Source organism: Embiotoca jacksoni, unplaced genomic scaffold (assembly GCF_022577435.1).
Source record: "Embiotoca jacksoni isolate LCO1_2020_lvr unplaced genomic scaffold, fEmbJac1.0.p SCAF_16, whole genome shotgun sequence".
Classification (NCBI taxonomy): Eukaryota; Metazoa; Chordata; class Actinopteri; family Embiotocidae; genus Embiotoca; species Embiotoca jacksoni.
Window position 1 is genome coordinate 4,311,414 of NW_027185296.1, and position 141,374 is coordinate 4,452,787.

The following is a 141,374-nucleotide window of genomic DNA, read 5'->3' on the forward strand; positions in this document are numbered from 1 at the left end:
GTTTTATTGTCAGCATATTAGCTGAAAATGATGACAATGCTTGTAAACATCATTAACAGAAGACAGATGGGAAATGCATTTATTTGCTTTCTGGCTGAAAATAAGAAAATCCAGTTCACTTTTATGCATTTCCATAATATGAAGCTACAGTCAAGTGATGTGAGCTCAGCTTAACATACAGACTGAAGCACACAAACTGTGTATCCAACGTACTGAACAATACATCTATCTGCACCTCATATGCTCACTAATTTAAAATGTTTGATAACGGCTGTTTCCAGTCATTACTCAAAGTTAAAATAACAATTTCTTGACCGTCAGTTACAAATGAGAAGTATCATTCTTCTCATCTAGCGCTCAGCCGCAAAGCAAATTACAGTACTTGCCAACCTCTTAAGAATATTTCATTACTTACATATATTATATATTTGTTTTACTTTTTTGTGTTTTTTAGTGATTTACGATGAGATTAGTTTGTAATTCATATAAAGCTTCAGCTGCTATCATTGTGCACACCGTAATACCTCCTAAAGTTGTCTGATTTATACATGGGAAGAGACTAAATGAGCAGCAGAGCCGCCCAGTTATTATGAAGAAGTAAACACTATCCTAATACACCTTTGCTTACCATGGGTAACCAACAGAGAGACGCTTAATGCCTCCTCAGAAGCTCCTGGCTGACTGGTTAGTCCTTCTTTAGCTGCTTTCTACAGCAAGCGCCACTGAAGACAAAAACAAACAGAGGAAATCATACACTGGTCTATCCTGGAGAGCTGAGGTGGCCGAAACAAAAAGTGCACTTCTGTCCTAAGAGGACGGAAACACTTAACCTGCTGAATCAGAGAAAATAGACTCGCACATTAACAGAAAAAAACCTTAACTAAAACTTTGGCTAATCAATGAACGGTGTATAAATTAATACATTACACATAGGGCAAAAATATAATAGGGCAATGTGATCAAATTCAGATTATCCAACTATGATGTAAATACTTCTTGTTGGTTTTACAGTATGAGGCACTGTGTATTTGAAGCATTCCTGGAAGACTATGTGGACCAGACTGGCAGACTGGGTGATGAGTAACAACTTACCGCAAAGGGAAGAGGGGCATTGTGTGTGTGTGTGTGTGTGTGTGTGTGTGTGTGTGTGTGTGTGTGTGTGTGTGTGTGTGTGTGTGTGTGTGTGTGTGTGTGTGTGTGTGTGTGTGTGTGTGTGCGTGTGTGTGTGTGTGCGTGCGTATATATATAACCATGTGTTAGGAGCATGGAAAGCAATTTTTCTCCCATTTCAATCAGAACGTCAATGAAAGCTGTTTCGTCTCACATTTTTTATCACCTTAAACTGTCTTGAAGTGGCATAGCAGAGTATCAGTGAGGTCACAGTGACATGGGTAAATCCTCCATTAGACGTCAGAGTTTCGGAGCAGAGACAAAGGTAAGAGAGGTGGGCTCAGAAAGGAGACAAGGACTTTCATTCAGCGACTCCATGTCTCCTTATAGCGCCGTCTTTCAACATGCACTTCTCACTCTTTCACTTCAGCTCCTCAGCCAAAGACTGGATCTTTTACTTTACTCCAGAAAATAGTAAAAGGAAGCAACTTTACCAGTAAAATTCTTATATTATTTAATAACAATTACGGACTCTATTCAAAAGAGTCCGCACTGCCCAGGCCACCACTGTTTAAAGCACTTGTTGTCCATCTGAAAGCAGCCACTGGTCCTGGCATTGCCTGGTGGTGAAAGATGGACAGCAAGCATGCGGACGCACAGCAGCCAGCCTCGAGGCTTTATTACACCGAGAGAGAGGAGAAAGCCACGATAAGGCTTTTACACACACTGATAAAGTAACACACACTTACAATATACACACACAAATACAGGCATGTGTGAGAGATCTGTTTTAGTGCCAAGCCCAAATGTTCAACCTTTATCGTGAAAATTCATTAAAGTAGAAAGGTCAGAATACAACTAGTTTCAAAGCCTGGATGTTGTCCAGCAGATCCACTTCATAAAAATCCAAGAAAAAGACGCTATTAAAATCACTGTAGAGTTTCATTACATATTATTCTGAAGATAGAGGTGTTTGTAGCATATTTTTGCTGTCTTACTGTGATGTTTTTAATTGTCACTCAAAATCCATCTCTAAGTTTTAGATGCCCTCTTGTAAGGCACCAGTGTTCTTTGCTCTCCACCCCTCAGTGTTTTTTTTTATGCGTATCCGTCGAACTGACTTAGGACAGTAGTTGCTGCCCAGTGTTTACCATCCAGTACCACACCCGCTCTCTTCCTATTGTCCTTCCCGTTGTCCGAGACCAGCTTAGACAGGTGGGATCAGCATCCTTTATGTTCTTTAAGACGAGTGCACACAAACCACCACTAAACTGGCCATAAGAGAGCTCGCTAAGCAGATACACACATAAGGGAGGAAGAGCTTCACGTGCAGGTACATGTGTCAGGGCTCGAGTCTGAATGTTCTCCTTATGTCTGTCTCCTGTGTAATGTGTTTCCTACCTACTCTCTGCACGAGTTACAGACTGTTCCTTTCTGTTGTGATCATCTGGTTTCCAGCTCACAACAGCCTCGCTACAATGCACTGTCAGTGGGGTCCACCCATCCTTTAAACCCCGAACAGAAATAGAAATGCACAATAGATAAATACAATCCATACATTTATATTGAATGTATTTTCAGTAAACTCAACAGACTTCTATATACTAAAAATAGATCTGACTTGACAGGATTGTCACCAAATGTGTTCTTACATTGACAGTAAATGCAGACCCTTACACCCATCTAGTGGTTCGTGGGGACCTTTCAGAGCTAAGACTGAATGGACTTTTAAATCAGCTATGCTATTCAGGTGTTCATGTTACTATGTCTACTGCCTGTAGGAGCAATAAAACGTCACTGCAGAATAACAAAGGCCAGGTAAAGATAAACTCTTAGCTGACAAGACCAATTTGTTGTACATGGGTAAAACGGCAACTGAATCAGGGATACACGTGGAGATAATTGTCAAAAAAAGAAAAAAAATGATTCATCTTAAAACTAACTTGATCTAAATTTGGGGGAGTAAAGACAGTATCTCCACATAGAAAATATGTGACTCCCAAAAATGTAAATCAGAATCTTAAGACTTAATATTTCATCATATGACATTTTTGGAGTGTGACTATGAACAATGAATTATGTGTTCTATATATTGTGCTATGTGTACACACTATGTGAGTGTGTGTAACCACCATGGTTTTTAGGAATGAAGCTGGTTACAGGATAATTTTGAACTGTCAGGTCAGACTGGAACCTGAGGGGACTTATGTGGTGTCCTCTGGAGACAAGATAAGTATTTATGTATGTATGAGGTGAAAGGTGAAACACCGGGAAGACAAATGCTGGCAGAAGTGAGCTGGACAAACAGGTAATCATTTGAATACTAATAATAAAATAAAGCAGTCTCCAAGAGAAATAAAAAAATGGAACAAAGAGGGTGAGAAAAAACTAAAAATCTTTGGAAGAATTACTCTCGGTAACGGTTAAGTACACTGCTGAGCTGTGCTTCCGTAAAAAATGAATGATCTCCTCTTTTGCATTGTGTCATTCAAAAAAAACCTTTTGTTAAAAAAAAAAAAAAAAAAAAAAAACAACTTTTGAAGAAATTAACTGAACTGAATCACTTTCGAAAATGATCCGTTCAATTCATCAGTTTGGCTGAGCTCTAAATATTCAAACTGGCCTATCAAGTCAGCACTCGAGAACGGCACCGACAAAGTTAACAACAATACATGAACTTCTTGAAATACTTCCAGCAACAATGCCTTAATTCATATATCAACAATCCACCACAAATATTGAACATTTAACATAAACACAATACTTGTGTGTGTCCTTCAGTATTTATCTTAACTGCATTCAATTCATTCACACATGCACTATTCAAACAAATGAGAACCAAATAAATTTGTTTAAGAGCAGTCCTGCTTTCAGCAATATCATGATGTTGAGATTATAGATGAAATAGAGAAAACTAAAGAGTGTGTGATTATGGTTCACCTTTTTACACAAAAATGGCTTATCATGTACTGAGTGAGGAGGCTGTTGCTTCCATCGCAGTGACTGGCAGTACCTCCTCCAGTTCAGCAGATGTCAGCATGCACTTTCAATGCCGCTTTTCAATCCGCCGCAAAGGTACGAAGAAGAGGAGCGGAACAAAATCATTTCTTGTTTCTTCCGGTTTACAAAGTCGACGTACGGGCGGTTTGCTTCAAAACATTATGGCGTCGAGTAGAAAATCAACAGCGCCAAGTAGTTTTAAAACCACCTCCACCGACGCAAAAAGGTCAGTTTTTATGTTTTCCTCCTTTCTCTTAAACAAATATCGAATATTTCGCAGGTTTGTGGTCAGTTCGGTTTTAGGGGAAAGTTGATGTAAAGAAAAAAAAAAAAGTTGGTCTCAGTAAACAAGCATAGACCATATATTATTTTATTTAGCAATAACTTAACAAGCACAGACGTGTGGTTAAATATAACATTCAAGGCACGTAAATGTACACGTCTTTATGTTCTTGCAATTTGTAACATCAAAAATACCTGCAAGGTAGCTATGCTAACTTGCTAACTAAGCTTCTGGCCGTATTTCAAGACCTCGTTGATGTTATAACTTGTTATATTTTCCTTTATAGTTGAATTTGACAGCTGCTGTTTTTATTCTCAGTGTTAAAACTGGCAGCAATGCTACTAAAGCTAACAACAGTGGGACTGGGAAGAAAACTGCTAAATGTAAGTATTCCCACAGCTATATAATATATATATATATATACTGTACTGTATATACTGTGCATTTTATATTTAATATTTTTTACTGCTATTTTATTGCTTTTTATTATTCTATTATTATCTTATTGCTTCCTGTATGCTGCTGTAGTGAAAAAAAAATGTCCCCTTGGGGATTAATAAAGTAACTACCTACCTACCTACCTACCCTTTGGGTGTCTGTAGTTTTAGTGGTGCTGAAAATTTCACTTCTCGAACATAAGTTGTAGCCTAATGTGCACATTTCCCATAAACTCCTCTCCTAGTGTTGTTGTTTTTTTTTTTAAAACGTGAGGTTTTCTATGAGGGTTACCTCGTGGTGTTACACCAGTCGAGAAGCAGCTTGAATTGTGTTAATTACTTATTGGACAGTCCACTGATGAGAGGTTGCACTGCAGTGAGGCCAGAAACTTTTTAAACAATCTAGCCCACTCCACAACTAATATTTGAGCTTTTACTAAATACTGAGTGATATGGCCCTAAAATAATGTTATGATATTACAGGGCATTTCTGTGATAACAATATTCTTGACAATATGACAAAATGCAAAAGTAAATATTCTTAACATCAAAAACATTCAATATAAAAAAAAATACGCAATGATGATGATGCATTCATGTTGAATAACAGTAAACAAAGCTTAATCAATATAATTTATTTATATCTTAAAATGTCTTAATTCATCTTTAGCAAGTGGGACTACTGTCAAGTCTCGATATCTACAGTCTGCTGAGAAGACATCTCTTTCGAAGGTAATTATTTATCCTGTGTGTTATTTTTTTTGTTTTCTTTTAACATGCAGTTTGTCTTTCACACATGGCAGTCCAACTAGACTGAGTATTGTTTCAAAGCATGTGGACATAAACTGGCATATTTTTAAATGATGAAATATTATGCACTTCTACCTTTCTCCATTGTATATTCAAGTCAGGTGGCGTAATTACACACATTTTGATGTTACACATTTGTATCACATTGCTTGTCTGTAAACATTAGACTAACTCACTGGCCGACGAGTCGATGGCTGTGCCTCTGAGGCCTTCACCAAAACTCAGTGGTGTCAAACTAAAGGTGGGCACTCCACCAAGACGTTCATTGGCCCCACAGGCTCAGGGAACATGTAAGTACTTGCTATGGTGATAATTGTGAATGTGTATTAAAGTTTGTATGAATGGTAAGTACATTTTTCATTTCAATATTATGGATTTAAATCAAATATATACAGTAATCGTAGCGCACCCCAGTAGCAATGATGTTACCTCCTTTACAGAAGATCTTTATTTTCAGCTATAAATACTGATGTTGGTACTAAAATTGTACATGATTCTAGTTGAGTTGTTAATATCCTGCAGCGAAACACTGTACTGCAAAGATCGTAGTAGTATATTTCCTGTGATTTCTGTTTAAGCCTGTAGCATTTTGTGAATGAAAGCTATATATAAAGTTTACATGTTTCATCTTATAGCAAAGATGTCACTTCTTGGGAAAAGCATTTTGCAGTCTACTTTCTCAGATGGTCCCTGCATTCGACCGGATTTTGATATTTCAGTCATTAAAGGTAAAAACGGAATAAAACCCCTACAATGCTGGGATTTATTTACAAATGGGATTGTCCAGAAACATTTTATTTATATAATCTATCTCTCTAAGATAAAACGGTGCTTGAAAATGCAGCAGAGCCTGAGAGAAATTCACAGAATGAGAAGAGGATCATTGAGATGGAAACATTTCTACTGGCCTACCTCACAGCTAAGGTTAGTTGGTCTAAAAGATAGGTGTATCTGATACAGGCTTAAAAAAAAACAAAAAACAAAACAAAGAAAAGGTCTTTCAATCTACCTGCTTCATTCAAACAGTGTAAACAACATTTTTTGTAAAATATGGTCATCCAAGACATTTTTTGTGACTTTTCCATTGTGTCATTCCCATTCCTTGACTGATCTGGTTCTATCTCTTCTATGCTTATTTCAGATGGAGAGCAATACTGCAAAATTCAAGGCGAAGGCAGAGGCAAGGATCCTGCAAGAGATGGAGGAAGAGGAGATGCTGCACAATGAGGTCAAGGAGAAGAAGCGCCAATGCCTTCTCGCAGAGAAGGAAAGGATGTTGAACGAGCTGCTGGATTTGCAGGTCAGGAATATTTTTGCTTTGTATTGATGTGTGATCAGTTTAGTAGTTATTTGAACCCGATACATTTTAAGAGATCTGTTTTGCATAATAAAGTGAAAAATATATAAATTTTCCTTTTTATTTTTATGATTGTAACAACACAAAATGAATACCGCATTCTTTCCCAGCACCAACAAACATGCTGAACTTGAAACCAGCACGAAAGAAAGACATATTTAAAATGTACATCTAAATGTTGGAATAACAAAAGACATTGGGTGCACTCTGCTACTTACTCATACTATTTTAGCTCTTGTGGGTTATCTGTGCTGATTGATGGTAACCTTGAACAGCTGGTGTAATTTTTTTTTTACAGTGGTATTTTAATGTGAAAACTGAAGTATGTGTTTGTGTGTATGATCACTATCATGTTCCATCAGATTGCTACACTGACTCCTGTGGCAGAAGCTGCCAAGCAGTTCACAAAAGACTACAAGTCTTTTGCTACAGCTGTTGACACCACCCGACACGAGCTGCCTGTCAAGAATTTCCATATTGACGGAGACAGACGGGAATTTCTAGGTTGTTGTTACTATGTTAAAAGTTATAACAATTAATATTAGGCTTTTCTGTATTTTCTATTATATATTTTACAGTGTTGTATGTTCATATTAAACATGGCAAGTGTTTAAAAATAATGATGTAAACATATGTAAAAGTAATTCCTTTGAGGAAAAAAAAAAATCTCAGGATTCTAAACATCCGGTTCTGGATGAGCTGAGGTCCCATGATTGAATTGAATTATTTAATGTAACATGACCAGTATGTGCTCTTGTGAACACCAAATGACATGCGTTTTATGGATTTCGCAACCACTGATGTTACATGTTATGATTATTCCACTTGTATCGACCCATTTAGATAAAGCTGAGGCTTGCCTGAAGGAGAGTGAGAAACTGCTGGCGGAGTGCACGGAGGGAGAACACGTGGACAACAGCACATCTCTCGAGTGCCTTAGGGACATGAAAGTGACATCAAAGGACATCAGTCAGCAGCTAACAGGGTGGGCACATAATATGGAGCATGCTGTATATATTTGCCGTGTCAGCTTTTGATGATTTATTACTTAAGTAATTGAACCCTGGCAACTAGATATTCAGTCGCACCTAATTCACGCATGCTGACTTTTCCCTGGTTTCACCCACACGCTGATGTTGGTGTTTTCCCCCTTTTTCCAGTTCGTTTTCAGAGCTGATGGAGCTGTCGTCTTTGGTCTCCCGCCATACAGTCCATGTCCAGCAGGCCATGGAGGAAGAGCAGCTCTGCACTTCACGGACCCATGAGCTCTACTGCCCAAAACAGTGAAGAATACCACGCAGCATGGGATGCACAGTTCATGCACTTTGGATACCTTCTTCACCCCACAATCTCCGTGGTTTGAATATGTTTGTAGCTTTTGTGTCCGCGTTTGTCTAGCTGTCTTCTTTGTGTATCTTGTCAATAAATAGATTACAAAATATGAATTTGAACATTGGGTGGTGGGATTTCAATTAAAATTATTATTATTTTTTTTTTTTTAAAACACGCAGGAGTGGGTTTTCCAGGTTTGGATGGTTAAAAATAGCTACAAAATAAAATTACCAAACTCTTGAGAAAACATAATTAAACTGAGTTGCGCGTTTAAATATACATCAGATTTATGTCGATTTAGAAGTCCAATTTTAGAGCATTTTCTCTCCATCAACATGAGAGACACGCGGAGAGAAATTTTAAATGTGGTTTTTTTTTTGGAAATGGTAAAATAGTACGTCACATGTTTCGTCAAAAAAAATACCCTGCCTCAAGTGTAAATCATCCGTCGCGTCCGCTCCCGGATGTGACGTCAATTGAACCACTCAGCGCACCATTTTTATTGGATGATGCTGGAACGTGACGAGCTGTTTGTTCTGGAGAACCAATGAACCGCAGGAGGGCTCCTCGTCGCACGTGAGTACAACCCTCTCTTTTATTTCACGTAAACGCAAGTATTTAGAAAAATGAGTCCTTAAATCGGGTCTTTTATTGTGTTTCGACAGCCTGCGTTGTGAAACGTGTATTGTTGGGTTAAAAACGTGACATTCGCACGTTGTTTTCCAGCGCGCTACCTAGCTCGCTAGCTCGCTCGCTCGCAGCTAACGTAATATGACCTCGACCGACTTGGCAGGACACGGTTGACCACGCGCATTTATTAATTCAGTTTAATTCAGCAGAAAATCTCCTAAAAGCTTCTTCTTAGAGAGAGAGAGAGAGAGAGAGGACTCGGTGAGCACAAGAAACCAGTGTGAAGAGGGCACGAAAGAACTGATGACGTAATAAGACCGGATATGAAGAAGTGGTTCACAGCTGGTTTTGAAATATCTGATTTCTAACAGCTGCAAGAAGACCTCCTCAGGATTGAGATGTAGTAATGACTTTTAACCGACTATTTGTGGACCAATTGATTACCCCCTTTTGCTTCTATCAGGGACAGGGTATGACGCAATAATCAATTCTGCGGGTAAGACAGGTACAAGTCTGCGCTTTAAGATTGTAAACTGAAAAAGTCTGCGTACTTTTAAATGAGTTTTGAGTTGATACACAACAGCTCGAGATGACCAGGTGTCCACGGAGGACAACGTAAGAGAAGAACATCGCGTTGGACCCGTTGTTTTTATTTATTTATTTTTTTTATATTAAACCGCATATTGAACAACTAATCAAACCGTTTTCCTTTTATTTTTCCTCAAAACAGCTCTCGCTCGCAGACGGGTGGTGACGCGCCATCAGGAGGACAGTGGAGGCAGAGGAGTAAAGAGCAATGGCGAGGCGAGACCAAAGCACCGGCGAGACGCGCGGGAGAAGAGGAACGGCGGCGACCCGCGGAGCACGGAAAGGAAACGGTCCCCCGGGGGACCTGCCGGACCATGTGCCCCGCTCGCGAGCTGCGGGCCCGCGAGGCTCAAAACCGCCTCCACCGTTTTGAGATGGCGCGAGGCGCGGAGAGGGACCGGCGGCCGAGGGGAGACCCCTCGCGTGCCGTCAAGGAGTACACCAGACCAGCGGCTGGGAAGGACTCGACGAACCCCGCGGAGCTCCGACCGCCCGCCGTGTTGCTGGAAACGGTGTGTTACCTTATCGATGACATCGCAGCAGCCTCCCCTCGTCTGCATCCGTGGACTGAGGCAAGTCGGATTTGCGCGTTTCCGCTCACGTTCGCTGCAAACTTTGGTCGGTAAAGATTGTACATTTGAAGTGAGGTCTCAGCACCCTTAAAGGCACTGGAAATACTGCGTATTTTAGAGTGAACTCTGTTACGTAGTTGTGTGTTCTTTCTATTACCAGGATGACCTAAAAGCGCCGTATATCAGAGCAATTCTTTTTCTTTTTGGGACCCGAAGTACAATTTAGAACACTTTGTTTACGTAGCACAAACTTTTGGGACTACTTTCATCGCTCCTGTTTGTAGCTTATTGCGTCTTACACTACCTTACACGCTTCATATGTGTTGCAACTGAAATTAAACGGCGATTGAAGTGACAACACTTTCAGTGATGGCTGTAAAATGTGCTGGAATTAAAATATCTGGTTGAAAGAAATGAGTGGGCCGAACATGCAAGGCTTATACAAAGGATTCTGACATGGTTATTTTGTCAAAAGGTCAGTGACAGCATTGTCACATTAAAGTTTATAATCCTAGATGCGTTAAATCACAACATGAATTCTTTCATTACATTTTTGTTTTTGTCCTCCAGGTCTATAGCTTTGTCTTTGACCGCCTGCGTGGAGTGAAGCAGGACATGATCATCCAGAGGGTGTCTGGATCGGACTGTGTGGCCATATTAGGGCGGAGTGTGCGTTTCCTCGTTTACGCCTCGTATCGTCTTTGCGGCGAGCCCCTACGGCTCTACGACCCGCGAATCAACGACACACACCTGCAAGAAAACCTGAGCTGGCTGCTGGATTGCTACGCAACGGCAACAGGACCGCATCCGAACCAGGAGGAGTTTCAGGCTCTCTGTTTGCTGTACAACTTGGGTTGGTTGCTGCGTTTAATACTTCTTGCTTTGTTGTATTTCTATGCATATTAAAGGCATCAGTTCAGTGTTGTAAGTAACAGACTAATGACGCAGAGATTCAATGACGAATGTCTGTTGAAGTCCTTCTCTAAATAAGCCGTTATCGAGTGTGATCCTGCTCAGTGCTTTTTACGCAGTAAGAAGAGATTTTGTCAACAACATACTTTAGGACACATGTTCTGGCTTCTTCTTTTTTTTTTTTGGGCCGGTAATATTATCCGGCCTTTTGAAGGTTGTTTACCAGCAGTGCACTCTTAAAACGCGATAACTGGTGCATGCTTTCTTTCTCCTGGCCTCTCCCAGGTTCAGCTCGTGCCACGCAGCACATCATGGAACTCCCAGAGCGACTCCGCAGCGCTCCATCCATCAGGCTCGCTCTCTCCATCAACCGAGCTTTTCTGGAGAAGAATCCTGTCCGTCTGCTCCGTCTCGCTCACAGACTGAACTTCCTGCAGGCCTGCGCGCTGCACCGTCACCTGGTGGCATGTCGCAGAGATCTCCTGCTGATCTACAGCCACGGATACAGCAGCCGCAACTGTCGCTTTCCTCTTGACAGACTGGCTCAGCTTTTGTCTTTAGACATGCCACTTGCAGCTGAACTCTGTCAGGCGTATGGAGTGGAGGTCAACCAGGACAACCAAGTGGTTTTCTCTAAGACTGCTTTCACTGAGCCGGAGCAGGTAAACCTGCACTGTAAACTGTATCACAACATAGTCTCTGAGAAACGGAGAGACCTCACTGTGGAGGACCTAATTCACGGCTGCGCTTGAGACAAAGGAGAAAAATAATGTGGTTTTTATTTATTTGTTTTTGCTCTTCTCACCGCCAGACAGAGGTCACAGTGATATTAGCAAGGAATTAAAGGGTCAGTGTGTAGGATTCAGAGGGCTCTATTGGCAGAAATGGAAAAAATGTTGTTAAATGTGTTTTCATAATGTCACTATGTTGCTCTGCCATGTTCTTAACCCATAATGGACAAACCAAAAACTCTCCAGAGAGGATCTTTTGTGGTTGTTGTTGGTTTTTTTTTTTGCAGCCTCTGTACATTCTCCTACACGCTTTGATGGAGACAGTAAAGGAAAGAGATGTTCGGTTGTTTGCGATCTGCAACTTCAACAGTAGCTGCCACTAAATCCTACACATTACTCCTTTTAAATCATATTCGAGGACACTTTAAGGCTTAATTTTTCTACCCACTTCCCAATTTTGCTGCTTTGGACCATTAAGGGACTTTTGTTGTCTGAGCCTCTCGGGTGCAGCTTTTTCCTAGGATGGCCATCGATCCCTGTATGTTACATTTTAACAAACAGATCCACTCTGCTGTTGAGCTGATGGTCCTCCATACTCTACCGGAGAGTCACAACTCAGTGGGGCACCTCAAGCCTGACATACTTTAAGATGTGAATTAGTTTTATATTGTGACGTTTACTGGTTTTACTGGTATTAAAATGTTGTGTTATTGCCATATTATATTTTTTTTTATAAAGTATTTCATAAAACCTGACAGAAAATCGACTGTACAACAGTGTTCATTGGTTCTCATCAACACATTACTTTGAAAGCATTTCAATAAATGTTGTTACCAAGAGAACTGCCTTTTGTCCTTCATTTGATGAACCGTTTGAGACATGAGTGCACTTAAGTCCAGTCACCACTGGAGGGCAGCAGATATCTGCAACAGGGCATCAGCGTACTCCAAAAAGTACAACAATAAGTGAGTAAAATTGAGATAATCTTGCTTCAGCTGCCTTGAGTTGTGTTTTGTCAAACTGCTTCCCAGAGTGGCCGATTTAAACTTGACAACACAAAGGGAAGTACTTGTAACTGGCAGATAATCAGACGTGTCATCTGAACTCAAAGCAAGTGAAATGAGCAGGTAATTTATAGTGGCTTAAACAGCACGCTCCGTGCCTTTCCTTCCACTGCTCTTAGTCATGCTCTCTTAGCACACAAGTGAGGAGGCATTAAAGTGAATGAAGCGCAGCCTGACGCTGGTCGCCTCTTGACTCTGCCGTGGGAGCGGAACAAAAAAAGAAAAAAGAAGAGTGACCGACTTGAGATCCGCAGCAACAATCGGGGAAAGCGAGATTTTGCACGGATTTTTTTTTTTTTTTTTTTTACATGTGAAACAAATCTTTCCCGTGACATTTCTGCGCGCTGAAGTGGGAGGACACTTACAAATTGTAATGCTGAAATATGAGAGAACGGAACCGGGGCGGGTGAAGGCACATGGGAGAGGACTGTTCGTGTACTCTGGGCTCTAAAAGGGAGAAGGAAAAAAAAAAAACACACAAAAAAAACCACGATTTGCATGGAACTGGATTTGGCGAAGAGGGATGATTACAAACAAGTTGATCTTTGGTTCCGGACGAAGCTCTGCGCACCTATCACCCCTACCAACCTCAATGGATAGATAGACCGAGAGGGCTCTAGATACTGTTCACTTTCATTTAGATTTCCAGCAGAGTTTGAAGAGCCAGCCTCATTCAGAGAAGACAGCCGATACCCAGAAGTATCTCGGTGACTGAGGCCAAAATGCTGCGGTTGTCTCTGACAGCTTTGAGTCTTTCATGGACTTTGTTCATCTGCAACGTGAGCAGAAGTTGTGCACAAGAGAGACAGTAAGTAGCCTATGTTTGCATGTGGTGTGTTTGAGGTGCCTCGTATACTTAACCCAAGCATTTCCGATGCTCTCTGTGTGAAGCTGCAACATCAAGTCAGACCAGTTAGTTTTCTCATACAGAAACATAAAAAAAAAAATAATATAGAAAACAGACCTGTGTTCAAAGTAACCTCTTATGAAACTAAGTGCAACTAATGCATGTAATATTTGCTGTATGAACAAATTATCCTCATCTGTCAAGATTGTGTGTGAATATGTGCAGATTTAATGTCACTGTCCCACCTCAACAGCTTGCCCTTTAACTGTATTGTCAAACTTTTCATTCACTGTTGTGTTATTGACCTGAGACCGGTCACAGAGTGATACACTGAGACGAAGCCCGCACTGCTGATTTTGTTGTGATAGCCCATGACTTGAGTATGTGCTGTGATACTGACAAATGTAAACAGGGTTCGTTAGTAGTGTTTATGCCGGACTCAGGCACATTGATGGCATCAGTCAGCTGCGTGAGGGGTAATTCTGACTTTATGAGTTAAAAAATAAAAAGAAAGTAAAAAGGTGTAAGGAATTCTTCTAGGTTTGTTCAGGAGGGAAGGAAGGAGTGCAGCTCACTGTGCAAAATTAACAAAATTTACAGACCCCCCCCCTCCCAAAAAAAAGAAAAAAAAAATCCAGGCTTGATTTCAAAAGAGAGCTTAATTGTTTGTCACCTATGAATCAGGTCCTGCTGAGAGTAAAGTTTGAGCAAAGAGCCTGAGAACAACAACAACAAAAAAAAAAAAATCATGTGACCGACTGTTTAAGGCTTCACCTACAAAGGAGAACACAAATCCTTCTCAGGCACTGAACAGCTCTCGGCTCTAAGAGGACAAAAGTTGGGCAAAAACATTGAGAACTTGAGTACATGGGGGCCATGTGACTGAAATAAACATGGTCTCCACCACCTGATCAAGGCTCATCCGAGAGCTGGTTGAACTCCCCGTAGATCAAACGCGCAAAGTCAATTTCCTCGTATTATCTTCCTCCTCCTGAAGCCTTATTTTCCAGGGGGATTTTCTCATGACTTTCTCTCTCAGGAACTGCAGTTGCCTTCGGCTGTAATGCTGTAGTGCTGTAATGCCAACCACCTGATCCTTCTCTCATGCATGCAATTGGGTTTGTGCTCAAGGCTTTGCTCACCCCTAATTTGTGTGATCTTCAGTTAAGTTTTTTTTGGGGGGGGGGGGCTGAGTTGGCTCATTTGCCTTAAAAAAAAAAAAAAAAAAAAGCTGGAGCAAATGGGTCAGGACTGCATTGATCAACCAAGAAGATGTAAATACTTACATTGCTGTAAGTATGCAATCTGATCTGCGTGTCTTAAATCAGAGCAAATGATCAGATTCCCAAACACAGCACATCATTTAGTGAGCTTTAATCAGCTGCTCTACACACCCTTACTTGCCAGCAACAGACCACACGCTACTGATTTGGTTAATGTGGGACCGAGCTAACAAGAGCACCTTTTATTCTACCTTTGTTACCTGAGAGATGTAGCCCCTCTCTGCCACACGGCATATTCTTTTCATCCAAATAAAACTTAAATTGGGCTTTTTTTTTTTTCTTTTTTTTTTTTCCAGGCTGTTTATAAGCATCAAAGAATGACCTTTGCTCTGTGACCCCAGTGACACGCTCCTTCCCTCAATTAAATGTCAGAGTGACTGTGTGGAATCTCAGTCGTTATTTTTCAAAAAACAGACGCCACGGTTCTGTCAGAGGTGCCAGACCACCCAAAGAAAACGCTTGAGCAGAAAGCTCAATGGCTGACAGGTACCGTGTCCCTGGTAACCAATTAAACCCGATCTCGCCGCCCAAATCCATGTGGAATGTCCCCTTGTTTGTATGCGTGTTTTTTGTTGTGTAAGGCGTACATGTGGATGTGTTTGCCGGTCAATGAAAAAAAAAAAAAAAAAAAACGTCAGCGAGTGAGAGAGAAAAATGTGAATTCGTAACTCATCTACTTGATTTTTTTTAATTTTTTTTATAAAGTATATGTTTATCCCCTGCCTCTTCTTGTCACGCTTCTCTATTTGACCTCTGACCTCTCGTGTGTGTTTGACTGCCACCTGTATCTCACCTCCCTCCTTTCCCTTTCTCCCTCTCTCTCTCTCCTTTCCCCACCACCCTGCTCTCCCTCCAGAGGTTACTTGGTTGCTGCGCCCTCTGTGTTTCGAGCGGGTGTCGAGGAGAGCGTGAGCGTAACCATCTTCGGTGCAAAAGCAGAAACACGTGTCCAGGTGCAGCTGTCGGTGAAGGGACAGACAGTTGCCCACGGCCACGGCTCAGTGCTCGGTGAGAACAAATTCTCAAGCTAAGGTTACACCGGCACAATGTATTACTTTTAGAAAAGAAATGCCCCCCCCCCCCTTCCCCTCCCTCCCCCTCCCTACCCCCGCCCAGGTAGGTGTGCTGGCCCGAAACATAGATTTAAGAACACACACACACACACAGAGTGAGCCTGATCGACCTCTGCCATGACTGTGTGCTCCATGGTTTTCAGGGGCATTATCTTCGATCCCAGCAGCCACTTAGTGAATACAGTGTGTGATTTGTTTGACAGCAGCATTAATCGGTGGTGCTAGCTCTGCCTGGAGTAGCATGGAGACAGGTTGCAGTTGGGATTTAAAGCTTACCCGGGGGGAACACCTCCAGGCAAACGCAGCCGTATAGTGGCTCTCACACTAGCAGTATAATACTGATCATTATACTGACTTGTGAGAGCTGTAAGTATCGGCAAAAATGTCTCACTTTAAATCTGTCTGCTTGTTTCTGTTTTAGACAAAGGCACCATCAAACTGAAGGTGAGTCCAACTTTGTGCGCGACTACGTTTGCATTTGTTTTCTTTCTCTGCAGCGGTGACAGCTGCACAGTAGTGAGAGCGCCGTGACCGTTGTGTGCACATTCCTCAGGCAACATGCAAATCAACACTAACATTATTTGTAATGCAACATCTGTCTCTGCTCATTCATTGGGAATAAGGTAACAGCCTCAATATAATATGCAACAGCTGTTGACGTGCATGTATAGTCCGCCGCCCCCGAAGGCTGGAATAGATCAATCTAGTATGCACGGCTCGATTCTTCGCCTCTCTCTCCCTCTCCTCCCTGTAACCTCCACCCTCATTCTCATGAAATAATGTCATGTGTAGTGTACTGTGTTATAGCCTGGCATCTTCCTCTGGATTTCTTTTGTAGCTCTCTTATTGTTATGTAGCCTTTGTTCCCTAGAAAATATTAAATCGAGGTGAATAATTTGAAATCGTGTGTCACCACAAAAGCCCTAAGTAAACATTTACAATCCTGATTTATGTTTTTTTCAATCCAGCCCTGATCCCTCTTGACTTTGCTTTCGTGTGTGTGTGTGTGTGTGTGTGTGTGTGTGTGTGTGTGTGTGTGTGTGTGTGTGTGTGTGTGTGTGTGTGTGTGTGTGTGTACATGTGCCACCAGGTTCCTTCTGGGCTTAGAGGCCAGGCCCACCTGAAGGTCTGGGGGAACCGTCACCTCACAGAGGGAGGTTACATTTTCCACAACTACACCACCGTCACAGTGGAGAGCAAGGGCACGGCTGTCTTCATCCAGACCGACAAGCCCATCTACAAACCCAAACATAAAGGTTCCCTCATAGTGCGCCTGGTAGTTAATCAGTTAATACCACAGAAATGCAGACAATTGAGGCACACTTTTAGTGTTTGTCATAGAATTATGAAATCGGTCAATAGATACTTTCATGTTGATGCTGAGTTTGAGCTGGAGAACTAATATGGAAATAAGTGATTATGTGATCCTGATAGGTTTGTATAGTAGAGCATTTCAACCCATCAAATTAATTCAGACGGTTAATTTAATATCTGATGTGGCACAGATCCAAACAGGATCATCAGACATGCTAGATATTCGTAGGCATTTTCACAATAACAGATGTAAGCCTGTTTCATTCTCTTTACAATATTGCATTTCTTTTTTTTATGTCTTTAGTGCTCATCAATGTTTACACAGTCACCCCCGACATGAGGCCAGTGAATGACAAGGTAATTAAAATCCTACGTCGTGTTAAAGCCATTAATATTGCATCTCAAATAGGTGTACACCAATTGTTGCAAATGGACAAACAAACAATAAAGAATCAAATGACAATCTTTAGTAAAAATCACCAGGAATTATGGTGAAACCTGTTATTCCATCTGTAGCTTGAATAGCAGAAGATACAAATTCTGAATGTCCAAACCTCTGTTTACATTATGCAGGTGATGCATTCACATTTATTCCATATCACTTTGGCAATAGTATGACATAATATTTACTCTGAACATACTTTTCCACCTTTAATTGGTGGAGGTTAGAGGAGAAACCTCCTCTGATCTGAGTGCAAAGAAATGTACAGTCACCTATTTACAGAAGCCGAGCTCGAGTCATTTCTTGGAATGTTAGTAATGGCTCCAAATATGCCGTGCGACTGTGCAGACAGACGGTTTATTGATGTTTGCAGCTATAGAGGCCTTTTGCAGGTAAAGGGCAGTACTCACTTTCACAGATGGATGATTGTTGGATAAGGAATGAGTCGGGTAACGACTAGAGATCCTCTCTAAGCTTTATAGTTTTTTTTTTATCTAATTCATACCGTCTTGTGCTTGTCTTTCTCTTTTTTTTTTTTTTTTTGCAGATTGAGGCCTATGTGTTGGTGAGTGGAGGCTGGCGGGACCACCCAGGGTTGGCAGAGCCACGTTCAGGAGGGGACAGTGGCAATTTTAGTTTGCAGCCTGGTTGGAGATTACAGAGCAAAAGTCAGGGCAGCTCACCTAGATAACAGGGTGCTCTTTGGAACAGTACGAGGATAAACAACATGAAAGGAATCTCTTCTCTTCTCTTCTCTTCTCTTCTCTTCTCTTCTCTTCTCTTCTCTTCTCTTCTCTTCTCTTCTCTTCTCTTCTCTTCTCTTCTCTTCTCTTCTCTTCTCTTCTCTTCTCTTCTCTCCTCTCCTCTCCTCTCCCTTCCCCCATTCTCTCCCTTCCCCTTTCCCTTTGTCTTTCCATTTCTTTTTCCCCCTTTCTCTTCCCTTTTGTTTCCCCCTTGTGTGAAATGTTTCCATTTCGCACAGTTGTGCGAGTTGAACACCAGGTGGCATATCTACCATTTCCGTTTATCGTTCAGGAAACTTGTTGTCATTTGGACGTAACAGTACAATTGTTCTCAAATATTGATTTGATGAATGGGAACGTGGCTGACACGTTTTTCACCAAATAGGAACACTACAAAAGCTTCGGTCGCCAAACAGGAACTTAACCGGCACTTTGGGTGTCAAAGAGGAACCTCTTTCTGACACTTTGGCCAGTCCCTTTGGATGGCAATCAGAAATAGTCTAGTCCAACTGGGTTAAGTTGGAAGGTCTACGCAAATGGCAGATTTTTTAAATGTTCATATTTCTTTGACGATTGCTCAAATGGGGGGAAAGTTCAAACGAATGTCTTATCTCTGTTCTTCTCCGTGATTTAGCATATGAAGCACAGACTCTGTAGACCCTGAAGGGAGCTCTTCTTTCAGAGGGTGCTATTGATGTGGAACCAGGTCAGCCTTGTACAGTGGCTTCTATACATGTCACTAACAAATCTGTGTTGGGTTTTGACATTTGAGAAAACTTAACGCAGTTCCAAATGTCAAAATATTGGAAATGGCTCAAATCTGCTATTTTGGAAAAGAACACTGAATAGGGTGACCAAGTGTCCCAATTTTCAACTTGAGTAGCAGAGCCATGATTCTCTTAGTAGGTTGTTGCCATGTCCAACTGACTCAAACCTGATTTGAGGATCAGGATTCGTGGGCTGTTGGAGCCCTCTAGCTCCGAGCATTCAAGTGCAGGAAGCTTGCCACACCCCCTTTCTTTTGATAGGGTAAATTAATGTGAAGTTCTCCACGATTTTCAGATGTTCATATTTTGTCAGACAATGGTTCAAATAGGCTGAAAGTTGGACGGAAATCCATCTTGGAACTTAGATTTAGCATGCGAAGTGCTGACTGTAGAATAGAGCTAATGTCCTTCAGGCACATCTTTTGGATGGTGAGCCAGGTCTGGCTTGTACAGCAGCCTCTATTATGGGACATATCAAGTTCAGACCAGTTTGTCAAATAGCATGTCTTCATTTAGGGTTTTGAAAATTGGGAGAACCAGTCACCCCATTCAGAGGAATTCCAAATTGCCAAGTCGATTGAGGGCTTGGCCATTTGGGAACCATTCTGCCATGTGAGATGTGAATTGGGAACTGTTTTTCCATTTGTCATTTGTTTTTGCTACTCAAGTTGACAATTGGTCCCCCCATTCAAACATTTTCCAATTGACCATTTTTAGCCTGTGCCTATTGTTTTGAAATTTTGATATGTTTTGACTGGACAACCCAGGGTTTCCAATTTTCAAAGACTTCCATTTAGCCGTTCCCTGTCTCTCTTCCCAGACCTTCTTAGATGTTGAGACATCTGAAGGGCAAATAAGTTGCTGCATCATAAGAAGCTTTGTGAAGCCCATACATGACTAACAGTTTGCAACAAGCTCATAAGACGCTTTTTACTTGAAGCCTATTTGTCACTGAAGGAAAAGTTGTAAAGGTATTTTGACTGCGGTCTGGAGCGAGATCTATCGGTCAAGGTTATTTCAGGGACTGTTAGACACAATTCATGAATTATAATATGCAGTATGACGTTGCCACTGTGTAATGACAACATTTAACAGCAATTAACAACTAATATAGTTCCACACATTCCCAATGTGAAAACAGCAATGTTAACACTAGTTTTTCTTGTACTAATTTCATCTCTCAGGATCCCAGAGGATCCAGGATGGTCCAGTGGAAAGGGCTCAAATCTGTTTGCTGTGGTAAGCCACATCTTCTGCAATATATTTAAGTCATCACTGTGTAGCTTGAACATCACATTTAATTGTAGTGTCTCTCTTGGTGAGCTACGTAAAAAGATTCCTTCACTCTGGGCTTAGAATTGATGAAGGATGATAAATGGCACACTTCAGTATATGTCAGTCCACACTGTAATTGTCATACTAGAAGTGTATGTGTATGTATATTTTTCTATAATTAATCAGTATCAAGCACACGGGCACTGAATGTGTTAACTAGATTTTTCTTTCTCTCGTAGGGGTTGTGAACATGAGTTTCCCTCTGTCTGACCAGCCTGTGTTTGGAGAGTGGTTTATCTTCGTGGAGGTACAGGGCCACACCTACAACAAGTCGTTTGAAGTGCAGAAATATGGTGAGGACCTGTGCAGATAGGAAGATTTTTTTTTTAATTTATTTTATTTTATTTTTTTACATTTTCGATTCTTTAAATTGCTGTGTGTTCCTCTTGTGTTTTTCTTCCATGCAGTGGTATGCTGTGAGTCCATGTTTAGTGAACTTTAATGTATTTATTTTCTTTGTGTTAAAAGCCCCATTTAGTCTTCAAATCTTTAGTGTTTCACTTAATCCTGAAAAACATCCTTCAGCCAAGATGAGGAAGTTAATTGTGTTTTTTTTAGAAGACAATCAACTACAGTGAATGTTGTTATCTAATAACACCATTTTATGGATCACCAACATGGCAGAAAGCCAGTGATGGGGAGTAGAACATATAATGCAGCAAAACAGTACAACAAAAATATTCTGTTTCCTCTGTCACAGTGATGCCCAAGTTTGAGTTGGTGATTGATCCACCACAGTACATCCGTGATCTCAACTCATGTGAGCAGGCCACTGTCAGAGCCAGGTAAGTCACTTAAACGAGAATGGAACAAAAAACCTCCATGTTTTGCCAGGACTTCCATTTGGCTCATCATCCATAGGAACATGGTCCTCAGCGTGTTACCTGCTTTATACCTGAGTAAAAATGAGTTATAATTGGCCTTTATGCCAAATAAAAACAAATGCCTTTTCCATGTTAGCCTCTGACATGTCGATGTTTTACAGGTATACCTTTGGGAAACCGGTGACAGGGAAGTTGATAGTGAACATGACCGTAAATGGAGTCGGCTACTACCGCCATGAGATGGGCCATCCTGTAATTAAAACAATGGAGGTCAGTTTATTTAATCCTCAGTCAACAGGCATCTTGCATATTATACTATTTAAAAACACTATTGTTATTATATCTTTTTCACCAAAGGTCTAAACATTTCCAAGATTGCTGTGACTGTGACTGTTGCACTCTCCGATCATTTCTGTGTTTTCTTTGACAGTGCTATCTCTTTGCACACAAATGTCCAAACTGAAGTGGTGACAAAGCGTTACATCTCTGAAAACACCAGTGAACTATTTATTTAGGGGTTCTCCTGGTATGGAACCAGTCCTCTCTTCCATCTCATGCCATTGCACCAACTAAAGTTTGATAAATAGGTTGTCTCTGGTAAGCAAAGATCTCCTTGGAGAAATGCCACGCTAGTCAGAATAGAGAAAAGAGAGTGTCGAAAAGCTGAATGCAGGTGGCGAAAAACAAATCTCCAGGTTCACTGTGACATCTATAAAGAAATACTTCGCAGTTATAATCTGGAACTGAGAAATGCAAGGCAGTCCTTTTTCTCTGACATCATAACCAAAAGCAATAACAATACATGCACCGTATTTGCTACCGTCGACAGGCTAACAAACCCTCCAGTGTCAGTAGCTGCTGAGCTCCGATCCACCTGGGCCTGCAATCAATTTGCCTCTTTTTTTCACTGACAAAATTCAGAAAATTAGACAGGCAATCAGTGCCTCCACACTAACCACAGGATATGTGTTGTCCCCGTCTCTAAATAATATCCACTCAAATATCATGGCACAATTTCATTCAATCAACCGTGGAAGCCTTGAAGACATTATACAACATCTGAAGTCCTCACCCTGCTGCTGCTTGGATATTCTACCAACACACTTTTTCAAAAATATTTCAAACTGCATGACCACTGATCTTTTTCAAATTGTAAAAATATCCCTTCTCTCAGATGTCTTCCCACAGGCCCTAAAAACTGCAGTTATAAAACCACTCCTAAACAAGGCCGATTTAGACACCGCAATAATGAGAAATTATAGGCCAATATCAAACCTCCCATTTCTAAGTAAAATAATTGAAAAAGCTGTTCTTCAACAGCTGAACAACTTCTTTCCCGAAAAAACTGTTTTGATGTCTTCCAGTCAGGCTTTCGACAACACCACAGTACTGAAACTGCTCTTGTTCAGGTTTTCAATGACATCCCCTTAAACACAGACAATGGCAGAATTTCAGTCCTAGTATTACTGAATCTCAGTGCTGCATTCGACACGGTCGACCATGACATACTACTTGACAGACTAAAAAACTGGGTGGGACTTTCTGGCACAGCACTAAACTGGTTTGAATCCTACTCGAAGGACCGAGAATACTTTGTGTCTGTAACTAATTACACATCAGAGCGGACTAAAATGACATGTGGTGTTCCCCAAGGTTCAATCCTGGGGCCTCTTCTGTTCAACATCTACATGCTTCCACTAGCTCAGATTATGGAAAACAACAAAATGTGTTATCATAATTATGCAGACGACACAAATTTGCATAACTATAACCCCAGGGGACTATAATCCCATACAAGGGCTGGGTAAATGCATTGAACAAATCAACAACTGGATATGCCAGAATTTTCTTCAAATAAACAAATAAAACAGAAGTATTTGTTTTTGGTGCCAAGGAAGAACGATTGAAAGACAGCGTGCAGCTTCAGTCACTGATGTTAAAAACCACAAACCAAGCCAGAAATCTAGGTTTAGTCATGGATTCAGACCTCAATCTGAACAGCCATATTAAGACAATGACAAAATCAGTCTACTATCACCTCAAGAACATTTTGAGGATTAGAGGACTTGTCCATGAGTTTACCTTCAATAGACTCGACTACTGTAACGGTGTGCTTACAGGTCTCAGTAAAAAGTTAATCAGACAGCTGTAGCTGATTCAGAACGCTGCTGCTCGAGTCCTCACTAAGACCAAGAAAGTGGATCACATCACTCCAGTTCTGATGTCTTTACACTGGCTTCCTGTCAAACAAAGAATCAACTTTAAAATCCTGCTGTTGGTTTATAACGCAGTAAATGGTTTGGGCCCAAAATACATTTCTGATCTGCTGCGACCTTATGAACCATCCAGACCCCTCAGGTCGTCAGGGACGGGTCTCCTTTCTGTTCCCAGAGTCAGAACTAAACATGGAGAAGCAGCGTTCAGTTTTTATGCTCCACATATCTGGAACTTGCCTTGCCTTGCCTATACACATCATTGTTATTACCTCAGATATTAAGCTCCCAATTCTGACACGAAAAAAATACACATCCAACTACACCTGATGACATCTCTTCTGTTCCCAGATCAAAGGCTCTGCAAATTTCAGTCTGTGTGTGAAGGACATGATGCCCTTGGATGTGGCCGATCACTTCAGGGGCACGGTTAGCATTTGGGCATCGGTAACCAGCATAGATGGAAGCAGGCAGACCACATTTGATGATTCCACGCCGGTCCATAAACAGCTCATTGACATAAAATACTCCAAGGACACCCGCAAACAGTTCAAGCCTGGTCTGCCTTACGAAGGGAAGGTGAGGCTACTCAAATTAGTTTTTGAAGCTGTTAACAAACAAAAAAGTACATACTAAAAGAGAACATAATCAACTTTAATAATCACTAGTAAATTGCTAAACATAAATTCAGCCATTATTGATTCACATTAACATTATTCATTTGTGACCACTGCCCTCTAGATTGAGGTCACCTATCCTGATGGAAGCCCAGCTGATGGGGTGAGGGTGCGTGTGAAGGCAGAGCTGACCCCCAAGGACAATGTCTACACCAGTGAACTGATCTCCAAAGACGGCCAGGCCACTTTTGATATCCCCTCCATCCCCACTGCTGCCCAGTATGTCTGGCTAGAGGTCAGTGGCCGCAGTAACAGTCGCTTCTAGTACTGTGTAAAATAGACAGGGTTATTGAAGATCTTATGAAAGTCTTTTGAAAACTTAGAATGTCTTGTTTTTGTTCTGTGTAGACCAAGGTGATATCCATTGATGGCAAGACAGTAGGAGACCAGTATTTGCCCAGCTACCTGTCCATCAGTAGTTGGTACTCTCCCAGCAGGTGTCACATCCAGATCCAGAGTCCCAGTGCTCCACTCAAGGTATGTTTTGACGGGTTTTTTTGTCTGAATTTCACACAGTCTACTGGATCTGGAGTGTGATGCATTACCTATTTCGTTTCATTTTGGATTATTTAAAAAAAATATTGGAATACATCACACTGTCACATTAGCCCTCTTGGTATAATCATGAGAGTATATATGTCTCTTTCTGTGTGTAAAGGTTGGCCAGGAGGCAGAGGTGGCTCTCAAATCCACATGTCCCTGTAACTTCACGCTGCACTACGAGGTGGCATCCAGGGGGAACATCGTCCTATCAGGCCGACAGCCGGCCAACTTGACAGCCTTACACCGAGGGAAAAGGGCGACAGTCACCTTTGACAAGAACATTCACACCACTCAGCTGCCTCCATTTTCTTCTGGTAGTATATGAATCCATTTATTTCAATTTTGTGTAATGGATTTGAAGAGAAAAAAGATGCACAGAAAACCCTTTTAATTGTAGTTGCCATTAGTAGAGTTGCATTTCCCCAAAGCTTCAAACAAACCATTATTTACAGTGATACTCTTTCCTGAGTGAGTTTTGATAGAGTCACCCAGCATCTTTATAATAGTGGTCTTTAACATCAGAATAGCAGATAGTCCTCATGAAGACTTTGTCATCCCAATCACCTTCCTGTGCCATCTCTCTTCCAGGTGTTGCAAGCTCCTCCTCCCAGACCGAGATGGACAGCTGTATGTCGTATCTACGCTTCCCTGTGAGTCACAGCATGGCACCCCATGGCCGCCTGCTGGTCTACTACGTGAGGGAAAATGGCGAGGGCGTCACAGACAGTCTGCAAATCCCAATCCAGCCCGAGTTTGAGAACCAGGTTTGGAAACATTTTCATTATCATTAAATCATCCATAAAAATGTGTTGATATATTTATTGACATATTTCGATCTCAACATTATTGTAACTGTAGTATAAGTTACTTGATGACACTCTGATGTTGTTGGATTTAAAGTAAATTAAGGATTGTTTCTGTTAAAGTAACTATCTTTTAAAACCTGGAGAAAAAGCTGCCGTGTCTGCATACATTTTGGAGTTGAGCCTAAGTATCCATGCACCAGCCATTACGCCACAGTGTAATGTCTGTAAACAAACAGCTGTGTTGGCCTGGGAGAGCTCCCCAGTTCCTGCCTGCATTAGGTGGAGTTAACTCCCAGAAGTATTTACAGCTCTCTGGTATGCCCTTACAACACTGTGTGTATCTGTGTGTGTGTGTGTGTGTGTGTGTGTGTGTGTGTGTGTGTGTGTGTGTGTGTGTGTGTGTGTGTGTGTGTGTTGGAGGAGGGGGTTGCGAGGGCAGGATGAGACAGCAGCCATGCAGGCCACAGGCAGATAAGTGGGGTCATGACAGGAGAGGATGACAGGTTACAGAATGGTGAAAGGAGGGCAGCGGAACCAATTAACGGGGCTAATTTGTGACTGTGTGCTGGTGAAAAATAAATTTGACGTGTGAAAGTTTATGCCGGACTCTCACCATCCCTACCTCTTTCAAAGACTGTAGTTTTCCAAAATTTGTCATGTTGTTTTCCACCACATCTTCCTATTTAAAACTACTGGACACACTGTTTTCCACAGAGGATCACCACTGCCAACTTCTGCTAAAAGGATTAGATTGATAGAACATTACCTGACAACAATTTTGATAGTTGAGCTATCATTTATGTAATTATTCAGACAAAAAAAGCACTTTTGTGGTTTCAGGTTTAAGTGTGAGAATTTTACCATTTTATATTTGGATGCTCAATCAGACAAAATGAGCAAAGATGTTTTGCAGGAGATATTGTAGTTTAATAAGTAATTACTAATTATGGTCTAGGAATTAATGAATAAAAAAATGGCATATTAATCAAGAACCTGAGTAAGATCAAAATTCTTATTAACAACAAAGGAATGTACAATTTTGTAATTTAGACAAGATGTTAAATATACTCTAGTCTTTAGAAATGTGCTTTTTTTTCTATGAACATCAGTTGTGTATTTTATGTTGGTTGTATTGCAGGTAGCTGTTTCTCTGTCAACTAATGAGTCCATGCCAGGGGACCAAGTGACCCTGCATGTCCAGGGTCAGAGGGGCTCCTGTGTTTGTGTGGCCACTGTGGATAAGAGTCTTTACCTATTAAAGCCTGACTTCCAGCTGAGTCCTGACAAGGTTGGTCATATATATAGGTTAAAGTCATATTCAACCCTAATGATGTTCAATGAATTAAAATAAACAAAACTATATATGTTTGAGAGTTGATCTAAATGACTTGACTTTTATTAATAGATCCTTAAGCTGTATGTGGTGAATTACTGTGTTTGTGTGTTTCCACTGTGCAGGTGTTTAAAGAGCTGGCGGATTTTGACGTTTCAGATGCCTTCGGCATTCCTAAAGATGACGGACACTTCTGGTGGCCTGGGCTGTCGTCGAAGAGACGCAGGCGGTCCTCTGTGTTTCCATGGCACTGGGACATCACTAAGGACGCACGCTTCGCTTTCACAGTGAGAGCACACGCTTAAATAAAGAGCCCACAGTGATGTCACAGGGATCAAAAAATAATAATCCTAGTGTATGTGTGTGTGTGTTTATCTCTCTGTATGTTTAATACAGGAAACAGGCCTGATTGTGATGACAGATAAGGTCAGTTTAAACCACCGGCAGAGCGGAGGCATGTACACTGATGAGGCCGTTCCTGCCTTCCAGCCCCACACTTCCACCTTAGTGGCTGCCATGCACTCACGCCCCACCACCAGGTAAAGTAACACACTCTGAAGTCGGACATGCTTTAACATGAATGTGTTGTCCTTTTTCCAACTAAGTGTGGCCACGACAAAAGTTTTCTTAACTGATAGTAAAGTTCTAAAATATAAATTGCAGAAAAAAGTTCAGATTTAAACAAGTTAAATACAATTCTCAGCAACTATTTGTGATTAAACTGGGAGTGAGTTGGGTGGGATTTCATGTCGTGCTCAAACATATTCAGTTGAACACACACTGGCTCTTTAACAGATTAAACTAATGACATTTCTGTGTTAGGAGGTTCTCGTAAACCATTAAAACTCTGCTCGAATATATCACTTACTCCACTCTCCTCCGTGCTGGATGGAAGAAAACAAGCTGTGATTATTGAGGAAAATTGACTGTGATCCTTCACTGGACCACACAGTAATATGGCCGTGTACTTTACTGAAAACAATGAATTTGAAAGCAAGCCCATAAGAGAGCAATAATTACTTCAAGATCCCAGGGATTATATTCCAGTAGTACACTTTTAAGTGTTTGTCATCCTCGGGTTAAATAAGGTCTCTGGAATGAGTAATAGACAAGTACAGAAAAACACGACAACAGAAATTACTTTATTTGGTTTGTCCATATTTTAGGCCCACATTCCACGAATATGTCTCATTCTAGTGATAAACATACATAAACACATTCTGCAGCGTTGGATTTTGAATGATACATTTTCCAATTATGGGGTAATTCATTGCAGCAGCTGAAGCTTTTTACTGATGTCTGCTTGTGTTTTGGTTTCAGAGCAGAGAAGCGGAGGCGTACATTTTTCCCAGAGACGTGGGTGTGGCACTGCCTCAATGTCAGGTATTTAAGTCTTTACAGAAATATTTCTCTTGTGTGAGTGTGCCTGTGTGCCTGTGTGCCTTTGTGTGTGTGTGTGTGTGTGTGTGTGTGTGTGTGTGTGTGTGTGTGTGTGTGTGTGTGTGTGTGTGTGTGTGTGTGCCTGTGTGCCTGTGTGCGTGTGTGTGTGTGCCTGTGTGTGTGTGTGTGTGTGTGTGTGTGTGTGTGTGTGTGTGTGTGTGTGTGTGATACTGTACATGCCTGTGGCTAGTTATATCAGGTGCATCAGATTGTCTGTCCTTTCATGCGATTTAATCTCAATCTGAAGCATTTAGGAGAGCAGACGAGCAAAGGTACAAAAACCTGGAAGGATTTCATAGAGTGGAAAAGGTGATGAGAGTAAGAAACAGCAGGAGGAGAAAAGGTGTGAAGAGTGTAGGTAGGTGGAAGAAGAAATGAGAGGCTAAAGGTGGAAGAAAAAGGGGATAGTGAGGGTATGACAAGGTGAAAGTGAAGATGAAAGACTCTTGGGAGAGGTTTTAGAGAGGAAAGGTGCGAAGCAGCTCTGTTATGTGAGAGAACCGATGTTCCATCATGTAGCTGCATCCAGCATTTCCCCCCTCTGGGTGTGAAGGTGGCTCATTTAATCTTGGAACAGACTGTTACTTTCTCGAGAGCTCCTTCCTCTCATTTTCAGCCAATATAAATAAATTGCCCATAGATTTCCATATGCTTGATTCCTTTGGATGGGACTCCAGCTCTCCCTAATTTCCTGTGAAGTCCGAAGCTCTGATTTTCCTTAAAAGTCTATAAAAATGGATTTGGGCACCCTGATCAAAAGGAAGGGAATGCATCCAGTTTTTCAAGTTTATTATGCCCTGTGACAGTTTGCCAAGACCAACATTAAATATGTGCTGCCAATAATGACCTCAGCCCTTTTCATTCAGAGAAACAGATTGGGTCAACACCTGACTGTCCCTCACACCTATCCATTTCAGCGTGTTTGCTGTAGTAACACTGGCGCAGGTGTTGTTGACACAGGTGTTACCAACATAAAAGTAATCTCCAATGTTTCATCAAGCACATCCTCTGAGTCTGCGCCTTTTTATTGCCTGTGTGAAAAGAAATGATGCTAAAATATTTTCATTTTCATGTCCAACATAGCTTGCCTCTCAAGTTTGTATCTCACCGTGTCACTGACAGCTCTGAAACTGGGGAGGCTGAACTGCAGCTGGATGTACCGGATTCTATCACCACATGGGTGGCAGAGGCTGTCAGCCTGTCCGAAGATAAGGGGCTGGGTTTGGCAAAGAGAGCGGAGCTTCGTACCTTCAAGCCTTTCTTTGTCGACTTCACGCTTCCCTACAGCTTAATCAGAGGGGAACAGACCAAAGTTCCCCTCACTGTCTACAACTACCTGCCTACCTGCTCTGAGGTAAGAGGATGAATGAGAGGGCAGATCCACAGGAATCACACCACAATAACAACAGTTACTTTTCTACATCAAGTGGGCAAAACAGATTGAAATGTAATTGTTACCAGATTCTAAAGATGGGTATGGACCTTTTTTTTTTTTTCTTCTCTGTGTGAGAAATTCACAAATCACTTCACCATCAGTTCTACAATACAAAGGGCAGCTTGATGTCTGGTTGTCACACAATATAACTTGTCAGTGTGACACAAATTCTCCCTTGTCACTCCGCCTACATGCCACCAAGGGGTCCATGAACACATCACTAAAAGATGGACCACCTGAAGGTAACCTCCACAAAAATAGTTTTAATAATTTCAGTAGGTGTAGTCCTAGTTGATGAGGTCTTTATTGTGGCATTTGTAAAACTGGTTGGCTGAGGCACTTGTAATGGAAGGGAAACATCTGAGGGAGAGGGCTTAACTCTACGTATGTTATGATGGCACATGACATTAGTGGTGAATCACTGTCAAGTGAAGTGATTCAAACAAACATGGGATTCCATACGTGTCAGAGGAGACATATTTAGACTATATCCTTCTGAAACAATGACTTGCCAGCAATAAGAAATGTCGTACAATGACCAATCAAAATGTAAAGAAAAGGAGTGAAATGATTTAAACTGGCAAACAAGCAAATAAAGGCAAAAGTTGAGTTAAGTTTTATAGTGAAGGAACATGAGAGCAAAACTGGCAGGTAGAAAACATGAACAACATGTGATACTATAATCAGAGCCAAGATTTGGAAAGGAAAAGTTCTTTAAGAGGAAAAAATGTTAGAATCACAGTAAGGGAACAGAAGCCAAGTTCTCTCAATCTGGATAGATATGCAATAGGTGCTGTATTTACACATTAGACAGAAGTAGCTTTAGTACAATTACAGACTGGAGCGACATAATTTCATTGTAAAGCAGATAAACCCATAATCATATTAAACATAATAAATGAAAGAGTCTTTATTAATCTGTACATGATTTAAGTTAATTCTACAAACCAGAGAGAACACAGAGATTCATCCAGTTGACGGAAACACATAAAGATGTATGATTTGCTCAAAACATGCAACCCATTGTGGTGGTCGTTTTTTTAATTTTTTAATTTAGCAGAACTGGTGTAATGTCTAAACAATGTGATAAACAAGTCCATGATTATTATGGAATAGCAGTGAATGGGTAGGCCCAGGGATGCAGAGGGATTGAAAAGGAAGTGTAGGTTTGTAATGTGAAGATATGAGATTAGCCAGGAGTATGTTTCAGCACTCACTTTGAAGAGCCCTCCAAACTCTATCCTGGCCTTAAATGGGTCCATCCTGCACTCCATACGGATGACATCATGATGTTTGCAGATGAGCTTGTTAAATGGCCTGTGCGTGTGCTGTCCTGATGTCATGTTAGGTGAATATGCAAACCAGAATAGCCCTTCCTTTGATGTCCACCCCAGGAACATGTGATTCCTATATTTTCTTCTTGGTTATTTATGACTTGTGGCATGCAGATAAAGAACAGTTAAAAGATCCCTCTGCATTACTGAGCCCTGTGAAAATTGGACGATGAGTGGAACTTAATCCTTCAGGGAGCTTGAGGAGCATGAGTCAGTCAGCATGGAAAATTCACAATGTGATTTAAAAATTATCCCTCGCTTTCAGAGCTTTGAGGAAACACGCTATATGAGGGAGGGGCCTGCCAAGCAGATATGATGTCATTGTAGGCTGTCAGAGGAGATCAACTGCCTCTGATTTGTCTCCTCTCCTCTCTTCTCCTCTCCTCTCCTCTCACAGGTTCATGTAAAAGTGTCAGTTCCAAAAGGCATTAAGTTTGTTGGCCATCCTGGGAAGCACCACCTTACCAGAAAGAAATGCGTCGCTCCTGGAGAGGCTACTCCTACATCCATCGTATTGTCTTTCACTGAACTGGGATCAGTTAACATCACAGGTACCCACAGAGCACATCTGAATGAAAAACCTCCTCATGAATTACTCCATTTCATTTCATTCAACTTTAACATTATTGTTATTTGAAATATTGTATGAACAGGGTGGCAGTGAAATATTAGTCCTTCTAAATTATTTTTCAATTAGAAAATCATTAATATTTTGTGTTAATGTCGTCATAGTGACAATGGAGTTATTGGACAAAATTAGGCTTGTTGGTCAGGCTGTTCATCCCCTTTTGCATCTCTGGAGAAAACACCTCTCTGCAGCCATGTATGTTCCTTTTTGTTCAATAAACTGAGCAGGTATTTTATTATTAAATACAGAACAGACTACGCAACGCCACGATGCAGATAATTGGTTAAATTCAATATTAACATTTTTAAGTTCTCCAGACACATATTCAGAGCGAACAACATTTGTTGCGAGAGAATGATTCAGGGTTTTGATGCTTTATGTAAAACCACACAGATTAGATTGTGCTGCATTATGGAAAAAGCATTATTCGAATTCTTAAGTGGTTTGGCACTTAAGAAACAATAGCAGCCTTTCACCGGGACGTCGGTCCCCTCAGTGTGATGCCGCACAAAAAGGCAAGACTTTGAAGAGCTCTGCTGGCCAAGGAGCGGAGCTGTGTGTGTGATCTGGTCACCCACCCAGGTTACAAATAGTCCCCTCCAGAGCGCATGTGAAAACAAAGCAGGCCAGCAGTGGGGGAGTAACCAGAGCTGCACTGTGACACTCAGTGGCATGTTGATGAGTTTGCAGGTCACTGGCGGTCAATGGGCCCCCCATGGCCCCTCTCCTTGTCCCCTGGCCCCTTGTGTTTCCTTCTCGCTACACAAACACAAAGAGATGCCATTGGCACAGGGCCACATTTCCAATGTGCTCCCCGGCAAGAGAACTAGGCGTTCTTTTAACAGACATGTTTGTCCTGTGTGATGTATGTTGATGTCCCCAAATAACATCAGAGATATGGCCTCATGCAAGTATTAGTGATTGTTGACTTCAAAAACACTTTTTGATGTATACCTCCAATCCACTGACGATCTGTCAACATTATTGAGATGTGTATATATGTCTTATCAAATCCCTCATAGATCGACTCAGTATCTCAACGGAATGTGCCTCAATGTCTGGATTAGTAAAAACAATATCACCCACGAGTCACAATCTGCAAGTACTCCGTTACTCTACACTACTATAGTATATACTGTATAGTATTCTATTAACAATCAGAAGTGTTGCAACTACCAAGTGAATTGGCAGCCATCAGTTTTTTTGGCAACTGGGACAGACAAGTCCTCCCTCAGCTCAGTGCTCCCAACTCCACTATTAGCACTTTACGTATCAACACCTACTGGATATAGCTACATTACTAGAGTGAGTAACACCTGAAACCTTTCTTTAAGGCTGTGTAGGGGTCTAGTGACTGTCTTAGGATGACACTGACATCTTACCCAACCAAAACTGGTGATACTGTCCTGTGACAGAAAAGAAAGAAGGAAAGCTGATTGTGTTGTGTGCTGCTTCGACAGCTCGTGCCATCGCCTACAGCGAACCAAGCTGCTGTTCAGATGGATTCCCGACAGGCAAATTAGGAAATGATGTGGAAGAGAGAAGGATCCCAACTGGCCTGGACTACGTTCGCAGGACCGTCCTGGTGGAGGTAAGAGCGCTGACATTCATCACTGGCACTTTTTAAGACCTTCTTCATATGTTTGTATATATTTAACATTTGATATAACTTTTGCTGTGCTGTTTTCTTGTGACATTTCTCCCTCCCTCTCACCTGTCTTAACAGCCAGAAGGCCTGCCCAGAGAATACACCTATAGTGTGTTTTTCTGTCCCAATGGTCAGTGCAAATATATTTATCTCATATCATATAACACTATAGTTTGCAGGAGGCTGATGGGACATCATTGTTTGCTAATGTATCCTGTTCCTAATCATCTTTCTTACATTTATTAATGCATAATGACCATAGTAGCACATTGTTCCTGCCTTAAACTGGACTAAACCCAAGTACCTGAGTGAATTATGTATATTCGCATTCACAGAGAGGATCCACATTTCCACCCCTAACAAGTATGAGTATCAGTATGTGAAAAAGCCGGCCAGGATGAACCAGTTCCAGGTGGCAGTGAAGACCCACAACGATGCCCATTTTGCCCTCTCCGCCAGTCCCCACGACAGCGCAGAGATGCTAGAGATCGTACTCGGGGGAAGGCAGAACACTCGCTCGTGGATTTCTTTGGGCAAGATGGGGGAGCCCCTGGCCAGCGTCCCAACACCAGGCATCCTGTCCTGGGATGAGTTCCGCAGCTTCTGGATCAGTTGGAAGGGAGGCGTGGTACAGGTAAGATTAAGGAAGTATGTATACCACTGAAATATTCTGCACCATCAGGTTGGGAGTGTATGCTCTGACACAAAGAGTAGTGAGAGAAAAACACTCACCAGGCCATGGGGTCTGTGTGTTAGGAGAACTGGCGCCACTTTTACTGGTGTGCCTTCCTGCAAGGTCACGCTTAACGGGCTGATGTCACTGAGGACACTCAGTGATCCATGACCTAGTGCTCGCATGGCAGTCAGTGGCTGGCACACCGTTCCCCAGCCCCAGCCCCTGCATTAGCCTCGCATCATTCACCAAAGGCAGTAATTAAAAGCCAGCATATTCCAGCCCAAAGCGACTCATTTATTTTCTTGGGGAACGACAGCCTTTTGGGGTGGATGGGCTGTGGGGCTCGGCCTTGCATGGCCTTTGGTTTAATGTGATTACGAAATTAAACTCTTGTACCAGAGAGGAAGTGTGCTCTGTTTGAGTGTTTGTTTTTCTGATTGGGTGGAGGAGGTGCATGAATCACGCTGGCATCACCAACACTTGGCAAAGGGAGCAGCTGTTAGAGAACTGCACCGGTTTCCTTTTCAAGTCGATTCCTTTGATGTTTTCTTGTTGACTGTTATCTATTACAGGGTACAGGAGTTGTTACATGACCAAATAATAAAATAACACAAGCAAAAACAACATATAATGGACAGTTAATTACAAATGAGTATTTTTACAGAATTGTTTGTCATTCTCTTGTTTGCATCATTCTCCCCAGGTGGGCCATGGTCTACATCCATCCAATGAATCAGTGATCCTTCATTGGGCCGGCCAGTTCCCAGGACAGGTTTGACTCTTTTATGGCATCTATGTACAAGTTGTAGTAATTTATGTTTACAGATAATTTAAAAATATATATATTTTTTTTTCCATCCAGGTGCGACACATTGGCTTCTCAACAGGCTGGGGCTCAGTTGGGGAGTTCAAGATCTGGAGGAAGGAAGACTCTGATGACAACCATAACGAGGCCTTCACACTGGGGGTCCCACATAACATGGTGCCTGGATCTGAGAGGGCGACTGCATTTATGATTGGTAAACCATTTTATGGCTGAAGGCAGATTTCCACTGTATTCTTATCTAAATCCTGAAAGAATTGGCTTAGATTAAGTAGTCAAGTCTATATTTACAGTAAATGGAACTAAAATACAGAATGTTTTGCAGTGTGAGTAATGTGTGTTTTTGTGCGTGTATCTCTACACCCGTTTCAGGGGATGTCATGGGGCCGACTCTAAATAACCTGGACAAGTTGTTGAGGTTGCCCTTTGGGTGTGGCGAGCAGAACATGATCCACTTTGCCCCCAATGTTTTTGTTCTGAAGTACCTGCAGAAGACCAGGCAGCTCAGCCTTGAGGTGGAGAATGAAGCAACTGACTACCTGCTTCAAGGTAAAGATGCTGGAACCCAACCTTGTTTAGGTTCAAACATTTAATGTTACCTGTTCCCAATGAGTTAAAGATAACTTCCTCACGAAGCCTCAAAAATACTCTTTGATGGTCTCTTAACCTTTTTTCTTGAGTCTTTTTGTAAGGAGATTTGCATGTGCGAATAGATTTGAGTTGCCATTATGAGAAGCTGAGTTACTGCAACACCAATACAGTAATGCTTAATTTATACAATAATACATAACTAGTCCTCCAATATTTGATACTAAGATTAGGATCACTTTCAGTTGCACAGATCCCACGTTCTTCTCTGGTGGGATAACATTTATTCGAGGAGGTGCTGGAGGTGCCTCGTTTGTATACCTTTGTTTGTTTTTCTGGAAACTATTGGATCAAAGTTTCAGAGTAGCCTTGGCCTGGCTGGCACGAAATACTTTAGATCATGAGGCTGGATGTAGTTACTCAGAATGTTTTTATTTTTTTTTATTTTTACCTTTCACCTTTAAGAAGATCTCCTGTTATTCAGGAAAACCTCACCTTCAGTACTTCTTGGTAGTAATTTTATAGCATGCTGTACCACGTCCAGGCCACCCTGCAGGCAGATGTTAAAGAGCTGCGCACAAACCTTGATCAGGCTTAAGAGTTATTCGTGACATTGAGAGTGACCTTAAGCTGGCAAAACAGACTGCTCCCAAAATAAAACAACAACAAACAAACATGGAGTTAAGTGGGAATTCACTTCTATATTGGAATTCTCTGCTATATTTTACAGTTTGCATGGTCCCAATGACAAAGTGCAAAACCCTTCATTACATATGTACAGTGCATCCGGAAAGTATTCACAGCGCTTCACTTTTTCCACATTTACAGCCTTATTCCAAAATGGATTAAATTCATTTTTTCCCTCAAAATTCTACACACAATACCCCATATTGACAAAGTGGAAAAAGTTTGTTTAAAATTGTTGCAAATCTATTAAAAATAAAGAATGAAAATATAACATGTACAAAAGTATTCACAGCCTTTGCTCAATACTTTGTTGAAGCACCTTTGGCAGCAGTTACAGCCTCAAGTCTTTTTGAGTATGATGCTATAAGCTTGGCACCTATTTTTGGGCAGTTTCTCCCATTCTTCTTTGCAGAACCTCTCAAGCTCCGTCAGGTTGGATGGGGAGCGTCGGTGCACAGCCATTTTCAGATCTCTCCAAAGATGTTCAACCGGGTTCAAGTCTGGGCTCTGGCTGGGCCACTCAAGGACATTCACAGAGTTGTCCCGAAGCCATTCCTTTGTTATCTTGGCTGTGTGCTTCGGGTCATTGTCCTGTTGGAAGATGAACCTTGTCCCCAGTCTGAGGTCCAGAGCGCTCTGGAGAAGGTTTTAATCAAGGATGTCTCTGTACATCGCTGCATTCATCTTTCCCTCGATCCTGACTGGTCTCCCAGTTCCTGCCGCTGAAAAACATCCCCACAACATGATACTGCCACCATCATGCTTTACTGTAGGGATGGTATTGGCCAGGTGATGAGCAGTGCCTGGCTTCCTCCAGACATGACGCTTGGCATTCAGGCCAAAGAGTTCAATCTTTGTTTCATCAGACCAGAGAATTTTGTTTCTCATGGTCTGAGAGTCCTTCAGGTGCCTTTTGGCAAACTCCAGGTGGGCAGTCATGTGCCTTTTACTGAGGAGTGGCTTCCGTCTGGCCACTCTACCATACAGGCCTGCTTGGTGGAGTGCTGCAGAGATGGTTGTCCTTCTGGAAGGTTCTGCTCTCTTCACAGAGCAACGCTGGAGCTCTGTCAGAGTGACCATCAGGTTCTTGGTTACCTCCCTCACTAAGGCCCTTCTCCCCCGATCGCTCAGTTTGGTCGGGCGGCCAACTCTAGGAAGCATCCCGGTGGTTCCAAACTTCTTCCATTTACGGATGATGGAGGCCACTATCCTCATTGGGACCTTCAATGCTGCAGAAATCTTTCTGTACCCTTCCCCAGATCTGTGCCTCGATACAATCCTGGCACTGTAAGAACAACAAGGGCATGTCCAAGTTTATATCTTACAGTTACTGTACGTTTATTCCATTACATCAAGTATGTAAGTACTTGAGCAGTGGCAGTGCCAACAGTTGGTATGGATAGAAAAAATGTTGAGCTGGAGTTCTTACAGACCAACCTTAAAATGTGTGCACATCGCTTTAGTAATTTCTCTTGTTGAAAGTTCTCTCCCATGCTTTATTCTTACCCAGGCTACCAGAGACAACTGACCTACAAACGGCAGGATGGATCCTACAGTGCCTTCGGAGAAAGGGATTCCTCTGGCAGTATGTGGTAAGTCACTGCAGGTGTAGTTGTTGAAGTTTACAGAACTCATTCCATCCAAGCTATGCTCACATTCTTCCACTTTAAACTGGGACATAGGTTGCTGACCAGAGCAATGAAGTTTATATCAAAATCTCAGTACACTGTGCTCAAATGAATCTATTCCTGTGTGTGTATTGAAATCACTGGTTAAGTTTTCCTCTCAGTTTTTATTTCATGTTTACACTCCCTGGGGGCAGGCAGGCAGACAGAACCATCTTAATGTTTATAAAACTAAAATCAATTCTCTCAATGGGGAGCTCCACTGCTTTTATTCTGAGACCCACGCGCAGTGTGCATACCTCTGGTTGATTTATGAGCTGAGGTGGGAATTATAATATTTAATAGAGCTAACACAGTGAAACAGCAGGTTACATAAACGATAGAGAATCATAAACAAACTGCACAATTGGATCCCTGAGGTCGACAAAGTTGTCAAGATTTATTTGGGTTCATATCCGTGCCACTGAGTGGTCCCATGCTGTTTTTGGCCCCACTGACATGCCCTTAATGCCACTATTGGAGACAATGTTATAAGTTGTCTGGAGCCACTTCACCAAATGGATTTTAACTTCTTTTTTTTTTTTTTTTACATGCCCCAGAAAATAGAAGTGGTGCATGCCTCCTAATGACTCACTACCTGGGTGTAATTGGTAACATTAAACCGACACGGAAAGCTTGAACTCTTCCCCTGATGACTGAGAGAGGATATGAGGATGTAACAAGCCGCGGTTTGAAGTTTTCCTTGGCGCCCAGGGCAACAAGTGTGTGTTGTGGGCACAACACAGATGGTGAACCTTCAGTAAACCTGCATCAGACACTTTATGAATCCATCAACAACACGTTTGCTTCCAAAACAAGCTCGGCTTTTGTATTAGTTCTAGAGTTCACGAGTATAGCAGTGCCTTTACTGCCTGTATAAAAGCAGTTGTAATGCAGTGTTAATGTATCCCAGTGTGTAAGAAATGTAGCTGAGACAAAATTGCCAGGATCTAATGGTAATATTTACCTTAATGAAAAAGGCTGCCAGTAATTGTTTGGTTTCCAGTGTTAATCATCTCTGTAGCGCATTCTGATTATCCATAAGCAGGAAGACACTGACAAGGAATGAAAGAGTATGTTTGTAACCCCCAACTCCTTTTTATGTTGAGATGAATGAGAACCACAATGCAATTTTGCATAACCAAAAATACCGACCTGAGTGTGGGTTTGTGTGTACCATAGATTGTTGATAAAGTTAACATAGGATGTTGCAAGTGTTGATGACACCCATTAATTTGCATTGGAGCTGAATTGAAGCTTGAAGAATAAAGCCAGATGGAGCAGGGGGATTGGCACTTGAAACCTGATTGGAGTAGACTCGTAAAGCGTCATCGGGCTGTTAATCAACGGGCAAGATCATTGTGCACGTTCTACCTAATGCTAAAATTGCATATGAAGTGACGTTAAATTTGGGAAACAGAAAATAAAGCAACTATCACTTCCCAAAAAAGATGGATTTTAGAATCCGGTGAGTTTCCAATTAACTGAAGAACCATACATAATCACGGTGAGCTGAAAACTGATTAAACAAGCAAACGAACAGCAAACTGTATGTGGATAGTATATTGCCTACCCCACTGATAATGACAAAATAACAGTCATAACAGTCATTATATCACCCATGATTGACCCTCCAGCGTGTCAGTCACACCCCAAACATACCTCTCTCGATATTAGGCCTCAATCTATATAATTATGAAATTACTTCAAAAATGACCTCCAGATCACTGCTCACAAGGAGTGAATTTAGTGAATGAAACCATAATGACTTGTGGAAAAACATTCACTGATGCAGTATTTCATGAGAGAAATGGGAGACTATTGGAGCCAGCACCTAGTGGCCCTCAGTGGTATTGCACTTTAAGGCACTTACGCACTGGCTTTAGGTTGTTGCCACTCGGTGCACGCATGCATTTACTGACTGCATTCACTCCCAATCACCTGATCTCTGATATGGCATTTAACTGAGTGTCCAATAGAAATAGTAATGGCAGAATTAAACTTCCAAACTAAAGTTATAGATTCACTTTCCATTCAGATTTTATAATCTTTCTTTTCATCTATCACCATTGTAATCAACAAGCCTCACGATGTTTTCACACACACACACACACACAAAATTATTCTACTCTCTTTCCCCTCCCTCCATAAACCTGAGTGAGGACTTAACTTAACTTAAGTTAAAAAGCTGAACTAAAAATTTGCGTCAAACAAACTTGTCAAAAGTTCGTTCCTTGTATGATTCTCTTTAAATATGGGGCAGTGCATTTTTTCATTTTCTCAGACAGTGACATTCTTAGTCCTGGGCTCTACATGTTGAGTCTGGCATGGCATTTGTGTCTGCCCAAAGACTGATCTGACAGCGTGAGCAGGGTTAGGGGGCTGAATACCAGAGATTGAAAGAACTGATATCTCCTGCTGTATTAACCTAATATCGGCTTCCATTCCTGCGCCAAACCTGCAAGCCTGTGTTTCTGTCTTTCTTTTGCTGTTGCTTGGCCACTATTGTAGCGGTGTTTATGTTTCAAGATAAAGCCAGCTAAGGTCTGTATTTACACCATATATTAAATGACGAATACACAAAGTTGTCACAGCGTAATCAGCTACACAAAGGCATAACATGCAAAAAGAAAACTCTTTAAAAGGAGTGCAAAACACTTTCTCCAAGTCCAACTCATAACATTCCCCTGAAAGCTTATCAACCTAGGCTTTATCACGGCGCACACCCATGAATTGTCTTTAAAAAAAAAAAATCCTTCAGATCTCCCCTTTGAAGTGTGGAGCTGGATAAGGGTAGCTCAGAGACGGGATTTGGACTTAGAAAACAGGAGAAAGAATAACGGATAGGGGGGTCATGAGAGGATGACCCGAGTCTGGGGCCGAGTGGTGGAAGTGAGCTTGTCTAGTGCTTCCTTCCCCAAACTAAATCATATTTACACTTTACAGCACCTTTCCCAGAGGCCACACATTTAAAGCCAGTGACACAATATTACTTAACATTATAAAAATTCCTTCAGGCTTGTGGCTTCATCCCTAGTTTTGTCTCCGGGGAGGAATAATCCAGGTTCCAGCCAGGGAAGATTTAATGTTTCGCTTTATGAGAGCAAGGTTCTCTTTTCCCATTCATCCCCCTTGGTGCTCTTTTCTAGGATCATGATCTCACTTACGAGCTGCATTAAGAAACCAGAGTGTGACCTGTTTGTTTACTCCTTCGTTTCCATCTAAACAACTTTCCTCATCCTATAAAATCACTTGTGATCAGGAGTGCTATAATGGAATGTCTTGCTGTCACCGAGCAGTTGTTGGCCAGAGAGCGCAGTTTGGAGCCACTACCGGGAGGTCTGTTGTTTATGGATGAGTGTGTGTTTATTAGCTCAGCCGTGTCCCCCGGGGCTGACCTTGGCCTTTCTCCGTTGCTCCCCTGGTTCTTCTCCACCGTGGTCCACTAAAACCGCGGCTCATAAACTGTCAGTTGCGCTCCCAGGCCAGCCAGATTCACAACCTTCGTTCCCGGGATCTATGTTTGTATGAGTTGTGGAATACCTTTGGGGAATCTTCAACTTCCAACCAGAAACATAATTGATTGCCTTGTGTGTGATTTCACATTCTTAAACACACAGCTGCCGCGTCCTGTAGTCCTGATCAAACCCTGCCGCACCCATCTGCTCCCCTCCTCACTTCCTGTCTTTTTTTCCATTTCATCAGATGCATACATACATACCAGCCCTCTCGGACAAAAACATCCCTCGGTTCATGCTCTTCTCTATCAGCCCACCTCCCTCTCTGTTGACAGATTGTTGAAAAGCTTCTCACTCTGCTGAAACAGTGATTGCCTTCAAAATGTTTTGAAGTGTGATAAGTATTTTTCAGGGATTTGCCAGCACATGTCGGAAAGGATCTTTAAAATCTCCCTTTCCTTCCCTTCACCGATCGTTTTCCGTCTCACCCCACCACCTCCATCTGTCTTTCCTCCAGGTTGACAGCATTTGTGCTGAAGTCCTTTGCTCAGTCTCGGGGGTTCATCTTCATTGACCCGGAGGAGCTTCGTGCAGCCAAGTCTTGGCTCATCAAACATCAGCGAGATGATGGCTCCTTCCCCGCCATGGGACGCATCCTCAACAAAGACCTGCAGGTATGCCTGTGTCTGGATGGATAGGGAGTTGAGGGAGGATTCAAATATTTCATTTTTCTGATCTTACAAACCAGGAAAAAATGTGAAAGTCAAGATTTATTCAGTACTGACGATTTGCAATCAAAAAGTTCAGAGACTGTTCCTGGAGCAGGGGGAAGTAATAACTTTTGTTCGTAAGTAATTACAAGTTACATCACTTGATCAACACCAGCACCTGTGCTACACGTGTTTTTTTGTCCACTGGTACTTTTACATTTGCGATTTCTCCATGACCCTGAAATTTGAGCAGAGAGCGCACATCATATGTTGTGTCAAAGTCAGGAAATTGGCAACAGAGACCCTTGAAATGCTTAAAAAAAAGTCTACAGCACTGAAGCTATGAGCCGGGCGAGGTGTTTTGAGTTGTATTCGTGTTCTAAAAGGACAGAATGTCACTGTCCCCAAGGGTCAGACTGTCAATGCTTTGTTCTACTGTGACGAGGGAAACTGTTCGGCACAAACTACCTGAACTTTCCCGCAACAACACAATCGTTGCAACCCACCTCCTCTACTCGCCAGATCTGGCTCCCTGCAATTTCCCTCTGTTCCCCAAAAATTTAACGCAAAGTTTGTGTACTCTGCTCAAGTTTCAGATGCACAGTAAAATCACAAATATTCATGTACCAGTGACCACAAAAATGTGCCCAACTCAGATGCTGATGTTGTTAAAGTGTCATAACTTGGAATACTTACTCATAAAAGTTATTGCTTCCTCGTGCATCATGCACATTACTCTGCGCAAAAGTAACAGTCTCTGAACTTTTTGATTGCACCTCATGTTGCTGGTGTCGAGCTGCGGTCAAACTTTTAGGCTGAAGAGTTTCTGGATAAATTGATCGCAAAAAGTTGAACAAATATTTACACTGGAGAGAATTCAAGGCTGAAGTGTTGGGGAAGGTCTCTAAGATGTGAAATTAATTGAAAACTAACGTAAGTTTTTTGTCCACAGGGAGGGATCCATGGGAAGATTTCCCTTACAGCTTACGTGGTAGCAGCTCTCTTGGAGACGGGGATTACGACAGAGGTAAGCAGTGTGTCACCTCAGACTGTGCCCCTCACTTAGCGGTCACTCGTTAGCGGCGAGCTTTTGATGGATCAAATACGGTTTCATTTGTCTGTGCTAAACAAACTAAAATGTTCCACTCTCCTAATGTATCCACCTGTGCTGGATGCAGTGATGTAAAATTAGATTTATTATTTCAGTGGATTTCAAAGAGCATGTTTTTAATCATCAAAAGCGTGTTAGTTAGGGTGTGCTACCACTCCCACATAAAACACGTATCCTGGAGCCCATCCTACCAGCCTGGGTCATGTGTGGACGTATCGCTGCATTCCTGATAGTTGTGAAGATGGATGTGCTGGCAGTCAGCCTACTCAAATTTGTTATGCCCCAGTGCTGTAGATGTAATGTCTAATCACGTTTTGGATTACTTCAAATGACTGACGTGCATAGACAGCTGAGTCCCAGTGAAAGATATCTCTGTTGCACTGCTCTTTTTCTGCCATCTACTATTTCTCTTGTCACTCTACTTTCTTCTCTTTTCTGGCTTGCTTTTCCTTTGTTCTCTCACTTATAGCCATTCTCAATAATTAAACATCAGTGTTGACTAAAAGAAATGGGAAAAGTTTCCTATGATCGTCCTCTTGAAACATCTTGAAACATAAAAGCCTCTAAATCTCAGATTGTTTTCGTCTTTGCTCTCCAGCCATCCAAATAGTTGACTCTTATTTAGCATTTCCTTTCCCTGGCTCCTCTCCATCCATCTGTCTCTCCCCCCTTTTCTCTGCTATCGCTCCCAAAGGGCTTCTTCTGAGAATCTGTCCCTTTACAACTGATAAAAACTGAAAAGGTATCCACCACTTCAAAGCACTACCTCTATCCTCCTTCCAATTTCACTTAATTAAAAGATGACTGCTGCAATTACAGTGAGTGGCTCTGGAGGCCTATCATCTCATGGATGAGAGGGAAGGTCACATCTGCATGAGATGAAAGTCAACTCTCAACTTTTTAATGGCCAAAATGAATGTTTATTCAATAATTACATCTGAGCAGAGTTAGTTTGAACAGGGCAGCCTCTAAACAGTTGAACATTGAAAAAGATGATGATGGTGTGTGTGTGTGTGTGTGTGTGTGTGTGTGTGTGTGTGTGTGTGTAAAAAGTGTACAAAGGGTCACAGCATTTAAAGGCCTATCTTATGGTCCCAGTGGGGAAATTATGTGGCTGCAGCAGAGAATATAGAATATGATCTTAATCTTCTGATGTACTTGTACTGTAAACTGTAGACTTTGTTCTAATGTCAAATCTCCATTAAACTTCAAATGTTAAATCTTGGCTGACCTATTAATGGGTTCAAATAGCAGATCAGTGATAAAGGGAGACAGAATATCATTACATTTTTCCAGGCATTCAAATATCCTCACAAATAATTAGATTATACTAAAATGTAGAGTTTTTCTGCCACATTTTGTGAGCTATCGACCATTACCATCACCACATGTCCATCTGTGTTTCCTGTCCTGTCTGATCCAGGAAGAGAAGGTGGCAGTGGCCAAAGCCAAGGATTTCCTGGAGAGCAACACTTACTCTGCTGATGATCCCTACACGACCGCTCTGTCTGCGTATGCCTTGGCTCTGCTGCGCAGCCCTTACGCCCCGCTGGCCTTGCGCCGCCTCAACCACATGGCCATCACACAAGGTACTACCACATGTAAATGTGAGCAGCACGATTACCCAGTCACTGTTCTTTCAGAGCTTAGCAAGTTGAATGGCAGTTGAACTGTAAAGATAATGAAACATGGAAATGTTACACATCGACAGTGACAGCCTCCTGACCAAATGTTGACTTCAGCTCACACAGAAACTCAGACACAAGCTGAAGGGCAGACACGATTTTGAAAGTAGCTGTTGTAGTCCAACAGCAGCTCAATCCACTCCTCCCCTTTCCCCTCTGTCTCTTATCTCACTGATGGCTTCCTTCGGCCCTTTCCGTCCCTTCCTCTCGACTAAAACTTTCTGCATGTTTTGGCAGATTTGACGGTGTTGAGGGGAAGACCAAAATGTTCTTACCCAAGCACAATAATTGTATTTTCCCCAAGTACAATGGACAGGATTTGGTTTCATAGTTGCTGAAACATTCAGCCCCCCCCCCTCCCCTGCTGCCCGTCATCTTCTCACCTTCTTTGTATCTGCAGATGGACTCACCCACTGGAGTCTGACTGGCAGCACTATGACAGATGAAGACACTTTCATGGGCTTCAGCGATGGCCTCTCTCAGTCAGGTAAACTGCACAATTATAACATTTAATATCGCCCACTTATTTAATAGAATAATAATATTAATATAAGGAGGACTATGCAGTAGTTTCAAAGTCACTTGTGGTTCTGTATAGAAATAAATAAGAGAACCACTTCCTGTCAACTTCATGGTCAACGACACTGATATAATACTGTTCAATATTTGATTTCTACAAAAAACGAGTCAGAATTCAAAGAAAACTCCTCCTAATCAGTTTTTGCTTGTTCCCAGTGGTGTCAGCAGAGGTGGAGATGACAGCCTACGGTCTTCTGACCTACACCCTGTTGGGGGATGTGGCATCTGCCCTGCCTGTGGTCAAATGGCTCTCACAGCAAAGGAATGCCTTGGGTGGCTTCTCCTCCACACAGGTAGCCATGTTTGTCTGGCTTCTTTCTTTGTCCGGGTTCAGACACTTGGAGAAGCTTCAGTCGTCGTCTAATAAATTATTCAAATAAGAGGCAGTGAAGCTTTTTCACTCTTTTTTTTTTATTCAACTATTAGTGTTTTATATAACAACTGTCTTTTGTAAATACTGATGTTTTGGACGATAAATAATTACTACTAAAGTTTATTTCATTGATCCCAAAGCTGAAATGTAAAGGTGACTTTTCTCAAACCTCGTTCCAGGACACGTGTGTGGCTCTGCATGCGCTGTCGGAGTACGCCATTCTGTCCTATGTAGGAGGGGTAAACCTCACCATCTCTCTGGCCTCCACCAACCTTGACTTCCAGGAGACCTTTGAACTCAACAGGGACAACAAGAAACTCCTCCAGAGCGCCAAGGTAATCTGGAAACAGTCAGTAGTCGACATCCTTGGTGGGTTTTTTAGGACGAGGCTCCATGATTGTTTTTGCATGCAGATGAGGGAGGCCAATCAATTTGCCACGCTGCTGCTTTTAGGTTGTTTCTGTATGTTGACAGCACTTTATCTAAATTAATTTGTCAATTCCCCTAATCATTCCCAGTACTTCAGATGAGTAATTTCACTTAAGAGAAACCCCTGGGCTTTAATGCAGTTTAGAAACTTTTCCCCCTTGATTACTGTGATTGATGAGCAGCTATGTACCAGAGCCACACTTTGGCATTAAACATTCATCTCTGTGTTTCCGTGCTCAGCTGTTCAGTAGCCAGGACCTTTTCATGCTGCCAAACCAAACCGGGTTTTAACTGGGCTGGATTTCCCAAAAGCACCTTGTTGGTGTGTTGATTTAATAACTGTGTTTTATTGGCTTGTTTGCCCACACATTACAAACTCGACAGTGTGGGCACGAACTCCCTTGACCAGGGCACTGTGGTGTCAGGTCAGCGCTGCTGTGTGTGTGTGTGTGTGTGTGTGTGTGTGTGTGTGTGGTGTGTGTGTGTGTGTGTGTGTGTTTGTGTGTGTGTGTGTGTGTGTGTGTGTGTGAACGGGCTCCATTCGCCAGCCGGAGGGGTTCAGGTGAGAGTGCAGCAGGTTCTCTCTTCCGGGCATGTTCTACCGCCATGATTAGTGGTGTCAGCTTAATTGGGGGCAATTAAGTCCTGCTGGTTAGTAGCCAGGGAACCACTAGTGGCAGTGCAGCAGCCCTACAGCATTCATTCACTTGATAAATGATTCATTCACCTCTCCCTGCCCCCTCTGACTCTCTTTGTTTCTCTTCTTTCTTCTGTCTCTCTCTCTCTCTCTCTCTCTCTCTCTCTTTTTTGTTTCAGATCCCAAGTATCCCCACAGGCCTTTTTGTCAGTGCTAAAGGAGAAGGCTGCTGTCTCATGCAGGTATTGTAGTGCTACACACACACAAGCGAACACACATTTGCAGTGTTGAACCTGGCTCAAAAATGAACTGTATTGTAATGCTTACTTTAGCAAACCCCTTAATGTCCTAACTCCACCATGAAATTTACAGTAATGTGGTTTGCGGTTGGAGTGTTTTGATTCCTATTGTATTTCCTCTCCTTGTCACAGACAAACAAAAAGCCTTTTCATAAACAATGAATCAAATATATGTTCTTCTTTGTAGATGATATTCAGTCCTCTTTTGTTATCACCCATATTCAAACATTCGTCCACTTTGAAACAAAACAAGGCATGAATGAAAAAGATGTTTACAGTCCCATCTTCGGAAACCTGTTTGTGAAATATGACTTGATGGCAGAACCAGCCAGAGGATATTGTGGTCAGCTGCGCAGTCCACTGAGCTCTCCTCCAGCTTTGCGCGGCTCGACAGGTTCCTCCATACAAACACACGATCTCTTTCTTCACACCTCTCTCCCTCTCCACTTCCCCTCCATCCACACCTCTACATGCGTCAACACACCTCTCTGTCAGGCCCCCGGGCCAGCAGCACCTGGGCTCTAATGAAATACAAGAGCGGGGCAATCAAAGAGTCCTGCTTGTGTGTGTGTGTGTGTGCGTGCGTGTGTGTGTGTGTGTGTGTGTGTGTGTGTGTGTGTGTGTGTGTGTGTGTGTGTGTGTGTGTGTGTGTGTGTGTACTGTATGCGATATGTCCTGTGCCTCAGGTTTATCATTTTGTCGCTTTGCAAGGGTCTCAAATCGTACTAGATGATGTATCCAGAGTGTGTACAATTCTGGGAATAATAATCTTCGGTAAAATTTTTAAAAAGAGAGTCAAAGCGGTGAGTTGTCCCCAGGCTGAAATAGTAGTCTGCTGAATGCATGTCTTGTGTCCAGAGAATATGATTTGTGGTTTATACTTTAAAGGGTTTTTTCTTTTCAATGCCGGAGGTTCTAAATATTTTAACTCTTTGAAGTTTATTGCCAATCTTTGATGCCACAACACTTGCCTTTTTATATAGTTGCCAAAAACTTTTAAAATTAATTTTGTTTCCTCATAAAAAGTATTTATTAATAAAACAAATAGCAGCCTCAAACACAAACCAAATGTTTTAGGGGAAAAAAATGAAGACGCGCATTGAAACCAGAGGAACTATCAGCTGATCAGACTCACCGTGTGTCTATGTCAGGACACAAAAGTCCTCCACAAAAGTCCCCTGCTTGTTATTGGCCATATCCTAGGTTAAAAAAGTAGAGCTATAAACAAAATAAGAGGAGTAACTGAGAATACTACCTCATACTCTATTGTCCTGATTACAAAATGACATATTATGTCTAAGAGACCAACCGTTTACAACCATGTTGGTGGCTCTGGGAATCAGTGTTTTAGGCATAGCAGCGTTTTGTGCTAAATGCTACAACATCAGCATGCTAACATGTGCTCATTGGCACTAGATACAAAACATTTCATGTTTTTTTTTTATTTTTATGGTATTTAACTATAAAACAGTGTAATGGAAAAATTGGAATTTGAACTAATAACAGCATTAGATTACAAATTATGGATTTATTAGAGATGTTAGCATTCATCCTGAGGGGAACATGAGTGTTGAAACCAAATTCTATAGCAATCGACGAGTGGAAAAGTCAGGGAATCACCAAAGTCAGTAGGCTTCATTCTCTGAAGACAACAAATTTCTGCAAATATGTTCATGGCAATCCATCAAATAGTGGTTGTAAAAAGGAACAACTGTGCCAATCCTAGAGCCATGTGGCTACACTTTACAATTCAACAATTCCATGTCAGAAAATGGTCAAATAAACATTCAGAAGCCATTGTTTATAAAATAAATAAATAAAATAAAATAAAATAAAATAAACTATCAATCTTTGTTGTTTTCATTTAGCTCATTAGGCTGCTCAATTTGACAATTTACAGTCACATTTTCACTGATATCATTTCTTCGTCGTCATTGTGTGTGTCTACAGATTGATGTGTCTTATAACGTCCCAGACCCAGTGTCTAAACCGGCCTTCCAGCTCAAGGTGGATCTGAAAGAGCCTTTTCAGGAGCGACACCTGCAGCCCCCCTCTTCCTCCTCCTCCCGTCATTCTACCTCACGCTCCCGGAGCCGGGCAGACAACCGCTCCGAGCTCAACCGGAAGCGGCGTGCGCCCATCGACGACGACGACCCAGCTGCCCACCAGGACGAAATGGACTTCCACATCTCATTGGAAGTTTGTGCGAGGTAGAATTTGAGCGCACGCATAATGTCCAGGACTGCCTCTAACAATATGGCATACTGATCCCAGCTCAAACTTTTTATTTAGGTGGCTCCATTCAGGCTCATCTAACATGGCCGTCATTGAAGTTCCCATGATTTCCGGTTTCCGAGCAGATGTTGAAAGTCTAGAGAGGGTATGTAATCACACTGACACACACACGGACCCACACACACTCATTGTTGTTGATTGTGGTGACTGATATATAGCTCAACAGGCAGGGCAAGTAGTCAGTTAAGAGGCTAAACTGAAAGGTAGGTAGAAAGAAGAGACGGATGCATCCACATCTGGAGGCTGTTTTATAAAAAAAAAACAAAAAAACAGCCCGTCATGGAATTCATCAGACTCCTCCTGCTTCCTTTGCAGACTCCTTTGCAAACACTCACATGTAGACATTCACACCCACACAGGATGCAACCATTAACCCGCTCACATAAACACGCACATACTTTGGATGTGCATATTGTTGTAGCGTTACAGTGAAAAGTGTTTTGATGTAAATATTTGTCAGAGCTGGAAGCGGTCAAGTGTTTACCTGACATTCTCTCCATTGTTGAAGGAAGTCATTGGGCAGAACAGCTCCTGCAGACTTCCTTCAAATGGGTACAGGCACAAGTGCTGCGTGTTGTTCGCTGTGAAAAATATGTCATGTGTCTGCATGTGTATGCGTCATGGTCCTGGGAAGAGTCATTTAGGTCCTTTGTGTGCAGTATTTTTATACTTATTGGGCCCTGTGGGGTCTAAAGAAAACTTGTAGAGTTTACAAAGGACAGGCAGATATCCCCTAATAAACAGAGGACTGGATTATAGGAGTAGCAGACGTTGGTCTAATGGGGGACTTCAGGATTGTTTACACCAATGGAAAGTGAGAGAAAATGAAGGTACATGTTTAGAGCTGGATCCAGGTCAACTCCCCAGCCACCCATCAGAAGCTTGTCCCTCATTACTAGACAGTTATAGGGCCTCAGTCTGCAGGCTTCCACTTCTATAAGAACCACCTCTCTGGCTACCTGGAGAGATGTTAAGCATGCACATACAAATACACATGCACTGCTGTGACTATATCAGCAGAGGCTGACCTGAGGTGTAGTGGCTAATAAGCTCAGTTTACACCCATGCTGGCCTCCCTTGGAGTTTTACTGCTGCCTGCCCGACTGCCACTTACATTCCTCAATTTATGGTGGCAAACTTGGCTTCTACAGTCATGCTTTCATGGATGCTGCAGTCATGAATGATTAGTCTGGTGACTTACTGGGAGCTACCGCAGCTATGGTCTCTTATCACCCAATATAATGAGGTTTGTTTAACAACCAAGAACACGTTGCGGGTTTAACATTGGCGCTATGGGAGTTCATTGGCAAATTTTAGTTGCTGTACAGACAAACAATGCTTTTTTAAACGGAGACCAATTGTAAATAGTGTGTGTGTGTGTGTGTGTGTGTGTGTGTGTGTGTGTGTGTGTGTGTGTGTGTGTGTGTGTGTGTGTGTGTGTGTGTGTGTGTGTGTGTGTCTTTCGGTGGCGCCAGCTCAGGCTGAGCACCTCATAAACCTCTGCTGTCCAAAGGCTGCCACCTTTGACAGAACGAAAAATCCCCCTCTGGGGGAAATTAACCACTGGCTGTTTATGCAGACACTCATATTCATAGTAAACAGTGTCCTCGTTACTCATTCATACACTCATATTTATTAGACATGGTCATGCATGTTTGCATGCTCATTTGAGTACAAGGTTAAAAAAATACCAGAAAAACTTACAAAGTATGAAACACTGTTTAAGGCAATTGTAGAGGAAAGCTGTGATCCCTTGTTGATTTCAGCTCATAAGAGCCTCACTTAGTCTATGATTGGTGACTTGTACATTTTCCACCCTGGCCATCAATTCACGGTAGACCGCATATGGTTTGCATTTTAGTTGTTGCCTATAGAGCACATTGAAATGCAGACCATGTGGACTCTGACAGATGGGTGGCAAGGGCACTGAACAATATAAATGCTTTAAATACACTTCAGTCATGATCTGTTCAAGCAGAGAGGGGGAGTACAGAGGTTAAAGGATTAATGTGCCAAGGTCCAGGATAGTGCAAAATGAGATGCTCTGTGGTATCAATGGCTTGTGGGACAATTAATACATGTGAACCTGGGGTTACTTAAGTCAACCCAAGGTTTTCTTTAAATGATAATATTTCATTCTCTGTGAATAGTGAACCCTGATTGGCATGAGGTGGAGCTGTCCAGTCCACTGTGGTGCTGATTACTATTAATGTCCATGTTAATGACTTTTAATGTGTTCATTTACATCTTCTGAATTCAAATATATAGCTGTGTTGAATATAGGCTATGCTCTCGACAATAGTCTAAATCATTCCAGTACAAAGCAAACCCTCAAATCTGACTTGCCTCAGGTCTGTTGTGTTTGTGTACCTTTTTTTTTTTTTATATATACTTGTCTCACTTGCTCTTCCTCCTCCTTCTCCTCTTCCTCAGCTCCTGATGGATAAGAGAGTGGGTCTGAAGAGATATGAGTTAAATGGGAGAAAAGTGTTGTTCTATTTTGATGAGGTGAGTTTTTACACAGTAAGTATACTGTACTTATGATAGATAAGAAGTGTTTACGCCACTGTTTTACAGAAGGTTAGAGAGACTTGTGTGTGTGTGTGTGTGTAAGTATGCAAGTTTGCATCTTTGTTAATATCTATATATTTCTGGACTTTTTTGTATCAATTTTCTGTTTGTCGCCCTTTCTTAGATCCCCAGCCAGTGTATGACGTGTGTGGCCTTCCAAGCTGTCAGGGAATACATTGTGGGCAAGACAGCGCCTGTTCCGGTCAAGATCTATGACTACTACGAACCAGGTGTGCCTCTGATAAATATTTTAACTACCACTCTTTAAAGAGTCAAAGACCAGGAAAGCCAAGTTACTCTCCACGATTTATGAAGTGCCATTTCTTTTGGTGAAAATGTAATTTTTTTTTTTCAAGTTTAAGGCCTAGTTATGGTGAGTGTCATCATTGTTTTGTGTGTGTGGATGTGTGAACGTGCTGGTGTGGGTCTGTGCTTGTCATACAGCTTTTGAGGCCACCCGTTTCTACAACGTAAGTGAGAGCAGCCCACTCGCACGGGAGCTGTGTGATGGACCCACTTGCAATGAGGTGGAGAGTTCAACCAATCAGTGGATAGGTGAGAGAGATGTGCCATGGCCTTAAAGGTTTGCAGAAGTATCCCTCTGATCAGTCTTCTGAAAAGATCGTTTCTCTGCAGGCTTTGTGCAGGCGAGCCAGTGCAACAATGTGTTTGGCTGTCTGGAGGAGGAGCAGTTCGAGCGGTGCACATGCTACAGGGACTGCGGTTACGATGGGGAGCCTGTTTGTGGGTCAGATGGACAGCGCTACCAGAATCAGTGTCAGATGGAAGTCTTTGCTTGTCGAAATGGGACACGTATCAAGCAGGTTCCGATGTCCCAGTGTCCACGCAGTAAGAGCTCCCTCATCACACCTCACTTGACGTCTCATCACTTCAGACACTTTTAATATCTTTCTTACAACCTTCATCAAAATTCTGTCATAAGCCCCTTTTCCACTCTTGGTACTGGCTCTCCTCTACTCACTTTTGGTATCAGGCACTTTTATGCATTTCGTTTTTTCTACTGCAGATAGTGCCCCCTCAATGCATTGCAGTTACTATAGCGACACACCACATGAAACTGCTGTGACATCATCTTCAACGTGACACACACACACACACACTAGCTGGATCCTTCAGTAAACAAACAGAGGAACAGCCGCACCTCCTTAATTGACCTTGCTGTGGTTTTGCCACTATTCGAGTCATCCAGTCATTTCAAGAAAATTGCAGCCTCTAAAGTAGCTCGGCGAGTGATGCTTTGACCCAGTGATTGTGCCGAATCTCTCTGACCAATCAGTGGTCTGCAGTGTTTTCACGTCACCTGTTAGTATCGGTTCAGCTCACTTGGAACCTCGGTGAAGGTGATACTAAAAATAGCACCAGGTACTATCAACTTTTGCCTCGTGGAAAACCCCAAAAATGTGAGTACAGTAGAGTCGAGTACCAGCAGTGGAAAAGGGGCATAGTGCTGCCTGCACACTACCATAGCCAAGTTACAGACCATACAGACTCCCCACATCTCAGATATGTTCAGTGATTCATATGTGGTGTTGTGCCTGTTGGTATTTGTTTCCAATTGCTGGAGAAACGGTTGACCAATCAGAGCCTATGCAGGATAAAGAATATGATCATCATGTTATTATGTAGTTAGATAACAACAGAGCTACATTTGTGAAAATGTTGATGGAAAAAATTAAGACAAGAGTTGAAGACAATTATTTCAAGTTATTGTAAGTCCTTCAATAAAAATGTAAAGAAGGGCTCCCAACAGCTGCACTACTAGACTTAAATAGAAATTATTAGCCTGGTGTTAGCAAACTTGAATTCACTGCATGAATTATGTGTCTGGCCCTGCTTCACTAAGGGTTGTTTGCAGCCATTACATCATGGGCGTAGACCTCGGGTTCATTTTGAAACTATTGGAGCAGCCTTTAACCAATCAGTACTGACCACCAGATATGGTATGTTGTGCATCGAAACTACCATCACCACCATTGTTGGAACTATTTCAACATCATTCCACTTAACCACCCCCACTGGTAGTTGATTGGTCCAACCTTCAGAGTGGCCGTGCTAACCTTAATGTGAAAAGGGTTTCCAGACTATAATCACAGTGAAGACTGAAACCATCAACAATAGTGGGGGCGGAGCCACTTTAGGAAATGATTGCTTAGATATCTACATTTCACTCCATTTTAAAACAGATACAGTCTCCGGAAGTTAGAAATTCAAGCTGATATCTACTGTTTGATTTATTCACAGTAAGTGGACTCACAGACATTGACAGTAGAACCCAGAAAATGTTTGTCACCGTGTGTTTTATTGGATATAGTCTGTTAGTTTTTTTGTACGAATCGTCCATTGTGCGTGCATCTAAATGTGCGTCTCTTTGTAAGGCCTGTGTGTGTGTGTGTGTGTGTGTGTGTGTGTGTGTGTGTGTGTGTGTGTGTGTGTGTGTGTGTGTGTGTGTGTGTGTGTGTGTGTGTGTTCATCTGGGTGTGCCTTGGTCTGAGGAGAGGAAACAGCTGTTCAGGTGTTGAGCTGATTACTGGATGAGTTTTCTGAGAAGAACTACCCGTCGTACCCCCCCCCCTCTCTCCACTACCCCCCATCCTCTCTCACTCTCTGCTGTATTACAGGGCTCTCTCCAAATGACAGAGTGCTTTTGTCCAGCCTTTGAAATCCTTGTCACATTCCTTTCCGACGCACAGCCCAACAACAAAGGAGCCTTCATGTTGCGGAGCAGATTGGGAAAAGGCATAGACAAAACTTTGGTGGGAAAAGACCTTATGTTGTGCCAAGTGGTTCATGCTGTAGATTATCAAAAGGATTGTATTTTTGTTTCGAGCCTCCTGACCTTGTTTGTTTGTGTATGGTTGTGTGAGGGGAGATTCATGCCACCATTTCGAAGTGGAAAAAGATACAATTTGTTTCCACACATGGCCTGCTGGCCATGGTTCGGACCCTGCTATTTTTGGACTGATAGGTTTTAATGCAGGCCTCTGTTGAGACTGAGTGTACATCATTGTTTTGCCAAGAAGTGTTGCTCAGTGGGGTGGATAATGCTTCTGGGCAGTATTTAGATTATGCAACAGTGAAACTCTGTTGAATTCATTACTAGTCTTCTTAAGTGCTGTGGCAGCCACATAAATGTGAATAATCTAACGTGTGTGTGTGTGTGTGTGTGTGTGTGTGTGTGTGTGTGTGTGTGTGTGTGTGTGTGTGTGTGTGTGTGTGTGTGTGTGTGTGTGTGTGTGTGTGTGTGTGTGTGTGTGTGTATTTGTATTTCCAGTGGAGACCACGGAGGACAGGCAGCCAATAGTGAGCCAGGAAACTGAGCAACCCTCAGTGCCTGTACACACAGGTAACCTTCATCTACCACACCTTTCCCCACTTACTGCACATACAGCTTTGCATTCTCCCATCTCCCCCATACACTTTCCATCTCCCCTCTCTCTCTTCCCTCCATCTGTCTGCCAGATGGGACTAATCTGTGCCTTTTCTTTCAACAGTAGCTTTTGCTTCTTCTTTTGACATGTGTCTTGATTGCTGCAAAGAGTCAGCAACACATTTGCTGTCTGAATGCTGCAGCTTTGATTTTTTTTCCCCGATACCTCCTCATCCATTATCGGTCAATCTGTGCTTCTATGTTAGCTAAAGTTAAAAGTAGACTCAAGATTTTTATTGCAAATGGATAGCATGTCATTTGCATATTGTATTTCAAACCAAATGTGCTTCTGTTTGTAGTTTTTTTTTTTTTTTTTTTTTTTATGTGGATAACCGGAGTGTGCACAGGCAGGAAAGAACAAAGAGTTGGAGACAAAGAGATGAAAAGGTTGTGATCGGGTGTGGGTCTGTGTGTGTGGTGGTGGTGGTGGGGGGGTGGAAAGCTGAAAACGGGGGAAAAAAATTGAAAGAGGGGCTGAGCAGGAGAGGAGATGAAAGAAGAAAGAAAGGGAAAAAGAAAAAAGACCAGGGTCGAAAGGGAGAAGGGATGAGAAGAGGAAAGTAGATACGTAGGTGGGGGTGTGTGTGGCAGCAGCACATTCCCCTGCCTCCACATCATGTCTACAGTCAGTGTGATAAATAGGTGGATAGGTTTCACGCCAAGGGCGCGATTGTTACTCTGTTGTGAACTCAGATCAGCTGCCGCTTCTGGAGAGCGGGCCAGAGAATTCCTGATAGGATGTTTGGTTGTGTGCGCAGGGAGGAAGTAGCTGTGTTACATTTGGCAATGAAAACATTGAAAAGGCTCTGCAGTCAGTCAGGCTGCAGAGGCGTGCAGACTTTACGTGAGCTGTTATGCATGTAACATGTGTGTGTATATATGTATATGTATATGTATGTGTGTGTGTGTGTGTGTGTGTGTGTGTGTGTGTGTGTGTGTGTGTGTGTGTGTGTGTGTGTGTGTGTGTGTGTGTGTGTGTGTGTGTGATGTGGCACAGCCTGCACTGACTTGTTTCCCAGCCTGCAACCCCCAGTAGCTGCCGCTCACAAAGCTGCTCTCAGTCAAAGGTCTCCTTAGTACAAAAGCTAAAGCTTCGAACTCACCACAGGAATGCTGTTATGCACTTACACACATACACACACACACACACACACACACACACACACACACACACACACACACACACACACACACATATATATCTATATATGCACATACACTCATTGCATGCTCACACAGGAAAATATGTGCCCACACACACCTCCAATAAGATAAGCCAAGGGTGATTAGATTGACTAAGTGCTGTAAAAACACTGTCATTGTAAACCATTAGAATGTTGACGACATGCCCGCCAAGTGCACTGAGAGTGTAATAGGTGAAGGTGAGTTGTGCCAAGGAACTGACAGTTTTCCACTGGAACAGCGGAGGAAGCTGAAGCTCTGGAATTAGCTTCCCTGTGCCGACTTGTCTTATTAGTGAACTTGTACCGCAGGACAACATACAGAATACATACAGACATTCAGGCTTCACTGGAGTTTTCCCTCACCGTGTGCACTTCATTCAGTGTCTCACTCAAATGTTTACATATTCTTTTTGTATTTAAATCTCAGCAGAATGTGCAATGTGTGCCTCAAACTTTAAACAAGCCAACTCTAATTGCAGAGGACTCATAGTAAAGTGAACATTTGATAAGTCTATAGCCTAAAAAAAGAGGGATCCTAAAGTGGCATGCTGTGAGAATACAACATTTTAAGCAGAGTGGGACCCCTACTGTCTGTGACGAGGTATTGCTGCTCAGGAACTGTGCAGGATATTAAAAGTGCTTCTCGGAGTTTCCTTAACAAGCAGAAGGTCTGTTTACATTCAGTGTTGCTCACCAAAAAAACATTGTCTGTATCCCTGAGGTCTAACAAACGAGTTGAATGCATTTTTTTTTCCTCATAGAAGTTTTGCACCGCCAATTGTTCAAAGTTTGAAAACGGTGTTGTTTACATTCATGTTTACTTTTCTGGCAGTCTTCTTCCCGCCTGCCTTGGCTGGTGCATTGATGTGTTTCTTGGCACATTACCACCACCTGTAGACCAGAGCAGTGGTAGAAAACCAATGTATATGCATCACAATATTTACTCTATAACCCACCAAGTGGTCAGTGTCTGAGTAGAGCACCTTGACGTTTCCATGACAGCCAGTACTTTCATCTTCAGCAACTAAATGAAGTACTTCTTAATTACATATGTTACAGATATTGTGATCACACCAACCTTGTCATGACCTCGTCATGTCCGTCAGCTTTTATCTGGTTTAATGTGCCTGATTCTCACACTAACCCTGATCCTTCTAGGTGAGGAGGAGCAGGGCTCCATGGCAGAGGTGTCCTACTACTCCTACGAATATGACCCCGATTCTGAGCCTTTCCTTGCCGATGCAGACGGAGGGGACCATTTGGACCTGCCTGAAGGTGGAGTGGGTGTAGAGCAGAAGGTGGTTCTACCAGCAGATACCCAGCTACCCACACTGGACACAAAAAACATCCCCGAGCGATGGTATGAGCTGCTTACGTGATGGTTTTGTTTGTATTCATCAGACTTTTGATTACTGGATCTCTGTCATGTTTTCTAGGCTTTTTGGACAGCATATTTTATGTGGGTGTGAAATTTTCTCTTCTTTAATAATGTTAATAACAGATGCTATTGAGCTCCTTTTAAATTATACTGTCTCAATTAGTTTGAACTCCTGTTTTCTTGTCGTCCACAGAAACGCTCCCAGAGTGAAGCCATGCCTGCCTCCTAATAATTGTACATTATTTGTGAATAATGCTAGTGAATGGAAAGAGAAGAGAGACTTGGGACTTGCTCAGCCTTTAAAGGAAGAGATGGTGGGGTCTGGAGAATGAGTGCGTGAGTGTGTTATTAGGTGTTAAATTGCTTTGAATGGAGTGGATGCCTTTATATGTTTGTGTGCGGTTGGATGTGTATGACTGTTTTGAAGCTAGTATCCTCCAGACTGTTATTTTTCTTCCTGTAGACTCCTAGTCGCCAATAGGCACCATAGCGTCTTTGTTATTCACTGTACTGCCTTTATAATCATTAGAGGAAATAATCAAGTATTTATGTTTGTAATTACACCTGACGTTAAGCAAAATATTTTGTTATATTTTCTATCTGTGGTATTTATTTGTAGCTAGAGGTCATATCATTTTTTTTTTTAAGTCATCAGCCGATCGTACAGTCTACTTTTTACACTCGTGGTTATTTGAGGATTTTATTTCTTTCATAGCAAAGCTTTAACCCAACTATTGAAATGTTTGATGAAATTCCTGTGCTGGTAACCTGCTGGAAAAAAAAAAGACATATGCTAACCATATGCTTTACAGAAACATAAGCTGAAATGTTCATCATTTTTAAGAAATTCTTGTCTTTATTAGACAGCACAGTCGAGATTGACAGGAAACACAAGGAGGGACGAGGGGACATGACATGCAACAAAGGCCTCTGGCCGACTCCAACCGAGGACTTTTACACTTACAGGAAATGTGCCTTTCGACCACTGGTCCACCCGGACGCCCCAGCTCAAATGTTTCTGAGACACCAACACCGTCCTCCATCACCGTTCACCTACCTTGAGATTTGATTGTACAGTTCATAAGCTATTTTGTTTTTGTTAAATTTTGATTCGTGAAGCAATCAAGTTAAAAAAAAAAGAAAGACAAATGAAGTTCTGAATTTTTGTAAATGTACCAAATTCGATTAAATGTAACCCCGATTCCTATCAAATATTGTGATTTTTCAAACAAACGAGAATAAAATTCCTATACAATCAAGTTTTCTTTTTTCTTTTGTTGCATCAAGTTTTGATGCTTTGGTAAATAAGCAGACAAAACCCCCGTCTTTCTGGGTTTTTTTTTTTTTTTTTTTGCTTGTGCCGTTACACGGTTTCATTGCAGTGAAGATGAGCCCTTACTGACTTTTTAAAGCAGTGTTATCTCTCTAGGTGCTGTACAGTAACGTGTCTCTTTTTCCTCTAGCGGAGGAGCTGCAGTGCAGTTGTGTTGCTCCATTTCCTTTGAAATGCTAGTTAAGTCTGGAGATAATTTCCTGTCAGCAGTGAACTGTATTATAACCCTGCTGCCTCAGAGGGCCCTCTGCTTTGATAACCGACTCTCTGACCCCCGGCGTGCTTCTGTGTTACAGACAGAAAGCATGTTAGTCAGCGTGTGCATGAATAAGTTTGTACTTAACTGTACTCTTAAATTTGGATGTGCACCATATGTTTGTGTTACTGCCGACAACAGATTCGGGTTACCAAAGCAGCAGCCGAGGGGAAAGAGTTAGAGCCTGTTAATGTTTAATGTTTGTTTACTGCACATGTCACTTGTCGACCCTCTCGGTTACTGCGGCCTCAGGCAACCGGCGGCTCGGGCCTCTAAACGAGCCCATCAAATCCAGACAACAAATCATCGCCGGGATTAGAGGAGATAAAAGAGGGCCAAACTGTAATCTGTTTGACCTGAGGTGAAAGATGGTAAACCACCGGGCTGCGTTGGGGCTTTAAGTACGAGTGTGCGGTCTCAGGGCAGCGTTGTGCATGCACTCTTATTTCCAAGGAAAATAAATGTGAAATTGCGTACTGTTTGGAGATCAGGTCAAATTTGAGGTACAAGTTATTGAAGATCACTAAATGTTCTCCTCCCTCTAAGCTCTGAGCGCTCCCAGTTGATTTAGCCATCCAGTTCTGAATGAAAAAAAACAAAAAAAAACCTTGTTCCTGTTGTGAGAATAAGCCAGCAGTGCAGGGGACCTGGCTGCAGAAAACTACCGGCAGCAGTCTCCGTGGCAACTGCATGCATGGCTGAAGAGTGGTATTGCGTCTCCACACTGCGACGAGCAGAAAGAGTGAAAAGAGAAAGGAGGGAGAGGGGGATCTTAGTTTCATGGTTTGCAGGGGGGAGCTAGCGTTACATGAGAGTGAATCGGAGTGATGACATTGTTTCTGAGCAGCAGCTGAGTGCACCTGTACGTCCAGCTCTGTGGAGGAAGGGCTATTCACCTGTCTGAGCCACCACGGAGGGAGCGTCGGGACAAAGAGGCCAACAGGGAGATGGATAAAACTCTATCCAGGGTGGAGTCTGCTCTGCTGCTGACACTGATGTGTCTCGGGTTTCCTGATTGTTTCAGAGGAAATTAGGGATTGATTCTGGATCAGACAGGGCTCTGGGCTTCACTGCCAGCCGGGGTTGTGATGATGCTGGATCCAGAGGACACCCTGTGATATCAGAATAAAGACCACCAGAATGAAACATGGACTGAGGAGTGAAGTGCTCCTCACACACTCATCTGATGACTGAACTTCTAAGTATGCAGCCTGCCTCACTGCTACCTGAAAGGGGGAATCACTTGTGGTAATGTGCAAGACAAATCCTTATTTTGAAAGTGTTTTCTCCAATTCTTTTTTTTTTTTTTTTTAACAGTCTTTATCTTTTTAGCCAGCATCTTGCCTTGCTGAGTGACATGCTGTATGAATACTTCTGAAGTACCACTGAGGCTTTCCTGAAGCATCCATCACTTCTACAACAAGTCAGATGGAGAAAAACTACGCAGTAATTGCAGGAAAAGAAAGAGGTATGTGCATCAATTGAAATCTTACAAACGTCCATTATCTAAATCCACGTGTACAAAACATAACACCCACCATAAAGACATGAATACCACGAGCTTATTTTGATGATCCAGTCGGTATTTCATAACACGGAGCTGGGCAGAGTAGACGTTGCTCTCGGTGTGCGGACCTGCCCGGACTCGCTCCCTTCTGTGAAAAAAAAAAAAGCTCCCACTTGTGCACATGCCTCTGAACACTTGCATGCTGATGTAATGCTTTCCCCCCCCAGGATTGTGTTTTTGTGATGTGTGCCACTGCCTGTAGTTCTGTCGTGCATAAGAAGGCAACAATGAGACGCTGTCTAATGCACGTTAATTTTGATATGGTGGATTTGCATTTACTAAAGTGATCGCATAATACTTGCATATATGACCTTAAACAAAGTTGCAGAAAAACCCAAGCTGCTTTCATGAATTACAGCAACTGTGTTTTGAAAAAAAAAGAACAAAAAAAGCTGTCGCCACCTAAAGTTTTCCCTCCTGCACGTTTGTGCCATTTGTGCAGTGTAAATGTAATTTTTTTTTTTTTTTGGCACATAATATTCCTTCAGGGCTGGGAACGACTGTGTAGGCTTTAGGTCTTTGTGACATTTGATCCTGTCTCTCAGGGCCGGGACCTGGGCGCTACGGCCTTCCTCCCACCATTGGATTTATTGGCCACGACTACACAAAGCTGACCAGCCCTGCCTACTCCTTCCACGGCAGGATGAGTGATACCAGTGAGTCTCTTTCTCTCACTATCGCAGACTATATGACTTTCTGTCTTGGTTCAGAATTTAAGTTCTGTATATGAATTTGATCTTTTGTGAAAAGTATTTCAAAGCTTCAAATAAGTTATGCTGATGAATTTCTTGAAGAGTGATTTCATCTTTTAAAATACATCAGAACAGCTATTTCTGTCCGTCAGGGTTCCCCTGTAGTGTAATGTCAGATTTAAACCGCTAGGGGGAGACAACACTTCACAAATATTCCCCACCTGTTTGTTTATCAAACGGATTCTGGTCAGTCAGGACAACTGCATGATGGAACCAAACTCACAGAGATGATAGTTAATCAAACTGTTTACTTTTGTTGCAGTGTATTCTGTTGACTGCAGTCCAGGGCCGAGATATCATGTTGATGCAAATATGACTCGCTTTGGGAAGGATGGCACACCCGCATACTCGATGTTGAGTAAAATGAAAACACAAAGTGAGTTTTAACTTCATTGAGTAAATATTTATTTTGAGCCAATATTTTCATGTTGCTACAATGAGTTTTAAATCCCAGCCCAATCTGTACCGCTGCTCTGGTTTAACAAAAAAAAAAGAAAAAAAAAAAAGAACCCTTTTACACAAAACCTTTGCTTTGATACTTCTTGAGATCCAGGGTCAGCTGTTGTAACTGAACCCAATTAACTCCACTCCACCATATGGTGTTGATGTGATGGTTTACCGTTCAACCGTTTTCTGTTCACCAGAAGAGCTCTTCCACACGCCTGGACCTGGTGCGTACAGCCCTGAGAAAGCCCCACCATGCAACCTGCAGCGCAAACCCCCGTCCTACACAATGGGCTCCCGCACACGCTACCGCAGCATCGACGCGGTCCCTGCTCCTAACAAGTACTGTCTGCCTTCACTCATGGGCCCTCAAGTCCCAAACAAGCCTGCCAGTGCAAGCTACACAATGTCAGGTAGTTTCAGCACAGGGGGACCGTCTGTGGATTTGGCCAAGACGCCCGGGCCTTGCAGCTACAATAGTACAGACCCAAGTGTTTATCTGCCCCGGCAGCCAGCATTTTCCATGCTGGGGCGTCACAGCTTACCCAGAGACGGCACCAAGAAACCAGGTCCAGGGACTTATAACCCAGAGAAAGTCACAGTACACAAGACCAGGGCACCAGCCTACTCCCTGGGCACAAGACACTCCGAATTTGTCACCCCGCTAGTTGTCAGTGTTTCTGACTGAACATCAGTCCCTCCAAGAAAACGACAAACATAATTCTGTAAAGTAGAAAGAAAAAAAAAAAAAGAAAAATCGAGAAAAAAAAATAAAAATCCATGATAATACATATAAAGACGCACATTTTATTTTGTTCTTTGAGTAACAAAGAACTTGCTGAATCAACTATAACTCAGTGGCAAAATTCATTACATCTGGAAATAATATATGCACATAAGAAACATAAATTTAAAAAACATAAATTGTTTAAACAGAGAGCTTTGAAGAAAATCCGGGCTTTAGCAAAATAAAAGCCAATGCTTTTTTGACTACTCAGTAAATAAATCCATCCTGGCTAAATGACCTCAAAAGATTTTTTTTTTTTTTTTTTTTTTTAAATGTGTACAATTGACAGGCAAACTTTCACCTTCATATAAGGTTTTCATTCACAGTGGAATCAAACTAGTTGTCTCTCATTACCTCTAAAAAATTGAGGAAGTTTGAAAGAACAAAAAAAAAAACAACACAACTAAAGGTTTTCTACACAATACATCAGAACATATGTAGAGATATATGACAGAGAGATGTACGGTCCAAAGACAATACAAAACAAGAAAAATACGACAGCTGGTATTTTACAGATGGTTCCCCTTCAGTTCTTTGGGAGAGGTCTTCTGAAAAGCAGTATGTGTGGCTCTGTGGAGGAAAAAGAAAGCCGTATCTGTCAGCGTCATCCACAGCATGCGTTACACTGCACTGTATATCAGCTGTGTGGTCCATCTGCACAAAACTGTCATCGCGGTCTAACGACACCTGCTAGAAGCTATTAAAAGGACAGGTTGGGACAGTTTTCATGTCTACCTTACACAATACCCGCAAGCTGTAATAATTCCTCTGCTCCATAATAACAGACACGGCCAACAAAATACAGTCCTGTGTAAAATGACATGGTGTCACTCACGTTAAAATGTTTCCAGTACAACATTTAGAGGGATGCACATTATTGGATTTTTTTTTTTTTCAGATATTTTCAAATTCTTCCAGCCGATTGCAGATATATGCACATATTATCCTTGTTTTTCCACAAATTCATTGTAATGACCGAGATGACAAGTACTTATCATGGCCAGTCAACTCTTTGCTACTTGAACAACCCTCCACACACACACACACACACCCCAAAACGTTGCACCATCTTTGAAGCCAGATGGACATGGCATTGAGTATTTAAATCAGAACTGAAGATTTTTTTGTTGTTGTTGTCACCTCGATAAATGTTCATTTACGGCCAATATTTCATTTTGTAGCCTTTATCAGACAGTGCTGATAATGTGACGACGCTATTGGGCATCCCTAAAAAAACAACAACACCTGGACAAGCAAAGAAAAGGACATCTTCCCAACCATAGAAAGAAAGACTACAGAAATCAGTGGCTCTTTTTTTTTTCGATGTCCACCGACCTGGTTTGTGGATCATGTAGTGAATCCAGCCCTGGCTCTGCTGCACCCCGAGTCCTCTCCACTCGTCTTCCGTCATCAGGTGGGAGGTGGGCACCAGTTTAGACAGCTGCTTCGGAAGCACAACATGCCTGCGGGAAGGTAAATCACAAATATAATGTCAACAACGATCCGCTGATTAAAAAAAAAACAGAACATGTATATCGCAAAAAAACAACAACAAAAGAAGAAGAGACGGTCGAGTAGTCAGGCTTAAAATGACATTAATATAGCGAGCATTGACCCACTGGGTGGAGGGGGGGCCTCGGTTTACAAACACAGGTTCATGTAACGCCAAGTACACACCGACCGCGGCCCTTTACTAGATTAACAGCAGCATTATTAGTGTCGGTTTTTGCCAGCAAACATTAAGTTTATGTTGAACTACGACGCTAGAAAAACGTCCAAATTCACACTCCCCATAGTTTGACGTTGGCCAACACTTCAACCGAAAAATAACGGACGTTTGAAAACGTTAACAATTGTCAACAAGCGTACCTGTACTCGAACTCGTCATCGTTGTACTTGTCGGAATAGATAATCTGTTTTTTGGACATTGTCAGTCGATGATAGCTGTCTCAGCTGAAATCCAGAAAGCTCGTTTCGGGTAATGCGAAGTAAGTTAGCTGAGATAATCTACGAGCACAACAACAAGCTGCTGTCATCTGCCGCTGTTTTCCGAGGACAATTCAAACGCCAACGGTTACCCGCACTCCCCGGATTGGTTAAGGCAGCAAGCACGCGGACTGAACAGGCTCGTCTATACTCGGTAAGATGTCACACTCGGCTGCGAAAACAGGACTCCTCCGGGAAGGAGGCACGGTTTTGCAAACAGCGGGCGTACATTTCCCGGTAAATTTAGTACGTTTGGTGATATATGCTTGGAATAAGTAGTAAGGGTTGTAATTGAATATAGTAAATGTATTTTTTTTTTTAAATTATGTTTCCCGGTTGTTTCAGGTTCAGACGTTTTTGTGAACGCGGAAATAAGGAGGAGTGAGAGTTCTTCAGTTTCCGTTATCTCTGTCACTCAGCGGATCTGATTCGTCTCAATCCTTTAATCCTTCCGGCGTACTTAAAGAAAAACGCCACCAAGCGTTCACAAACGCGTTTCAAGTCGCCACCGGCGTTAATTGTACGCACTTAAATCCGCTAATAGTCGTTAATTAAACGCCGTTCAATTCGCCACCAGTAAGTTAAAACACGTGTGACGCCGTGTGGCCATCTGAACCACCAGGCGGTTCGCTCGCAAAGTTTTCCCTGCCAATGAATTTGACCTGTAAACACCTCATCTTAAATATCAAGAGCAGACAAACACAAATCAAGTACTGATCCTGTTTTGATGTTTGTATTGGTAGCCTAAAGCAGAGACTCCCATCACTGCGGCAAATATATTTAGAAGAAAAAAAAACCCCACTCTGCTTCAACATCGTAGTAATTATTACCCATCAACACTGATTGTTGATTGGTCTGCCCTTCAGAGTATCTGAGTGAATGTTAATGTGAGCCTGGTTTTCAGACTATAATGACAGTAAAGAAAACTGAAAGGTAGTCAAGGTAGGCAAAAGGTAGGAGCCTACCTGTGATGGAGAATGAAACTACTAAAGATTAAATTCTCGCATGTATGCTTTTCGGCAGTGCAGGTCTGTAGTCATGGAAGGATTTCTGAATGGGCTTACTGGCACAGGCCCAAGGGCCCAATGACCAGGGGCTCTGTCTGACCAGACAACTAATGTTGTTGTTGTTGAAAAGGCATTGAAATGGCCACAAAGATACCCGAACAACTACAAACGGACAAAAAAAACAAAACAAATAAAGAAACGGTATATCTGCAATATACGATACAATACGATACAACTTTATTATTAGATGATGCTAAAATTAATTTTCATTCATTTACACAAGTTAAAAATACAGTTAAAAATATGGCACTTTCCATTGATGTACAAAACACATCAAACATAACAATCACGCATATCACATATTCCTTAGGATTCTTATTTTTGCTATCAGCACTCTGATTCTGTTTTAGCAACAAGATAGACTCTTCAGCCTGTTGCATTTAAATTTCCTATTGAAGGGGAGAAATTAATTATCTCTGTTAAACACATGCAAGGATGAGACACAAAATGATAACAAACAGGTGTGAAATGACCACAAAATGAGGTCGGAGGGCCTTTTACATGTCCTGGCCCAGGGGGAAACTTGTCATGTAAGCAACCCATGCTTATGATGCAACCACCAGCCTTTTGAGATAAAAAAAAAAAAAAAGCTAAAACGCTGCAGTGACTTTGCCATTAAAAAACTGACTGTAGGCTAGTTGAAAATATTTAGATGGCAACCCAAAGGCTCAGTGGAAAACAACATTTAAAAAAAATAAATAAGTGTAGCATTTAGTTTGAAAAATGTAATAAATAAGATTTTATATAAATCTAAATGTTATATACACTGGGATTGTATATTTGAATTTTAATGCAGCCTGGAGGTAAATTTGTTCAGTCACGATACACTTAGAAAATGCATCAGTCGCCTGGTATACTTTATTCGTTTGTTTACTTTGTTTCTCTTCTCAGTCAATGATTTATAAGTACAAACTCTTTCAACATTTTAACCAAATAAGACAGTGAGTTTTCTGTGCCGCACGTATATGTGGTTGTTCTAAGTTGTAATCACCGCTAATGAGTGGTGCTGTATTCACAGCATGATTTGTTCCATTTGTATATGCAACGTCAGGAGGTATATCTGTTAACTCTTTACTCACATAGTATGTGATAAAAATTAAAAAAAAAAAAAACACTTCAGCATTAGATGTAAAATCTGTTGGTATTGGAGCACACTAAACTACAGGAACACCATGTGCATACATTTTTTGTTTTGTTTAAAATACTTAATAAATTTAGTTTAAAGATTTAAAATGAAATAAAATGTCTTCTACTTCTGTATTTGGCCTCAGTGCATTTATTGGTCAGAAAAAAAGGGACAGAACATACTGAGAAAAGGCCGGCTACTGGTTCATCTGTCAACATACATCGATTACATCTGGTTTATCAGTAACTTTTTATACTTTCTGGCAAAAAAACAAGAAGTGATTGGTTGTTTGAGTGAAGGTGGGATCGCAGTCGTGGTGTCATACCATTTCTGATGGTGGTGTGTGTGTGTGTGTGTGTGTGTGTGTGTGTGTGTGTGTGTGTGTGTGTGTGTGTGTATTTGTTTTCCTGTGTATGTACTTTGAGGGAAGCTCGTTGTTCCACCAGTGAGATGAAACTGTTCTCTCATTCAAGTGTAGCTGCAGCTCTTTTGTACCGTAATAGCTGAAGCACACACATTGCGTCACATTTTCTCTGGAAGTTCCCTGCGCTGGATCTTTTTTTTTTTAAATCCTGTTTCTCCTCAGAGCCTGACATACAGGTAAGATTCCTGCCTCTGCTGCCTTTCTGAATAACTTTTAGCTTTAGCATGATTTGTGGTCAGTATTTTTCTGAATGAATTGGGCTTTGGTTTGTTTATTGAATTGTTGTAGTGACATTTTATTGGGCAGAAAACATGATCCTCCTCTTACACCATTTTCCAAACTGATCATGGGACTAAATAAATTGTAATGACTTATTTGACATTACACAATTTACACATAAGAGTACTGGCTTATTTCCCAATCTAGGTGTATTTGCAGATGCCTGTTTTTGTCCTTTGTATCCTCTGTCTTTTTTCAGTCTTACCTGTGTGCATGATTTGACCAAAACCAAAAGAAAAAAAAAGATGTGCAGTGTAAATGCCGGCTTAACCCAGTTCATGTTTTGCACTGAGAATCCGGACTCCTGATGCATACCTTGTGGTACCTTTGTAAAAGATGGATTTGTGAGAGAAATAAAAATCAGAGTGAAAATGGTTTGACAGGGAATGAGGAAGAGGCACGAGGGAGGGTGCAAGTGGAGCTAAAAGGATCATACTGAGATTGCTCTCTTGGGAGGCGGATAGGAAGAGAATTCAGGCAGATGGGAGTCCATGTTTTCAGACATGTGGTCCCTTATGAGTGTGGTTGCATTGTTTCCTTTGTTAAGTTTTTGTCTGTGGCCAATGGATTTACTGACGGCTAATACAAAATTCACTTTAACTAATTGGATGAGTCTCAATCCGATATTTACTCACATTCACAATCAGTTCTTTAGGTAATATTTTTAGTCAGAATTTTTAATACCGCCATGGTTATTGCTACAGTATATGGTATTTGTTTTTGTGTACATTCATGCAGTGTATTTGTATACATTTTGAGCTACTAATGATAACCATACTAGTTATTACTTATCACAAATTAACAAATAGAGTGTGATCAAATAAAAAAATCCAGTGATATATTTAAAAAAACAACAACTTTAAAATACAATGATAAGAAAAATACAAAATAGATGAATAATAACTGCCACTGGGTGTGAATCTCGCTGTGTTGAAATCAAAAGGCTTATTAATTGTTCATTGTATTTAGCTGTCTCATCTAGTTACATAAACTCAAAATAACTGTGAATCTGAATATCGTTGTTTTCTTTGAGTTCAAACACCGACAGTATTGTTCATTTTGAAATACAACTGCTAATTTCCTCAGAAGATATTGTACCCTGACAGAGATGATTAATTTGCTTAATGTCCTTTATGCAGAATCACATGTACTTTTCCGGATCTTGAGTGAGTGAGTGAGTGAGTGAGTGAGTGAGTGAGTGAGTGAGTGAGTGAGTGAGTGAGTGAGTGTGTGTGTGTGTGTGTGTGTGTGTGTGTGTGTGTGTGTGTGTGTGTGCGCGCGTGTGTTTGTGTGTCTGTGTGTGTGTGCGCGTGTGTTTGTGTGTCTGTCTGTGTGTGTGTGTGTGTGAGGGTGTGTGAGGGTGTGTGTGTGTGTGTGTGTGTGTGTGTGTGTGTGTGTGTGTGTGAGGGTGTGTGTGTGTGTGGGGGGGGGGTGTGTGTGGGGGTGGGAGTGGGGTGGTTCAGGCAGATGTGTTTTAGCTAATACAGTCGGAGAGCAGCTGGGCAGGGCAGGGCTAATAGACCAATGACATCATCCAAAGAGAGGGAGAGAGAGAGAGAGAGAGACTGGGAGCACACTAGTGAGTGAAAGGAAGCAGGCCAGCTCAGATAGAGAGGAGAGCGGCATGAGAGCGGGACAGTGTGTGTGTGTGAATGGGAGAGGACCAGACAGCATTCAGTTGACTCTGACAAGGATATAGGACTCGGCCCGGAAGATTTTCTCTCTAGTTTTGTCCTCCTCTTTCATCACACCTTCCCCCCCTCCCCCTCCCCTTTCCCCCTTTCCCCCTCCATCCTCTGGCAGTTATCCCCCCCTCTCAGCTCCTGCTTCAGGCGGCTCCTCCGGGCATGCTCCTTAAGCCAAAGTATGGCCGCTTTCGCAATGAGTCTGTGACCTCCTCCTCCGACGACTTGATGCAGAGCTTAGCTATGAGCGGCAAAGTTGTGGCCACACCAGTGGTCCCCTCCTCCACGTCGAGCCTTCCTCTGCCTCCTTTGCCTCCTCTGGATCCCAGTGCCAGGTCCGCCTCTTCCGCTGGGGCTGCAGCCCTGGCCGACTCCCCCTGCCTGGATGGGGAGCAGGATGGCACCACAACCTTCTGCATGCTCATCCCGAAGATGCCCCAGTGGAAGTTCTCCAACTCCCTGCTCAGCCGCAGCCCATCGAACTCCAGCTCCAGCTCCAGCAAGGACTCGGGCAAGGCAGCAGCAGCTCCTCCCCAGGCCTCTGCCTCCTCCTCTTCATCATCACACAGGCCCAGTGTTGCGACTTCTGCCAGTGGCCCCGTGGCCAGCCTTGCAGCAGTGCTTAACTCCTGTGACCCTGTGTGTGTCACCCCCTGTTCCCTACAGGCCATTCGGGGGCAACGAGCTGTAGCAAATTCTGCCAGTCCAGCGGGGCATGGATTTGGGGCCACAGAGGTCATGGTGAGCCCTGGTGGCTCCAGTAGCTCCAGATCAGGAATGAACCGCAGGACAAGGGTGGAGGGCATGTGGCTAGGGGGAGAGGACTTCAACCAGAAGGGCAGTTTCCTCCACAAACCCTCTCAAGGCTGGCTGCACCCTGACAAGAAGATTGCAGGACAAGGCGCCTCTTATATCGTCAGGGTAAGTCAGTGGCTACTTTTTTTTTTTTTTAATGCATACTGTATATACATATTAAAGGAAGTTAAACATTTTCATTCAACATTTCTTTTGAAAAACAAAAAGTAAAAAACTTTTTCAGGTGCTCATTAATCAACAACTGCCTCACAGGAACCAGAGAATCTCAGAATATTAATGACCCCATTTAAGAGTTCCTACATCTGGGCGGGAAACAAAAGGACACCTCACTACCAGGCAGTTTGTTATGCAGCTCATGTGGCGAGGACCGGAGAATACATAATTTAATCCAGATAGATGGCTTGGTGTGGCTGGTCGGGAGACTGCGTCAGGGTGGAGAAAAGATAAACCATGAAATTATGCATGCAGACAGTAGAAAGGATTGTTTTTCAGCCGCACTGTTTACCAAAGGTAGCATACATCATACTATACTTAAAACAATAACCATCTGTATTTAGTAACCCACTGTATGTCTGATTGCAAGCTGCCACTGGAAGCTTGTGGGAGTGGTGCCCTTTGTGCAGTTTCGGGTTTGTTTACTGTTATGTGTGTAGTGAAGGGTTATGATTTTATCCCTAAAATGTGATTTACAGTCCCTCAGCATAGTGAAAACCAATGTATATTATAGTGCCATTATAGTGTGCTCATATAAAGCTTTTAAATACTGCACAAACTCTTTGTGTTTTTATCATAAATACGTCAAATATACGTAAAGAAATGGATGAAGTGATGGTTATTCTAAATTGATTACAAGTGAAATAGATAATTCTGTGCTCTTTAAACATATCTGTATCCAAAGAGGTATCATAATCAGTGTGGACTTGTGATATAGCCTCTTCTCTTCCTCCTGAAACTAATGGCAAGGCTCTTGATTTGCACAGTCTGGGGCCCAAGCACGCTTTCTAATGGCATTATACAGGCACCATTCATTCCTATATTCAATTACATATAATCACAGTCATTTGCATCATGTGATGTGGAGGAGGAAGGTTGGATCAGCATGGGAGGGGTTCAAATGTTGAGCACATATGAGGTCTCATCACCGTGCAGGGCTTTCCACGGTTCATAACGAGTGCTCCTCTCATGTCTGATTGATATCTCAGTTAATGATCAGATCAAGCTTTTAACTGCTTATTGTCGTCGTCTCAAAGTGCGCTGCAATCATTTTAGGCGACCTGTGTGCGCTAATGTTTGGCATGCATTCCATGGCTGCTGAAGCAGTACTGTATGTGCAATTCAGTGCTAAATCTATGCAGGGAGGAGTACTTTCTGCATGTATTAGTGTCAGAGTGTCTGTAGATTTCTGCTGCGCTGGGCCATTTTTAAACAGCATAGTGAGCCGCTCTCTCTCCCCCCCTATTTTCTGTTCTCTCTCTCTCATTCACACACTAACATCACACACATCCCCTTGTCTGCTGGGAAAGACGCACATATGATTCTTCGTGAGGTTTTATACTTTCTCTGTGTCCACACAAACAACCACGTCCGGCTCTGTGTCTGGCCCACATCTGCCATCTCTGATAGCCAGGACGCTACAGCAGCCATCAAACAAAGCACTACAGCTGCCAAAGCAGCTTTCATTTTTAAAGCTATATTAAAGCCAGCCTATCATTTTATACTGTTTCCATACTGTAACGTATTTGTCTGTCAATATATAAATATCTTTAATCTGTAATATGATTGTCTGTTGCCTTTAATGCAGATTTCTAGAAACCTCCTACTACAATGTATTGAGTTAATTTTGTTGTTATATGCTTTTAAATTTGCTGTGAACAGTGAAGACAAGTATGAAATCAGAAGGAAGTTCCAGAGGGAGTAACATTTCTTCCGGCATCACTATTCACTAAAAATATTACAAACAAGACAGAGATATGTGCTGAACTTTAAAGAAAAGCGCAAAACATAAAACACGAGTTTTGTTTTGTCCTTGCCTTAGCGTGAAAATTAGAGCATACTAAAAAATAAACCAGGCTTAAGGACATTTACACATATATACAGTCACAAACCATGAAACGACAATTATTTATCTCAAAGAAGGAAGTCATGACAAAACAAAGTTGAAAGGGGATGCCAGGGTTATTACATTTCTGAGGAATGCTTCTTGGAAAGTCGGTGTCCCTGCAGTCAGAGGAATAGTGGGTTGCTAGAGACAAGAGTCCAGGGGGATAGAAGAGGGGATGTGTTGCATCAGCAGATGAGTGCGTGACAATGGAGGCATTGGCAAAGAGAGGGAAAGGAAAAAGAGAGGGACAATTTTCCTGATGGAAGACTTCCCTCATCTCCAAATCTGGTTAGAAAGCTCATTAAGGTCTCAGGCTCAAAGGTCTCTCTCTCTCTCTCTCTCTCTCTCTCTCTCTCTCTCTCTCTCTCTCTCTCTCTCTCTCGCTCTCTCTCTCTCTGGTGTGTGTGGTTGTTTGTGGTACAGTAATAATCCCTGGAAGCTACACTAAATACGACATTGGTTTAGTCTTGCTTTTGGATATACAGCATGTAAATTATGAAGCTGCTATTTAGTTTCACTGAAAATGGTTTATAATGACTTCTAGTGAGACATGTTTTCAAGCAGGCTGTGAACAAGTCAGACTATAGATAAATCTCACAAGTAAAATCTCTTTTACAGATGGAGAGCTCACACCAAACATTTTGTAATACCCTCAGAGGCTTAGTGTAACCCTTTCTATTTATGTAGTGGCTTATTTATCAGACACTGGATAGATTTTTACTGGCAGGTAAACAGAAATGTCACAGATTTTTTACTCTCTTCTACATCTTTTCAAGGAAAAAACCTCACTGAAATGCCAAATACAACAGGACGTCTTGACCATATTGATTGTGTACACAAACACACTTACACCCTTAGGATGCCCCAGAGGGCTGAAATGCTGCAATTTGACCGTGATTTGGAGCTTTTAGTGCTACTAATCTAGTCACGGTGCCATTAGCACCCCAACCTGACAGCCATTAAGAAGCTGCTCAGCTGGGAGCTTCCCACTGGAGTACACTTTTATGGTCCGTGTGGGGACCTGATTTACATTATTGTTGGAAATGGCATGTCTACCAATGGATGGTTACATACTGTGTAATCCTGAAATATCTTCTTTGGAAATGTGATTTTTAATTGAAATGCAGTACATGTTTATAGTTGATGTATGGATATGTAAGTTTAGATTCAACACTCCACTCTTTTTTTGAGATTATGAAACTTAATCATGGTTATTGCAGCACTTTACATGACAAGTTTAGGATCAAACTATTCACCCAAAATCTATTCACTGTCATTTTTATGAAATTTATTTGAAAGATTTTGTACTTTTTGCTTTGTTTTCCTTTGTAGTACATGGGCTGCATTGAGGTACTGAAGTCGATGCGCTCCCTGGACTTTAACACGCGGACTCAGGTGACGAGGTAAGCTGGTAACCATCTCTGCTGGTTGTGGTGAGTCAGGAGAATTTGATCCAAGATGTATTGTACTAATTGAAGTATCACACCACTATGATATCAAATTGCAACCGACAGTGTATCAGTTCAAGGCTGGTACTTAGAGCAAGTTATTTTCATTTACATTTTCACATTATTGGGGTATGGATTTGGCATTATAATACACAGTCACGTAGCTTTGGTTTACAACAACAAAGATTTTGGGAATTTTTTCACAGAGTAAAATCTTTGATATTGATGACCCTGTTGCATTGAAAAGGTTCACTAATAGTGATGCCAGTGTGAGTTTAAAAAGTTGTTATTGTATCTGTTATTATTATTAAAGCAGGGTTCTTTTGCACTCTTTGACCTCACGGGAGAAGTGCACCCCCCCGCCCCCCAAACACACACACACACACACACACACACACACACACACTCTCTCTCCATCCCTGTCTGCCCTCCTCTCCGTCTCTCACCCGCTTCTCTCTCCTCCACAATCGATCGGCAGTAATCTGAGCCCACCGTGCATCCAAGGCTTAAGTGCAGGGGGGGAGGAGAGGAGGCAGCAGAGATGGAGTGATAGAGAGGGAGATCTATTATTGATGATGTTCACTAACGACTGTGGAAAGCTGCAGTGGTCCCCATGAACGCACCCTGCTGGATAATGTCTGCGGCTGTAACTTCTGGAGGAGGAGGAGGAAGGCTGTACAAAACAAAGCAGCAAAACACAACATTAGCAAAGGGAGGAACCATACACAGAGCAAGTTAGCTGCTTCTGGCGTTGTTGTTATGTGACTGATTGCATGACATCAGTTAGGTCATGATTGTTTTAGTGATGATGAATGTGTTTGGTGTGTGCGTCCTTGTGGTTGTTGGCTGTGTAGTCAACTTCCAGGCAAACACAAGCAGATCTTGTTCAACTAGTAGCTCAAATGAGGCAGTTTAACAACAGTATAGGTTCAAAACAGGCATCCATTTTCTCCATGGTGCTAGCATGAGGTGTTTGTCTCGGATTCCTTCCTTAATCTGTCTGACAAAGTTTATAAGATACGTACTGTATTGTTACAATTAAGTCAGAGCTTCTACATCCATTCAGAACTGTCCTTTTTTCAGCTTCCTGACTCGTCCACAACTTAATTTACTCCTGCAAAACCACAACAAAACATTACATGGTTGTCAGAATTTAAAACATTTACTGCAGCTACTGGATTTGGAGAAGGTGCTTTCTCCTAACAGTACTCTCTGTGTCCTGCTGGTTAACAGCAACACTTGTGATAATGAGGCCCTGCATTTTATTGCAGGGAGGATACCAAGACTGCAGACAAAAACAACAACAGCCCATTTCTTTCCTCCTCCTCCTTCTCCTCCTCTCTCTGCCCTCTCATCAGCATGAGTCATTCCAACATTGTGGTGTTTTTCAAAAATCCCTGAGAAGACCTTTACTCAAGATGGGGCGCAGGACTCATGCTTTTTAAATATTTATGAGACACTTGATAAGGGCAGCTGGCTTGATTGCTGTCCCCGCTGTCCCCTGGCAGAGAGAGAGCGTGCGAGCTCCAGCCTCAAATCCACATTATGATGCACTCCCACCATCGGACTCACACAAGGAGGACAGGCACTTTAAATGCAACATTTCCATTCTCCATTCCCAGGAGTTATAGCAGCTTCATCTAAAAGTCGTAACAAACCTGCAGAGAGAATTGCACCGTGGAACGTGAATGTGAATACTCAGGACTTAAAGAAACCTCATAGATGCGTTATTTTGTTTCTTATTCCATAATTCAGCAGGGAATTTAACCAGAGTTTGATCAGCTCTCACAGGATTACTGTGATTTTTTTCTTTGTCAGGTCCATGAACATCAGTGGTTAAAGCTAGATTGGTATGTTGTGAACAGACCAGCTGCATTTCTTGACCTTTGAACTGTGATGGGTCTGTGACCTCTGGCCTTTGATGGAGGGAGGGAACACAAAGCTTCTGTTCATGTGTAACCTCAGGTTTTTCCATTGTTTTGATGCAGCAGTTTTTTTTGTAGCCCTGAGTACTTGTAATATATTTTCATTTCAGTTTTACACTTACTGTTGTCACTGGATTGTTTGTGTGTTGGTGCACAGACAACATAAATCCACATGATTTCTACATGATGGTGATGAGTGACCAGGGTTTCCCTCTTTAGTCTGACCTGCAACCTTTCTTCATTTTCCTGATTAGGGAAGCCATCAACAGGCTGTGTGAAGCTGTGCCAGGAGGAAAGGGGGCCTGGAGGAAGAAGGTTATTAGTAAATTTATATTCCTACCATGTATGTTTTATTATACCTTTGGCAGGTAATCAATAGAATTTTCTCATGCACCAACGTGTTTTTGAATCTGCTGCTGACCACACAGCATTGCACAATGTTTATGAGAGTCAATTTGGAACACAAATACAAGCAGTATATAGAGTGTGACATTTACCTTTCTGAATATATCTATAATGTGATTGTAATTTTCACTGTTTTACTAATTTATAGGCCCTGAACAAAGCTCTCCAGTCAGTCATGGGTAAGAGTAACCTGCGATTTGCTGGCATGAGCATCGCACTCAACATTTCCATTGACGGCCTGGGTCTGCTCATCCCTACCACACGACAGGTTAGAGGGTTCTTGATTACCATAAATTGTTCAAGGATTAGGCAAAATTTTAACGCATTTTATTAAAAATTACTGTCCAGTTCTGATAAATGATGTGTCTTATGATCACAACTACATTCAAATTTTTACAATGTGTCAACTATTATTTTTGTATTTCCTGTATTGTTATGGGTTAATATCTTTTATGACATGCTTGAATTAATTTATCTTTTAATTGTCAATTAAAGAGGGTCAAATAATTGTTAAATTACAAATGAAAAACAATAGTGTAGGTTGTTTTTTTGTTGCCTTTTTTTTTTTTTTTTTTTTTAGCAGTATTCAGTAAATAATTTTTTAGTCAGGTCCACCTCATTAAGAATAAAATATGGGGAAAATACCTACTTTAGTTAGCCACCAAATAAAACCCTTAACCTTTACTTGATTTGATTTTGGCCTCTGGTTTCTCATCAGTTTACTTGGTCATCAATGCACGTTAATTGATCAAATTTAAAAGAAAATAGAACATTGGCAAACTTTTATCAACTTGTGTGTTTCAGGTGATAGCACACCATCCCATGCAGTCCATCTCATTTGCCTCTGGAGGAGACACAGTGAGTGCAGCACTTTACTCTTCATTGCATCTGTGTTTTAATGGACATTTGGTCATCAGCACATCTGACTGGATTCCATTTTATTGGTTTTCAATGGCATTGCTCTAAAATCATTGAGGGCTTTGATTCAGGTATATACTGTATGTCTACTTTGTGTTTGGTCTGATTGTTTTTTTTTCTCCTGTATGTTGCAGGACACACCTGATTATGTTGCATATGTGGCCAAAGACCCAGTGAATCAGAGGGGTATGCCTTGAAAGCTTCTCTTTCTGTTTTACGCCCAATTTAAAGTGTATATTGGATTGTATTGTGTATTAAACATGGAATAGAGTGAAGGAGCTGCATTGAAGCTCACTCCCACATGTTGTTCATATGTTAGCTATTTTACTTTTGTAATGCATATATACTGTACATACAATATACCATTAGGAAACTAAATAACTCTTCTTTAAAATTGTTGCTGATGTGAAAGTAGACCAGTACATTACAAAAAATCTACAACAAATTTTAGTCTAAAAGAAAAATACTATTATTTTGGTGGAAAATTTCAGACCCATCAAAAGAGTTTTCGAGAAAAAAAACAACTCAGAAAAAGGGGTTAACAAAGGACCTGGAGATGAATTATAGTGTGAGGCAGGAGAAGAGAACTTCTTTAACCCGCGGACTCTCTTTTTATTCTCCTTCAGCATGTCATATCCTGGAGTGCTCAGACGGTTTGGCCCAGAGTGTCATCAGCACCATCGGCCAAGCCTTCGAGCTGCAGTTCAAACAGTATCTACACAGTCCTCCTAAAACCATGGCGTCTGTGGAGAGGTAACACGAAGTCCTGTCAAAATAATAACCTTATTTGAAAAGATGAACAACTTTATAACAGCTTAGTTCATGTGCTCTCAAAGTCTGTGGCATCTCTGAAGCTGTAGCACAATAATAAATCACAGATTTTCAGGATATTTTGAAAACAGAGATAGATGTATGTAGTGTCTCCTATCAGCAAGTTGTAACCAAACACGCAATACAATTTACATAATACAATAATTAAAATTTACAGAATGTAAAGGTCAACAATAGAACTTTTAGTTAGGCTACTTGCAGCAAAAGTCACTGAAAAAACGGATTAATTTAAGAACACTAACAATGAAGACACAGGACAGGCATCCTGAATAAAAGAGCTTAACCAGCATATAAACCCGATCCAGTGTACGATTCTCAGATTTTCTTTGTTAGTTATTGCGAGGAGATGTGACAGTTTGTTCTTGTATTACTTCAAAATCCATCTTATAATTTTGTAAACAAGCATATCGTCTCACACTGTAATTAAACATCAGGTGTTGCCATAGTGATGCCGCTGCAGACACAGGACAAACCCCAGACTAGTGATGCTTTCTATTCTGGTTTCAAATGAACGTCTTCCTTCCTGCCAGTGATCTATGTACATCTCTGGCTGATTTATATAGGTCACTTTGGATGTGGAGAAGCCACAAATCGATTTGAAAACCCAGATCTCCTCTTATGATTGTTATCAGTATTAATATCATTATAAAAATAAATAGTAAAATAAGAATTATCAATACGTGGCATTGATTTTGTAATAATTAAACTGTTCATTGTCTTTATTTGGCTCTGGCTTCAGACCTGTCCCTCACACATACTGTGTATCTAACTTCAGGTCTGTGAGGACAGAAGAACCAGCGTGGGGGGAGGATGAGGACTGCTCTGAGCATGATTACTACAACAGTATCCCAGGGAAGGAGCCTCCTGTTGGGGGAGTTGTGGACTCCAGACTCAGGCCCAGTGGAGTCCTCCTGGGTCACATCCACACCCAACCACAGAGCAAAACAGCAGCTCAGGTGAGTGTCCTGGCATGGTTACGGAAATCATGTTGAATCAGGTTAGGCCCTGGATTGTGGACCTGTAGCCTTAGCTCTACTTTTGAGGTACTTGTACTTTATTTATTCTACTATACTCCACTACATTTATATGACAGCTGTACACACAAAACACATGCTCCTTACTGTTCTTATGAAAATTTGACATTAAAACACAAACCAAACAAACTTAGGATAGTCATACGTAGAAAACAACCAGTGATAGCCACCTTTCTGGCTTGTGACCCTTTACAAAACTAGTTATTTCAGCACCACAAAGGTCAAATTCTACAATGTTTAAAAAAAAAAAAAAAATAAATCTAAGATTAGGGAAAAGTCTAAAAACCTAAAACTGATTAGGTTTCGCAAACTCGTGATCACATGACCACATGACACATGTGACCACATGACACGTGATTGTGCACACGTGAAACATGAATTTTGCCCATGTGAAACGTGGTTTTGGAACATTTTCACGGCGTAATGTGTGACGCTCATGTAGATTCCCATGTGAAAACGTTAACACATATTTTCCCCATGTTATCATATGTTGCAACATGTGGAAACAAAGGAAAGTATTTTTTCTCTGTGACAAACTTTTTTCTGTAAGGGATCTCCTAGGTTGGGAACCACTGGACTAAACAAATTACATTTGTGTGGAAAGATCTTGCTCCACCTCAACAAGCTACAACAGCAAAAGACTGCTGATACATTGGTAAATCAGTATAAAAAAAAATAAATCCAATAAGGTATTTTATAATAACAGAGTGGATACTTTTAAATGACATGCAACCTTACAATCTAACGTTATTACAGATATATAACTGAAACTACATCTGATCATTATCAAGATGTGCGTGATTAATGTTAGTCACAAAATGACAGGCAGACATCTCCCTCATAAACTGATGACTGATATGTTTTGCTGCTCCGCTTCCATATTGTTTACATGGAATTAAAGCAGAGGAACATGAAGATATTCACCATAACTGTCTTCCTGATGTGCCTGCACTGTAATTGCCAAAGACTGATATGATTACACAAAGAGGCTTGGCTTCCTTGTTGCCTTTTGGGTGAAAGAATCCATTGGCCTCTCCTTGCTGCTTGTTCTCAATATGGTGACATGCTGTAGCTAATGTTTCAAATAGAGTGCTTCAAAACTACATTATGCAGGGACAAGAGACGAGAGCTCTGTGTTCAGGTATAGAGATACAAATGTGTTTAGGGTGTGTGTAATTGTGTGTTTGCAGATGGGCTCACCAGCTAGGAGGGAGCAGGCATCTTACCCTCCTGGTCAGCTGTGTTATGAGCTTCACTGGGACACTGAGGCGACTTGCAGCTCAGGTGAGACACCCTTTGGCAGTAAGCAGCAACAACAGCTGGAAAACATGACCTGTTTATCTTAGTATCTTAGGGGGGGGGTCATTAGTGGTCCATTATTTTTGAAATGACATGAGTCATGAGATAACGTTACTTTGATTCAGGCAATTTTATCCAAAATCAAAGTAGGATGTAATTTACACTACTGATATCTATATAGGCATTTTTAGAATTTTTTGGAGGGGTTGTTCTTTATTCACCTATAAACACTTGTCCTTAACCAAAGAAAGGTTACAGGTTTTTCCAATGGTTTGTCAGATGTTTGTGTGTATTGCTCTGTAGATAAGTTTCCTCTCAACTTGGAGATTCTCCACATGTCTGGTCATCACTGTGGCCTGAATGAGATTCATTTACCCACTTGGGCAGACAGAAGCTCAGTGTCTGGACTTCTCTCAGGATCACATTAATATGATTAGGTTTCTTGGGATCTTTAATCAGGATAGTCTTCTAGATAAAAAAGCAGCACATGGTTCAAATTGTCTGTCAGGTCGTAGCTTGGAGCATCCACAAGATTCCCACATATTAATAACCAATTCTTTTGTTTTTCATAAGAATTACGGAAAATAATAATTGTAATAATAATTTTCTAAAATGATGAATTACACATAAGCTTTGCTGCTGAACTCACTGGTCTGACCATTTACTGTTGATTTTAATGTATAAATAATTGTCAAAAGGTCCAGTAATAGAAGAAAGAAAATTATAATATCTTAGTAATTGAACTGACATAATGATATAATGGATAAGGGTCAGACTCATTTTTTAAAAATTGGAAAAATCTGCAATAAATACGAGCAGTTAACATTTTATATATAATATCAGTCATGTGAAAAGCTTCCTTTGTTTGAAGCAACCATGGACTCTGCAGTCATGTGACATGTACTGTAACCCTTCAGCTACAAGGGCTGACAATCATATGGTATAATTATACACATCCACTTTGGTGCATACTGCTGGTTTAATTGTCTTAGCTTATTTATGGAAATTATCTGTATAAATGTTTTATTAGCTATATGATACAACTCAAAAGTTATAATTTTAACCACTAGAGGGGACAAAACAATTAGAAACACCAACATGTGGCATTATGAGTGCACCTGTCTTTCTTTGGTCTGACATCAGATGGTTACCTGTGTGCGGATGGTCAGCCACCAGGCAGCAGGGACTATGAGGAGCATCAGTACGTTAACACCCAGAGTCTGGAAAACCTGGATTCATTCACACAGCAGGGAGCTGGTGGACACAGAGGGGCCAGGGCACTTGACAGTCCCAAAAAGGACCTCTTTGACATGAGTAAGTCTGAAGATTTATATATGACATGTTCTGACAGATACACTGATTATAAACTCACTTTGTTATCTGAGAGGAATCTTACCGCATTTGTATGTGTAAAACATCATTGTCCCTCTAGGGCCCTTTGAGGATGCTCTGAAGCTCCATGAGGCCTGTGGTGGAGCTGTTGTGTCCAGTATATCTGGAGGCTGCGGGGCTCAGGCTGGAGGGGGAGGTGTGCGGGTCGTGGAGGACCAGTGGCCCAGTCCTCCACGACGCAGAGCCCCCGTGGCTCCGAATGAGGAGCAGCTCCGCAGGGAGCCCTGGTACCACAGCCGGATGAGCCGTAGAGATGCGGAGAAACTCCTAGTCCGAGATGGAGATTTTCTGGTCCGGGAGAGCACTACCAACACGGGGCAGTATGTGCTGACTGGCATGCACTGTGGTCTGCCCAAACACCTGCTGCTGGTGGACCCTGAGGGAGTGGTGAGTCTGTCAGCAAGTAGCTCTCCCCAAAAAATACTGTATGTTTACCATCCATTAAACCTTATTCAGTGGTTCTCAACTGGTGGGTCTTGACCCAAAATAGGTTACATGACCACTCTGAGTGGGTTGAGATGTGTCCATAAAAAAAAGAAAATCTTTTTTTTTGTTTATTTCATGTTTTTAACACTGCATAAAGACATTGTGTTTTACTTTACTTCTTTTTGTAAATAAAATTTGAGCTGCTCAACAATTTAAAAAAAATTGGTTCTACGACTTCATTACTAATGAAAAATGCATGTCACTTGAGGAGCACTGGATTAATTCATACAAAGCCAGTGAAATCAGTGAAGTAGAAATAGACTTAAATCAAACTTTCCAGGTCAACATCAACATCTCTTGTTTTCCTCTATTAAGGTCCGGACCAAAGACATGTTATTTGAGAGCATAAGCCACCTTATCTCATACCACCTGAAGAACGAGCTGCCTATTGTGGCAGCAGAAAGTGAGCTCCATCTCAAACAGGTGGTCAGGAAGAAACAGTGAGTCACCCGGCCCTGTATCAAAAGATCCCATAACAATGTGTGTCACTGATATATAGTTGGTTGTTGTTGATCTTGTGTGGGTGTTTAGTCTATTCTTGTCTTTATTAACTGCAAACATGAGCATCACATTTCAGTTTTCAGATCATACAGATTATCTACTGTCACACATGATGCTCTTCTACAGATGTACAGTAACGATGTCCTTTTTCTTTCTCTACCATATTCCAGACCTGAATTCTTATTTGCCCATGCAAACCACATAAAAACTGAATCTGGAAACCCTTTTTCTGGAATGATCATTCATCAATGATACTTTCTTTCCATGGACAACTCTGCTAAGGAGAGTGAGGTATCCGACTCCGCCTTGTACTTTCTCTGCCTGTTGGCTAGCAGGATAAACCAAAATATCCGTAACAAACTCCTCAGCATGCAGCTGCTTAGCTAACAAACCAACCAGAATTCACAGTTTGTCCGGTGCCAGAAGTTGGGTAATCACCAACCAATGTCAAAGTTCAAACTCACTACAGCTTGGAGAGGACAAGACCTCAGGAAATCACAAATGGATTTGATGCACGGTGAAGAAAATGTCCTGCAAAGTCTGTAATCGTGAAGTGCTTCCAGCAGTCACATTGAACCGATAACGGACATCACCAGAACAAAACTGTCACAAATTTCTGGTGCAGAGATAAAACCAAGATATGTCAGGTTCCATATTTAGTAGGTCATTACACAATAATTGCAAGAAATCAAAAATGACGTGACTATATGAAGAAAAACGAGGACTCGTCTGTCTCACTGGAATGTAAAGACTGTTGTTACTTGTTCACAGCTCTGCAGTATCTGAGAAGGCACAAAGGATTCACACTGAACACGATTCAGTGCTGCTTCATAAAAAAGCCTCACATTGTTTTGCCTCTTTTGTTTCTCCATGATAGTCCAAGCATCAAATCGCATTTTTTTTTTTTAAAAAGAAATCATAACACAATCTAACTATATCTTCATGTAGAAAGTCCTGTGGACACACATATGTTGTCTTGAAAATCACATTTACCATGAATATATTTTGTTTTTGTAAGGGCTGTTCATCATTTGGTGATGTGTTGTGAACATCATTGTTCAGACCGTGGTGAATGCTACATCCTGGGTTAAAAACCAACTCCTCTGCAGTCAAACTCCCTGCTTGTTCTCCCCGAGCTCCTCCAACTTCAGTGCCTTAATAACTACACTGACAGGCATTTGTGTCAGAGTGTATATAATGTGCATTTATGCTCCTATTGCAGAAGACTAGTTTTATTGCCATGCCAATGAATAAAAGAACAAACTTCAGGATGATTAAGCTCTTGTACTTGTGAACAGTAACGTAAGCTGCTCTTGTTTTGGGGTGAACAACGATTAATACTGTCTTCTGGTGGTCTTGAGTGTTGTTGTCTTATGTGTGTCCCTCAGATTTTTCTTCTCAGAAGTCACTCCTCTGCAGTGATTGATCTTAAAGAGGGGATTTGGCCTTTATTTGTCCCGACTCAGGGAAATGCATCACTTTATTGATTGTCCTGATCCCACATGTATGTCCACTCATTTCAGTGACTTGCTTGTGTGTTTTTGCTTCTTGGCTGCACAGACAGTGAGTTTCCCACGCCTTTATTGTCAATGTAATACTTTGAAATGTTACTAATTAGGGTTCTTTTCTTTTTGCATTTCTTTGTCTGTCCTTTGCCATATGCGTCTAATCAGGCCCGCTACTGTTTTTAGTATCAGCCTCACTAAATGCACAGAGATGAGGTACACTGCAAGGCTTTTTGTGAGGTCAAAATGATTAATGTTACATTTTCAGTTCTTCCGTTTTGCTTTCTCAGGAATTTCTTGGATCTTTTCTTCTGCGAATAACTGTACGGCCTTTTTGTCAATAAAATAAAATAAATTAAAAATAGGATACATTCAAAGGTTTTTGTTGTTGTTGTCATTTATGAGTCTAAATATCTGTCTACTGGTGTAGCAGGGTTCACAGTCAAGCCCAGCTGTCCAAATTTCCATGCACACATGCAACAGCCAGATTAAGACTTCAGGTTTTCATCACCCAAAAATAGATGAGGGACCATCTGGAGGCTATGTTGTGGTTTGAACTTCGTTTGTCTTCTTTGGCCTTAATTTCAGTTTTGAGTTTCCTGTATTTAATTTGAAAAATGCTTTCCTCATGTCTGTTTTGTTTTACCTTCTGCCTTTGTGTTTTTCCTGTCTGTTTTTGCCCTCACCTGTATCTTTTTACCTCGTCAGCACCCCTATATTTAGTTCTACCTCTTTTTCAGTTCTTTGTTAGTCTGTTGTATTGTCCGATCCAGTGTCCTGTCCGACAGCCATGCCAGCCTTGTCTTGTGGATTTTCTTCAGTTGCTCGGTTTTTCTGTAAGTTCTTTGTAATTTTATAAATACGTTTTTTAGGATTCAGCCTTCGTTTTCTTGCCTTTTGTTGTATTTTCCTGCTGAAGTTCCCCATTTTGTTTTCAATAAACCGTTTTCCTTTTAAACCTCCTTTTGAGTCATGCGTTTGGATCCTACCTGCCTTACTTTCTAACACTGTAGCTTGAGAAACCCAGTTTGCATTCAGTCAATTGTATCTGTGGATGAAACAAGATAATAGCAGAACAATTATTTTAGTTTTTTATTATAACAATATTATATAAAATCAATAGGCTTTTCACACAATCAATGCACCTGATTCTATCATCTAAATAACCACTCTGTATCCACATTTACTGTCTGCTATCATAAACCCCTGGCATACTGCATAATGAAGGCACTCCCTGTTCATTGTTTTCACTGTTTGGTTATCAGTCACACCTCGAGGCTATCCTTTAGGTTACTATATTGTACGCATGCAGCTACGTCTGACCACAGATCAGTTGTATTTGGCTTTACGATACTGGTCCCACAGGCTGCTGTGCTGGAGGTGAGACGGTATGCTGCCTTGCAGATGGACTGCAGGTGGGGACAGATTTGCAGGTGTTTTACAGTTCAGTTTCACTACTGTGTCATCCTCAGGATCTGGAGTAGCAGACGCTGCACCTCTTCATCCATACGACCCTATTCGGAAAAGGCAGAACATATTGCTTACATATTTTATTCCTGGATACATGAGTACAGGTGCAACACCTACAACCAGTGGTGGAATGTATTTAAGCACTGAAAATACTAGTTTGAGTTATTTGTATTTCCATTTACTGCTACTTTATAATTCTACTCCACAACAATTAATAAATATTGTACTTCCAACTCTCTTGCATTTATTTGACAGCTGCAGTTCTGTTTTTTTGTTGTTGCAGTGACTTCATAATCGGGATGAGCTTATTAAATATGATACAGACCTCCAAGGTGTGAAAGCAGGATCAATTATTTGCACTGCACTGTACACACCATCTATCTTGGTTCTACATTTTATATGCTGTCAAACAATGGTGCAGTGATGAAATGGAAACTATTCTCCCCTCCTGTGCTTGTAAGGGAGGCCCGAGACAACCTATATTGTATTTGTACAACTTAGCTTCTGACATGCTTGCCACACTGTTAATGCTAAATGTACCGGAAAAGAGAAGAGGCCTGGAGGCTTCAAGAGCATGCCAAAAGTATTAAGCATAAGTAGCTAGCGGCTATCATAAATATCAGTGACACCTCAACTATTTCTCATTATGACCTGTTGGACAAAAGGAGATAACAAATGTTTACACCTTAATGGTGGAACATGATAAAACAGTCCAAGACAGTGAGCTGAGCCCCATTTCCCTGCATGTCTCTGGAAATTTCCTCCACTTTGACTGGTAAGCATAGATGGTGAACAAATCATTCCCACTATTTATAGTCTGCATCACAAAGGATGACAAATTCAAGTTTGACTAGTCACAGTCCAGACTCTTTGTGGCTGTTACAGAAAATGCATCCAGTGAGCTGAACATTGAAAATGTATCTGTTCCATGCTGAGACAGGAACCCAAAACTCCAGAAATAGCCAAGAAGACAGTAGTGTCAGCAGAGCTGTTCAAACAACTGATTATGGAGGTGGAGCACACAGACACAGTTTATGCTCAAGTGTATATATTAACAAATCCTCATTTAAAAGGCCATTTTAAGCTTAATGTGTGTATATGCATGCAATCAACTGACCTGTACTGCTGCCAGTAAATGGGAGCGATATACAGACACCACTTGTTTGTGCTTTCTCTCCCAGTCCTGCAAAAAAGAAAACATTACTATGATTTGAAGATCCAGTAGTTTTAGTTTCTTGTCATTTTCAGAGATGATTATTCTCACATAATACATCCCAAATTTGTTCTCACCTGGAGCTGTTGGGTGAGTATGGAAATCCTGTTCTGCAGAGCCATTTGTTGCCCAGGGTTACCATGATGGGTGGATGAGGAGGAGGTGATGCCGAGAGGAGGTGAAAGTGCTCCCAGGGCCTCTTTTAGCCGGAACACGTCCTTTGACAGCTCTGTTATCTGCATACACATCCCACACATCAGTTTGCCAGTCTCGCTCTCTAACAGCAGTTGTTTGAATCGGCCTTGCAATCTCTCACCTTACGGTCCTTCTCCTTGACCAGGCCCTGGGATTCCTGGATGTCCTTGTGGAGCTCCTGGATGTGGCTGGACTGGGCCTGGAGCTCAGCGAGCTGCTGCTGCACAGTGGCCAGCTGAGACTCTGCGACCTGCCGCTCACTCTTGTTAAAAAGTGCTTCCCTCTGTACCTGGAACACCTACACCAGTAAAACCACGAGCAGTATCCTGTCACTATAAAAGTGTTGTCTACATTTGGTCATGTTCCCAATGTAGATACTTTCTGCTTGTATAAAAGTGGAGGCTTACTTGGCACAAATTTGCCGGTGCAATTGCTGCAATAGTTAAAATGTACAGATTCATACACACTTGCAGGAAAAACAAAAGTCTGGATTTTTTTTTTAATGGGTTATGGTTGTGGCATTACACTTGTAATTCCCAGTGTGTTCCCTTGTCCGTGTCCCCTTTGTCCTACAGTCCCCCCACACCTGCCTCTCATCAGCTCTCCTGGTTGCCCGGCAGCACACCAATCCATCATCTCATCAAGCCCTCTAGCATTTAGATCCTGGCCTCTCACCCACTCATCGCCAATTTGTTGTGTTAACCAGCCAGGTGGTGGTCGTTCTTGACCGCTTAGAAGTCAATTCCTTGTAAATAACCCTTGGTCTCCCGTGTCAAGGAGCTATCATTCCCTCTACAACCTGCTCCTTCAGCCAGCCACCACCACCAGTCTGTGCCTCACTCAGCTGAGCACCGACAGTCACCTCTCCACCTGGCCTCCACCGCTACTCACCCAGCCCTTCCCCTCCATCTCCTGTTCTAACAGTAAATCATTCTCACTTCTAACCAAGCTGTCATTGTCTGGCCTTTATGTCCTCAATCTTGGTATCTCACTTCAGTCTGTATGAGTCAAATATATCAACAGCAGCACGGCATTGCATTAATGGCTATGGATGGTTTTATGAGTTCGCCTCTGCTACAAAATAGGAAGGATTCTCTTAATAAAAGGAGGCCATTTATTAACCACTGTTTGCCATCCTGGGTCTGAGAGACCATTACGAGGTTCACGAAATATAAAGTATTTATATCTGAATGCAACCACAGGCTGAGGGAAAAATTACATTCGGAGTGTCATCAGGAAGCTAAAGTGTACATACAACAGCACTTCAGTGCATCAGTAAACATATATGCAGAGGGATCATTGAAACAGAGGGGGTCACTGACGACGGGATGTGATATGAATAATGTAGAGGCAGGAAGGAGGCCTTCATGGAACACAGCTCTCTTTGTGGCAGACACAATAACGTCTAATTTGGCTTTAGATGACATTAGAAAGGATTGAAGGCAGAAATGATCACACACGTGTCTACATTCTTTCACACACACACACACACACACACACACACACACACACACACACACACACACACACACACATACACACACACACACACACACACACACCTCAGTGCAGGTCTTCTCGTGTTTCCGGGTCAGATCATTGAAACGGGCTGTGATGGCGTTGATCTCGGCCTGCAAAGAGAGCCGCAGCGCCTCATGGTCCTCCTTCGAGATCAGACCCTGTTCTGCGGCCTTCTGGGATTTCAGGTCTCTCAGCTCCATCTCCTTGTCAGTCAGAGCGTCCTGAGCTGCTGCTGCGCTGCTCTCTGTAGCCTGCAGGGTGCGCTGGAGCTCTGCCTGAAGAAGCACAGATTAACCGATGAATTATAACATCCTGTATGCTGATAATTTGGAAGTTTATAGCAAACTCGCACAAGTGACAGAAAAAAACATTGACCGTTATTTTAAAATCATTTTAGTAACTAAACAGCAGGGTGTGGGGTAGAGTCCTTACCAAATACCAAACCATGAAGCCCCATGAGAAATGGCCTTACAGGAAAGGACCATATTTTGTTAAAGAATGCCTTAAAACAATATTCTTATGCCGGCACGCACCTTGAAAGAACTGTTAATGGCTGTAACTATTGTAAATTTTTACACCATCTGTAAGAAATTCTTAAAGCAATTTCAGTAACTGTGATGGGGACAAAATCGACATTTCAATTTCTGAACAAAAATCGTCTCCAAAGTTCACCCCAAGCTGATATGTGGCTTCAGAGGACACGTCTATGGAAACAAAAAGAAAACATCATACTAAAAACACTTTAAAAAGAGCCCCACTTTAATGGTCTCAAGCTCAGGCTGAATCCTCATTCTGTGTGAAAATACACAAGTTCATCTGCAGTGTGGATTTTTGTCCCCCGTCACTTAAATGGAACCGATAACTGTATATATGGACAGGTTAGTAATGTTTTAAGATGTTGTTGGGGGAAAAAAAAGTGAACCTCTGACTTAAATGAACCATAACTTTAAGGCCCTCCAGAAGTATGTCCCCCCCATTTGACCCCAAAATAACTGTCTACAGTACATATTGTCTATGTTTAGTTTTAATGAAATCAAGCTCCCTATATTAAGAAATTCTTCAAACATATCTTGCCTCATCTGCTTCGCTTGATAACTTTGTATCATTATATTTGCAAATTCCTGCTTACCTTGACCTTCTCATGCTCCTCTTTGGGAATGGCATCCTGCATGGCCTCCAGTTTGGCCTCTAGACTGGCAGCCTGCTCCTCTGCATGGCCCCGCAGGGTCTTCTCCTCTTGGAGCTCCTGCAGTGTCTGAGCCAGCTGCTCTGATACTGCAGAGAGCGCCTCCTTATGTTTTGAAAGTGGCACAGTGTCATTCAGCTGCAGGGCGTCCTGAGCCCGGCCCTCACGCTCAGCACACAGACAATCCAGAGCCTGGGCTGCTTCCTGCCTCGCCACCTCCAGCTCTTCTCTCACTGCTGCCATGGTGCGTCTGGAGTGATCTGATTGGACAGAGGCATGATCATTCACAAAATGAACAGAAACGTCCAGAGCTACAAAGATGTTCTATTCAGGGGAAAAATGACACTGCACACCTGATATGACTGAGATCTCTGAATGCTCTTCCTCCTCCTCCTCCTCTTCCTCCTCCTCATCGCCACGTGAAGGAGGTCTGAGTCTCTCCAGCTCCAGGAGGGCATCGTTGAGCCTTCTAGCCACGTCCACTCTCTCCCTTGCCAGCTGCTCACACTGGAGCCCCAGAGTCACCTGCACCTCTTCCAACTGCGAGCGGGGCACACACTTTCTGAGTTCTCCCTCAAGCTCACCCAAATGCTCCTGAAGGCGACGGACCTGATCTCCATCTGCTGCTGCTCCTCCCTCTTTGCCTGACGTCCTGCTCTCTGCCAGGGCTGCCTCCAACTCAGCCACTTTGTCACGCAGGCACTTCACTGTTTCCGTCTCTCCTGCTTTGTCGTCTTTCTCCTCGTTCTCTTTCTGGGCCAGAGCAGCCTCGAGTTCCTTTACTTTCTCTGTCAGCTGTCTGATTGTGTCACTGTCCGGGCCGCTCTGACCCCCAGCCTCGCCCTGTCTCTTGGCAAGCTCCTCCTCTAGCTCCGTCACCGTGGCTCTCAGCTGCTGGGCCTCCTGGTTTGGGCCATTCTCTGCAGCCCCAGCACCTGCTGCAGCTATATCCCCTTCACCACACTCCACAGAAAGCACCCCGAGGCGCATCTGCTCCTTTAGCTCCTCCAGCTCAGACTTGGAAGAGGCCAACTGCTCCTCCAGCCCACGCAGCTTTTCCTTCAGAGCTTCTGTACTCTCTGCATCTGCACCTCCTTCCTGAGACTTCTCATCGCTGCGGCAAAGAACATTTTACAAATCAAATTATCAAAAAGTGAAGTAAACATGTCTTGCATCATATTAGGAAATCTTAACTTGTGATGTTATGAATGCATTAAAAGACAGGTCTGTCACTCAATCATAATTTATTCTATAAAATGTTGAAAAATCACAATTTCCAACAGGCCAAGATGATTCCCTCAAATTGGAGTCAAATATTAATATTCCTACTGTTATAACTTTTTGCTTTATTAAATCATATAATTCATACATCTATTATTAAAACAGGTGACAAACAGGTCTGTTTTTCAAATAAATCAAGGATTCGAGTGACCACTTCATTTTAATGTTGTACATTATATGTCTATAGAGGTGTAAGGTTGCCAAACTACAACCTGTACTGATACAAATATATGTATTGTTGTTGTTTTTTTAAAGTATAAAACAAAAATCATGATGCAGTGCAGCAGTTGTCAAGAAACCAACCTGCTCAGCCTTCATCAGGCTGCAGAATTTTGTTTTTCAAAGGTTCAGCACTTTTAAAAATGGCCTTGATAGAGGCCCCAAGCAGACACTGCTGAGTTTGTGGAACTGATATTAGCAAAGGTGAGCACATCTCCCAATAAAGGCTTGAACAAGTGAATGTGAACTGTGATACTGTCGGTACTCCAGTTTGCTGGTGGTAAACCATAAATTAATCGATCTTACCGCTCCTCTGCCACACTGGAGGCCTCGTCTGAAGCCTGGGCCTGAGAGAGGCGCTCCTGAAGGGCCTCAAACTCCTTCCTCAGGGTCTCATACTGAACTATGGGGATAACGTCTGGACTACAGGTCTGCATGTCTGTGTCGTCCTTCTCAAACATCTCCAGCATCTGTACTCAGATTGACAGAGATTAAAATATAGCGGTTTATGGGGGTTAACACCTTTTCAGGAACATGCATTGTACTAAACTTTCAGGTAGAGTCATTAGAGAACACTAAATATTTTGGTAACAGAAAGAGTAGTAATGTTTGGCTTCCATCTAGATGTATAGTACAGTGGACTGCAAGTCTTCGTTACTAAATAAATATACTCTAGCTAATTAATATTTCATATAAACAAAGAAAAAGTAACTAAAATCCCTCAGAGATTCAAATTTTCAACTCCAAAAACAATGAATTCAACATTTTTCAAATTTTTATTAAAATGTCCTTCCTGTCTGGCAAATTCTTTCTAACCCCACTTTCCCAGATTATTTTTTAGATTTAGTCTCAAATTCAAAGCCGAGATAAACATTGGTGACATCATCTGAGGTAATTTTCTCTGATTTGTTTCCTCCAGAGCTGCAGACGACAGGGAATAACTGTTTTTACAGGATATTTCTTCATGTGCAAAATAGACGAAGCCCTGTCTTATGCAGTTATAAAACTGCACCATTATAAACCACCAATATGAATCACAGCAGGAGGTTTTGGTTCTAGTTAATTTCAGTCCTTCATCACAGACCCCAACTCTTTGTCCTCCTGTCAGACCTAAGAGTTCCTGCTTCTCTGTCCGTCCCTTTTTTCACACAGCAGGGCAGATGTGAAACTCTTGGCCTGGATCTCTGCTCATCATGTCTCCAGTGGTGAATGAACAACCACACTATAACAGAATATTTCAAACAAACTTCAACACTAAAGAGCTCCGCTTACTTCAACCAGCATGACCCAGTGAGGGAGGAATGTCTTCAAAATGCCTCCATGTCTGCATCTGATGCTGCTCTGTTCTATTTATACCTGGATGGACACCATTGCCTTGGTGCATCAGGGGACCAGAGTGCCGCGTCCTAAAGTTGAATTGGTCATGACTAATGCTTGCTCTTAAAACACAATCTTTGATTTGGATTACTTACCCCCGTCCTGATTGTTTTCACCCATGTCCTATTGTTTTCCTGGCCTCCCATGTATATAGTCTGCATGTTTCTGTCAGTCTGCACCACTTTGTTGTTGTCCACCATGCTCATTGGTCCAAGCATCTTTCCCAGTGTTTTCAAAGAGTCCTGTCATGAGTTTTCCCGGTCTTTTGATTCTGTTTTGTGTAATTTTGACTCAGCTTTCGCCTTGCTGTTTTTAGTACTGATTTGTTTGACTTCCTGGTTTTGACCACGGCCTGTTTTTTGGACTTTGCCTTTTGACTCATCCCTGTAATTTACTGTATTGTTGTATTTTATTACATGCAATCACCAGAAGAGTGGATTACGTTGTGCATTTAGATCCTCTCCCCGTCGTCCCGGTGTTAAATTAAGTTTGTGCACTTTAATGTGGCACTTACTGTGTGATGAGCATGAGTATCTTTTCAGTGTGTGTGTAGGTGCTCATATATTAGGCGTGCGTTTATGCTTCTTGGCCTCACCTGCACTTTAAGAACGAGTTCAGAGTTCTCTGAGGTGAGCTCTTCTATTTGTTTACGCAGCTCGGCAACAGTTCTTCGGTCTGCAGGGGCCGGAGAGGGGCTGGCTGAGTCTGTTTGAGAAGTGGCCTCATCCTGAGCAATGGAGGCTCGGGAGCGCTTAGAGAGCAGCTTTTCTAGAGGAAAGGTTCAAGAGAAACCACAGCAAAAATAAATCTGTGTGACATGACAGATGCATGAATGCCCAAGTGGCACAGCAGGGACACGTGCATGGAAGTACATGCATGCTCTGTGCCAGGGACAGGAAAGTTCACAACTACACAGATGGCATACCTGGGAAGTCCAGCATTTCATCCATGTCCTCAGAGTCGCTGGCCCCAATACCATGGCCCCCCTTCAGCTCCTCAAGCAACTTGTCCCTCTCTGCCTCTGACTCCTCTAGACGCTGCTTCAGTTGGGTCAACTAGTGCACACACAAATAACTCACATTTCTAAATATGTTGTGATCTTGGATATACACGCTTACACATGGAGCTCTCTCAATAGTTATAGGTTTAAATAAAATCGGGCTTTGCATGCATGCATAGGGAAATGTGCACAGCCTGCTGATCAGTACCTCCTCCAAGGCAGAGAGGGCACTCTGTTGCTGCTGCTCAAAGGCTTTGATCTTCTGGAGCAGACGGCCTCTCTCCAGACGCAGCCGTCGGATCTCCTCAAACACCTCCTCATCTTCCGCCTTTATATAGACAACCGCAAAAAAATATGAAAGACCAAACTCTAACTGCATTTCAAGTAATATAAAAACACCCATTAGAACTGGAAAAAAAAAGCAAGACTTACAGAGCTAACCTGTGCTGACTGTTGGGAGTCTGGCGGCTGGGGAGATGGAGATGGAGAGGGAGACTGCAGCTGCTGGGGTTCAGGGGACTGGGCAGGGGGAGCTGGATTCCGGGGCCGTGGAGAGGGTGGCAAACCTTGCATCTTTGTGATGAGAAAACAAATGAAACTTTCCATTACATAGATGATACTGACCAGTTAATCTCTTCAGAAGCAATGTTGTATTACAGAGATCTTACCAAAGGAATATCTGTACAATTAGCATAAATATGGACGCCTATGTACCCTTCTGGCTCTTATGTGGTACCATACATAGACTGGGAGGCACAAGATAAATTTGAGGCAAATCTTTTAATTTTCCTGATTTTTATGTCGTCTTAAACACAATGACATGAAAGAAAATTACTCTCAGGTTTAATATTTCACAGCTCAGATGCTGGTTCATGTTCAAGGCATAGGTTATGTATGATGACAATAGTGAAAGGCTTGACTGTACATGTGGTGAAACGAAGATGTGTTCTGTCCACTTAAAATGCTTCCTACAGTACCTGAAGCAGAGAGCGAGGCGGCGGGGGAGCTTTCCGTTTGCGTGGGGTAGTCCCCCCTTGCACTGATGAGGTGCCTGCGGGGATCTGAGTTGGCAGCGTGGGGGTGAGAGGGGGGTCACAGACAAGCAGAGGGCAAGCTCAACTTAAAAAAAAGAAAATGGTGGAAATTAAGATAAGACAAAGGGTCTGCAACAATGAGAGGAAAGAAAGCAAAAAAAAAAGAAAGCAGCACACAAAAACAATGACCTCATATTGGAAAACATGCACAATATGATCGGCCAAAGTGAGCCATGATCTCATTGGCGGAGGGAGTGATGCAGCACACAGCTATGCAACATTACCTCCTCGCCTGCTCCCTCAGAAGCTACGTATGCATAGGGAAAGAAAGGCACAGTAAAACACTTAAACTTCTTCAGAAAAACAACAAGAAACACATGCATAAACACCTACAGGCACTAGGCCTTCCCCTCACTTATATGTAAATTATATAGGTGTCATTCATATATCTTGTAATAAAACCACCAAACTCTCTAATTGTAGGATATCAATTAATGTGGCCAGGCATCAAATGCACACCAAATCCTCTCCTTCATCTTCCACTTTTCAGGCCAGCCACACATCTGTTTTTCGTATATCAGTAAAGTCTTTGTAAGGAGATAAAAGTGGAGCGAGGCTTTCGTTTCATTTTTTTTAAACCCCAGTGTGCAATCACACCCAGCTGTCCTCCCGATCCACTTCCTCCTATTACATTTGTTTCCTGGGGGAGCAGTGAGAGAGTCAGGATCTGGAGCAGCACGGCAACAAACAGAAGCCATAGCCCGGGTCCGATGAGCTGTAGGATGCTGCTGCCATGTGTGTTATATTTTCACATGAAAAAAGGTGCTTTCAAGAGGTGTTTTATTTATGATTTAACAGAACTAACGAGGTGTGTTTTATAATAGTTTGGTCAAAACAGCTGCACAGGTTAGAAAGACCTCACGGGATCTTCAAAGGAAAGTAGAAACAGTCCATAAAAAAGACTCCAGCCTTATACAGTACCTGGTGGTACTCCATCCTGCAGCATCTGAATGATGCGTTGGTTGCCTGTGGTTACGCTGTAGTCAGTAGCTGTGTGTCCAAGGGTGTCAACCAGCTGCGTGTTGGCCCCACCTCTCAGCAAAGCCTCTACAGTCTCGACACTGTCACTCTCACAGGCCAGCATCAATGCAGACCTGTGACTCAAGACAAAATATAAAAACATAACAAGGTATCACAAAATCAATAACAACAGTAATACAACCAAAATTATTAAAATGAGAAAGCAATGGAGAATAACATGGTATATAAACTTCAGGACTTTACTTAAGTATTATGCAGAGAGACATAAAGTTTGCTTAAACGTGCAAAACTCTTATTTTTGGTTAATGATTCCAAATATACGAATCAGGCTGGCTTTTAGAATGAATTGCAAGACAATAAACTTATGAAACAAAAGGCACTTAAATGTAGCTGAAAGACATTATGTCTCGTCCCTTGTTAATGTTAACCGGAGAGACAGTTCTCTAATAATCCTCTTCAAGAAGCTGTCTGAAGCCAAATTGAAAGCTGGTGCTCCCAGCTGGAGGTCCTGACCTGCATTGCTCCAAATCTCTCCCAAGTACTCCCTACGACTGGAGTCTTTCTATGGAAATCCATCCTGTATCCTGACCCAGACTGCTGTGAGAATATTCCTGGAGCAGTTTTTTGGTTCTAGCTTAGTGAAGAAGGCGATTTTGTGTCCTTGTCTGCTTGTGCAGCCTCCAGCATGTCTGACATGTTCAGTCATTCCTTCTTTCATGGATTTCAGCAGCAGCCACAAGAAATCATCCAGTGACATGGACAAAGGACAAACTTGTGCTACCGCTGCCTCACCAAACCCTGGGATTGCCATAACAATTCGGTACCTTCCTTGGTTGTCCTGTATGTTTGCATTGGCACCTCGACCCAACAGAAAGACGCACAGCTCCACTCTGCTCATCTGAGCTGCTAAGGTCAGAGGGGTGGCCCCATCCTGACAAAGACACACGATAATCAAAACATCACGAAGCAATAATATTTACAGCAAATACCAAGAGAATCACTGATCAAACCAAACATTATAAACTGTAGCCACAAACTTACACTGTCCTGGACATCCAGATTGGCTTTAAAGTCCCACAGTGTCTCAGTGCAGGACAAGCAGCCACTGACCGCTGTGGGGTACAATCAGAATTATGATCATCAAAGGTTTGCATATAACGTGTTGTACTTTAATAATGAAATTCAACCTAATATCTAAACTGTTTTTTGTATTTAGATAAAACATGAGATTCAGAGTTTCTTTACACCTACTCATTTTAATGCTTACATTATTTTCATGTATGAAAGGATTTTTTTTTATATTGCAAACTTTTATGTATTTAAATAAGCTAAAGTATTAATGCTGTACTGTAACTGTTACCTGCATGATGAAGTGGTGTCCTACCAATGCTGTCGGTGCATTCTACTGACAATCTCTCCTGTTACAGGAAATGGACGTAACAGCAAAAAAACCTCATTTGTAATTAGCACAATTTTAACATGTTATGTTTGCAAAATCCTTATTATATTCCCAAGTTACAGAATGAATGAATTAACTCTCGTGTCACTGTGTTTTACCTGCAACAGTCTCTTTAGACACTCTGACTGGCCATTTTTGGCAGCAATGTGCAGGGCGCTGAAGCCTAAAGTTAAGACAGTTAAAAACAGACCTTTATAAACAATCCATGAAATGTGTGATTCTTGGGTTGCAGGATCTTTTTTTTTTTTTTTTTCTGTAATAAAACCCCTTACCAGCTCCATCAGTGACGTTGACGTCTGCTCCATGAGAGATGATTACCTCCAGACAGTCTAGTCGGCCTCGGGATGCACAGAGGTGAAATCTGCCAGCGGGAAGAAGGACAACACGCGTTGCTAGTTTCACAGATGAGAAAATAAAATAGGCTTATATTTGTTAAAAAATAAACTGATCATCAGTTTAGTTTTGGTTCTAGAAAAAGTAGGCAACAAATCATTTACCAAAACATTTTGAAAGAAAACATGATAAAGAATTAAATTCAATCCTTTTAGCTGAACAGTCAGTCATAGGTATTTTCAAGGAAAATTACTTTTGCTGCAAGTTTTACATTACCAAAAGCAACAATAGCAGAACAACTCAAACTCTCATGAGTAGAATTGAAAGGAATAAAAATGGTGAAAATGTAGGTGCCCAACTTACGCAGACTTGCCCTCAGAATCCAACTTGGTGGGACAGAGACCTTTTTTGATGATGAGAGCAGAGACTTTGTCGGGTTCGTTCTGCTCCACAGCCTGCAAAAGCCTCTCATCACTCTTACTCCAGTCTTGACTCTGAGGGGGCCAAGCCAGAGGACAGGTCACCACCCACCAGGTCACCAATGAAAACTGACACTACACTGCACATCTCTCAACATACAAAACAACAGATGACTGAGAAATTAAATGCAATTAGGATGTGCAACAACCAGTGAGGATGTCCATGTGAGGCATATGCTTTTTAATGTCTGATGATTAACAGAATACAGCATACCAGTTTTGCAGAAAAGTGGCAGAAAAAAACCTTTTTAACTGACTGAAACGTATCGGATTAATTTCCTATTTACATGTTTATTGGATAGAGAGAGAGGATACCTACTGGCAGCGGTAGCAGGCTGAGACAAGGACAGAACCGCTTCATCAAGCTAAAAACAGGCTGCTGGGGATCCATTCTGCTAGCAGGATGTCACACACAACTAAATACAGATACAGTGTACGAAGCCACCACCGTGCCTGACAATACACACTGCCACCTGGCTACATAACAACACAGACTCACTCCAGATGATTTACAGAAATCAACTCATAAGTTTCTGTAAGATGTCCTTTAGAGGTCAGAGCAACATCACAGCAGAAATATGTATACTGGAGAAGTTATGCTCAAATCATACCTCCAGTGAAACTGAATAACTCCCCACACATACAGAGTAACACAGCTAATATCTGTCCTCCCTGTCTCGCGCTCCCTCTCCGCATTCAAAACAGTATCCCCCTCGTCTTCTTCCAGCTGCTAGCAGGGACATAGCCAGTCTGTCCAGCACACACACACATACACACTGCCACCTCCCTTCTTTTCTCACTGCCCTCCTTTCTCTAACCTAATAATTGCTCTGCTCTCCTTCTTCTCCACAGCGAGCTCCCTTACTTTCCTTCATTAGTTTTTGTCAGGTCCTGTACAGTACCTCCTGTCAGCGTCATAGGACTGTTTCTCTGCAGCTACAGAGCAGGGCCTGGGTGATGTGAGGACTCAGCAAAAAGAGAAAAAAAGCTGCACTCTGCTTTGCAAGTCCTGATGTTAATTTTCAGGACAGAGGGGACATAATGAGAAACAAAAACAATATCTATCTATCTATCTATCTATCTATCTATCTATCTATCTATCTATCTATCTATCTATCTATCTATCTATCTATCTATCTATCTATCTATCTATCTATCTATCTATCTATCTATCTATCTATCTATCTATCTATCTATCTATGTTTGGACTTCTTTGTTGTTTGTTAGGTGAAATTAGGGCTCGGCAATATATTGACTAGACTAGACTATATATTGTCTTAGCGTTTTCATATCATAATGTGATATGGTATAATTGTTGCCTTTTTCTGGTTTAGAATGATGCATTACAGTAAAATTATATAATTTTCTGAACTTACCAGACTATAGTTGTTTTATTATTTGTCTTTACCCACTTAGTCACTATATCCACATTACTGATGATTATTTATCAAAAATCTTATGGTGTAAATATCTTGTAAAGCACCAACAGTCATCCCTACGTTATTGTTTCAATGTTGATATCAAGGTATGTAGATGTAGGCCATACATGAAACTACTCTGTCTCATTTAAGGACATCATCCTTGTCAACAGTGATGTGGCGATTACTAAATGAGCCATTCAAGAGTGATATCAAGGTGGTAGAACTTCTTCTTAAGACAGGCTGAAATGCTGCTAAAAGCATCACCAGGAGGGATACAAATGATCTAACCACCTGACAGAGGCAGCAGGCCACTGAGAGACTTCCTTGAAGTTGAAAGGTTGCTGGTTAATCAACTTGCATCAGTGAATCAGAACAATAAACCAGCATGCACCATGTGCTAGTTGGCTGTTATATTTCCCTGTATCCCTGTATTTAAGTAGCCCCCTTAGATTAGCAAAAGGATGACAGCAGGAAAGTGGAATTCTTTGTGTGTGTGTGTGTGTGTGTGTGTGTGTGTGTGTGTGTGTGTGTGTGTGTGTGTGTGTGTGTGTGAATAATTGAAGGCTACCTGAGATCTTTGGATATAGCAGCAGTCTGGAGACAGCCCTGCTCTCCTGCTGCTGCTCAGTGACACTAAATCCCAGTTCCCCCCATTCACACACACACACACACACACACACACACACACACACACACACACACACACACACACACACACACACACACACACACACACACACACACAGAAAGCAACCTGGGACCTATATAAATGACTACTTAATACAGAGAGCAGCTCAACAATGCAATATTATGTAAAAACAATTATATAAATAACTTGTGCGCCAAGCAAACAGGTGCCAACACACCTTCAAAGCTCAACATGTATTACAACAGATGGCACTTACCTCATTCTTTTTAAACTTTGCTTTCAGACTTTTCATACTGGTTTAATAGTCTCAACAGGAATACTGGAATAAACAAGGTAATAGTAAACAAAAAACAAACTTAGTGTAATTGTAAATTACATCTTACTCAGTGGATCTTAAACTAGTTTTAATCTATTAACCCATAACTCAGTCATCCACAATGCAACAACATCATTGCAATGCAGGTGTATCAAAATCTTTGAGCACATAAGGAATGTACCACACCAGGATAACATTAATAACATTCCATGCATTTAACACACAGCAGCAGTCTGACCTGCAGCAGAAACATGCAGCCTACCTGTAAAGGTCTGTCCCGTTCCAGGTGAGGGTTTCCTCTGTCCCATTAGCTGCTTACTGCAAAATACTGAAGTCACTGCTGCCTGGCGGACAGCAGGAATGCACCCGCCCTAATCGTAAATCAACCAATCAGCAATACGCAAAACGCCGGATCAGCGTTTGATTGGCCATGATGGATGGCACACCGTGGCAGTCTGTCGCGTGCAGCACAGCTGACGAGACAACGCGGAGCAATTTTAAAGACGCGTAAGTGTCGTTAAGCAGAGCACGTTGCTTTGTGTTTAACAGCCTGTTGTAAACCGTGGAAAAGCACTCTGACTTGTCCAACGTGTCATTTTTGTCGTTATTTCCGCTTTAGGAGTGGGAAAGTTCGTGAGTTGAGGCATTTGAACCCTGAAACGTCATGGTGAATTTCACCAATGACACCACTAGATAAGCTGAACCCGGAAGCTCGAACCTTTGTTTTAAAGAAAAAGTGAGGTAAGTGAAACGTAAAAATAGTTGGGCACCGGGTTAACCTAAATGTTACTTCACTACTTATGAACTTTACTGGGCCCTTTGTAGCACCGCCCCAAATATATACATATATATATTTTTAATTTAGGCTACATTGCCCTGTTCTTGGTAATGCATGGATACTAATCAAACCATTTTCACAAACGGTGAAGCATGCCTCTGTTGTTATTTCTGCAGGACACATGCGATACTCACAAGCCACCAAATGAGGGCAGTCAATGCAAGGCAGACGAAACTACTGGAATCAATTATTACGACAGGTCTGTTGCGCCCCCCCCCCCCCCCCCCCCCCCCCAGCTCCTTGATTCAACATAAAGGCTCGTGATTATGTTCAAATTAAATCCATGGCTTTAAAAGGTAACCTCCTTCATTTCTGTCAGTGTTAACGCAAACATCTGCTCAACCACTTCAAAAAAGATTGTTTATATCCCTTTTGAAACTACTGAAAGAGCATCATCTGAGTGAAGCCTGAAGTTCAGAGAATATGTCGCATCCATATTTAGCCCTTTATAATGAGGCAGCCTTATTAATTATCTGAAAAATTCCACCGTGCCTTGTTTTTCATATGCAATTAAATCTTAACTGTGTTCATTTTGCATGAAAAAAAAACACAGTGACTGTATACCTGTCTGTCTGTCTCTGTCTTTGATTATCCTTGTTTCCTCTTCCTTCTCTGTGCTCTTTTTGTGTCTTCCTTTCACGCACTCGGACAGCTTGTCTGCCTGCCTGTCTGTCTCTGATTTTCCATCTATTGCTGGATATCAGTCTTTTCTTCCATAAAGTCCTGGCTCTCACCGGGGCCAGGATGGAAACAAAAATCCAATGTATGCTCAATATGGTACCAATATGGTACCGGCCTGTACTGAGTGGATTGTGAAAAAGGTGAGATGAAAAAGGGGGAACGTGTGACTGAGGGGAGGAGGGAAAGAAGGAAGATTATTGCAATATTCAAAGATAAAACACGAGATAAACATGCAAAGGCAGGAAAGAATGAGGATGGAAGATGAGGATACAGAAAAAGGTACCTTTTTTGTAATGTGGGGAAAAAAGATTTTAACTGGTCTGATACAGTGATTTTGTGGGGAACGTGGCATATATATCGTGCATATTGTCTTGTAATATCTATTCTCATACGTTATCCCAGCAAAATCTCTATCAACCAAATGAATAAAGGATTTAATTACCAAAAGACCTTCAGCACAACAAATTAATCGTATTCTCACGGATGATGGATTCTCACAATATATGTACCCTTTTTTAAGTGAGACTTTGTTGTTTTTCTTAAAACATAGAGGGGGGTCTAGTGATGTAAGGAGGAGGTGGAGGAAACGGGAGAAACTCGAGGACTCCGGGGGTTTTAAACTCAGACCTTCTTTTCCACAGCATAAAACTGAAAGGTCTTTGTGGAATGATGTCGTGAAACTGATACTGCTTCACCAGTATAATTGATTTGAATGGGACTGCAGGGATCTGGACGGTTTGCCATCACACTTACATACCACGCCGCCTTTAGATTTCCAACAGAAACACCCTGGGACTTCTTTCTGACCTTCCATTAAGTCTGGAGCCTGAGCTTGGGAAACCCTGGTGCAGATAGAATGGTGCAGGCAGGCAGGCAGGGGAAGGGGAAGATGTGAAGGCCTTGATGGGATAATGTTGATGGCTGTGGTGATAGTAGTGGGGGGTTGGATTCTAGCTGGATGACCTCATCCAGCCTCCCGCCCCTGGGAAAAAGTGAGCGCATGAGTGTCGTAAAAAAAAAAAAGAGGCATTTACGGTCTCTTAACAGACTTAGATGGGTCTTTCCCTCCACAGCACACAATCCAATTTACCAGCCTGGACACTGGAACACTGAGAGAGAAAAGGATCAAACAATGGGGGGATGCAACTCAAAAAAATACTTTATTTTTTCTAACAGACTGGACAGACTTCAGTGGTTTTGTCATCTTGTGAGTGTGATAAGGAGAGTTTTTGTGTCTACACATCTGTATCTACACTATGTTGCACAAAGAATGATGGGATTTCCTTAAATCCACCTTATATAAGGAAGAAGATAAAAGTTCTGCTCTCCCTCTAGGTACCTGCACTTAGCTGGGATTTCCCCTTAAAGGCAAAATGATTCAAATAACCTCAACTGACGCTAAAACATAAAAATTCTCCAGTGATGTCATGCGAATGAATAATGTACATCTTTGGAGGAGATTCGTGCGAGCTGATTTTATTCCCCCATCCTCTCTTCATTTGTTCTCATCATGCATCTTTTGTGATTTCTCAAGATGTATCTCTTGTTGCAGCCTGTGTGATGTGCAGATATTTCAATGAATGAACGGTCGGTTGACTGCGAAAGGCAACAGCAGGATATTCCGCTGGGAATAAAGCGCCTCCCCTTTAATCGCTCTGTTGAGTTTCTCTCGGAGCTGTAGTCGCTCTCTTCACTCGCACATTTGCCGTCAGACGTTGGAGGAACTCCGGTGGGTTTCAGTGCCAGAACGCGCTGTTTTTCTTTTTTTCCTGGTCCTTTGGTGGATTAAAAAGCGTTACGAGTGTTGTTTTTTGGTTGTTTTTTTTTTACACTTCTCGGGTGTCGTTTTATTGTCATCGACATGAAGAAACGCGGAATAAAGCATTCAAAGTGGCTGAAGGACTGAATTGGTTTGGTAAGTGATTGTGCTTTCGGTGCGCAGCGCTCCCTGGAATTGAAATCCAGTGGTTTGGTGATTGTTTTCAGGAAAAGTTGAAGGAAAAACGTGCATTTTTCGGATTGGTTTAAAGCTTTCCAAACAAGTCTGTGCCAAACTTGCATTTTATGTTGGTTAAATCGTTTAAGAAAACTTTGAATTTAAAACAACTTAGATTTATTTGATTCCACGTTACCTTTTAATATTTTCTTCCGGTCTCTTTGTCTTTACTTTTATATCACCATGTAAACGTTGGACTTTATTGCAGAGGTGTGAAATGTAATTGCTGCTTTTGGGCAAAGTCCAGATGCGAGACGTTATTGCTCCCTGCGTAAAACAAAAGGAGTGCGTAAAGCCCAGCTGTCAGTGTAGTTTACCGTCACATGAGTGCTTGTAAAAGCACACAAATTGTGGTGAACAGTGAAACGGAGTCCTGCACAAATATTAAGAGAAAACAACGACCCGTGGATTAATATATTTTTAGAATGGAAATATAATATATATATAATATATATTAATATATGGACTGTCTTGTCACAATCAGAAAAGCACAGAGCAAATCTAATATATAGCTCATACAATCTCATTAGAAATATGGACAAGCAATAACCAAATATCTGTCCCTGTCTGCCCCTGCAGCCTGCCGCTCTCACTCCACCACACACCAGCACATTTGGAAGCTGAGCTGCGATGGCAAAGTGGCTGAAAGACTACCTGAGCTTCGGCCGGAAGGTGCCTCCACAGCCGCCCACACCAGACTACACAGAGAGTGAGATCCTCAAAGCCTATCGGCTCCAGAGGGACCTCGATTTTGAAGATCCCTACGAGGAATCTGAAAACAGGTCCAGGGGGGAGTCGGGGACTTCTGACCCTGCAACACCAGTGTACGGGTCACCCATGAAGTCATCCAGTGTGGACATAAAGTCTCCTAAACACAGACTGATCAAAGTGGACTCCCAGGAACTGGGCCGCACCAAGATTCTCCTCAGTGCCGTCTCTATAGAGGACCAGCAAGAGCCTGTAAGACCCTCCGTTTCACAGCATTTCTTTGTAGGTGCACAAAGAACAAAGTAGGTGATGACATGCTAAGATTTTTCTCGTGGGCCCCTCTCATGTGAAGTGCCGTGAGCAGGAGGGATGAAGGGAATGAAAAACACTCTCCCACTTCTCTCGTCCCACTTCCATCACCAGGACAGCTTTATTGATCAGACTCCATAAGCAAGTGACTGGTAATGTGTGTCACAAATATGCATTGTTTACATAAATCACGTTACATCCCATGCGCTACATAAATTTGCTGCCATAGACGGAAGGAAGAATTACCGATAGCTGGAGCGGACCACTGATTTGGAGGGGGTCACAGTCCCATGAGTTTATGTCCTCCCATAAATAATAGATGGGGTTTGGTTTTGCAAGCTGAGAGAGACCCCCGCATGAGCACATGTTAGGGGGCCATAGACAGTGTGCTGTATGTCAGGGGGCCACAGGGAGGTATAAATTATACTTTGCTGCTGTTTGTGTCATCAGGGCTGTAGTGCTGTTCTGGCTGTGTGCTCTTCTGCTGTAGAAAACATACACGGGGAACAAATAGAGCAGATGTTGAGAGAGCAACTGGAGCAGAAGCAAAGGTTTTACAAGGAAATTGTCCGCACATTAACTCAGCTCACATATGCTGAGTAAGTTACGGAGTATTTCAGGGTTTTTCATCGCTACAGTTAAATCCATGACTCCGCTCATGGAAAATGCTACAAGTGCGAAAGTCCTGAAGTGGATTGAAGTAATAGTCTTAACTGAAGTCAATAGCTCCCCTCTCTGCTCCTCTCTCCTCCTGTTCTCATTAATTTCCCAGGGTCTATGGGAACATCCGCACCCTAATTAACATTGCAGATTCCTGTGCATCGACAGATAACCTGTTTGAGAATCAACATGGGATTAGGAGGCAATTTCGCACACGTGTGTGTTTAGCCAGAATTTGGGAAGTGAGCTTTGCTACAATGATTTCCATTGTGAGGGAGAGTAAGAAACAAAGGATATCCAGGTTTCTAGGTTTGTGCACGTCTGTGTGGTAGTTGCATATGTGTGTGTGTGTGTGTGTGTGTGTGTGTGTGTGTGTGTGTGTGACCATATGGTTGCTTATGTAGCTGTCACAGTGCCAGATGACCGCTGTTTTCCTCCTGTGCTTGCACGCAGGAACAAATGCTACCAACCAGATATCTCCCTCTTTAATCTCAGTCGTCTCTTTTTCCAGCCAAAAGAACAGATCATCCTCAGACAGGAGGGTTTCTCGCTACATTGCTTTAATGTGACAACAAAGATTCAGTAGAGTTCCTTAGAAGATTTTAAGGAGGAACTGCATTGTGTTGGTATTGGTACTAAAGGTGCAAATCCTTTTATCTTGGAGTGATGATACCCCAAAGTGTTTTGTGTGTGATCAAACGTATATTTAACCCGCCATTCAGTGAGGATCTCGGTACTCGCTAAGACTGCTGCGCTGCTGCCCCCACCTCAGGTCTTGATGAGCTTTTGTCTGTGTAGCACGCCTCGCTTTTCAGCATTAACGTACAGACTGAAATTCCTAGTATTCCGAAAACACTTCTGTCCAAGGATATTCAAATTGAAATGATTTCATTCAAACATCAGATGTGTCACTGCTGGATGAAAATTGAACCAATTATCATTTGCATTTCAGCTCATTTTGCAAATGTACCTGCAAGAAGAAAAAAAAAAAAAAAAAGCACAATTTCTATTCCTATATGGAGTCAGCATTTTACTCAAGTTAACGTTCTGTAACAAAACGCGTCTTCTTCATTGATTCAGTGCGTGTTTTGTCCTTTAGGTGGTGCCGTCAGCTCCATTGGCAGGAGACACGGATTATTCGGACCCTTTTGATGCTCGATTGGACAACCGGCCAGAACCGGATCTCGGACCTGTTCCCTGTGAGAATAATGGCTACATGGAACCATATGAGGCCCAGAGGGTCATAACAGGTCAGTGGACTTTTCACAATGAATCAAAATTGACTTTATAATATGACGGTAGTTGGACAAGGATGAAGATCAGACCTCTTACCTGAAAGTCAGGTATTATATTGTATTTCAGGCACATTAAATCATGAATGAACTATGAAACTATGACATAAAGAAATATCATCCGTGATCTGTATTTTAGTTCACCACAGCTGAGTCAGCTCTCAGCCTCACGAAATGGTCCCTTTCTAGAGTCTATTCACCATCCAGCTTCAGACCCCTCTCCTCCCTTGTGATTTTTCTCCCACATCGTCTCGCTCACATCTATCGTTTTCCATTTGTATCTCCCCCTGTAACATCTCTGTCTGCCGCTCTCCCCCGAGCTCTCCCTGCTCTGTCCCACTCATTTAGTGTGAAAGCCTGCCCCCGCCGCTCTCTCCATTTCTCCTGCTCTCTTCATCTCAAGGGCTCTCTCCAACCCTGAGGGGAGTCTTTGGCTGTCACTCTAATATGTCCTTTAGTACATTTTAAATGCCCTGTCCTCTCTCCGTTGTCACTCGTGCTGCCCTTTTGGTCGTCAAATGAAGTTCGTAATAACAGCCGTAAAGTGAGCGGAGCATCTTATTCTTCTGCTCAAACTGAGAAACCTTGAAGAAAATCTTTTGTCCCTGCAGCTGGATGGAGAGATTAGATGCACGACGGTGATGGCGGAGCATTTGGCAAAGCATTGTCACAGTTCTTTCATTGACTTTGAATTGAGGCAGTCACTCCAAGGCTGTCTGTCTGCTTGCTATTGTCTGTCTGTCTCAGTCTGTTGCTGCTCATTAAAAAAACAGCAGAGCAGCAAAGACAGATGTGAGATGGGAATAGTGATTATCTCCCACAAAGGCTGTCCTGAAAAAACACCTATGAGCTTTTTAAACTCTACTTTGAGGAGGGAAAAAAAAAAAAAATCGTCTGTGCTTCTCCCTCTCAAGCAGTTGTGTTTCAACTCTGTCCTGATTCTTGAGTTTGGTTCAGGAGAATAAAAGACTGATCTCCCAGCTGACACATTTGCATACCTAAACACACCGCAGTCCTCGATGCCGTCATTCCCTTCAATCTTCACTCTTTGTCACTCTGTCAGATTGCTATTTTCTTACCCCACCCCCTGCCAGTGTTTTACTCCGTCATGTTTCCTGTGAATTTGTCATTTTATTTCCTCGATGCCTGTTTTTATCTCCCGACCTTCATCTTTTCCATCTCCTGGCTGCCTCGACACCGCGGTTTCCCAGCGCAGGTAGAGAAGCGTTCAGCCCCGCTGTGCTTCTGTCTCAATGACTTAACATCAAGCTCTGACAGACTCCCCCCCCCCCCCAACCACCACACACACACACACACACACACACACACACACACACACACACACACACACACACACACACACACACACACACACACACACACACACACACACACACACACACACACACACACACCTCCCTACCACGTCCTTCTCTCGCCTCCTGCTCTTCCTCTCCTTGTTTTCTCATTGCTTCCTTTTCCTTCTACTCCTCACACCCCACCACATCCTCTCCTCCTCTTTCTCTCCCCTCCCTGCCGCGCTCCTCCTCTCTCTCTCCATTTCCCCTCCACCCTCTTCTTCATAACCTCAGGGCCTTTCCCGACGGGCCTCCACTCTGTCACCATGGTGACAAGAATAGCCATTTCTAGTCGTGTGAAGGTTAAAGTTTTTCTCTGCCTTTCACCCAAAAACCCTTACATTTACTCGGGCTCCCTTCTCACCTGAACGCACCTTCCTCTACAAGGCTGCTGGGTGTGGACACAAAAGATGCCTGCGCTTTCATTTGTTTCCCACCCTCTGGTGTACTACCTGTTTTTTGTTTTTTTTAAATGGGTAAATTTTGGAAGTCAACATATCAAACGACATGGCTGATTGGTCCTGCTGCAGCTTACAGGCTCCTATTAATGCATTTCGAAATCATGTTTTATCCTGTAGCGTGCATCAATAAACTGAAAGCCTTTTATCTCAGGGCCATATTTGACTCCATAGAACAGTTTCAGGTGCTGAGAAGCATTTGTTGGTTGCAACCCACTGAGAAACTGATGAAAATGTTAAAAAGGGATTGTGGATGCTGTTGTGAGCTGTGCTAGACTGCTGCTGGGATTCAGGTTGGACAAGAGCAGGGGTGTGGGTTGTCTACTGTGTTGCAACTCAGCATCCAGCCCAAAGGCCTCGTTAAGCCCCCCCCCCCCATATGAGATTCTGAGCCCACGGCAAGCTGTGCAAACATAATTTGTCTCTCTCCTCTAATTCTAGTCATGTCAGAGCTCAACAGGCGGTTTGTTTGAATTCATAGCACAGAATAATTTCAGCTTTGTGCTGCTAACAAATACTTTCTAATACTCTCTGTTTTTCTTGCAGACTGGTTAAACACGACACATCAGTCAAATTTATGAGTGTTTGCATGCATGTTTGTGTCTATGTATGAATTTGTGTTATTCTGCATATGACAGAGCTACAGCGTGGCCCAGGAGGAGGTCAGGCGCGGGGAGGGCTGCAGCTCTATGACACTCCCTATGAAGACGAGCGAGGCCGGTGCCTGGGTATGTTGTATGGAGAGCCTCAGGAGGAAGGGAAGGAGAGCAGCAGGCTACCACAAGATGACGAGAGACCGGCCGATGAGTATGACCAACCCTGGGAATGGAAGAAGGACCACATCTCTAAAGCTTTTGCAGGTAACCACAAGAGTTATTGTAGCAGTGTGACGGTAAAGTCAACAAAAACTAAGGTGGTGCGTAGACTAACGAAGCCAAATAACCATTAAGTTCCCAGTGAAACTGATTGGAGAACTAGTTTATAAACACTATTGTAACTTGTTTTAGTTTTTTTTTTTAAACTGGAAAAGTTGGGCAGCTTTTCTGTATCTGTCAAATTTCTCTAGAAAATATTTTTTTGAATGTATTTTAGACATATTTAGGCAATGGAGCCACTGAATCAAGCTTCATGTTGTATTTGTATAGAATCTAATATAATTTAGCAGTTTGTGAATTTGAAGAGGCAGTGAGTCACAGCATCATCTAAACCTTTCCTCATACTAGGTTTCACTTGGTGTTGGTGCAAACGATACTCACAGTCCCCCAGATTAAATGGTTTTCCACACACAAAAAAACCCGCCCTCATCTGTAGTATTAAAGTGTTAAATCCTACCAATTACAGACAAGAGCCCCTGGAGCCACTGAGTGTCAAGACTGAACCATTTATTATTTTATATTTTTTAAAGGGAATCATTCAATAGGACTTTTGAAAATACCAGGCTGTCTTTGAAAGTGAGAGCCCCCCTATGAGCACACAGACAGGACTGCTGCTGATACTACATGGTGAAATAATCATCTAACTGTCCTGACCTTTAACGTGGTATCTGCCCCCCATCTTCATATTTCCAAAGGCTTTTTTTTTTTTTTTTTTTTAAATAGGAAATTGAGAGCACTGCGACCTTCACTGTCATATATCTCTTTTTTTCTTTTTTACATTTAAAACACATTCTGCCGACTATTGATTTCTTGCTCTCGCACACAGTCGAATGTCAGTCACGACCGCAGTCGCAACAACCCCTGAGATGATCATTAGGACCGACAGAGGTGTCGGCTGTGTCTTTATGTGTGAGAGAAGAAGAGTTGTTGTCAAAAAGAAGAAGGTTAGAACACAGAACGAAAGATCAGTTTTCATTCCAATCCATCACATTAGTGCACGATTACAATGTTTCTACTTTACGAACCGTCAGTTTATGTTCCATCTCCTGAATGTAATTGGAGGCAGGTAGTGAAGTGGAAATAGGAGAGACAGAACGGGACTGATAGCTCATTTAGGAGTGGATCACTGTATTGCATGCCAGGCCAACTCTGCTTAATTGAGCTGCATCTCAGAGTCACCAAGGTCAAGGTGATGGGGTAATAAATCAACCTTGCCTCGTCCTCACTCCCCTCCACTCCCATTCTCCTCTCCTCTTCCCCCGCTGTGTGCTCCCCCCTCTCTTCTCAGTTAATTACATGCTTACATGTGCGTGACTGATCCAGTGCTAATAAGAGAGTCATGGTCAGTATACTATTGTCTGAATACACTCACATTCACACACACACACACACACACACACGCACACACACACACACACACACACACACACACACACACACACACACAGACATATTCATTCACGTTGTGTCCATGCTCAAATCATACTAACCAGAAAAGTAGCAAAGAGCCACCGTAACTTATTGGAGACTGAGGATGATTTCAAAAGAAGGAGCATGGCAGTTAATTTCAAAGCCAATATTACCTCTCACCTACTTAGCACTCATCATTTTCTTCCGTCCCAGCGTGTCTTCTTTGTGCCACATACGCTATGCACTCCTGCAGAGGAGTGCTTACAGCACCATTACAAGAAGGCAGTGGAGGAAAACGCTGGTGCAGCTCGAGTTGTCTGACCCCTTGTTTTTTCCATTTGGAGTCAGCACTCTGAGCTGGCGTGCTGTCTGTCTGAGCAGACCAAAGCACTGAAGTGTAAACACACAAACAGTATTTTCCATTCTCACATTTAATCCATATTCCCAGACCCTCTCCGCGTTGCTAGGCACGGCCCACATTGTGAGGGTGGGGGAGAGATGGGGTGGACGGAGCAGGAAAAAAGAAAGAGATGGAAAAGATGGAAAGAGGAGAAGAAAAAAAAAGAGATAAGATGGAGAAAGATGGACAAAGAGGCTGCTGGAGAAGGCTAGCCGGAGAGAAACAGAAAGGGATGTCCAAGGTTGTTTGGTGGCAGCTCAGTGGATGTTTGTGGAGGCCCAGTGCTTCAGTAGGGAGGGGTGTTGAGGAGTATTAATGGTCGGGGGCTCTGGCGAGGTGAGGCAAACGGAGAGGAGGGGGAGTCAGGGCCATTGTGGCAGGGTGCAATCAGTCATCCGCTAACACAGGCACACTGTCTCACACATGCATACCAAGGCAGCAGCAGTGACAGGGCTGTCCCCTCAGCCCTCCCTCCCTGCGGATGTGACACACTCACTCTGATAACCTGCTACAGGGGGGCAAAAGGGGGAGCATCGTGATCTGCCAGCATCCTCATCATCACCTACTCACAGAGACACACACACACACACACACACACACACACACACACACACACACACACACACACACACGTGGATTTCCAAATAGGTTTTCCATCACTGATTATCACCATGAACCTAATTCAAGGGTGAGAAGAGGTTTCTGTGCATGTTGGCACAAATGAGGGTGTGGGTGTGGGGGAGCAGGGAGGACTGCGGGGGCATATTGTATGTGGATTTGCATGCACTGCATTCATGCAAGAGCTTCTCAACAGACTCCCTCTGATAATGATTTTCACAGCTTATCCATGGTTAAATGTAATCGCCTGGGTGAATATTGAATGCTGCGGCTAGTTTTCAAATAGTATGAAAAGTAAGCTCCAAAGCCATTTGACTTGTTTTCTATTGGCTGCAAAGTCCCATCCAGCCAGTCCTGTGAGCTTGAGCCTGAGGAGTCGGACATGGCAGGCCTCTCTCAGTCCAGTGGGTTTTAATTACAGCATTAGAAAGCTGTCACCAGTCGCCACCATCCAGCTCAAATTACAGCAGTCATTAAATCCTGGAAGTTATTAGACAGTCCAGCAGTGAAAGATTGGCCCTATAGTCATTCGGCATTATTAGTAAGATAATGAAAGGCACCATCTTATTAGCTCTCTGATGGCCACGTCTAATAAACAGACCAGTAGGTGTTTCATGTTTTGAAGGTTTATTGTCCACTTTGAGCCATTTGTTTCCAGTCGGGGCTGAGTGAAGGCTGAAGAAGTGGGCACGTGATGAGAGATTTGCAAGTCAGCTAGAGATCCGGATGGGGAAGATGAATGAATAACATTGTCACCCCTAGCAATTCTTGTTATGGTGCCTTTGAGCAAAGCACTTACCCTCCACTTGTTCCAGTGCAGCTGGTCACGAGGCAACAACTAGAGACTGAGGCCATTGAGAGCAGCTCTATGAGTCCTGAAAGCAAGATAGTGGTGAAAATGTTTTTTTTTTATTTAGGGTGTAAGTTAAGATAAGCACTGTCACCATAAAAAGTCATTATGGTGAAATATTTTTCTTTCAGGTGCAACATTTAATAGACATTTTGGCTTTATTAATTGTCTTATTGGCAAAAGAAAATGAAATTGTCATTTCTGTTGCTGAAAACAAATTGCAATATGCATGACTGTGTGTGTGTATCAAAAAAAGGACATTTTGATTGGTCCGCACTTATCTATACCCCCTTAAAGGGCTTTTTGAGGGTTAAGAATTGGCTTTAGGGTCCAGGTTAGAATCAGGTTTAGGGTTGGGTGATGTTGTAATGGTTCAGGTCAGGGCTGGGGAATGCATTATGTCAGTTAATGTCTCAGAGAAAAAGAGAGGGAGATAGAATTTGTTTGTGTGTCCATGCAGCAGCCTACATCTAGCCTACATTTGTGTGTATGTGTGCATGCAGACCAACAAGTAAGAAAAAAGGACAAAGAAAATGAGATTTCCATTTGTGGACTGATGTTGCTCTCCAATGCTCTAAGCAGGCCCTGGGGGCATCTGACCAGCCTCTTCATATATTAACTGGCACAGCAGAAGGACTCCGGCGGCTCGCTCTCTCTTTCACTCTCACCTCATTTTCCTCTTTGTCACATTTGCTCTCTCTTGTCCATTCCCTCTCTCCTGTCACTTGCTACTTTCACTTACATTCAGCCTGAACCTTTCCTGACTTTAATGAAAAGACATGTCCTGTGTGTGTCCTCCTCACTGACCAATATGAGAGATGGAGGGAGGGAGGATAGAAGTAGAGTAGGGCAAGGAAGGAGAGGCACAAGGGAATATGGAACGAGAGATAATGCCCCACTTAGAGGGGAAATAGGTGAAGGTGGAGTGATAAAAAAGAGGGATGTTCCGCACTGAGAATAAGAGAGGGAGAGCACCGTGAATCCACAGGGAAATGGATATAATGAATGCCAGGAAAATGGATACACAGAAAAGATGGTTAAGGACTGTGTGATGCTTTAAAAAATAAAAATAAAAATGATGTGGCTACATATTATTAAAGGGGAACTTGCGTGAATGCATGTTGAGTCTTTTTCCTTCACTGGCATGAGGTGGTAATTGTCAGTCCATAAGAAGGCTTTTTTTTGCCCAGCAGAAGGTCTTTGTGTGCAGAGAGAAGACGGGATGCCAGGGCTGTTTGAAAAACAGATGTCTTCATTAATGGACCTAATGAAGCTGTTGTATTGTCTTTGTCTGCTCCTCCTTCATTATGAGGACACAGAAAACAGCTGGGGTGCTTGAAAAGTCAGTTATCCGTCACCCAAGGCGATGTGGCAACACGGAGGGGAAAACCTAATCTTGGCCATTCCCTCCCCCACAGATCATTTCTGGTAATTGTTAGCAGGTAGTTGAGGCACCAGGCATGTGGGATTTTGGCAGACCACAAATTGCTGTCACCTGTTTCATCAGTCAGATTAATTATGGGAGAAAAACACGCCATTGTTTCAGTATAGATACACTTTTGTAATGCACAAATAAAAAATATGAGCTGTAGGGCACTGATGTGGGCATGGCTCCATTAATTTGATTGTCCCGTACTGACGAACCAAGCAAAGCACTAACAGCCTTCTCTGGATGACTGGATGACAGCTCCACAGGTTCCTATTAGAAGTGAATAGAAACCAGATGTGTGCTGCTAGGAAATGAGTGACATGGTGTGTGTGTGTGTGTGTGTGTGTGTGCGCGCGTGTGTGTGTGTGCGTGCGTGCGTGCGGTGTGCATGCGTGCGGTGTGTGTGTACGTGTGTGCGCTTGGCTCAGTTTTTTTAACAATGTGAGGAGCTCAGCTTTGTGTTTGTTTCTTCGGCCTTTTGTGACAGAGTTCTCTAGTGCAATCAGACACTCAGGAATACACTCGTCCTAGTTGGTTTGGTGGAGTGTGTGCCTTCTTGCATCAGCATATATTTGGGAAGCAGAGACAACTATTGTTTTTTTTTGTTTTTTTTTTAAGTTAATTAACTTGCAAAATTTGGAAAAGCCACTTACTTTTGTTCTGAAGGTTTCCCTCGAGATAGGAGTCCTCTAACCATCTGGATGAAAATATGTTTAGTCCAGTGATTTTTCTCCCAATGTGCATCCCAAATGTGTGCTAATGAATGATGGTCACAAACTGGGGCTAGGTAGAGTCTAGTGGTTTAGATGCAGTCCCCCTGAATACAATTGATATTAGCGTAAATATGATATACTGTGGATCTGATATAGTCTGAAGAATGGTGGAGTGATTTACCCTGCATGTGCCTGAAGGTAACAGCATGGAAAAGGGTTAAATAATGAGATCTTAACTTTGCTGCAGTTATGCTAACCAGCAGCAGGATTATTAGCATATTACACCAAATCCCTGAGCTACACTGTGAACATACACAGACTGAGCTGTCACCCAAAGATTTACAGCAATAACAAACCCACTCTTTCTGTCTCTTTGATGTGTGGCCTCTATCGTCTATGCTACCGTGTGTGCAGGTTACAGTGTAAGCCGCCACAAATCTGTGTCTGACAATTATACTTGTTTTGAGAGTGAAAGAACAAGATTATTCAAAGGAACTTATTATTTGAGGATCAACAAAGTTTCAGTGCTGGATCTCAGGTCCCAGAGCTCTGCTGGTTTTAATTCCACCATCTAACAAGGGACCAGTTTACAGCAGACAAAAGGAAATTCAGTTAAATATTTAGCATATGTTTTGTCTGGATGAAATCTCTCTCAATTGGTTCCACTGATGTCTTCCATAGGGAACTCAGGCTGTTGTTGCTGACGTGGCTCAGTCATTACCAACAGTAATAGATTGCCACCGGGCTCTACTCTTGGTCCATTACTTTTCAGACTTTACATAAATGGCACCATCCTTCCTACTCAGTACTTCAGTGTCCTTTTTTTTTTTTTTTTTTTGCAGATGACACAATTTTACATGCCGCACCTCAGCCCTGAGTTATCTTCAGTTTTTATTTGTCTGACTATGAATATCTCATGTTCTCGGGTTTCTCTCAAAAATGAGACAATATGATTTGATCAAATTAGGCTATCGAGTATGATCAATGATTTGCAGTACCCTGGACCAAATCCCCATAGTTTAAGAATATGTTGAGTGGTCTGAAGTTATTGAGTCGATTAAGAAAAAATAAATTGAAGAAACTGCCAGAAATAAAATGTTTTGTTTAAAATGTTAGATAAACCACCCATTTATTGTTAAAACTTGTTTTTGTTCAGATTAGAGCAAAGAATCTGCCAATGAAGTAAAACAGTGGAGACATCTGAAATGATCTCTCAGCAGTTCTTTTTACTTTTTGGTGAAGAAAAATGCATTTTTAAGATTCAACACTATAAACTTGTTAAGAGGGACAACAACCACCTAAACATTAAAGGAGAGTATTCTTGATGGAATTTTCTCCATCTGTGGCACGCCACTACCTAAGCTTATCTCCAACTCGGATGGTTGAGCACATTTCTGATCTGCAATAAATTGTCTTGGCTTTGTCCATTTTTTTTCTCCCTCCTTCACCTGCTTTTGTGTGTTTCTCATTTAAACCCTTCTCTCTTTCCACACACCTCTCACATTTGCTTGAGAGTTAGAGGTGTGAAATGTGATGTGGTGGTGATCTGACAGGCAGCAGAGTGTGGTGGTGTTTCAGGGTGTCAGGTCTGTATTTGTGTGTGTGTGTGTGTGTGTGTGTGTGTGTGTGTGTGTGTGTGTGTGTGTGTGTGTGTGTGTGTGTGTGCGTGTATGCGCGCGCGTGTGCGTGTGAACCTGTGTGTTTGCGTGCATGTCTCCCATTGAGGAGTGCCAGGCCACACTTTAATCCTGGCTTCGGCGGAGGTACGGCCCGCTCCAGATGGGGCCATTGTACTGCACCATGCATCAATAATTTACGGAGACCCAGAGAAAGTGGCGGAGTGTGTCTGCCTGCTCAATAATTAACCAGGGAGGGAGAGAGGCATGTATGTACAGCCCGGGTCTCTCTCCAAACGCCCATTCAAATGGCCTTTGATGTCGCAGGCCTGGGGGGTCTTTGGATTTGTGGGCTCATTAAGATGTCACCCCTCTTTTCCTTTTATTTGTTTTGTAATCCCTTTTTTGCAGCGAGCAGGAGCTGAATGCACAGTGTGAAACTGGCAAAATGCATAATGTGTGTGTGTGTGTGTGTGTGTGTGTGTGTGTGTGTGTGCGTGCGTGCGTGCGGGTGCACGCGTGCGGGTCTATATAAGGCGGTGGTAATGACTGGTACAGTAGATGGTCGCATGCCATGGTATATAAAGCTGTTTTCAGTTGTGTCTCTGACTTTCTGCTGCTCTTCTGCTGTAGATAGGACAGTGAATGGAGCAATTTCTTTTGTCCCCACGCAGCTCAGTTCCTTTGTCACACTGAGCGTTTTTGTTTTCATTTCATCTCCTGCAAAAAGACAATTCTTTTAAAGTGGATTGTTGAGATAACTATAAATAACCCAACCCCTGACTTCTCTTTTTTTTACTCCCTTTTATCTTCTTAGCTTTCTTTACTCTCATCTCTCCTGATAAATTACTGTAAATAGAGGGTCTGAAACACTAAAGCTGCGTTTTTTTCCCACGCGTGTTAGAGTAAGGAGACAGGTGGGAGAGTATATGGGCTTTCCTCGTGACAGGAGTTATAGTTAACTATATCTAATGACACAACATCCCTGTCATCCCCCCCCCCCCCCACACACACACACACACACACCAACTCTCCGGCTTCCCTTTCCTCCACCTCTTCCACTTCTCACTCACTCTGTCCTCCTCACACTACAGTCAGTTCAGTCTCACTTTATCAACACCACGTCTCTCGCCTATCCTCCTTTTAGTTAACTTTGTTCAAACCCATCTGCTGTTTTCTTACTCCTTTTTTCTCTCGCCACCTCCCCGCTCCCCCTCCTCTATTAGAGATGAGGGAGTTGTCGGAGTTGCCCTGGCCTGCCCCAGTGGGTCAGCTGGAGGAGGAGCCCCCCGTCAGAGAGCAAGGTGACCTCTCACCCTGAACACCCCAACCCCTCCTCCCACCCTCGCCTCCCACCCCCGCCTCCCCTGGCTTCCATTATCAGCCCAAACATACACACATGTGCAGCTCTCCCGATCTCCACGACCCAAACTGTTGTCCTACATCTGCCCCACCTCCATCCTGAACCCTCCAGTGGCCTGCATCTGCAGCACCTGCATCTGTCCCTGCCTGTTGAAGATTGCTACATGTGTGACTTGGGGGTTTAAAACACTCCCTTCTCACCAAATCCCCCTCTTGCATCAACCATGCATGAAACGCTCCCCATAAATGAGGATGACTGCTGCATTCATGTCAGGTGCTTAGTAGAAATGCGGTACAGTTAATGTTCAATTACAAGTTCTCTATATTGAATTTTACACAAATCAGGCATAACATTTTTGTTTATAAATGTAAATTGCTCCAGAATAGTTTCGCTAAAGTAAACATGACGTAAAGTGCAGTGTCTACTCTGCAAGACGGAGACATGCACCAGAGGTAGGCAGACAAGACACCAACTTCCTTTCTCCGTCTGCCCTCCTGGGCTCATAAAACCACTGATTATGGTAATTGTTGATGATGCTTATAGTTTTGTTGTTGTCCAACCTAAACTTGCTGTCCAGCGGCGTGACCCACCCAGGAGAGGTCTCACTGCTTCATGCCTGGTTTTGAAATTGCCAGATGTCGGATGTTTACCCAAGTCTGGCTGAGAGGTTTAATCCCTTTCCATCTTAATGCTGTGTAAATACCGCGACTCCCTTTTTGTGTCCCCTGCCTGCCAACAGTGCAGTTTGATGGCGCAGAGTGGGATCGCTCCTCGTCACCAACAGACCGGCTGCGTCCTCTGGGCCCCAGGTCCAGCCCGCTGGCAGGAGGAGGAATGAAATTTCGAATGCCGCCAGAAGGCCTCGCAATGGTGGGAGAGAGAGTGGACCCCACTCTGCCTCTGGAGAAGCAGGTGTATGTATGCTGTCTTTTGTTGAACCTATAGAGACTCAAAGCCATCACTTTCTGTATCTGAATATAGGCCAGATTCCATTTTGAGTTTCATCCATATAGTGTATATAAAGATGGATGTTAGCTTCTTGGTCTGAAAAGTAAAGCCAAGTGCAATACCACTGAGGCCCACTAGGGGTTGGCTCCAAAAAGCCTCTGGCTTCAATAGACTCCTATTCAACTTCTCTCATGAAATACTGAAAAAAGAAAAGTAATAATTGATCAAATATTAGGTCTCAAAGAGAAGTATATTTTGTTGCATGTCAGATTTGATCGACAGGCCCGGGTGCAGGTGAGGTTTCTTCTATAGGTTGGCAGTCTTAGTGTTCTTAAGTTATCAGTCAGATTCACCACTCGCTCCTCGCCAGCTCCTCCAAATATGGTCACTTCTGACTCCAAAAAAAACAAGATGGCAACGGCTGAAATACTGAACTCAAGGATTCAATCCAAAGCTGCAGTTCACAAACCAATAGGTGCCGTCATGGTTGGTTGACGCTTGGTTTAACCAGATTAAGAGGCACACATGTTTTGATATTCAATGACTTCTGATAGTTAATGATTACGTTTCCTTGTTGCTATCAATTTAATGACCTCGAATGTAATACAGGATAAAGAAATTGCCCCGTCTTAGAAGATAAATATCAGCAATAGCAATACAGGTCGTATCAGCAGACATCAAATTGTACCGACAGTGCTGTGAAAGATTCAGTCTTATGAAGAATACAGGTCAACCCAGGTACAGTAAGCAGTAAGATGTTCACATGTCACAGGCATGTAAGTTTATACGAGGCCTTTTGTCTGGAGCTTCATTCAGATTTTTAAATGCATCAAATATACACCATTCAATTATTTGCGCTTGTAAAGCCTCTAAACCCTAAATTATCATAAGCTGTAACTGTTTCTGGTTTGCTGTCATGCACATACATTTTGAATACAGTTATACAAGTGACCTTGAATATTTGAGGAAGAACGAGGTTGTCGATCCCACAAAGAAAAGAAAAAAAAGTCCGTTTTATTGCATCACTTTGATCTATTAAGGGCTTGGACACATTAAAACGAAACGGTTATGTGTTTCGGCTAAGAAGCGCCCATCAGAGCTTACAGAACTGTGAAAGGTTCAAATGAGAGCTAATTAAGTCAAAACATTAAAAACACACATTTACTTTGGTCCTAATTTCAGACATCATTGGTGTAATTCATGTGCTGTTTCTGTGCCCATAATGGGCTGTTTTGCTAATGAAATCCAAGCTCGTGACACCCCTTAAGCACAGATACACACACACGCACGCACCCACACACACACACACACACACACACACACACACACACACACACACACACACACACACACACACACACGACACAGTGTTGTACTCACAAACCCATACATGTGTACACATTCACTTCAGGATGCTAGTTGATTATTCTGCTTCATTACTCCCTGAAGATCTCTTAAGGGCTGTTATGAGCTTCGTGGTTTTCCTTCAGCTCTCTTAACGGCATCACTGTCAACCTGTAGCATCCAGTACACCTGCTTCCGTCATCCACAACAGAAGAGCATCACTACCGCAGAAGAAATATACTTGGTTGTTGTGTCGGTCTCTAACAATTTTGGTACTTGACCATACTTAGATTAAACTGAAATACTTTTTGTCAGCCACATTACCGTTATATCTCCAGAGATGCTGGTGTGTTCTGTTGGTTCATCCACCACTTTAGTCCATAAAGAAATATCATAACATACATAATGATGACTGATGCGTTGCCATGAAAATCTGTACAGACATTCATTTTACAAATCTTAATGGCTTCGGGACTCACTCAATCATGACATTTGTATTTTTGAGTGAAATTCCTCAACTTTTGGATGGATTGCCATCAAATATCGCTCCTCAGGACGAATTGTAATAACGTTTGTGATCGCTTAACCTGCTAACAGCAGCTAGCTGTCAAAAATGTTCAGTGTGTTTGTTAGGAATTATATCATTGTTGTGTTAAGGTTTTCTATTAAACTTAAAATATATTCATATTGGTACCAATGGCCATTTTCACAATTTGTAGAGCTAATCTTGTATGATGAATTGCTATTGTTCATTTGAAGGATCAAATCACTGACATACCTCTGCAGAGTTTCTTATGTAGTGTCATCATTCTTCACCTTTGGAAAAAATATGTTATGTTTGCAATTCATTTTCCCACTTCTGTCATGTCTTACCTTGCCTTGGTGTGTGTGTGTGTGTGTGTGTGTGTGTGTGTGTGTGTGTGTGTGTGTGTGTGTGTGTGTGTGTGTGTGTGTGTGTGTGTGTGTGTGATCAATCAGGTGGTACCACGGCTCGCTGTCGCGTTCGGAGGCAGAATCACTGCTGACACTGTGTAAAGAGTGTAGCTACCTGGTGAGGAACAGTCAGACCAACCGCACTGACTACTCCCTGTCCCTCCGGTAAGACACACACACACACACACACACACACACACACACACACACACACACACACACACACACACACACAGAGAGAGAAAGCTACAACGACGAGCGGTGAAACCTGAGCACCTTCAGTGTCATTCTCAGATGAACAGCTTTACAGTGTAATTTCACATTTCTCATTTATTTCTGCTGTGTGACTGAAAAGTGTGTGTGAAGCGACCCGAGCTACTGATCTCATGTTGCAGTCTCCCACACCTCTCCATCTGTCTCTCCCTCGTCTCTCTCTGTCTCCCTCTCTCCCCCACACCACACCTCCACTTAGGATCACTTGCCACACTGATTACTCTCCCACTATTTATTTGCAAGGCACAATACTGCTTACCTGGACAAATCTCTCCCTTCTAATTACGACCATGATCCATTGCCCTGGCCTCACACCACTCTCCCATCATCACTCTGTCTTCACACCATCCTTGGCATCTCTGTGTGGCCTTCCTCCTTGGCCCCAGCGGGCCCTCTAAGTGATAATCAGGCAGGTAGAGCACACTTCAGTGCACACATCATCCTCCACATAATCACTAATGAATATGAATTACCTTCTGGGGGGGACACACAAGAAGGGAATTAGGCAGGGAGAGGGTTGGGTGGGAGTGGGAGGGGAGGGGGGAGTGGAGTGGAGTCACTGTGTCGTGCTGACATATAAACAAGCTCATGCATTACTCATTTACATGAGTAGAGTGGGTTTGACACACACACGCACGTTTGCTCAAGCAACAAGGACGAGGTCAGTGCCTGGTGCTCGTTCCCCAGCTGGCGTGTGTGAGGTTTGAAAGAAGCAATATATTTACATAATCTATCAACCTTACATTCTTTGGGTTGTTTAGAAGGAGTCAGTGGCTGTCATTGAAGTAGACCTTCAAAGTCGAGACAGAAGAATGCCATGGGACAACGAGGACGCTGTATGTCTAGGTTCAACACAGCCTTCCTATGAGTAATATTAACATTGTACGCACAAATGTTGCTGAGATCTTGGAACGTAAAATCTCTAAATAGAAGTCAAACAGTGCAAAAAACATAAGCAGCCTGATGATCACGGGTTTCAAACAAAGCTCTTATTTAGACTGATTGTATTTGGAAGAGAATATGAACATGAATGTTGAAATAAGAAGCCAAACTTATAAGCATCCATCACATTTTGAAGAGTTCCTTTGACCTTCCTCGCATCACAAAATTGTGCATACGTGCATGTTTCCAGTGCAACAAGGGCTCATTACCAGTATTTTTGGTTTACTCACTTTCAGTGCATGTTTTTCAGAGCATAACGTACCTCAAACTACTCCAATAAGGGCTATAAAAGAGAGTTTGATAAAAGAGAGTTTTCCTGATCTAGATTGGAAGCAGCAGTTTGGTCTTTTATCAGGGTGTTTTGGCTGGTTGGCAGGTTGGTTTTTTGATAAGGACAGACTGTCATGATGCCAGTATACCCTGCAGAAAAGACTCTCTGTGTGATAACAAACACATACCACCTAAATATTGTGCAGCTTGAATGCTTTTTTTTTTTTTTTTGTCATTGGTGTTATCTGTCCTTGGAAAACGTGAACCATACTTACTGTGTGCTAAGATTCCTCAGAAATGTGAACAGTGGAAGGAATGACTGATGGAGTCGGTTTAGGACGAAATGAAGAGCCACCCTGAAGTGAGTCAGACATGTCTGCCAGACTCTAACCAGCATGTATTATGAACGAGCACCGGTAGGTTGTAATGTACCATTAGATCCAGAGAGTCCCCAAAACAAAAAGGGACTGGATGAAAGCACGCTGTTAAATCGGAGCGCTGGCGTCATGAAGCCTCTCGGTGCTCAGGAGGCCGGTGGGACGATCACAGGCTGCCGGTTGTTTGTCTGTTTGTAGTCACAGTGAGTGTTTTTTGTTTCACTGCTCTTCAGAATTTAATTTGGTTTACCAGAACAATGACAATTATGATGACCGGTTTCAGCCCTTGTCTTTCCCTCTGCTTCTATAATTAGACATACATCATGACTGGCTGGCTGGCTGGTCTCTTAAAGGGGAACTACGGTCGCGGTTGGCCGGGTTTTAAAGGGGAGGTGTGGTTTTCTCGGCTAAGCCACTTTCACAGACCAGAGCATTCGCCTTTCTGTCTCTCTTTGTGACTTTGTGTCCCCTACCATGTGTTATTACACCACTCATCCATCCATCACAATGTCCCTTCCTAACTAATTTGTGACAGGCTGTTAAATGTTGGTTCGAATGGTGTCCTCAAAGTGAAGGCGAAAGAAGTGAACATAAATCCTAGCTGTCGCTTGCACTTGTCATTAATGTATGGCAGGCTGTATGATGTTTTATGTGCCCCACATTTCATGTCATCCCTCTTTCCGCCCCGACACTTCTTTCTCACTTTGGATCTCACTCCCACTCTCTTTCTCCTCTTCTGTCCTTCCTCAATCAATTCTTTTCAGATTTTTTTTTTTTTTTTTTTTTTTTTTCCCCCATCACAGGAGTTGCCAGGGTTTCATGCACATGAAGTTCACCCAGTGTAAAGATGGCAAGTACGTGCTGGGACAGAACAGCCCGCCCTTCGACACCATCCCAGAGGTCATCCACTTTTACACCACACACAAACTCCCGATCCGGGGTGCTGAACACCTGTCCCTGCTGTTCCCCGTGCTGGTGCAGACACTCTGACTCACCTGGACGCTCTCCCTGGACCTCCAGGATTTCATTGTGATCAGACACTAACAACATGAATGTTTGACGGGATCTTCCCAGCAGAGTGACGGAGCTCTCTTCCTGTTTTACTGGACTACTTTTGAGGATTCAACACATGAGGGGCTCGTGCACTCACCCACCACTGCTGTTGTACCTGTGCCAAGTGTTTCTAACATCCGGGGGATCAATTCACATTAAATGCAATACCTGAACTTCCAAGCCAAAGGGGGCTGACTTCAGGACATCGGAAATTCTCCGTTTCATTGCATTTCTTTCACAGCTGAGGGAAATGCATGGGGATGTTAGCAGAGCTGTAGCTGGGAGAAAGTCTGTATATTTTGAATGTACTGATGCCCCAGTTTGCAGAAGACTGAGATTAAATTATTGCTGTTCCACAGAAACACCTCATCAACACTGGTAAAAAAAATATTGCTGTTGTTAGGTGAAAACCTTGGAAGTTGTATTCCGTTTATACCAGAATCAATAAATTAAATTATACTGCATAAAATGAGAAACGTTTTCCCTCCTCGGGCTGGGAAACCCTTTTTAAATGCTGGATAATTCAGGTTGCAAAAAAGAAAAAGCTATTTTCAAACACGAGGTTTTACCAACAGCAGTTATATTTCAAATGCTTTTCTACACAAACCCGTTTATTTCCATGCGGTCGGTGCTTTGCTGTTTGCTGAGGATTTGCTTGACACACCTCCATGTTACTTGTTGATTGTTCATCTTAAGCGACAGAGAAGCTGTGTTGTATTGGTACTTGTGTTGACCTTCCTGACCTTTATATCTTGTTGCTTGCTTGCGTTGCATTTTGCTAGACAATGCTTGGTTTGTTTAAGGCAACCTGTGACTGCTGTTATTGTCTCTTGACTGACTAATAAATAAGACTGGAAGCTGAGCTGGAGGTTTCATGTGAAGCAAAGAGATTGAGCACTCAAAACAAACTCCCAAACTTTATGAATGTTGGCCTCGTTTTCACACTTCCTACGTATTTGATGGCAGATTTTCCCGCTGGCCAAGTCACTACATGCTGGTTGATGTGTTGTATTTGAGTTAGAGGCTTGCCATCTGGAATGGGTTCCCATGTCTGCTGCCCGGTTGCAGCATTGTGTGGAGAAGACTGAATTTAGGAAGGAGACCAAACACATTCATGACAATTGAAAATGCAGAGAAGTAAATTCATTTAAATCATTGTTATATGATCCAAAAGTCAATACAAGTAAAAGATGGCAGGTTGCTGTAATTCATTTTAGCAGAGCAGTGTCTGTAATGTTATATTTTCATAGAGACCAGTGGTTCCCATCCTGGGTAAATAATTAAAAATAAAAATGTGCTACACAACATCATGTATATTTTCTTTGATTTTTTTTTTTTCTGATTTTCTGACTTCTTGGAAAATACTGTGTATGTTTACCTCTTTTAACCTCTGAAAAATAATCAAAAGCAACTGGAGAAATGAAAGTAATTATTGCACTGTTCACAAACTATAGATATTCAAATTGTGAATAGTTACAGAACAGATTGATATTATGAGGTCACATTAACTTTAAAGATTGGGAGCCGCTAATGCAATTAAAAAAATTTGTTTACTCTGGTGTTTTGTTACAGAAAGAAAACACCTCCAAAATATTAAGAGCATTGCTGATCAAATTTGATACAATAGACTCCTTTGCAGCCCAGAGAGGAGGAAAAGAGGCACAAAGGACTTGGCAAGATTGCGTGCTTCACATACTCAAACACACACACACACACACACACACACACACATACACTTGCTTTCCTTCATCCATTAACAGCAGGGTTGGGAGGGAGAGGGTGAGGACTGGGGGTGAGGTGTGGCTGAGGAGGGGTGAGGCAGCCCTCATTATTTGGGCTGTGCTGCAGTGAAAAGCACTGGGATTGCTTTCATTACTGAGCCAAATGAAATAGCAGAGGCTGATTACCCGCGTGACGGAGAGAGGAGACGAGCTGGATCACTCTCCATTGGGAGAGAAAGAGTGAAGGAAGAAAAAAAAAAGGGGGGGGGAGGGGTGCGAGAAGCCGCCTGGCTATACTTCCCCAACAAGACTCCAAACAAGTGTGTGCGTGGGTGTTTGTGAGTGTAAGAGTGAGACGGTGACATGGAGGGGGGCTGCTATAGTCCCATTTTTCAAACAAGCCTCCCTGGGGAGAGATATGAATAATAACGACGGCGGCAATGCAGCATGTTAAAATCAAACAAATATCATGCTCATGTTTTTCTGGATTTTAGTTCTTAGCATGTCTTTGCATTTCATAGTATTTTATTAGTTAATTTATATCGGACTGAAACATGACTAGTGTGACGCTTTTGTGAGTGCGTTTGATTTGTGTAGGTTGGAACGAATGGCCACCGTCCACTCAGCATTATACAATGGTTCTGTGTAAACTGTGAAACGTGCGTGCTCCAGTCTGTGTGTGTGTGTGTGTGTGTGTGTGTGTGTGTGTGTGTGTGTAGCTGTCATATGACGATCAGAATGTGTGTAATGTCAGATCTGGTGGATGTCTGCAATTATACGGTGGCGGCAGCTGTTAATTCATCAGATAAGCTTGGAGGAATGAACACCTGTGATCACAATGGAGCCAGACAACATTTTAGGAAACCACATAACGTGCGCATGAAATACACAACCACATACAAAATAACGGTATTCAGTAAATATTTTTTTTTCACAGAGGGGATTTTGATATGCCTCAGTTGGAAAACCAATGGTGCAAACCAATGAATGGATGAGTTCTATTTAGCTGCTTTAGTTTCAAGGTGTTCAAAGTGTCCGTAATGAAAAAGGCCCTTTCAAACAGTGGTTAACCCTAAAACACATTTTTCAAAGTAAGTAGTTTCATATTTGTCACATTAAAAGAGATGCCAGCTGATATTAAATGGTTCCAAATGAAAATGAAAGTTCTACCATTTTACTGAGGAAAATACCATTTGAATCTCAAAAGACAATCCGAGGTAAAAGGTCAAAAGAAATGAAAACAATTTTAAAAGGAGTTTCTTAAATTCTTGTCAGGCAAAGACATTTTGACTTTTTTAGTTAAAGGAAAAAAAAGTATCATCTTAGAAATGTGGACTTGTAAATTAGAGATTCAATTATTTTTTTTAATTTTTTAATTAATTTATTTTTTTAAATCAATGCTGCACAAGCAGGAATGTCCAACTGTCAAGTGTCTGGATTCTACAATTTTCGTATCGCGCCTCAATTATTATTACACACGCGCCTCCGCTAAAGGCATGTTTTCCAACTACCCAACCACAGAAGACATTATGCAAGTGTTTTCACAGGCTGGGTACACTTCCTTACAGCCAAACTGTACTTCATGTACAAAATGAATCCAACGCCACTTTAACATTTTGCTTTCTAAGTTGCAGGAAGGGAATCAGCCATCTGTGCACACACTCTCAATTCCACAAGTGTGGGACGGGACACGCATGTAAGACTCGGAAGCCTCTGTCCTCCCTCTCATTTATCCCCGATCCCAGACATGCTAATCCCTGCAGTTGTGGCAGGCAGCCATGGAGGAGATGGATTGGAGGTCAGTGTGAGCAGGTGTGTGCATGCCATCATGTTCTGCCAAAAGACTGCAATCAGAGAAGGTTTGGGGAGGAAAGCAGCTGCTGTTTTGGAGGATCTGGAGGTGGTGGGGGGGGGAGGGGGTGGGGCAACTGGGAGAGATGGCTTATGCACTCCTGCCACCTATCTGCTGTGTTAGACTGGCATTCAAAGGCTTGTTGCTGAGACTTGACCAACACGGTATGTATTACTTAATAAGGTATTTAACTTTTGCAAGAGAGACCTGAGTCGGGGAAACAGAGCAGAGATAACACGCGCAGCAAAATGCAGCCAGTCTCACACAAGCACCATCAACAACTATCACAGTCTGTTGTCTTTAAAAGGTACCCAATTTTTAAATATTAAATTCCATTTATGTGGTGCAAAGTATTGAACAGCAGCTTTTCCAAATTCAGTATTTAAAAATGAGATCTGTTCTGATGAACTGAGGATTTATATTTGAGAGGAGATTTGATGTAGCTTTTGTGCGAGACATTTCGCCACAAAAATTGGGTAGTTTCGTTTTTGTTGCTAGTGACGACCAGCCTACATTTTTGCACAGTTCACGGGGCTGAGGACGATATTTAATGTCTTGTAAAGAAACGCCGCCCACAGACATAAATGTATCAAGCTTTTATGGTGGACTGTACGCTGTGTGAGAATAAAATATCTCCATACTCAAGAACAGACATGACGGCCTGTGGTTGATGCAAAATAGATTCCCTGTCCCTGAGAGAAAATTATTCCACAAGAACAAGAAACTATATTTATCTCAAGCTACAGATTCTTAATCATCAATGATGGCTGGTGAACAATTTATTCATTAATCAATAAGTCAATCAATCAATTTCAATACTAGACTAATTATTTAGGTATTTTCATAAGGAAAAACAGTTATTTGTTCCAGTGTTTCTGTTTCATACAATTGAAACCGTCGGCACCGGGAAATTAAGATGAGCATTTTTCACTATTTTCAGAATTTTTTTTTTAGAAGGATTAATACATGAAAAAAAAACTTAATTAAGAGATAATAATTAGACACAGCCCTTCAAGGAACACAACACTCTGGGCTCCCATCTGATAACTTATTGTCTCAGAGTTGTTCAATATAGATGGTTGTTTTTGCCGTTGCTAAGGATGAAAAAGGAAATTGTAAGAATGACTTGGATGATAAAATGGCTCTCAAATCAAAGTATGCTGTTTTTAGTCTGCTTGTCTTCTTGATCATCACTATACGGGAAAATTACTGACAGTGGGGTGTTGAAGAGGATGCTGGGAGGAGTGTCCACCAATCCAAATCTCAGCGAGCTCCTTCAGATGTCCTCCTACGATGTGACCTTTGCCTCGGCTTCCTCCCAGCTGCTCCCTGGATAAAGCCCTCTGATCCTGGGGAGCTTATCACCAAAGTCTGCCTGGATCTTTGCTTTCTTTGTTCCACATGTAATTACACTATATATTGGATCGGAAAGCGGCGGAGGCAAAGGTAGGGGAGGAGAGTCATCACACACCCGATGAATGTGTCTGTGTCCTCTGGTGAGAGTAGCACAACTCGGCTGTAGAGGAGGGAATGGCCTCCCAGCGTGAGCGGCCGAATCCAATGGGACCCCTCGCTGCTCTCAGCCTGGCCCCACTCTACATCTGAGCTGCATCAAAAAGGGACTTGAGAATGACAGAAGTGTTTCATAATGGCACATTCAGTGGCTCGGACCAGATGGAGTCTTTGTTCTTTCAAGCGCACACGGCGCAAACACGTCTGGTGCACGAAAACGTGGCACATGCAAATGCGCACGCAAGCACACACATGCATGCATGCTTCCTGAGAACACAGCGCTACAAAGCCAGGATCATGATGACGGGGAGAGGAGTGGGGGGTGATTCTCTTGTCCTCTGTCGTGTTCACATTAGTCATATGCAAATAGGCATTGTGCACAGAGAATGACACAAATCCACCATGTCTAAATCCTCAAAGAAGACTGGTGACGGCTATTTAGTTAACATGATTTATTAAGGTATTTGACCCAGTTAGTACACGGGACATTTATGGTGTTTGTTTCAGGAAATTTAATCAGTCATAGCTTGAATTTGAGGACATGAAGAAGAGGATTTGAATGAAAAAGTGCATTAATTTTACCTGAAATTCAGGCCTCTCAGCTGAAGCCATCCTCTTTATCTAGATGAAAGGCAAAGAGGAAATGAAAGAGTGTCGATGAGAGGTGAAATATTTTGTCTTTTAACCTCATCTTCATTGTGTGACTCATTTATTACTTTCTCCTATAATAACCATAATGACTATTCATTGTTTGCTTTTGGGGATGTTTAGCTAAATTCAGAAGGAGGACGAGTGTTCTGGGAGAGGATGTGGTCATGGTGGAGGGGTACAAGTACCTGGGGGGCTCCATCGACAGCAGACTCAGCCGGAAGACCAACATCAACGCTGTCTACACGAAGGGGATGAGTCGACTCTTTTTCTGGAGGAAACTTCGATCCTTCAATGTGTGCAGCGAGATGTTGGAGATGTTCTTCCAGTCTTGTTGTGGCCAGTGAACTGTACATCCCCGTAGTCTGCTGGGGGAGCAGCATTGGAGCCGGAGACACCAACAGACTTAACAAACTGGTTAAGAACGCCGGCTCCATCATCGGCTACAAACTGGACAGCCTGGAAAAGGTGGTGGAGAGGAGGACGCTGAACAAACTGTCATCCATATTGGATAATCCTGACCACCCTCTCCACCACCTGCAGCAGGGACAGAGGAGCACTTTCTCCAACAGACTCATCCAGCTCCGCTGTCACAAGGACCGATACAGGAGATCATTCCTCCCCGCCGCTATCAGACTGTCCAATAACTCACCCCTGGTCAAATCCATCCTACATAAATAACACCGTTGCACTGTTGTTTGTTTTGTGATGTAAGTCTATCTATCTATGTATTCGTCCATCCATCCATCCATCCATCTAAATTCATGAGTAGAGTTACTTTAAAAAAAAAAAAAAAAAGGAAACAGGCATTGCTGCAGTTTAAGCCAAGCTTTAGGTTCTACTTATAAACCATTATCAGTGACAATAAGTGGTGTCAGGAAATAACAGCTAATCATCATCAGCACATCTTCAATACCTAGAGTTCTCAACATCATGTAAACCAAATAAGTTTATAGCCTCTATCTGCTCATGGATGAAGAATATTTACTTGGGTAAACCATTTCCCTGGGTCTGTGTTTTTGAAGATTGTCCACAGATTGACATTTTTTTCTTGCGTTGTTTCCAATTTTGTTCCACATGCCAGGTTTGAATGACAAAGCTTCTTAATATCAAATATATGTTTGAATGTATTACATGATGTCTAAATGCTCATAGTACAAACGATTTAAGGAGTTTAAGTAGTATAAGTAAAAATAGTGGCGCATGAGTGAAGGAAAACGCATCAAATTTTGGAGCGGATCCAAATCACGGGGAGGATCCGTGAATCGTTTTCCCCTTCAGTGGAAGACAGGTAGGACTTACCTCTGTGTCACGTCACATGTTACGCCATACGTCACTTCCTATTGCCGTTATTGCACCGTGCCGGTGTCTTCATATCTATCTTAGCTTGTAAATCTTGACTCACCAACAGTAAATCACTCTGGACAGCAGCTTGTTTATATTATAACACATGCTTTACTCTTTTCAAGCACGTGTTGCAAAATTTCTTTGCTAATTTCGTATTTAACGCCGTTATTTCAGGCCTATTAGCATAGTTAGCAATGACTCTTCCTCCGGCTATCTCCTGCTCAGTGTGTCAGATGTTTTAGTTTTACTTCTGCCTCCTTTAAGGATAAGGATTTCTGTAATAAATATAGTGTTTTGGCAGCATTGGAGGTCAGGCTTTGCACCATGGAAACCTATCCATTCATTGTGGAAGCTAATCTGATCCCAGTAGCCGCTGCAGGCCAACCGATTCCCTGTTCCCTGTCCCTGAGCATCAGTAAGCCAGGCCGGCTGGGTGACAGCACAAAGGAAACAGCTCGAAAACAGAAGCCTGTGGGAGGCACATGGCCGTCCACCTCTGAGTCTGGTTCTGTTGCAGGTTTCTTCCTGTTGAAAGTGAGTTTTTCATTTCCACACTGTCCCCAAATGCTCATGTGGGAGTTGTTGGATTTCTCTGTAGTATTGAAAGGTGCTAACCTTACTATGTAAAGTGCACTGAGGTGACTTGTGTGGTGAACCGGTAAGAAACATGGCTGTGCGGTTACAGCTTGGCACAAAGCATATTTTCACATCATTCTAGTAGGTTTGGAAATATATCCAGATATAGCCGATGTAGGAGTTGAAGTGGCAGATTTGAACAATTACAGAAGAGTGGACTGTTGGCCTTGACTGAGGTCTGCTCGCCCCTTGTGCCCTTCTAGTTACTTGTGTCAACAGGTGCACCAGCAGATGTTTATTACCTGTTGTTTACCACCTACCATATTGATAATTTCTTTAAAAGTAAAACGATAACTGCAACAATTCCCTGTCTTGTTGGACTTTTGTATCACTGGATCTTCTGAGCAAAATATCTGATGACGGCACCATTATTCTGTAGGCTACTTTTATCGCCTGTGTGTGTTTTCTTTGTAGTTATCATTGCAAACCTACTTTCAGACAAGAAAAAGAACACGTTAATTAAACTAAAGCAAATCAGGATTTGAAACAGGATTATAATGGTGTTAAGAAAGATGAGAGGGAATAAAAGGGAGCAGGAGGCAGTTCCCTGACTACAGATCACGCTATACTGCTCAACATTTCGGCATCTTCAAATGTTCCACATGGCATAAGGCCACGATCATCCCTGGCTAATTCAGGAAAGAGAGTGTTCAAACATTTCTGACAGGAAGCAGTCGGTGACCTTTTAAGCTGGAAATGCTCGGCTGGTATTGACTCCTCGCTGTCTTTTTCCGTTCGAACTGGAGGTGCAGAGCAGAGACGCATCCTTTAGCTGAGGTTCGTATGAAATGCCAGCCTGTCAGCTCCTGCCTGCGCTTTGCTGTGCATTGTGGTATGAAGAACAAGCTGCTGTAATCAGCCTATTTATCGGTTCAGTTTAACCTTGAGTGCAGCAGGTTTTTGGACGAAAAACAAAGTAATTGGATGTGTACCCACTATCACTTAAACTATTTGATCATTTCTCAGAATTCATTTCATTATGCCAATCAAATCCTTTTCACGTTACCACATCCCTAAATACACATTTTCTCCACGGTAGATTCATGCAATATACCTTTCATCAGGAATGGAAGTGATCTCACTGACAGGAAACCCCGAGTTTTATGAAATATCAAAAATTCTTTGCATTATTCATCGATGTCTGACCCATGTCTGCCTGTGAATGAGAGTCGGAGAACATCAATCAGAACTTCACATTAGGATATTAAACGAGTGCAGCAGGTTAAATCATGGCATTTCTCCCTTCCTGTCTGTAAAAGAAATTAACAATCTCACCAATTAGAATATTTTTTCATTAATATGTGTATAATGTAAGGATTGACCTTTCATCAGAGCCTCGACTACAACAGAAAAGCTACAGACAAAATCTCCAACACTGACTTTTATGTATGTTCCCTGCAGAGAGGAAGGGGGTTGAGAGCAAGAAAGCCCCCGATTTAACAAAACAAAATGACACGTGGAAATCTGATCATATGAATAGAATTTTATTTGCTATATAATGGTATCAGACACTACATCACCCAAAGGCAGAAATTTCCCTTACAGTCTACCGCCATTAAATAATTCACATCCAGCACTCTTATTCATTAGTGGTTAGTTGATGTGTGAGTGGTTTTTAGATGTGCTGATGAGAAGCAAATATCTTTATGAGTAGCTATTAGCCATGCTAATTCAGCTCCCAGTGTGGCTTACACAGACAAGGTAGAGCTTAGACTGATGAAAGAGAAACCATGAGTGGTGATGACGAGCTGAGCCTGAAATGTCCGGGGGAAAAAAGGCAACCGTGCAGAAGTTGACCCCGACTGATTACAGCTCCACTCTCGGGAGAAACTTTGCATTCTTGCCCACTAGTGGTAATTTAATAATACCTGTGACATTTTTATTTATCTTACAATTTTGGGTGTGTAATGAACATCAAAGCCTCATGAGGCTGCTACTCTGGCAATACAATTTTGGTCTTGTTTGCTCTCACAGTGCATTGCAAATAATCCTTAATATAGTCAACGATAAAGTCTTAGTACCGTGATGTTTTTTATGCACACAAAGCAAAAAAATATACCAGTTTACAGTATTAAATTGGCAAATGTTTTCACAGAAAATAAATAGTCTACCAAATCAAGGTGTGATGGAACGTGCAGGTGATTAAATAATTCCCGCATATAGCACATGCAAAAAAAAAGTGCCACAATTTGATTGTTTCTACTTGGAATGACAAAATAAGAAAATAAACATATTGACAGACACAACACTAAATAAAGTTAAGTATGCTATGTTGTTGTTTGAAGCATTACCAAGACTTCCGCGGGCATGGGTTAAGCCAAAGGATAAACATTTCCAATTTCATGAAAGTGTCTAGTGTCTTTTTGAAACGTTAACATTGATCACTGTGTGAGACAAACACAACATTTCAAGGAATCGGATGTTGGAAATCATTTTACTGAGTTTCTGTAAATAGTGGCTTTAAATGACTCTGATTGTACTTGCATCTACAATCTGGATTTATTTGGTTCCAACTGAATGTCTGAGCTTTTTTATCAACACATCGTCTAATCCATGCTACGCTAGCCATAGTGCACAAACAAAAAGTGGCTGATTGTAGGACTATGTCAGTTCTGTGTCTACTTCTGTGTGACTGAGAGCCCTCATTTAGGTGCTTCCACTCAGAACTTGTTGAGAGGCGGCAGCGCCCCGGCCTTCACAAGCACAGCTGAGAGCAGGTCTGCAGGCCCAGAGGGGTGGGCCACAGCAGTGGCAGAGGGGTCTCCGTGCTTGTTGTCAGAGTTGTGGTGGTGTGGGAACCTTCCCTCTGTTCAGTGTGGACTTGCCACCACCACTGCCCCCTCCTCCACCCAAACTGCTCTTGCTGTTTTCCACCGTAGGGATGACCGTGCCAAGGTTGGGGTTGCCCACCACGGTAGTCCCGGTGGACTCCATGCTGGTCTGACAGCAGCACAGCAGTCTGAAGAAGGCGGCTCTCATCTCTCTGCTGGACAGAGTGTATATCAGCGGGTTGAGGGCAGAGTTGAGCACAGCCAGGGCAATGAACCAGTCCACCTGGTAGAGCACAGGGCACTTATCTGGGCTACAACCAACATCCAGCAGGAGCAGGAGGAACAAGGGGGCCCAGCACATGACAAACACTCCAAGAACAATAACCACAGTCCGCAGCAGGGCCAGCGAGCGCTCCGAAGGCCGGCTGCTCACCCTGCGGCCGCTGGAGGTCACTAGGCGGTAGATCCTGATGTAGAGGATGATGATGGCCACCAACAGGGCGCTGAACACACTGATGCAGAAGGCAACGTAACTCTTAGCATAGAGCGGCAGCACAGTGGAGCAGGAGGGCAGATTGTTTAGGCAGTTCCAGCCCAGGCTGGGCAGGGCGCTGAGCAGCACTGAAACAAGCCAGCAGGCCGCCAGCAGTGCTAGAAGTCTACCGCGACCTGCTGTCTCACAGGGACGCAGGCGCACCATTGTCATGTGCCTTTCAATCCCAATGGCCAAAAGGCTGAAGGTGGAGGCACTGAGGGCCACAAACATGCTCCCTTCCCTGGCCAGCCACTGCACCGGTGTCAGGAAGAAAGTGTTACGTCCTGAGGTAAAGATGTTCACCACATAGGCTATACCAGCCAGCAGGTCTGACAGTGCTAGGTTTCCAATGAGGAAGTACATGCGGCTGTGAAAGCGCTTGTTCCTCCACAGAGCGAGCAGAACTGTGACGTTCTCCAGGACGATCAGCACGCAGATGAAGAGCAGCACAGCCATCTTACAGGCGCCGCCACTGCGAGGCCGGTCCCACTTCCCTGAGTGGTTGTAGTGGCTGACGATGACCACATTCATCCCTTCCTCAATCATGTTCCCCATACTGCCTGGCCCTTCCTGGCCTTCCTCGGTCACACAGAAGAGGGCGCCACAACACTGGACACAGCAGAGGGAGTCGAGGCTGCTCAACCTGGCAGAGTCACAACTGGCATCTTACAGCCTCCTCAGAGACCTGCCAATCAAAGGAGGTTTGAAGATAACGTTTAGCCATTCAAAAACAACATTTTGTTTAATTTTGGTTAACTTGTTTAACAAAAATAAATCTGGAGGAGAACTCTAATCATTTGGAATAGTTTTGAAGAAACATCAACAATAGGAACGTGCAAAAAAGTTAAACATTACCATACCATAACAAAATCTTTGAAATTCAAAATCTCTTTCACATAAGTGTCCTGAACAAAAAAGCAGGACACTTCAATACACAAATAACATATAGACTAACACAGTACAAGACAAAGACTTGTACAAATACAAGAAAAACAATTAAACAAGAATATTAGGACATCACTAGCTATCTTTATCACCCTTATTACTTGAACAAAGGTATAGAGCCGTTAAAAAAAAATCATATACCATAAACTTAATAATTTCTGACTAAAATGAATACCTTGTGAAAGTATTCTGGCTCATAGATAAAAGATCGATGATGAAAAAGGTACGAAAATACTTCACGTTTCCCCGCCCTCATACTTAAGCCTAAATATGTGTTTCCCATTTCATAAACATTACAAATATATACTTTCCGTCATAAAAAGTAAAATAAATAGACTTGGCGAGGTTAATCATTATTTCAGTTTAAACAAGATGCCTATTCGTAAAAGTCTTGGTTATGGAAAAGTTGTCCAAATTTATATGGAGCGCGTTTGGGGACTAAGGTCCAAAATATAGTACCAAAGCCCAGTCTTTGCACAATTGGTTTATTATTCACAGCGACAGAAAGTTATCGTACCTTTCGCAGTTATGGGACTCCTCTAAACATTCCGCCTGTGTGGCGAGATTTTGCAGAATTTTGAAGATATTTTTCTCTCGCGTAAAGATGCGCAGGCACAAACGTGATGGCCAATGAAAAATCTTCAATGTTAAGTCAAAAGTCAGTTTCTTCTTATTGCCCGTAAAAAAATATTGTTCTCAAGTATTCCTCAAAACGTCCACAGTAAGTTCTGTCCTAAACTTTTTGTCCTCTCCGCGCCGTGACTTGCCAGCTCTGGCTGACCCGCTCTCACCCCTCCCACCCCGTGGGGCGGAATCTTCGCTTACCTCTCCGTTTAGGTTTCACCAACAATTATGAGTCAGGAGAGGTCAGAGCAACGCTGTCACAGCGCCACACTCTCAAATGTTTTACAGATGAGTCCCTTTGTATCTAAAACGATGCAATCAATTTTCCAACAAGCAGTCAGGGTGAGTTTGAATGATTTGCTTTATTTGTCAGGTGTAAGTCAAAGAGTTTTGGTTTTGGTCTTGTTGAACTCAGAGCAGCTGACTGTTTCAGGGAAGAACATCTAATTTGTGTGATCCAAATGTGTCATAAAATTACATGTCTTAGATCTACTTGTCCCAACACAGGTTTTTGCCCCATGGGCTTTATGTGCTCTGTGGAGTTGCTCAATCTTAAATTAAATCTTACACACCTAATGTTTTGATCTTCTTTGTACTGATTCCCAATATCAACTTCATACTTTCCATTGTGATTACTCAATATCATACCAATGTATATTTTCAGACTTGAAAATTATGAAACATTCTCAAAACAAATGTTTAAAACCACAGAAATCAGACTCCAGATTAAATCATTAACGTTGATGAAACTGTGGCCACCCCAGTCTTAAAGATGTGTTTATTTGCTCTTCTGTGTGTTAATCTCCTCCACTGACAGGTCAAAAAGCTAGATTCCATTTTATATCTGTGATTCAATGAGTCATTGTTTTTCATGTTCAAATAAAGGATCATCGGGTCCCTTTGGTCGATTACAGTGTGAGATAGGTCAGACCTCTCCCATTGGAACCAACTGAATGGATGGGAAGGGAAGAGCTGCTCTTTTCTTCTCCTTTTATGTGCTTTTGTGGTGTTATTCTGAATAAATATTTTCTCGATGAGATACTGGGAACCTGGGGGTGTCATCTGTAGCCCATGGGGTTTGCATGTCCATGCTGCCATGCTCTGTGGTCAGTCTGCAGAATAATTGCTTTGTTTGTTGCAGAAAGATCAGCAGCAGTGGTGGATGTGCTGAACATTTCAGAATAAAATCAGAGGCAATAGGTGTCACACTTTCGGTGATCCTGTTTCCCATCAGCCATTCTGCGATTGTGTCCTTGTCATTTCTATGTCTACATTTTTGAAGAAAATCAAGCTGGTAAAAAAACTGGTGCGCTCTATCATTACTGCTTATATTTCCCATCTCTGTCCTCCCTTTTCCTGTCATCCTGTTATAATGTTGACACAGTTTTCATGACTATTTCTAAGGTCAAAAATGAACTCGGTCTTAACTTGCATGAACCAGAAATAGTCAGAAAAATCTAAACTTTAATGTCTAGTCTATTCCATGAAACTGTATCACTCCACTCTCTTATGTAAGATTATTAAGAACAACTACTAAAGGACGTTTTGGTCAGCTTGTTAAAGTTGAGATTGAGTTTTCCATTTTAACTTGCACCTAAGGTGATTATTGCTTGAGAATATAAAACACAAAACTTTGCACGCATTTAGTCAAATTTGAGAGAAGAATACAGGACATTTTCACCAATCACAGATGTAAGTATGGATTCGACTTGTGTTGTATGAAAAGAAAACGATGTCAAAGCAAGGCAACCATCCATATCTGACATGTTTGGAAAGTGTCTCTAAAATAGCGTAAACATAATTGTTATTGAATGGGGACAGCTACGTTTTCTTTTCCTCTTGTCTCTTTGCTGATGACCACTGTTTTTTCAAAGCATCCTTCATTTCTGTGATTTGATTTTGCCTCCTTTGTTTTTGCTGGGTAAGAAGGGCTATAATAGCATCGGGCAGGACAGAAATTGAGACGGTGATGGATGGTGGTCATGGCTAACACAGACTGACAGCATAACACATTTTGATTAAAAGAAGAAGGGAGGGAAAAGACAAGAAGGAGCAGCAGAGTAGACCATTTTCTTTTATTTCCTCTTTCCTTCAGTCCCTGTGGTGTCACTGATTGCGAGAGGTTACAGACAGTCTGACCCTCTTATAAATGTCAGCCCAGGCATTATAGATTAATGAATGACCCCAGAGCTGTTGACTTTACCCTGAGTAGTAAGAAATGTACAGACACTGACAACCCATTTATAACCGTATGAAAACACCCAGCAGGCCTTGGCTCTGTGTTGTTGCAAGCTGGATACAGACTTCCTGGATGTTTGGTGTTGTGTTGGAAAAAGGAAATGTGGCTGCAGGTCACCGGATCATGAAAAACTTGGCCTTGTGGCAAAGTCCCATATATGGTTAAGTAACAGTGATGCCATTGGTGCCTTTTCCTGCGTCTGTGCGTGTGTCTGTGAGCACAGCAGCATTATGAGTCAGGGCACACTAACTGGTGGTGAGTAAGATGTTTGGGAATGCAAAATAGTGGGAACGGAGGAGGAGCTGTGGCAGTGGAAAAGGAAGGCCTCTCAGATGGTCCCCCCCGCTGCCCTCTACTCATGCTGCTTACCCACACCCACTAAAAATGTTTCACAATGCAGCAATATGACATAAACATAGACATACTGCAGACATACTGTGTGTATGTACATATAATGGGCGGCACAGTGGTGTAGTTGTTAACATTGTCACCTCACAGGCCACCGGGTTCGACTCCGGGCCTTTCTGTGCGGAGTTTGCATGTTCTCTCTGTGCCTGCGTGGGTTCTCTCCGGGTACTCCGGCTTCCTCCCACCGTCCAAAAGACATGCATGTCAGGTTAATTGGCGATTCTATAAATTGTCCTTAGGTGTGAATGAGACCGTGAATGGTCTTTGTTTCTGTCTGCTTATAAGTGTTGGCCCTGTGATGGACTGGCGACCTGTCCAGGGTGAATCCTGCCTTCGCCCAATGTGAGCTGGGATAGGCTGCAGCCCCCCCCCGTGACCCTGTTCAGGATAAAGCTTGTATAGATAATGGATGGATGGTGTATATAATGGAGGTTCACACCCCCGGGGAAGTTGCGTGCAACTCAAAATAAATTATTAAGGACAGATTAGAAACTAGTTTATGAACCTGATAACTGAACAACACTGTCATCTGAGTTTTGATGCCAGTGAGCATGTTGTCTAATTCAATGACTGCTCTCCCTGTGATGAAGATAGGCAGTAACCATCCATGAGCTCAGGCTGTTTGATGCTGAGATGACCAGTCAATCTTGCCCAACAGGCAGTTCATCAAATCTGCAAAATAATAGAGCAGTTTTAGATAGGCATTATTTGGAATCAAAATGTAAATGGTTACCTCCTCACCTGAAAAAATATAAAAAAGTAAAGTGACATAATAGCAACCCAAGGACAAAAATCCTAACTGTTTTTAGTCTCTCTGTGACTTTGGTGCTTATCCAAAATAAGCCCATCATACCCTACTGCCTCAGAGCACTTCAACTTTTTCAGGACTTTTAGTTTTTCCATGAGTTTTGCTTGTTTGTACATGTTTTCATAAATTTCGCATTTATAGATTTGGAACGTGGTTCCCTCAATGTTAGTGCTTACACTCTTGAATGTGCTTTGTCTTTAGGGACTACCACTAAAAACATGCTTTGTGGTTTAAGAAAACAAGTTAAGATGCTTTAAACTTGTGACGAAGCAAAGGAAAACCAAATAGGTGTGTGCATAGAATAAGAGGGAACAGTAGAAAGAGCCAAGTCATCTCTTTGAATACATTTTTGCCGTGGATCTGTTTGACATTATCGACATTAAAAACATTAGAAAGGTTATAAAGTGAAGTCGGGCTCTCTGGTGCTCTTTCACATTGACTTACTAACAGGTTGAGACTACTGTGTTCACTTTGAGGAATTCTGTTTAGAAAGAGTAAATATTTGTTGTACTGTTCCCCAAGGTTCAGTCCTGGTCCTCGTTCTTTTCTGCCTCTAAATGATGCCGGCAAGTTCTGCCTTCAGTTTCCATGGCTAAACAGAACATCCAAGTAATTTAAATATCAACGTACGTATCCTAAATGCCTTTTATTTGTCCTTTTAGCACTCGCCTCTTTCAGAAACCTGTCAAGCAACATTGCAGCCAGAACCAAAACTAAAGTACCTCTTACTACCACACTAAAACTGGTCCATCGGCTGGCTGTAAGCTATCAAATTGATTTCAGGTACTTATACTGTCAATTTCAATGATACACAGGTCCCCCAGACTACTTGCCTGACCCCCTCACAGTTTATGTTTTGAGCAGATCACTGTGCTCTGCTGCCTCTCTCACATTTACTGTTGCTAGGTCAAGGATTGAAACAAGTGATCATGCTGCATTTATTTCAT

General features: G+C 42.3%; 9 protein-coding genes across 13 annotated transcripts; 6 read left to right on the plus strand and 3 right to left on the minus strand.

The window, feature by feature from the left end:
- Positions 1 to 4,255: 4,255 nt before the first annotated feature.
- haus8 (HAUS augmin like complex subunit 8) lies at positions 4,256 to 8,442 on the plus strand. Its single transcript, XM_069150344.1, has 10 exons — positions 4,256 to 4,336; positions 4,712 to 4,776; positions 5,501 to 5,562; positions 5,807 to 5,930; positions 6,276 to 6,368; positions 6,461 to 6,564; positions 6,782 to 6,940; positions 7,360 to 7,501; positions 7,841 to 7,982; positions 8,158 to 8,442. Exons 1-10 carry the CDS (start codon positions 4,272 to 4,274, stop codon positions 8,282 to 8,284), a joined length of 1,083 nt encoding a protein of 360 aa, XP_069006445.1. The 5' UTR covers positions 4,256 to 4,271; the 3' UTR covers positions 8,285 to 8,442.
- A 391-nt stretch (positions 8,443 to 8,833) lies between these two features.
- Positions 8,834 to 12,604, plus strand: sac3d1 (SAC3 domain containing 1). 2 transcript variants are annotated; one of them, XM_069150336.1, is made up of 4 exons: positions 8,834 to 8,905; positions 9,690 to 10,119; positions 10,690 to 10,972; positions 11,317 to 12,604. In XM_069150336.1, the coding sequence occupies exons 1-4, from the start codon at positions 8,877 to 8,879 to the stop codon at positions 11,781 to 11,783; spliced, it is 1,209 nt and encodes a 402-aa protein (XP_069006437.1). In that variant the 5' UTR covers positions 8,834 to 8,876; the 3' UTR covers positions 11,784 to 12,604. The 2 variants fall into 2 exon arrangements, with proteins under 2 accessions (XP_069006437.1, XP_069006439.1); XM_069150338.1 differs by lacking the exon at positions 8,834 to 8,905 and adding an exon at positions 9,466 to 9,574.
- Positions 12,605 to 12,979: 375 nt separating this feature from the next.
- Positions 12,980 to 59,355, plus strand: cpamd8 (C3 and PZP like alpha-2-macroglobulin domain containing 8). The gene is made up of 44 exons (XM_069150298.1): positions 12,980 to 13,634; positions 15,813 to 15,964; positions 16,451 to 16,473; positions 17,120 to 17,285; positions 17,648 to 17,700; positions 18,333 to 18,350; positions 20,480 to 20,534; positions 20,810 to 20,923; positions 21,331 to 21,415; positions 21,616 to 21,724; positions 24,019 to 24,246; positions 24,409 to 24,579; positions 24,693 to 24,821; positions 25,003 to 25,201; positions 25,476 to 25,651; positions 26,832 to 26,981; positions 27,152 to 27,313; positions 27,423 to 27,565; positions 28,347 to 28,409; positions 29,589 to 29,820; positions 31,633 to 31,786; positions 33,324 to 33,454; positions 33,590 to 33,641; positions 33,847 to 34,145; positions 34,891 to 34,959; positions 35,050 to 35,206; positions 35,383 to 35,559; positions 37,796 to 37,877; positions 41,925 to 42,081; positions 43,070 to 43,144; positions 44,652 to 44,817; positions 45,314 to 45,400; positions 45,649 to 45,785; positions 46,045 to 46,200; positions 47,111 to 47,173; positions 49,181 to 49,440; positions 49,523 to 49,610; positions 51,959 to 52,033; positions 52,221 to 52,326; positions 52,541 to 52,651; positions 52,733 to 52,945; positions 55,389 to 55,460; positions 57,887 to 58,088; positions 58,300 to 59,355. Coding segments are annotated over exons 1-44 (5,604 nt in total). The 5' UTR covers positions 12,980 to 13,548; the 3' UTR covers positions 58,301 to 59,355.
- A 1,093-nt stretch (positions 59,356 to 60,448) lies between these two features.
- On the plus strand, positions 60,449 to 63,677 carry cimap1d (CIMAP1 family member D). Its single transcript, XM_069150368.1, has 5 exons — positions 60,449 to 60,943; positions 61,028 to 61,163; positions 61,808 to 61,918; positions 62,277 to 62,390; positions 62,659 to 63,677. The coding sequence occupies exons 2-5, from the start codon at positions 61,124 to 61,126 to the stop codon at positions 63,144 to 63,146; spliced, it is 753 nt and encodes a 250-aa protein (XP_069006469.1). The 5' UTR covers positions 60,449 to 60,943; positions 61,028 to 61,123; the 3' UTR covers positions 63,147 to 63,677.
- A 59-nt stretch (positions 63,678 to 63,736) lies between these two features.
- cks2 (CDC28 protein kinase regulatory subunit 2) lies at positions 63,737 to 65,261 on the minus strand. Its single transcript, XM_069150369.1, has 3 exons — positions 65,115 to 65,261; positions 64,581 to 64,708; positions 63,737 to 63,815 (listed from the first exon to the last, which is right to left on the minus strand). Exons 1-3 carry the CDS (start codon positions 65,171 to 65,173, stop codon positions 63,772 to 63,774), a joined length of 231 nt encoding a protein of 76 aa, XP_069006470.1. The 5' UTR covers positions 65,174 to 65,261; the 3' UTR covers positions 63,737 to 63,771.
- A 19-nt stretch (positions 65,262 to 65,280) lies between these two features.
- Positions 65,281 to 84,132, plus strand: shc2 (SHC (Src homology 2 domain containing) transforming protein 2). Its single transcript, XM_069150365.1, has 14 exons — positions 65,281 to 68,024; positions 69,931 to 70,733; positions 74,062 to 74,132; positions 76,357 to 76,417; positions 76,656 to 76,775; positions 77,312 to 77,365; positions 77,560 to 77,611; positions 78,052 to 78,178; positions 79,032 to 79,212; positions 80,481 to 80,574; positions 81,733 to 81,903; positions 82,022 to 82,368; positions 82,783 to 82,907; positions 83,139 to 84,132. Exons 2-14 carry the CDS (start codon positions 69,975 to 69,977, stop codon positions 83,218 to 83,220), a joined length of 2,244 nt encoding a protein of 747 aa, XP_069006466.1. The 5' UTR covers positions 65,281 to 68,024; positions 69,931 to 69,974; the 3' UTR covers positions 83,221 to 84,132.
- A 1,469-nt stretch (positions 84,133 to 85,601) lies between these two features.
- Positions 85,602 to 100,987, minus strand: ankrd24 (ankyrin repeat domain 24). Its single transcript, XM_069149935.1, has 22 exons — positions 100,930 to 100,987; positions 100,608 to 100,670; positions 98,166 to 98,296; positions 97,742 to 97,830; positions 97,568 to 97,632; positions 97,371 to 97,428; positions 97,052 to 97,122; positions 96,835 to 96,941; positions 95,951 to 96,123; positions 95,254 to 95,276; positions 94,368 to 94,508; positions 94,144 to 94,263; positions 93,861 to 93,990; positions 93,531 to 93,703; positions 91,865 to 92,028; positions 90,412 to 91,172; positions 90,002 to 90,318; positions 88,914 to 89,147; positions 87,473 to 87,649; positions 87,234 to 87,392; positions 87,061 to 87,126; positions 85,602 to 85,987 (listed from the first exon to the last, which is right to left on the minus strand). The coding sequence occupies exons 2-22, from the start codon at positions 100,641 to 100,643 to the stop codon at positions 85,928 to 85,930; spliced, it is 3,255 nt and encodes a 1,084-aa protein (XP_069006036.1). The 5' UTR covers positions 100,644 to 100,670; positions 100,930 to 100,987; the 3' UTR covers positions 85,602 to 85,927.
- A 2,893-nt stretch (positions 100,988 to 103,880) lies between these two features.
- shdb (Src homology 2 domain containing transforming protein D, b) lies at positions 103,881 to 125,243 on the plus strand. Of its 4 annotated transcripts, XM_069150372.1 has the most exons (9): positions 103,881 to 104,101; positions 104,762 to 105,142; positions 106,959 to 107,109; positions 109,606 to 109,827; positions 118,105 to 118,182; positions 118,981 to 119,155; positions 121,512 to 121,631; positions 123,238 to 123,312; positions 124,132 to 124,208. In XM_069150372.1, the coding sequence occupies exons 2-8, from the start codon at positions 104,813 to 104,815 to the stop codon at positions 123,272 to 123,274; spliced, it is 1,113 nt and encodes a 370-aa protein (XP_069006473.1). In that variant the 5' UTR covers positions 103,881 to 104,101; positions 104,762 to 104,812; the 3' UTR covers positions 123,275 to 123,312; positions 124,132 to 124,208. The 4 variants fall into 4 exon arrangements, 3 of the variants coding, with proteins under 3 accessions (XP_069006473.1, XP_069006471.1, XP_069006472.1); XR_011178297.1 differs by lacking the exon at positions 124,132 to 124,208 and having other exon boundaries at positions 118,981 to 119,153; positions 123,238 to 123,309; XM_069150370.1 differs by lacking the exon at positions 123,238 to 123,312 and having other exon boundaries at positions 124,132 to 125,243.
- Positions 125,244 to 133,591: 8,348 nt separating this feature from the next.
- Positions 133,592 to 137,104, minus strand: s1pr3a (sphingosine-1-phosphate receptor 3a). The gene is given in 3 exon segments (XM_069149936.1): positions 133,592 to 134,883; positions 134,885 to 136,088; positions 136,866 to 137,104. Coding segments are annotated over 2 exon segments (1,200 nt in total). The 5' UTR covers positions 135,959 to 136,088; positions 136,866 to 137,104; the 3' UTR covers positions 133,592 to 134,757.
- Positions 137,105 to 141,374: the final 4,270 nt, after the last annotated feature.

Bases quoted from the DNA above. Each gene is read 5' to 3' on its own strand.
- haus8 (XM_069150344.1), top strand. From the start codon at position 4,272: ATGGCGTCGAGTAGAAAATCAACAGCGCCAAGTAGTTTTAAAACCACC. The intron at 6,369-6,460 runs GTAAAAACGGAA...TATCTCTCTAAG, and splicing joins TGATATTTCAGTCATTAAAG to ATAAAACGGTGCTTGAAAAT. The intron at 7,502-7,840 runs GTTGTTGTTACT...CGACCCATTTAG, and splicing joins AGACAGACGGGAATTTCTAG to ATAAAGCTGAGGCTTGCCTG.
- sac3d1 (XM_069150336.1), top strand. From the start codon at position 8,877: ATGAACCGCAGGAGGGCTCCTCGTCGCAC. The intron at 8,906-9,689 runs GTGAGTACAACC...TCCTCAAAACAG, and splicing joins AGGAGGGCTCCTCGTCGCAC to CTCTCGCTCGCAGACGGGTG. The intron at 10,120-10,689 runs GCAAGTCGGATT...TTTGTCCTCCAG, and splicing joins GTCTGCATCCGTGGACTGAG to GTCTATAGCTTTGTCTTTGA.
- cpamd8 (XM_069150298.1), top strand. From the start codon at position 13,549: ATGCTGCGGTTGTCTCTGACAGCTTTGAGTCTTTCATGGACTTTGTTC. The intron at 20,535-20,809 runs GTAAGCCACATC...TTTCTCTCGTAG, and splicing joins GCTCAAATCTGTTTGCTGTG to GGGTTGTGAACATGAGTTTC. The intron at 52,327-52,540 runs GTGTGCCTCTGA...CTTGTCATACAG, and splicing joins CTATGACTACTACGAACCAG to CTTTTGAGGCCACCCGTTTC.
- cimap1d (XM_069150368.1), top strand. From the start codon at position 61,124: ATGGAGAAAAACTACGCAGTAATTGCAGGAAAAGAAAGAG. The intron at 61,164-61,807 runs GTATGTGCATCA...CCTGTCTCTCAG, and splicing joins AATTGCAGGAAAAGAAAGAG to GGCCGGGACCTGGGCGCTAC. The intron at 61,919-62,276 runs GTGAGTCTCTTT...CTTTTGTTGCAG, and splicing joins CGGCAGGATGAGTGATACCA to TGTATTCTGTTGACTGCAGT.
- cks2 (XM_069150369.1), bottom strand. From the start codon at position 65,173: ATGTCCAAAAAACAGATTATCTATTCCGACAAGTACAACGATGACGAG. The intron at 64,709-65,114 runs GTACGCTTGTTG...ACCTTCCCGCAG, and splicing joins GATGACGAGTTCGAGTACAG to GCATGTTGTGCTTCCGAAGC. The intron at 63,816-64,580 runs GTCGGTGGACAT...TTTCCTCCACAG, and splicing joins CTACATGATCCACAAACCAG to AGCCACACATACTGCTTTTC.
- shc2 (XM_069150365.1), top strand. From the start codon at position 69,975: ATGCTCCTTAAGCCAAAGTATGGCCGCTTTCGCAATGAGTCTGTGACC. The intron at 77,366-77,559 runs GTGAGTGCAGCA...TGTATGTTGCAG, and splicing joins TTGCCTCTGGAGGAGACACA to GACACACCTGATTATGTTGC. The intron at 82,369-82,782 runs GTGAGTCTGTCA...TCCTCTATTAAG, and splicing joins TGGTGGACCCTGAGGGAGTG to GTCCGGACCAAAGACATGTT.
- ankrd24 (XM_069149935.1), bottom strand. From the start codon at position 100,643: ATGAAAAGTCTGAAAGCAAAGTTTAAAAAGAATGAG. The intron at 95,277-95,950 runs GTACTGTATAAG...ATGCATACGTAG, and splicing joins GCAGGATGGAGTACCACCAG to CTTCTGAGGGAGCAGGCGAG. The intron at 87,127-87,233 runs GTGAGAACAAAT...TCTTTTTTGCAG, and splicing joins TACTCACCCAACAGCTCCAG to GACTGGGAGAGAAAGCACAA.
- shdb (XM_069150370.1), top strand. From the start codon at position 104,813: ATGGCAAAGTGGCTGAAAGACTACCTGAGCTTCGGCCGGAAGGTGCCT. The intron at 105,143-106,958 runs GTAAGACCCTCC...TTTGTCCTTTAG, and splicing joins TAGAGGACCAGCAAGAGCCT to GTGGTGCCGTCAGCTCCATT. The intron at 109,828-118,104 runs GTAACCACAAGA...CTCCTCTATTAG, and splicing joins CATCTCTAAAGCTTTTGCAG to AGATGAGGGAGTTGTCGGAG.